Raw genomic sequence first — 116,087 nt, 5'->3', positions numbered from 1 at the left:
CGGCGGCGCCGCCCACCGCTGCAGCTGCTGCGGCGGCGGCGGCTGCGGCGGCGGCGGAGGAGGAAGAGGTAGAGGAGGTGGAGGTGGAGGAGGAGGAGGAGGAGGAGGAGGAGGAGGTGGAGGGGGTGGGTACCTCCACCTCCCCGGGAAGAGCTCGAGCTCCGTGGTGACCCCGGGAGCGCTCCTCCTCCTCCTCCTCCTCTCGTGTACGGTGGGCCGTGATGGGCCGAGGCCCAGTTGTAGCCACGCCCTGTACGGGTTCCTCACACCCCCACCTCTACTACTACTACTGCTACTACTCCTACTTATCCCCACACTACCCTCTACTTCTCCTTCTCCTTCCTCTACTTCCTCTTCCTCTTCTTCGTCTTCTTCTTCTTCTTCTTCTTCTTCGTCTTCTTCTTCTCCTTCCTCCTCTTGGTTCCTTGCTGCTCGGGTTGTGGGGGTGTTGTCGGGCTCCTGGGCCATGGCCGTGGTGGTGCGGTTCAGAGGTGCTGGGCCTTTCCCGAGACCGGGCCCTCCGGCGCCATAGCCTCCCTCTTCGCAGCGCCGTCGCCGGAGGAGGAGGAGGAGGAGCATCGTCGCATCACGCCATGGCCCTCTCCCCACCCTTCGATAGACCAATATAGATCAGGATACCTCTTCTTCTACTACTACTACTACTACTATAATACGAGGACAAGGGCGAGGAGGAGGAGGAGGAGGAGGAGGAGGGGTCGAAGGAGAAGGGTTTCATGAAAGGGGAAGAGGAGGAGGAGCAGGAGAAGTATAAGGAGAAGGGGGTGAGGTTACCGCCATGGTCTATATATATGAATATAACGTTGGGTTGAGAGAGAGAGAGAGAGATAGAGAGAGAGAGAGAGGAGAGAGGGAGGAGGAGGCTAGGGCTTCATTAATTTTCTATGGAAGCTTGTGGAGATCAAATAGTTTCAGGAGAGGAGAGAGAGAGAGAGAGAGAGAGAGAGAGAGAGAGAGAGAGAGGTTTGTTGTCTATATTTATATTTTTGTGTTTATTAAAATAAATGGAGATATTTTTTACGTTATGTTGTTTTAATTTTGCAAGAATAGTGGTATATATGTATATATATTATATTATATTTTTTTAAAAAAAATAAATTTAGCTGAAATTATAAAATAATTAAGTTTCCAACTATTTGGGACCTCAACTACTAAGATATTTAAGTTATATTAGGGTAAAATGTAGAGATAATACTTCTCCCATACATCCCACGATTGGGGAAAAAAAAAAAGAACTTATTTTTTCATTTATTTTAACAAGTCCATAGATCTCATTTTACCCTAATATAACTTAAATATCTTAGTAGTTGAGGTCCCAAATAGTTGGAAACTTAATTATTTTATAATTTCAGCTAAATTTATTTTTTTTAAAAAAATATAATATAATATATATACATATATACCACTATTCTTGCAAAATTAAAACAACATAACGTAAAAAATATCTCCATTTATTTTAATAAACACAANTAGAGATAATACTTCTCCCATACATCCCACGATTGGGGAAAAAAAAAAAGAACTTATTTTTTCATTTATTTTAACAAGTCCATAGATCTCATTTTTTAAGAACTATACCCAATACTACTTACAGAGGTAAGAGACTCAGACTCACACATCCTATTTTATTTTATCTCGAAACTAAAAATTGGTCAATATATTTTTACTTAATACATAAATAATTTTAATCCAAAATTTTTCGTATTTTAGATTTGAGTATTGCATCAGATCTTCATAATTTTGTCTTTCATATTATCAAAATATTATCACTCACATAAAAAATGATAACATTTTTGGAGATCCATAGCATTTTGTTTTAGAAATTAATTAGGTCTCTAAACCATTAAAAGTGTCACATCTTTGGCTATAAAATAATCTTTCTAGTCATACTTGAAGTCAACTAAATTAATACAAAAATGAGATAAATTTCTCATATTTGGAGTATAAAATTGAGTGTGCTATATACAACAAAATAATTTTATCTAAAAATAAACTATTTAATTAAGCAGGATTATGATGCTGTACCAAGAAATTCATTTGTCAAAATTCCTGAAGAGAAGTATATATTAAGCAACAAGGGAAATAAATTAAAATTTTAAAATTAGTGGAGAAATTATCCATGCATTTTGCTCAATTTTAAAAAAAATATATATATTTATTAATGATAAAAATAAAAAATAATTTATTTTTTTGAGTTAAAAAAAATGGTGGGGCCCAGTGGTGAATACACGTCGCTATATGATTAACACGTGGATCAAATTACGAGGGAGCCCATGGGAGTTTGGGGTATTTACGACTCCGTCCTTGTCACCGTATTTAATACTGAGTATTTTTGATAAACTACACCGCACACCCGGTGCACTAGCACGGTACGTGAACCACACGCTGGCGCTGATAAAATCACGCTAGTCATCAAATCTGCACCGTGCGACTAAAATGGACGGTGCAGATGGTGCGGTGCGTGAAGTTTGAATAGACCAGGTTCACGAAAAAAACTCAAGCCCGTACAAAAATGCCATACGTGGCGACATGTCTGTGGTCAATTTCGTTGGTCGTTTTGATCGGTCATTGTTGAGATTAAAAAAAAAAAGGGAAATTTGCACAACCAACCCCCTAATTTCTTAAATTTCATAATTCAACCTCCTAATTTTAAAGTTCTTCGGAGTTTTAAAACTTTTGCAAATATGCACCTAAACACAAAAAATATATAACATTTTTCTCGTTCCGTTATAATAATTAAGCATCATAATTGAATTATAATATAAATTTATCGTTAATTTGTACTACTTTAATATGGCTATTTGTGCCAAAGTTGGTTTGAAATTTAATTTATTTTTATACTTACAGATTATTAATTTCAAAAAGACTTAAATAATCAATAAATAATATTTTTAAAATTATAATATTAAAAATATTGAAAATATAAATCGCTTATATTTGAATTACATATCATCGAAAATGACGCGAAAATAAATAATTCTACTTATATACTTTTAAAAAAAAAAAAAAAAGCAGGGTAACTTTGTGTATAGTTTTGGGTGGATCGCACGTGTAAACCGCACGTGACGAACTGCCACGTAGGCACGTACGGACACCGAAAGTGTAATTTGACCCGCGGGGACGACGCAAGCTACAGTTTAGCCACGTCAGCAAAAAAGGCGGGGTCCGTACGATGTCGTCAGGACGAGATCTGGACCGTTGGTTCTGATGGGGACCAGATTTGGACGGTGGATGTTGGTGTTTCCACCAAGAAGAACATCAAATCATCATTTCAGATGCACCATTTTTTTTTTTTCCTCAATTCGACTATTTGATCTTTTAAATTTTTAATTTTAGTATAAAATCTTTTAATTTATTCAATTTAAATAATTTCATAATTTTTTGAATATAAAATTTAAACTATAATTTATTGTTACGTGAATTTTATAAAACTAAATTTGCAAACATAGACAGCACATGCAAAATTTTACAAATCAAATAATTTTAAAAAAATTAGATTATAAAATCAAAATTTTTAAAGTTCAGATAAAAAGAACAAAATAGGTGATATATAATTGAGGTAATTAAGTTTTATAAATTTTTACCATTTTATTTTGCAGTAAACGTTAATAATTAATTCCCCCATACAGTTTAGTTTCTTTTCACTTTGTCTTTCTCTGTTTTAGTTTTTATAATTTTTCCTTTCATTTTCTGTATGAGGTAGCAATTAGTTTTTACTATAAAATGTATTTAAGCTCTACTTATTAATGAAATGCTTATGAATTTAATCCTTTACCACTACAACAGAATTGAATTATAGGGACACATGTTTGGAACATTTTTATGTAAGTGTCCCATTTATATCAAAACTTTAAAAAAAATCTACTAATGCCTAAATATAAAGTTCAATCCAATCAAAAATAAAAGGCTACTCTAGCTTAACCCACCCCACCCAGCGCATTCGGCCCGATTACAAACAGAAAAGAAAAAAAAAAAAAGAAAAATCGATTATCATCTCCACTGCTCCCCTCACTCAATCTACTTAAATTCTAGACGAAGAGCCCTTCCCTGTCCTCTTCCTCTGCCACCGCAGCCAACGAGTTAGAGTTTCAGCGGTTGCTAAATACATAAATAAGTGTTGGTAAATTAGCAGCACTCTTTTTAGATTATAGCGACACTCTTTAACTGTCATTATATACCTAGTGACTCCACATATAGCAACACTTTTTAAAAGTGTCGGTAATTTAGCCAGCATCATTTTTTTTTACCTGTACCAATATTTAAAAATATCGCTATAGACCGTTTTTGTTGTATTGTACGAAAACATTTAATCTTTGTGAACCTTAAAATATTGATAGAAAGGAAATATTAATTAATATGCCAGAAAAAAATTTCAAAAATTAAGAATAAATCTCTTTTCAATTAATTCCATCTAATTCTAGTTACCTATAGGATTTGGATTAACTTGTTCTCATCGATAATATTTTGCTTTCTCAAAATTTAATCATGGTTGCTTGCGGAACTCGGATGCGAGAACTTTTATAAATTTGATCAAATAAGATGCCAAATTTTTAATATTTAACGGAGTTAATCCTCGATTCAAATATTTCATCATATATATATATAATATATATATATATATATATGGGGACGGTGGAGATTTATTTGTGACACTAAATTGGAAGAGTCATTTTTAGATTCCCTAGCCCTTTCAACTAGTTGATAATTTGATGTGGCATTACTTGTTATATCTTCATCTATGAAACATATGTAACATCACATGTGCGTGTGTGAGAGAGAGTGAAAGAGAGAGAAAGATAAAGAGATTAATTGATATTTGGTGCTAATAAGAATACAGCTACAGTATATTATTAGTAATTATCATTATTAGGTACGGTACATTAGATTTATTGAATCCCGTCAAATTAAGTTAATAAATATAGAGCAGACAAAATAAACTATACACTAAAATTAAAATTTTTCGGAGGCCTTGGCTGCCTCCATTATGTAAGCCTAGTTCATTTTCCTAATGAATGAAGCGGGTAGCGCGCTACCTATTTCTTGAAATAAAATTAAAATTAAAATTTGCTCTACTGATCATTTTCTACGTACATGTAGTAATTCGTGCGATGTGACGGATAGATAATTAGAAAGAAAATTAAAATTATTGATTTTGAACCCTTTCGATCGTTAGGTAAATAATATAGAAAAGTCACAAAATTTATTTTCTAGATACTTTAAATATGCTAGATCAAGCCTAATAGAGCCGATCGTCGATTCGGAAGCTTTATCATCGAAAACGACTTAGGAGCACGGAGACTTTCGTGCTCCTAATAGCACACAAGACCTACTATATATATATATATATATATATATATATATATATATATATATATATATATATATATATACTAGTGAAATAACCAGCACTATACAACGGGTAGATAATAAAAAAAATTATAACAGAAATAAAAATATAAAAATATGGATATTTCATGATTGTTAAGAATAGGGCAGACAGTGATGGCACCATACACCATCCTTTTTGAGGATGCATGAGGAACAACGGATGAGAGCCGAAGGGCTCCGAGTAGCGAGCAAGAGGAAAAGGATGAGAGAAAAAGAAATTCTAAAATTATGGAGGGAGAGATATAAAACCTTCCACCCAAACCGCTTCATAGATGAGATGAGGGAAGAGAGAGATGCCACTGTCAGTTTGGGAAATAAAAAAAAAAGGTAAGATTGAGTTTGGGAAATAAAAAAAAGTAAGAGTTACGATTTGGAAAAAAGAGAGAGAGAAAAAAGTTAAATGATGTGGCTGTGAGGGAGAGGGAGGGTTTTCCTAAGATAAAAAAGAATAGAGAAAAATTTAAAATAAATAGTGAGTATCACCATCCTCAAATTAAGGTCGGGCATCCACGTTGGATTTGACCATGAGAAATCATGTATTGGTATAGATTGGTATAGATATGCAATTCATTATATTTTTTTTAAGGTGACATTCCTCAACAAATATATTGTACACTTCCTATTAGAAGGCAAGTAATGGACGTTAATAAATTATACATCGTGGTGTGGACCCCTCTAAAATAAATGGAAGTAAAAACGATGGCAAATACCACTAATTTTCCCAAAGGGAAAGAAACCCGCATAGACATATTATGCATTTTTCTTTCGAATTAATATTCATGCACATGTAATGTTAAGGCGTGCATATGTGAACCATGCATGCAATGCATACATATTCCACTCAATCAATAATAATATAAACTATGATCCATTGACTCCACATATATCTTTTTTATTCTTTTTATTTTAATTTATTAACCATAAACAACAAGTAATTATATGTTAATTTCTAAATTTTTTTAGTTACATATTTTGAACTTTTAGCAACAATAAAATATGCCACTAAGGAACAATTTTCTTGTAGTAATTATAATTTAGCTTGTAGGTACATTCATAATAACTTGATCAAAACCTTTTTTATATCTTTGCTTAATTAAATCAAGACTCCAAATTGGTATTTAGGTAATTAGTTTTACTACCACACCTAAATAGCTTGGAACATAATTTATTGATTGCAAATAGTAACATTTTTGCTCTTTTAATTAATGATGGATATTTGATGAACAGTACAAAGCAATTGACGCTAGTGAAAAAAAAAAAAGGTTATGTAATGGGTGAAAATAAACCCATTAAAAGTAGAAAAGCTGATGGAGGTTAAACCCACATATATCCTCTTAAATCTAATGGAATTTATTATATTTGCTTATCAAATATATATATTATGGTTTCTAAAACTTAATTTGGCGTAAAATTGATTTAGCAATTGTCCGGAGCAATTGAATATTGCAACAAATATCCTAGCTACGTGACAATTAAGAATCTTTTGCTTTCACATTATTTCCCAAAAAGTACATAAAATTTTTTACGTTATTTCCCAATAAGTACATATGTTTTTTCATGAATGTGGGTAACTTTTCTCCTTCTCTTTCAATATGTACAGTGAAGAGACCAAATCAACATTAGGGTTTTAAAAGAGGCATGGGCATATGTAGCGGAGCTATTGAAAACTGTTTCCTTTACAACATTTATAAAGTAGATCCATTAATACAAGCTCACATTCCTCCACTTTGATTATATCCATGTCACTATATATATATATATATATATATATATATAGAGAGAGAGAGAGAGAGAGAGAGAGAGAGAGAGAGAGAGAGTGAGGCTGCTATANAACTGAATTTTACTAAATTTCAGTGTATTAAAATTCAGATTCTTTATCCCTTCTAATGTATGTTGCGAGTAAGTGAAAGGAGTATAGAGCTGCAAAGTTCAGGCCAAGAAGGAGAAAAAAAATCATGAATGCATGCACCAAAAGATATTGGGAAGAGAGAGAGAGAGAGAGAGAGAGAGAGAGAGTGAGGCTGCTATACTTCTGGAAGTACGAAACCTTCCGTACTTTCAGGTCGTTTTTCATATTGCGACTTTCGAATCGTCGATCGGCGTCGTTAAATTTGATCTAGAGTATTTGAAGTACCTAGAAAATAAATTATGCGATTTTTCGATATTATTTACCTAGTGAATAAAGGAGCTCAAAATCAATGGCTCAAAATAAATCTTACAAAACGTAAGAATATGACATTAAAATTTTAGAGCAAAAATATTGATCTTATGTATAAAGAATTTTTTACCAAAATTTCACGTGATTTGAATATTTCTACACCGTTAAACTTGCAACGGCTCACTAAGTCACTATGGCCATTAAGATTATTGATTTTGAGCCCTTTCGATCACTAGGCTAATGATATCGAAAATCATAAAATTTATTTTCTAGGTACTTCAAATACTCTAGATCAAATTTAACGGAGCCGATCGACGATTCGAAAGTCGCAACATGAAAAACGACCTGAAAGCACAGAAGGCTCTGTGCTTCCAGAACTATATATATAGTAGCCTTACTCTCTCTCTCTCTCTCTCTCTCTCTCNATCATCATTCCTTACATAGTTAAATCCAATTTGCAGTTACTGTAATTGTTGAAGCATATGGCTTAAGCTTTATGCATAGGAGTATAGTATCAATGTTGTGTTAGTATAGGTCAAATTGCTTTAACATATAACTTTTTCCTTGCATGTCACACTGTAGGTTAACCTTTCCATGTATATATGTATATATATATATGTAGGGTTACCCTTTTCCCCTATAAGATGATCATTATGATAGGTGACTATATATCCTATAGATAATCTCTAAAATGGTATTATTTCGATTAATTAATTCCCACTCCAAAGCTTAGCTGGATATCATTTTTTAGATGTAGGATCACTTTTGTATTATCCACCTTTCTATGCAATGACTTTTTGTATTTCCATATTTCTTGGCACTCTGTAAAAGAGAAATGCTCTATATTATATATATATAGAGAGAGAGAGTAAAGCTATTATACTATCGGAAGCATAGAATATCTGGTGCTTCCAATTTTTTGGTCTTTAGATCAGTTTCTTTAATTATTTTTAACTTTTGGATTAATATTATTATCCTGTGGGGACCATTCAATTTTAGAGGTACTATTCAATCCTAGGGGGACAGCAATCATCCCAATCATACAATTTTAATCCAAAGGTCAAAAAATTGGAACCATCAAATTCTCTATATTTCTGATAGCATACGTAGCTCTACATTATATATATATATATAGTCCAGCTATGGTGCTTGTAAAAGCACCAAGCACTTGGTGCTTGTAAGTTTTTTACCATTAGATCTACTTCTCGGATCATTTTCAACCATTAGATTATACTATTCAACCAACCACCCACTCAACCCTAGGGGCCCACATCATCATAACCGCATATCTCTTAATCCAATGGTTCAAAATCTACCAGCACTAATAACTTGGTACTTTTAAAAGCACATGAGCTCAATTATATATATATATATATATATATACTTTCTCTTTCTCTCTCTCTATGTTCGTCATCATCCCATCATCATCAACTCATTAACACACACACCATATAACAATTAATAAAGAGAGGGAAAGATGAAGAGGAGAGAAAATGTAGGGGAGGGAAAGGACAAATTAAAGGATGTTTGCATGTGGATTTGATGAGTAGAACGTGAGTGTTGCATATGAGTGTGTGCGTCGAGCTTGCACGAGAGATAAAATAGACAAACTGAGAGAGATTTTTTTAGAGAGAAAAAAAAAAAGGTGAAACTACGGCAAATGCTACTGATACACTCCTTAAATCGTAAATATATAAATTTTATATTTCTAAATTCCAAGGATTTATAAAATCCTCTTAAATTTTAGTTTAAAAGAAAATTCACCAGATAAGTAATATATATATATAGAGTTTTGCTAGAATACTATCGGTAGTAAACTGCTCGATTTACTACCGATTTATTTTCGATGATAGAGCTTCCAAATCGACGATCGACACCGTTAAACATGATCTAAACTATTTAAACTATCTGGAAATCAAATTTCACATATTTTTGATATTGTTCTCATGTTCATCAAGTGAACAGAAAATGAATGGCTGGAAATGAATATCCTTTAAAAAGTGATGATACAATTTTTATATTTGAGATCTAGAGTCTAGATTTTTTTTAAATAGTTTAAAGAATTTTTTAACAAAAATTTAGTTGATTTGAACTCTTCTATACCGTTAAACGAGCAAACGCACCATATCGACCGTTAAAATTATAGATTTTGTGACTTTTTGATCGTTCAGTTAGTGATGCCAAAAAATCGTGAAATTTGATTTCTAGATAATTTAAATGGTTTAGATTATATTCGACGGTGCCGATCGTCGATTTGGAAACTCTATTATCGAAAACAAATCGGTAGTAAATTGAGCAATTTACTACCGATAGTAGCCCCGTCAAACTCTCTCTCTCTCTCTCTCTCTCTCTCTCTCTATATATATATATATATATATATGGACCATTAGGATTTTATATGTGTAAACTTTACACCTACATATATATATATATAAGGTGCATGGGTAACATTAATTAATTGTTCCGAAGCTATTTCGAGCACCTGATGCATCCCTACATTTGTGCACCATTCTATTCGTGGATTATATATTTATCTACTCCATTTGACGCAGCCAATAAATCAAATGCAATCTAAAAAATTTTAGTTTTCCTAGTTTTCAGAATTTTTATTTTAGTTAATTTATTTGAGTGATTTTTGATAGATTTTAACTAGGATCTCTTTCTTTATATAGCATAAATTTTTAAAAATTCAGGATATGAGTTTGATCAAACTCATTTGTCACACATCAAACTCATTTGTCAATTCATTGGGACCAAATGGAACTTCTATAATTTCTTAAATAATTAATTTGTTAAATAATTAAGAAGAATTGAGATGTAGGATGGAATAGATGGTTGAGAGAGGAAGTCGTAGGTGCATGACTGCGCCAGGTACTGGTAATAATACCCGGAGAGAGACTTATTGGGTTGCAAATTACTGTTCCTTAATCTGAAAAGCTCGAGCTTTCACTTAAAATGTACAGATGCAGTGTTCATAAGTCCCGATTGTGACTCGATTCAATCAGCTTCACGCCACTTCAAACACGATTCAATCCAACCCGACCTCCCGCGATTTCGAGCATGACTCGACCCAACCTGACCTCCTATCATAGGGTAAGATGTCTTAGCCCCTTTAAGTGAACAAATCAGATATGCAGAAAAATTCTATACACTGCTAAAACAAAGCAGTCTCAACTACTACTAATTAAGCTCACTGTAGTTGAGTCATCACCAATAATAAATATAAGCTTTCAATTTTCGATGAATGGTCACATATATTATTATCAGCGTGCGATAAATTTTTATACACCTATCTTCAAAATTACTTTTGCTAAAACCTCACATCTAATTGATGGAAGGGTCTATTTTATTACACTAGTCTCATCACATCTTTATAAGTTTTTAATATTAAAAATTATTTTTTTAAAATAAAATATTTGTGTAGCATTAATTTTTCATTTGATGTCAAGTCATATAAAGAGTGGGTCCACGCCCGCGCGGGTGACGCTGGTCCAACAATGTTCGGTCCATGTCAATATATATTTTTCAGATTATTCAAATATTTACATTAACACGAATTTCAAAGCTTATCCATGTTTTCTAAAATGTATAACGTTAAAAAAACAAAGAAGAAGAAAAAAGCAAGGGAATTATATTATTTATCTTTGACAAATTAACTTGCGCGGTGATCATGAATTCATCCAATTCCGAATCATGAAAGAATAAATTTTATGCTGCAATTATTTCCTTTCTCCCAAATTAAGTCTCCTCAACGTGTAGAAATTAGTTATTGCTTGTTAATTTGGGCCATATATATAAGTATATTTTATGCATTATATTCAATATTTATTTATCAATGTCTTAGTCGAGTAATTAATTATCAGTTATTCTACATAATATTATAGTACAGTAAAAGATCCTGCATTAACTCAAATCCGACCTCATAATAGTACTTAAAGAAATATGCAGTTCAAAGTCAAAAGTTCCCACTTTGAAATCATTGAAGTTGGATGAGAGTGAAACATGTGAAACAATCAATTACTTTAAGGAGCCGTTTGGTTACATGTAAGTGCAGTTGTACGTAATTGCAACTGCACGGCAGTTGTAACTATGTACAAATACAAATTCGATATTTATTTTGACGTATTTAACTCCAACTGTTGTAGTAAAAACTGCAGGAGAAGGTCCAACTGCAGTAGTTATAGAGAGTAACATTAAGCAAAAGATAGCCTTACCTTTTTAAATATTTTTTAAACTATTTTTTTTATATTGGAGGTAATCTCATCATCATATATATAAAATGACAAAATTTTAAAAATTATTTCTCAACTACATATAACCAAATAAATTATTATAGTTACAGCGCTTTCTATTACATCCAACAAAACATGATGCATGTAATTATAATTATTATATTTTTTATTACATGCATCTTCAACTACACTGCATTTATAATTATATTTAACTAAACGACCCCTAAAAGCTTACGCAGATGATATATGGTAGTTAATTTCGATATTGTATTGGGCTATTGTCCTCGGGTGCTTGAATTAAATAGAAAGAGAATTAAATAAAACACTAAAGGCGGTGGGATTCAAATTCAACACTTCTTCATATGAACTTGAATTAAATGAAAAAAAAATTAAATACTACAAGAAACCAAGTGGGATTCAAACTTAAAACTTCTTGCTTTGCTATTATGTGAAATAATCATTTTTCTTTAAAAACTTACGCTAAAAAATAATAAAAGATACTAAATTTCAAATATTAATTAATTTAAAGATTTTGTCAATTGTGTAGAGAGTTTCCATTAAATTTTTGTTGTTTCCATTCTAGAAAATTTATACCATACATGAAAAGAGAACCCAAATCATGTCCAGCAGAGTCCTCACTTTGGTGGGCCCACTTTTTTTTTTTTTTTCTCTCAGTCTCTCCCTCTCACCCTACACTTTTTTTTTAATTTTTTTTCTCAATATTTTTTTTTGTTCTTGTCTACACCAAGTGTAAAATTTTATTACATGAACCAATTCTATTTTTTAATAGTATAATTAATAAAAAAATTATATACAAAAATTAATAGATTTTTATATACGATGTAAAAAAAATTGTACACCGAGTATATAATATATGAACCAAATCTTTTTTGTAAATAATTATTGCATGGATCAACCCTACTTTTAATAGTATAAGACATGAACCAAACCTTTTATTAAAATAATTATCGCATGGACCAACCATATTTTTTAATAGTCAATATAACAAAATTAAAATTTCATCTAATAAATACAATCTATAATTAATAAATTTTTTGCCTACACCAAGTATAAAATTTTATCGCATAGACCAATCCTATTTTTTAATAGTATAATTAAATAAAAAATTCATATACAGAAATTAATAGATTTGTATATATATACGGTGTAAAAAAAATTGTACACTGAGTATATAAGATATGAACCAAATCTTTTTTAAAATAATTATCGCATGGATCAACCCTATTTTTTAATAATATAATACATGAACCAAATTTTTTTAAAATAGTTATCGCATTGATCAACCCTAATTTTTAATAGTCAATATAACGAAATTAAATTTTCATCTAATAAATACAATCTATAATTAATAAAAAAATTAATAAAAATTAATATAATTCTAATTTTATTTAATATTATAAAATTTCTAAAATGAATGTGCCTTATATAAAGTTGGTGCGAAATCTGATTTGTGGGAGAATATTTTCTACTTCGTATATTACTATATATTTTTATATACTTATAAAATTATACATATCTAAAAAAAATAAATATTATGAGAAATAACTGAAATATTTCGTCCCTGCGGCATCGCGCAGGCCCTTAGCTAGTTAAGCAAGAAAGGGATATACACAAATCATAAACAATCTCTAAATCCAAGAAGATAAATTTATCACATGTATATACATGTAATTATTTAGGATGGGAGGAGGGGTGTGTGCAGAACATTTTTATTTTGTATAAAAATATATGGACAAATATTTTTCCTATGGCATTTATTCCATTTTGAAGTTATGATATTACCTATGAGTAATCCTTTATTATCTTACATATATGATAAAATTGATCAGATACAAAGTTTTATGTGAAATATGTATTGCGTAGAAGAATTGAATAGATGAGGAGTTAATGTAAAGAGAAATGCCACTTGTACACCCTTCTATTTAAAGGTTACTGCAAAACTATCGTCATCTACCTACAGATGTGGTGATACAACATCAGTCATTATATATGTAACAGCAATTATTCCGACCCTTTGTAAAACTCCAGTTGCAATTTTGTAATAACATGGCAGTAGATTCAACTGCTGTACATTATAAATGTATTTTTCTTAATGTAAATAGAGTGTAAGATTTATATTCACATTTTGGATGTACTACTGGTAGCATGATTCTGATGCAAGTGTATTATTGTTTATCATAATAATAACCAAGTAAAAGGTACAAAAGAATAATTAGAAGGCAAAAGAATTCAAACACAGGGATGGGCCAGCCAGAGTAATAAAAAGCCATTGGGGGCACATCCAGCTTCTAAGTTTGAGCACTGCAGGATGGTGTTATGCTAAAGCTGACAAGCACTTCATCCATTTCAGTTCTCTGTACAACCTCCCCCATACAAACAGTGAAATGAATGCCACCCTTGTGTGTGTGTGTCAGGGTGAGTACATGTGTGTGTGAAGAGACTAGCTACTTGAACCCCCCCCCCCCCCCGCCTCCTTAATTATAAGCACTAAAATTCATTGGGGTAGGGTTCCTGTTATAAACCTTTAGTCCAATATAAAGCCAGGGAGGGAGTGTAAGGACTCTTTCACTTACTATCTCTTGCATGCTTTTTTCCCCCCTCAGTGTTGGATATGATGACTGCATGTAACCTTTCAATTTGGGATGTGTAAGTCACCAAGAACCCTAAAAAAAAGTGAATGCAAGAAGGGTATGGACAATTTTGAGCAAGGAAAATGCTATCTATAAATATATAGATACACCTTTATGTATAAAAATCCTATGTTTGTTGCATCCTAGGGCTCACAATTTTTTTTTTTTGATTTTTTGTTTTGAGAAAAATGATAAGATTAGTGAGAGAATACAGGCTTTTGAATGAGTTAGCAATTAGTATAAATTTATACCTAGCCTGCAGGTGTACGAGTAGCATTGCTCAAAAGTTAGTGTAAATCTTACATCATTATCATTCTGAGTAATTTTTTTTTCTCTAATCTTATCGATTTTTATTTTTTAATACTAAAAAATTTAAAAAGGGTTTTGAGAATCTTTGTATATGGGTGTAATTAAGACTTACACTCAAAAATTGGTTGGACAAGTTAGCATTTTTTTTAAAAATTTATTAGAGCAATGTTACTATGCACTCAGTGTTGGAGTAATTAATTAATCTTACAATTTCTCTATCTAAGGCATTTTTTATTGGCTTACCTTATCACACATCTATTTTTCCTAATTCACTACAACAGAATTAGATTATAGGGACACATATTTGGAACACTTTTGAGTAAGTGTCCCATTTATGATAAAACTTAAAAACACATCTACTAATGTCTAAATATAAAGCTCAATCCAACCAAAAATAAAAGATTACTCTACTCAACCCACCACACCCAGTCCATTTGGCCCGATTACAAAAGAAAAAAAAAAGAAAAATCAATTACCATCTTTTCTTCTCTGTTCACTCAATCCACTGAAATTCTAGACGAAGAGCCTTTACTGTCGTCCTTCTCCGCCACCGTAGCCAACAAGATAGAGTTTCGGCGGTTGCTAAATGCTTAAATAAGTGTTGGTAAATTAGCAACACTCTTTTATGTTATAGCGACATTCTTTAACTGTCACTATATACCTAGCGACCCGATATATAGTAACACTTTTTAAAAATGTCGGTAATTTTAGCTAGCAGCACTATTTTGACATGTATCTATATTTAAATGTGTCGCTATAGACCGTTTTTGTTGTAGTGATTAAGGCTAAAAATTGAAAAATTGTAAGACTTACACAAAAGTTTTGTGTGTAAAAATAGCATTTCTCTTTATTAAGTACAAAATGATGAGCACAATTTTATTTCTTTTTTTATTTTATTTTAAGAATTAGGTATATATATATATATTCTCTAGTTTCTCCGCTAAAATTTGAACTTGAGATCTCATCCTTTTCTTTAATTACCATGCCTAAGTACGCAAAATTCTAGTGATAATTAATTTGGTCTTTTCTCCACCAGCCATTTTTGTGAAAAGCATGAAATCTCTATTTAAATTTTGGTAGCTCAAAAAAAAATTATCTTATTTTTGAGATAGAAACTTTCCAACTAAACACTGCTTAAATCTTTCTTATTTTTAGCTTCAAAACTTTTTTTTTGGGAACTATTCAACAAGCGTGTCATAACTGGAAAATTAATAATAATATTTTTAAACCACAAATTAACTACTTAATCATTTCAAGTAGCTTTCATGCTCTTCTTCATTTGATGAGACTATATTATATGAAAATTGATATTTTCTAATTTTGACATTGTTTAAAATAAAAGAATCTAAATTATACTAAGATATGTACAATGTATCTACAATGACAATATGAGATTTTGCTATGTGAATATCAATTCTCCTATTATTATCATTATTAATGTTTTTTCAGAGATAGGTAGCACGCTACCTGCTTCGTTTATTTCATTTAAAAATAAACTTAGATAGAAATGTGAATCAACTAGGATTCGAACTTGGGACCTCAGATATCAATAAAATTCTTTGCCACTTGTTCTAGGAACGGTATTATTATTATAAATGTAGGAAAAGCTGGAACAGTTGAAGTGTTCCTGTTCTTACACTGACCACTGATGGGACATGACCTGTTTGTTCTTTGCATTCCCAGATGTTTGATTAGCTTCTCTCACTTCATGGTCCATTTAAGATGTCCTACAAAACCCACCTTGGAAAAGGAAATGGAAAATTCTCTCTCTCTCTCTCTCTCTCTCTCTCTCTCTCTCTCCTCCCCCCCTTGGAAAAGGAAAGGGAAAACTCTCTCTCTTTCTCCTCTGTATGCTTTGGATCCTTCAAGATATTATCATCCTAAAATATTGAAATAATAGATAGAAAATATGTGTGGTATTATTAATTATGCTGTGTACATGACAATCAATTACCTCCAAATCATATATTGGTAAAAACAATTTTTGAAAAATACTGTTTGCACATTAAAAATGGTATAAATCAGACACCTTCACATATTAGAGTGTAGACATTTTTTTTTATTTTTAGCATAGAGCAGAGACCTTTGAATAGGAGAGCGTAAAATTTACACCCATTTTTTGGATTACTGATAGCATTACTTTAATATTTTAAAAGACTAATAGTATATTCTAGATATATATAAATTAAGTATAGTTATTAATATATTGGCATATAATAATATATAAAGGAAATTGATAAATTCAAGTGCGTCGTTCATAATAAAGTGTCAGATAAATTTACCAATATATCAAAATATAAAAGTAATATTTTGAAAAATTCAAACTATTTTTCATATAAGTTTACAATCGAAAAGGTTGTAATTTTACCAATCCTCCAACAGTTCAGTCAATATTTTTTAACATTTATTTAAAAAGAAAGGAAATGATAAAAAAAATGGGATACGGATATGGGCCTCCTAGGGTTGAATAAGTTGGTGGTTTAATAGTATAATCTAACGGGTGTAAATAGTGAAAGGATTAATTCTAACGACGGGCAGAAAATTTGATAGCACAAAATATATGGTGTTATCGATAGTATCCCAGCCGGACTACATATATATATATATATATATATATATATATATATATATATAGAGAGAGAGAGAGAGAGAGAGAGAGAGAGAGAGAGAGAGAGAGAGAGAGAGAGNAAAAAGAAATGTTACTCCATGAAACAAGCAAACTGTTGCACACAAGCAATAGTATACTAATTGCACCCTACAAATTAATGTAGCCATATATATATATATATATATATATATAGAGAGAGAGAGAGAGAGAGAGAGAGAGAGAGAGAGAGTACGTACTACTACTAATTATACTACTGCTTCATTATGTATGCCTACGTACCCCTACACATGCATGCCGAGTTTTATGCGTACGAAGGTTCAGAAAACGCCGCGGGCGCCCGCATACATAATCTCCATGTGTACGTTTCTTCGTTCGTACGTACGTACGTGCATATTATCATTACCTGTGTGAAAGGTAAAGAACGAAGTATTAAACAAGTCCTAATTAATTAATTAATTCACCTAGATAGAGAACAAAAAAGTTTTGCTCATTGTGATATTATTATTCCTTAATTAATTCACCTAAATACTGAAAAAGGTTTTTTTTTTTTTTTTTAGAACAACTTCCATTCAAATTTTCTAAAGAAGAGGTTTTATAGTTATTCAGAATATATATTATTTTCAACTTATTTTATATTTACATCAATTTTCTACGTTCATTATATGGTATATATCATAATTTATTTTGGGACCCCTCTTGTTATAAGGTTCTGATCGAGTTAAATTTTCCGTATTGATAATTAGTCTAAACTTTTATTTTTGATTGATTATTTATACTATTCTTTCGATTAATACTGTAAATGCAACTGAAAATATTAACGCTATTTTTACGCAAATAAAATTAATTATGAGCACACACAATAATAGATTATTAATAGGAGGGAAAGGGAGACCCTACCAACCATTTGTGGCACAAGTAGATATTGCCTATTGTTATGATGGTTGGACCCCCACCACTTTTGGCTCAATATTTGCTTTAATTTGGGTGCTTACAAATATAAAAATCTTTGCTACATTATTTTTTTTTTCATCTTTTTCTACCACTTAACGCAGTTGGATGATACATCACTCGTTGAAAATTCGATTTTCTCCACACACAAGTGTTAAAGTAACAATTTAGCTCTTGACTTGTTAGAGAGAGTTAAATAGAGCAACACTAACCCTACAATGGCTTTTTAATTAGTTGTAATCTTACAATTTTATCATCCGAAAACTCGTACTAATTTCTCCACTAATCTTAACGTTATTCTTTATTATTACTAAAATCTAATTAAAAAAATATTTTTTATTTAAGCATAAAATATAGAATTACAATACTTGGATTAAGTGTTGTAATCCTACAATTCTTCGTGGGTTAACTGTGCATTTAATTAGAGGGTGATTTGTTTCTTGAAAAACTCTGAAAAACTATTTTTTCTGAAAATAAAAAAAAGGTTTTTTTAAAGAAATTACTATGTTCTAAAATACTAGTTTTTCATGAAATCTAGAAAAAAAAGCTTTTTTTAAAAAAACTAAATAAACAAAAATATATTAGTTTTTAGCTAGAAAATTATTTTTTTTGCATATTTTCTAGAAAAAGCATGGGCATTTCTCACACAAATATATATTATTAAAGCTTCTCTTTTTCTCTCTCTCTTTCTCCCTAGCCTTTCTAGTTTCTACTGACACTGGTGATCACTCCATATATTATATAATTATTATTATCAACCCCAGCAAATGCCACAACAACAAATTAAAAAGCCCCTCTCCTTTCTTTCTCCATACATGCATATATTTTTCATTTGTCAGAAAAATGTGGTCGCCCACATGATGGCATACTCCAACTTCCCCGTTTCCCACCACCAACAAATGAAAATTTTAAATTAAAGTGTAAGTGTGTGTGTGTGTGTGTGCCGTTTCCCACCACCAACAAATGAAAATTTTAAATTAAAGTGTAAGTGTGTGTATATGAGTTCGGCTACTATACTGTTATGAGTACAATCGCCTTCGCACTCATAAATTGTTTTCGATAATAGAGCTTCCGAATCGATAATCCATACTGTAAGCATTATCTAGAGCATTTAAAACTTCTAGAAATCAAATTTTATAATTTTTCGATATCATTTACCTTACGATCAAAAGCTCACAAAATTGACAATTTTTAACGGCCGGTATGAGATATTTGCTAGTTTAACGGTGAAAAAGAATCGGAATATGTTGAATTTTTGATAGAAAATTCTATTCACTACCTAAATAAAGATCAATAACTCCGATCTTAAATTGAAAGATCCGATCATTCATTTTTAGAATGTCGTTTGATTTTAACCGTTCATTTTATACCCATTTGATGGACTTTATAATGATTTCGAAAAATTACTATATTTATTTTTTAGAAGTTTCAAATACTCTAGATCATATTTAACAGTGTGGAACGTCGATTCGAAAGCCCAACATCGAAAACAACTTATGAGTACAAAGGGCTCTATACTCATAAAAGTATAGTAGCCCTACTATATATATANTATATATATATATATAGTTTGGCTACTATACTCTTATGAGTATAGTCCATTTTGTACTTATAAATTTTTTACCGTTAGATCTATTTTTTTGATCATTTCCACCTATTAGATCACACTATTCAATCAACTACCCACTCAATCCTATGAGACCACTATTAACCTAATCATGGACCACTATCATGCCAACCACACATCTCTTCATTCAATGGTTGGAAACTTATGAGTACAAAGGGGAATATACTCATAAGGGTGCGTTTGGTTCGAGTTATCCTGACAGGATTACAGGCAATCCTGTCAGGAGTACTGTGTTTGGTTTATCCGCTATGTAATCTAGTTATTAATGTAGCATTACAAATCGAGCAGGATTACACCGAAAATATTAACGAGAGTGGAGTCGTGTATCTTGCATTACTGAAAACCGGCAATACTACATATTATGTAAAATTATAATTTTACCCATCTAACTCTCGAAACCCTTTCAATACGTCATTTTAAAAAATTTAATTTTAAATTTTGAATTGTCAACTTTTAAAATTTAATTTTAAATTTTTAAATTTTTAAACTTCAAATTTAAATTTAAATTTTAAATTTGAATTTACATTTTAGATTTTAAATTTCAAATTTTATGTTTTAAATTTTAAATTTTAATTTTTAAATTTCAAATTTTAATTTTTAAATTTCAAATTTTAATTTTTAAATTTTAAATTTTAAATTTCAAATTTCAAATTTTAAATTCTAAATTTTAAATTTCAAAATTTTAAATTTAAATTTTTAAATTCAAATTTGTATTTTAATTTCTGAATTTAAAATTTAGATTTTTAATTTTTAATTTTATATTTATATTTTGGATTTTAAATTTATAAATTTCATATTTATATTTTAAATTAAAAATTAAATTTATATTTTTGTTCAAATTTAAAATTTAAATTTTCAAAAGATGGTTAAGGGCAATTTTGAAATAGACTATATTTTATTTTTTAGATTACTGAATTTTATAGACAGAACCAAACATATTAATGCTATAAACACTGCAATCCAGCATTACATTTCTGTATTAAACCAAACGCGCTAATGCAACATAAATAGTAATCTTTTTTAGAAATCCAAGATACCTGGATATATTGAAATACTCTGTAATATTATATAACTTGAACTAAACGCGCCCTAAGAGTATAGTAGCCCTAGCCCCTCTCTCTCTCTCAATCTCCGGTGCTCATCCTGCCAGCGTATTCTCTCCCTCGGCTCCCTCCGTCCCCCCGGCTCCGATCCGGTAAGCATCGGCTTCTCGTTCTCATCTCTCGATCCATGTATCCTCCTCTCCTCCGTCTCTCCCGAGTTGTCGTCTCTGCATCAGATCTGCTCTGTGTGTGGCCCACGATTTCTTCTCCAGTCGAGAAGGTAAATAGATCTTCTCTCATCGTCGATGCTGGGCTTGGTCTGAGTTACTTCTTTCTCATCGTCGATCTCTCATTCTTCCTCGTCTCTCTCTCTCTATATATATATTAAATATATATATATATATAATATAGGGTCCGGCTACTATACTATTATGAGTACGATCGCTCTCGTACTCATAAATCGTTTTCGATAATAGAGCTTCCGATTGACGATCCATATCGTTAAACGTTATTTACAGCATTTAAAACTTTTAAAAATTAAATTTTATAATTTTTCGACATCATTTACCTACGATCAAGTTCACAAATTTGACAATTTTTAATGGCCGGTATGGATACTTGCTAGTTTAACGGTGTAAAAGAATCAAAATTTGTTGAATTTTTGATAGAAAATTCTATTCACTACCTAGATAAAATCAATAACTCTGATCTTGAATTGAAGGGTTCGATCATCCTCTTTAGGACGTCATTCGATTTTGACTATTCATTTTATGCCGGCTTGATGGACTTTATAATGATTTCGAAAATTTGCGAAATTTACTTTCTAGAAGTTTCAAATACTCTAGATCATATTAACGGAGTGGATCGTCGATTCGGAAGCTCCATCATTGAAAACAACTTATGAGTACGAGAACTCCAATACTCATAATAGTATAATAGCCACGGCATTCTCGCCCGAGCTCTCCGCTCTCTCCCTCATCACCGCGGGGCTCTCCCTTCTCACAGCTCTCCCCTCTCTTCTAATATATATATATATATTATATAATAATATATATAATATATAGGGTCCGGCTACTATATCTATTATGAGTAGATCGCTCTCGTACTCATAAAATCGTTTTCGATAATAGAGCTTCCGAATTGACGATCCATATCGTTAAACGTTATTTACAGCATTTAAAACTTTTAAAAATTAAATTTATAATTTTCGACATCATTTACCTTACGATCAAAAGTTCACAAATTTGACAATTTTTAATGGCCGGTATGGATACTTGCTAGTTTAACGGTGTAAAAGAATCAAAATTTGTTGAATTTTTGATAGAAAATTCTATTCACTACCTAGATAAAATCATAAACTCTGATCTTGAATTGAAGGGTCGATCATCCTCTTTTAGGACGTCATTCGATTTTGACTATTCATTTATGCCCGCTTGATGGACTTTATAATGATTTCGAAAATTTGCGAAATTTACTTTCTAGAGTTTCAAATACTCTGATCATATTTAACGGAGTGGATCGTCGATTCGGAAGCTCCATCATTGAAAACAACTTATGAGTACGAGAACTCCAATACTCATAATAGTAAAATAGCCACGGCATATAATAATATATATATATATATATATTATATATATTATATATATAATATATAGTCCAGCTTGACGGACTTTGTACTCATAAGTTTACGGTCGTTAGATCTTCCCCTTTGATCATTTCCATTCGTTAGATCATACTATTCAACCAACAACACACTCACCCTAGGGGACCATATCATCCTAACGGGACCGCTATCATCATAATCACATATTCCTTCATCCAACTACCGAATTATGAGTACAAAGGACTCTATATTCATAAGAGTATGTAGCCCTAAGCCTAATATATATTATATATATTATATATATATTAAATATATATATAATTATATATATATATATATATTATATATATATATTAGGTTACTATACTATTAATAGTACCAAACCTTGTGCTATTAAATTTTCAGCCTTTAATTAGATGAAGAGAAGTGCTGTTAGAATGATAGTGGTCTTCTAAGATTGAACGAGTGATTGGTTGAATAGTATGATCTAATGAGTAAAAATGATCAAAAGAATAGATATAACGGCTGAAAACTAGATAGAATCAATCGCTTAGTACTATCAATAGTATAATAACCGAACTCTATATATATATATATATATATATATATATATAGAATTAGGCTGGAATACTATTAATAGTAAAACGCTCTTTTTGCTATCAAGCTTTTAATCCTCGGATGAAAAATTATAGGGTCAGGATAATATTAGTCGGTTAGAGTTGAGTGGTTCCCCTAGGGTTGAGTGGTCCCCACTGGGTTATAGTATTTAATCCAATGGTTAGAAATAATGAAAAGAGTTGATTCAAAGGCTAAAAAACTGGTAGCAACAATGGAATTTTGCTACTAATAGTAGCCCAGTCCAACTCTATATATATATATATATATAGAGAGAGAGAGAGAGAGAGACAAAAAGAAAGAAATGATAAGATGTTTGAAGCCAGAAGTAAAATGTCCATTTGGAGACTATGATTTGTCATGGATGATCTTGTGGACCACAACTCAGGCCATGCCATATCTCTCCCTCTCTCTCTCTCTCTCTCTCTCTCTCTCTCTCTCTCTCTCTCTCTCTCTCTCTCATCATTTAAATGTATACAAACTTTCATAAATGACTCAGTACTGAAAATCTAGTTCGCAAAATATGAATTATAACAATAACTTCGTGCTTGATACCATTTTATCAGTTAAGAGTAATACTGAAAAAGCATCATCCAAAAGGTTGTTGTAGGACTATTATTTCTCCTATTATATTTGCTAAGTTAATTCATCATATAATTAACAATCTTATATAATACCACCAAAAGAATCCTTCTCCCTTTAACCTCATGGAACCATAATCGTGTGCGCACACACACACACACACACACACACACACACACATTTACATTAGAATAATAATAATAATAATAATAATAATAATAATAATAATAATAATAATAATAATACACAAAAAGTACGTCTATACGTACGTTTGTGAGAGGAGAGAAGGGCATGCACAGGTCATTTTAAAATCCTCACGAAAAGTAGGCCAAAAAGCAACTCGTTTGGTTGCTTTATTTCTATCTCTCCTCCTCTCCATGTAATGATGCATCTCTTTTTGTAATAATAGTTACTTATAAACAAAAGAAAAGTGATAATAATATATTCACTTTTTTATTTCAGAATCAGCTCAAATTTATTGTAGACAAATTTATTTATTATTGGTAACATTTGGTTTGTTATCATCATGCATGAAAAAATTAAATATTGGCATGTTGAGAAAGAGAGAGAGAGAGAGAGAGGATTTAACAGTGACAAGACAAAGCATGTAATGTATAGCTTCAATCAAATAGTCAACCAATGACTCTTCAACAAAAGAAAAGTCAACCAATCCATGCCATGCTTGAAATATTTAGTCTATATATATATATATATATATATATATATATATATATATATATATATATTCTCAACATGTATATATTATGATCTACATGTTATGATTAATGCCTCAGTTATTTGTTGCAATCATACCTATCAATACACCTGCTATACGTATTAATTATTGCATTTTATACCCTTATTAAGTACTATTACGTACGTATATTTTGTGGCGTTCACATCACGTAATTTATGTTTTCCATGTGAATTGTGATAGGCACATATATAATATTTGGTTACATGCATGAACATTAATTTCTATTTAATTTTGGTTAGTGGTGCACGACTGCTTAAAAATAATTAACAGGAAAATCATTGACTTTTGAATCTCAAAAGCAAAAGTTTTATTATCTTGAAGAAACTAAAATTAATTAATAATTCGAATTTTTTATTGTGACTCCAAAGTAAAGTTCTAAATAGCATTTAACCGAACATATTTTGATACTTTTGAGCAGCTTTACTCAAACAATAATTCTCTAGCTCTAAAAGGATAAATTAAAGGATGTTAATTATTTAGTTTTTAAGGATGTATATATAGTACTACTTATGACTTAGTAATAATATAATTATATTAATTAAAAGAATGTAACAGATCAACTACAATGGTTTGGAAAGAAGCTACTAATTTAATAGAAACTAAGGATTAAGAACAGTTCTACTCATACCACACGTAATAGTAATTTTATGGAAACAAGTGAATTAATTTAATAAGGATTAAGGATAAAGAATAGTACTACTCATACCGTAATAATAGTTTTTTTAATTAAAATATAAAAATAATCACTGTAACAGGAACAAAAGAACTATGCTGCAGTAATAATTTTATTAATTGGAAAAAGAAATTAAAGCAACGACAAGTGTAACAGATCAACTGTAATGTTTTGGAAACATGAAACTTATTTAATAAGGTCTAAGCTTTAACATAAGTGTAGTACAATTCATGCAATACTAATAATATTTTTTTGAAAAAAATATAGGAAAAACAATGATGTTGTAACAGTAAAAAAAAAAAGAATGCATGTTTTGGAAATAATTTAGTATTTAATAAGGATAAAGGAGAAAGGATTAGTACTACAATAAAAAATTAAAAAAAAAGTAAAGATGGGTGTAACAGAAATTAACTGTTGATGTTATGGAAACAAGTTAGTGATTTATAATATTTAATTTAAGGTGAAAATGTAGACACCTCAACTCGAATTCTTTTTTTATTATATTGTTTACACTACTTTAACTTTTAAATTTTATTTGAATTATTAATTGTAGTTATTTAAGTTAAATATTTTGATAAGCTTAGTGACTCAAATAGGTATTAACAGTTAATTTATTTACTTAGTTTTGTTCCTCACAAAGTGATTAAAACTATAGGTATTGAATTTGATAAAATTGTAAAAAAAAAAAAAAAAGTTTACAGCGTTGACTACAAAATACAAAAGTTTCGGGTTGTATTTTCAAAATGGTTTGTTGTTGAGGAGTGTAGCTTTGTTAAGAAGTTTTTAGATCAGATCTTGTGGAGACAATTTAATTGGTGAGTCAATATAAAATAAGTGAAAAACATACCAAATTAACTTTATCTAAATTGTGACCTAATATTTTAAAATTTTGAATTTACTATCTAACTTTTCAATTTATTTGATTTGAGTCGGTCATGATATTTTGACTATAAATTTTGAATGCGTTGTTTATCTTCACAAATTAATTTAATCAGCATATTTCATGCAAATTTCGTAGCTATAATTTATTAAAATAAGTAATCAGCTTAAATTTTAAAGTCAAAATACTGTTGACTCAGTAAAATTAAAATTTTAAAATATTGGATAGCTGATTCAAATTCGTCTATACTATATATTTTTACCTATATAAAATAAGTAGGAGGGGTCTCTATATATTTTTACCTCCATATATATAAAATATGGTTTCTCTACGTGAGTTTTTATTTTATTTTTTTATTTTTACTATTTTGTTTGGTGGGCCCTACGTGGCCCATATAAAAAAACGTGGGGCCCACCACCCATGCAACCTCGTGTGGTAGCCGCACGCGTGCTCTGGTTGTGGGCCCTACTGGGCCCCATCTTTGTCGGGAATGTGCGCGCCTAAACGTACGCCACCCTGACGACCATTTTCCCTGGACCGGGTGCGCCACGTCACTCGCAAGCCTCACCTTCCACGTCACATGGAATCATCTTTTTTAAAAATAATAATAATAATAATAATAAAATTATCTATACTTTCACTTATTTCCATTTAAAAATGAAATTTTCTCACGCCAAAAATTATTTTTACGATTAATATATATATATATATATATATATATTAGGAAAAGCCCTTTTCATGGGCTGGTCCACAGGACCCGGCTCAGGGAACAGTTTTCTGTGAGAAGAATGGTCCATTGAGCTCATTATGTATAAGATTTTAATCTAATGGTACATCTCATTTAAATAAAATTTTCAAATATTTGGATTATATATAGGTTTTGCATTGAGAAATAATCTCACATCAAATAGTTACTATCAGATACATATATAAGTCTAAATTGATAAACTGTATTTAATAATTAAGTTTAAATATTTTGGGCCAGTAAATTTGGCACGACGCCTGGGTGACGGGTTTAAGATAGGCATAATAATATAATGTAAACCTAAAGTGAGATATACATATATATAGTTCGTTAGCACGCTTTTTATCGTAGGTAGTAAACTCAGACAAAACCTGCTCTTTATGGTGAGAAACTTAAATTACAATCAAATTCTCAACACCACTACACTTTTTTTTTCGAAGTTTAAATATTTGTTCATCTTTTTGAAGTGTTGAGAATTTGAAACAAGTAATATGATTTTTTTTTCTTTTTTTTTTCTGAAGAAGAAAATGAAAGAACTTATAAGATTTCAGCCAAATGCAGCTTAAATATATATCAGCTTTTAGACTAAAAATAAGAAAATGAAAAATAGATTCATGCATGCATGAACCATTAATAGAACTCGATCATCAAATTCATGCATAAAGTATTTAGACGTTATAGATATATTGCATATAACGGTTTATATTTCGGATACACATAAGAAATTTTAAATTAGAACTTTTACTTTGACCAAAACAAATTATGATGAGTTTATTTTAACTTCCCAAACAAAGTAATGTTACTAGATTTTTTTTTTCTTTTCATTAAGTATACTTAATTATAAGCTATAACTTTTACAAAATAGAGAAACTGTTTAAAGCTAGTGTACTATTTTATGTTGGTATACTCGTTTAGAGTGAGAGTAAAATTAATAATTAATATGATTATTCGTTAAAGTGTGTGGTTCTTTAACTTGATATCATTTTATTAAACATGAGAAATATATATAAATATATATATATATATATATATATATATATATATATATAGAGAGAGAGAGAGAGAGNATTGCTTAATAACCTCATTAAAAATATAGATCTTGTTATAATCTAAATTAGGATTTATTTATTATTAATTAAGTTGTCTCATGTATAAGTATAGCCGGCATATTGGGTTAATTAATTGTACGTACCATACTTCTCAGTGCAAATAATTAATAATAAACATATACAATTAATTAAAAGTGATTCACTGATATATAACCCCTTTAATTAGAATTGATGCTCTCTCTCTCTCTCTCTCTCTCTCTCTCTCTCTCTCTCTCTCTCTCTCTCTGGTATAAGTTATAGTACACAAAACCCTAGTTACGTACGTAAAAAGAGTATAACTCAAAAGATGTGCATACACGTTATATATATAGATGCTTATTAACACGGTATAATTAATGTATGGTGCAATTCATGTGTGGAATGTTAACTATAAGAACCAAAAAGAGCTAATAAGTACCTATCACATCAGCATATATAATTAAGTAAACTGTTATAGAATACTTAATTTAATATGTGCAAATTTGTTTACATACATAAATTTCAATTAACCAAGAATATATTTAAGGATCGTGGCATGAAATCATGTCGAGCACTTATTAGCACAGTACGATACGATACATATTATGTCTTGCAATTTTACTGATATGTAACGTTCAAAAAAAAAAATCTATGTATTGATATATGATATGAAAAAATTTTCTTTAATAAAAATATATTATAAGTACTTATTATTATCTAGTTCAATTTTTTTGAACTTTATTACTGTAAATATTCTTGCTAAGTTTGAAGAGAAGAGGATTTGAACCGTACGCGTCGCGGGTATGGGAGTTGTATTATGGTAATATCTCGTCGACACGATATGGTACGATCGATGGTTACAAGTCGTGTAGATGGCTAAACCCTTGCAATTAACCTTGGGGATAGATGCTTTCTCTCTTTTAAAAGTACATAAGCATAGAGTAGTACACCCTAAGTATAATTTGGTTTAGCCATGATGAAGTTAATTTAGTGCATGATGGTTGCATGAGTTGTAGCATGGGAAAAGAGAGAGACAAAGCATGGAACATTTGGGGGGAATAAATGGACTCAAAAGTTAACTCATTTATGTTCTTATTTATTTATTCAGCTATCAATGTGTGGGTGTGTGTATATATATATATATATATATATATATATATATATATATACTATCGGTAGCACGGAGGCCTCCATGCTACCAAGTTGTTTTCGATGATGCGGCTTCCAAATCGACGATCGGCTCCGTTAGACTTGATCTACACTATTGAAAGTATTTGGAAACTAAATTTCATAATTTTTCGGTATCATTTACCTATCAAACGCATAGTCTAAAATGAACGGCTGAAAATAAAAATTTAATGAAAAATGATGATAGAAGACTTGAATTTAAAAGCAGATCAAGACTTGAATTTAAGATCAGAAGTTCTGATCTTACTCTAAATAGTAAAAAGAATTTTCTATAAAAATTTTATCTGATTTGAATGGTTTTACACTGTTAAATTTATAAATGCATCACATCTACCATTAAAATTGTCAATTTTGAGACCTTTTGATCACTAGCCAAATGATGCTGAAAAATTCTGAAATTTAGTTTCCAAATACTTTCAATAGTGTAGATCAAGTCTAACGGAGCCAATCGTCGATTTGGAAGCCGCATTATCGAAAACAACTTGGTAGCACGAAAGCCTCCGTGCTACCGATAGTACAGCAATCGGACTCTATATCATATATAATATATATATATATGGTTCAACAAATATAAAGAGACAAGCATAGTACAATAGCTGACATGTATGAATATATAAGTACTGACATGCATGTAGCCAATGTATTTTTTCATGGGAATGCATGTTATAATATAAATATGGGGGGGGGGGGGGGGGGTGTGGGGGGAGTATGGACGTGAGAAACCTTTTTCATTTTTAAATTATCACAAGCCAATTACTATTATCTCATTTAAATTTGAGACCTTATTAGGGTTGGACACATCACACATGCAATGCAAAACAATGCAAAAGTGTGAGGTGGAGAAAGTGAAACCCTATCCCTAGGAGAGAGAGAGAGAGAGAGAGAGAGAGAGAGAGAGAGAGAGAGAGAGGAGGGGGTTTACCTTTTCATTTAAATAGTATATAATATATGTGAATGTTCTCTCTAGGGTTTTCTTTTTTTGTATTTTTTTTATAGTTTTTTATTTTGGAAATAAATAAATAAAATGGTGAAATGATGACATTTTTTTCTTTCTTCCTACCACCTTCGTCACCGCCCACTAGTCAGAAGCCATGCCAACATGCCCCCAAAAAAGGTGTCCATCCCCTTCCACTAAAGCCATTTCATTATGGTCCTAAGGACATTTTATAACCTAAGAAACAAGTCACCATTTTTAATATTTCTTTTTATTTTTAGAGAGAGAGAGAGATATGGAATATCATGTTTGACAAATAAAAACGGAAAATTTAAAATAATAGATATGTTTCGAAATAGCAGCAGATGGGTACGTATATATTTAACAATAAACATACAAAATTTTAGAACAACAGATAGGTGTTTGAAGAACAGAAACTTAGCTAGAATTTTAGAATGAATTGAAAGCTAAAATAAACTTCTGGCTTTTACAACCTCTTTGGAACAAGAGATAAGCTTGTGTAGTGTTGTTTAATAAAAGTTTTGCCGTGTAGTATGTACTATTACTTAAAGTTTTTATGTCACAATAATAAGATATTAAAAGCATATAGTTTGAAAAAATTATTAATGTTTCTTCAAGTAACACTGCTCGAATAGCACATCAAGGAAAGTTAAATGTTAGACCATACAAAGCACTAAGTTGCTTGGAAATGTAGAAGCAAATATGAGATGGTCCACTTGATTGTGGGGAGGTTGCTTTACTCTCCATTAAATGATCTAAAAATTCTCAAATTAAGCTCCCAAGTTGTTTCAATTCATTCTATTACAAACACATTGGAGTATACCAAGTCTCTTTGACTCAACCCAATGAACTTAACCAAAGAAATTTATAAATTTATATGTCGCGGACTTCAAAAGGTATCAATTAATTACATGCATATATATATACCATGACGTATCTACAGCTGTTAGTAAAATTGGTAAGAATACTTTTATTCATATATATAAGATATAGATGGTTGGATTTGTATAATGCTATTATATATGCGCCTATAGTAATTGCTATTCGAGCCCAAGTTGATCATCAAGCCCAACTCAAATATTTTGGGCTCCATTAGTTCAAATTTGAGACAATTAAAGCTCAAGTTTTAACAGAGCTTTCCCCAATTTTTGGTAGGAGTGAGTAAATATTACATCATTTAACAACAGTAAATTTACAGTATAACACACATATATACATACTCAAATAGATTAAAACTTCAGAAATAAAAGGATAAATTATGCTATGGCAAGTAATGATTCATTCATCAGTAAGTTTGAAGTAACACTGCAATATAGCTTTCACTGTCACAATTCCGAGGAACTACAGATGAAAAATAAGATGAAGTGCATGCTGATCACTCAGGTAAACACGGTTAATACTTCGAACTCCTAGGTCAATTTCGTGTTTACATCATTCTCATGAAGTTATCTTGCTTGAATTTGACAATAATCCTAGAATTTTTGGACTGATTTTGAGGCACAGTAATATGCAGGGTCGGCGGCTGCGACAATTAGAGAGGTTATTGTTGCAATTTTGCCTGCTTTTCCTCTCTCTGTCGATCTGAATTCCAATCCATACACCATACATTCCTCGGATGAAAATTTAAGTTCGATGCCGCTCCCGAGCTCTTTTCTCCCAATTACCTATGACATAAAAAAGGAATATGGTGAGGTTATTATAGAGTATGTATATTCGTCAATTATCGAGACAGTATATGCACCTAGGCCTTGTTTGCTAAAGTGCCATTTGAGCAGAGTTATTCAAAGAATTCTAGAAGCTTTCTTTAAAGTCCTCTCAATAACTTCCAGACAAATCTAGATGTAGAAGCTTCGAATTGAACCTTCTCTGCTCGAGCTTTGTTTGCGAAGCACTTTTCTTCTGCTCCTTGAGTAGAAATCTGCTTTTACCAGTAGCAGGTTATGTCAATCACAAACCACTGGCGATAGTGATAACAAACCTGAATGAAACAGCCAAGTCAATTTAGTTACCTAAAACAATTACTATTGCAACCTCAGCATTGATTCTCTTCCTATGAAGAAGACATTCTAGCAAACATTTGACACAAGCATGACATTAAATTAACAGACAAAAAAACAAAGACTTTGAAGGCAAGTCTACCGTGAAAAGTTCAATGTCTAATTTGAGGTTATTTTGAAAACATATGCTTTAAGCGTAAGAAAAACAAGTTGGCTTACTAAGAATATGGTAGGTAAAAGAATGTTTTATATGTTAAAAGTCACACAAAGGACGCAGAGATAGACTTGCCAACTTTTGTAAAACTTTAGGGTGACGTAGAAAGTCATGTATGTTTGGTCCTATTTCCAAGTAACTAGGTAATCCAAATTGACAACATATCAAGAAATCTATTAGAGTTTAATCCACAAAAAGGTGCATACGACTCGTAATAGTCATGAAGCTAATGAAAAATAAAATGAATATCTCAAGTAAATTAGATACCCATTAAGACTTCTATATATCGATTAGTAAAAAAGAGTTTCCAAAAATAATAGTTTAGGTCCTTGGTACTTGCTAAACTAAGTGTACTAAAACAGGAGTTGGACTTTAATTGTCATCAAAGACGGGCGTGGATACTTCCACAATATTTGGAAGTAACTCATATTACTATGGCAATGTGAAGACAATTGTATCGTCAAAAAAACACCAAGAAAAAATTACCAATATACAACCATTAGGAGATAGAATATGAGGTTTGACCTGATGTAATATAACACAATTAAGTTTTCTGAGGGGGTTCCAAAGTAGAATGCTCCATAGCCATGGACTAGCTAATTGGTTCAGGAAATTAATTTTAAAGAATTCAGCTTAGGAACCAATTTTTTGGATTATAACTTGAATGATATTCAAAGAAATGTGTATACTTACACAATCTTGTACATTAGTCCTTGCGATTTAAGCAGCAACTCATGTACATTCCATTGTTCTCTGCATTTTCGATGCGGCATTTTATGTAGTCAACTGAAATCATGAATTTCTTTTTCAGCCCTAGACAGTATGGATTTTAGAGTTGCTCAGATTGAAGTTAAATTCAAATCAGGCTAAGAAAGGCTTCATTAAAAAAGTTAATTCTAGCTAAATATATTTCATGAAAAAAGTTAATACTCCGGTTTATTCAACAACTAAAAAATATTGGGAGTCATCATGATCACTTTGGAATCAATTATATATCCTTTTAAGAGACTAGCAACAGGCCAGTAAAAGGAAAGGTAAAAGCATACAAACCATACTTGTACTATGGACCATTTTGAATGAGCTATCCAACTTGTCAAAAATTTGATTTTACTACCCAACCTTTTAATTTGTTTGATTTGAGTTGGTCAACGGTCCTTTGACATCAAAAATTAAGCTAATTACTTACTCTAATGAATTTATAGTTGCGAGAATTACATAAAGTACAGTAACTAAACATGTAAAGATTAACGATGCATTCAAATTTTGAAATCAAATTATCGTTGACCGACTCAAATCAAATAAATTCAAAGATTGGATAGTAACATCAAAATTTTGAAAGGCTGGATGGCCAAATCAAAATGATTCATAGTTCATGTAAGTTCTATATGTTTTTACCAAAAAGAAAATATGACAAACAGTATTTCTTCCTTGAAAAGAATTGTGCATGCAACCTCTTTATCATCCATCACTTTGTCCCCTCTCCTCTTGTATTCCTATCAGGTACCTGATAATATCTCTAGTTAAATCAGATTTTAGTAACCATGACGGCTAAAGCCATACAGTTTAAATGTTTAATGCATTACAGATGAGATCCTATTCTAACGTGGTTGTGGAGTTGAACTGCTAGCTATTTTCTTATAAGCATCTGCAATAGAAACTGTATGGATTTTGATCAACTTAAATTATGCATCTCGGTTTTAGCCGAATTTTAATTGTTGCAGCAATTCCAACTAGAAAATGGTAGCAAAGTATATCCTTTACATTGTAATAGTGCAGAAAATTAAAAGTGCATGAAAAAGAAATAAAGGCTGGAATAAAGGACATTACCAAGTTATAGTCCCATAGATGTGGTCCTGAGAGGGAGTTTCTTTGGGACCATCCTGTCCTCCAGCATTTTAGCATGATTCTGCTGCTCCAAGATTCGAATATCTAATTATGTGTATCAAAAGCAAGATACAGGGATCACGATAAAAACAAAGAGATATTTATGTATACCAAAGAGAAACTTCATATTTAGAAGTATGTATCCCTGCAAAATCTAAATTTTCATATGTGCCAAGCAAATTCATCTCTTTAATGAACTTCCTATGATAAAAAAACCAGCCCCAACCTTCCCCACAACCCCCCAAACCCGAAAAAAGAGAAAAAGAAAAAGCAAAAAAATAGAAGAAATTAAGTCCCAACTTTACAGTATTTTTGAAAGAAACTGCTATTTTAAGGAGTATATAAGAAAATTCAGATAGCACAGGATACATATATATTTAGATAGATGATTCTGCAGGAATATATATACATGTAAAAACCCAAATCAAATGACTACAACATAAGCTTTACCTTTTAGGTGACATATGGCTAGTAGTTCTGTATGTCCGAATAAATGTTACTTCTCAAGCAGAAACATCTTTTGGTTAGAATTCTCTTTTGCAGAAATTTGGCGACCTTCTAATGTTGTAGGTAAAGGAGATCTTATATACGCGCTATCTACGTATCACCAATAATCACCACACGAGCAGTTCCCACCCGCAAAATGATGAAAACGGTTGATGTCTCTCACGACGATGTCCCGCTTTACCACCTTAGATACCATCTTGAATGCAGCATGGCAATCCAAGCAGAAACGCAAGTTCTTCATTATCCGGATAGGATATCCATGCGGTATCCTTATAAGACCGAATGCTAGAGCCAACCTCTCGCTATGAACCCATAATAACCGTGTCTTTTGGTCCTCTCCTACATCGTGTAACACCACGCTGCTATCAGGGACATAGCCCGCTCTGTTTATCCTTATGTTTAACCATTCTAGCATTGCTTTTATTGAACGCATATCTGGGTGTGATTCATCTCCCACTGAAAAGCAATGGACTTCACCTAAAATTTCGATCCAACTAAGACCCGGCTCCTTTTTCACTCCTTTGCTTCTCATGGATTTTCTAACAAGGGCTACTTCATCCCAAATTCCCGCAGTGGCATACATATTAGATAATAAAACATAGGTGGTTTCATCTTGTGGCTCAATCTCAAGCACCTTTTCTGCGCATAATTTACCGATTTCGACATTTTTGTGAACGAGACAAGCACTAAGTAATGCACGCCAAACCATTGGAGTAGGTTCCGATGGGATCTCTTCGATGAACTTCATTGCATCATTGAGACGACCAGAACGACCTAGAAGCCGAACCATGCAAGTGTAGTGCTCCATACATGGTTCGATGCCGTGAACCGACTTCATGGAATTGAAAAATGATAAGCCCCGTTGAACCAAACCTATATTGCTGCACACGGAAAGCACACCAACGAAGGTCACATCATTTGCCTTGATCCTCGTTTTGCACATCTCGTCGAACAAGCTCAAAGCGTCCGATGCTAGGCCGTGTATAGCATATCCTGAGATCATAGCATTCCAAGAAATCACATCTCGTTCTTTAACCACATCAAACACCTTGCGAGCATCTGCTATGCTTCCAGACTTGGCATATGTGTCTATGAGAGAGTTGCTCACCACAGTGTCGTCATTAAATGGGGTCTTGGCAATCAAGGCGTGGAGCTGGCTGGCTTGCTCGATGGTCGCGATGCTCGCGCAAGCTCGAAGGGTGCTAGAGTACGTGACTTGGGTACCCTCCACCTCAGCATTGCGCATTTGGTTAAAGACCTTCAAAGCATCTTCGCCCAATCCTAATTGTACGTAGCCCACGATCACGGTATTCCAACTCACTTCATTGATGTGCGGCAGTTGCGAGAATATCTCCAATGAGGCCTCCATTTCACCACATTTAGCATAAACATCAATTAGCGCATTAGCGACGAAGATTTCAGAGTCATAACCGATCTTCACCACATGGCTGTGCACTTGCACTCCCAATTTCAAACTAACCACATTCGCACACGCTTGAAGAACACTAGAAAGACTAAATTCATTAGGAACCACCGAAGATCGCATCATCCGGAGAAAAAGCTCCAAAGCCTCCTCATTTTGATTGCTCTGCGCATACCGAGCTATCATGAAACTCCAAAGAATCACATCATTATGGGGAATTATATCAAACACCAAGCGCGCATCCTCAACATCCCCACATTTCGCATACATATCGAGCAAAGCACCGCCCACATAAGGGTCGGTCTCGTAATGACACTTTATCGAGCAACCATGTATGCTTTTGCCCAATTTTAAAGACCACAAAGAAACCGAAGCCTTGAGCACACTAGTAAGCGTAAAGTTGTTAGGATTCAATCTGGCTTTCCTCATTTTTGAGAAAAGGCGCAATGCGCTCTCGGCCCAATCATTCTCCGCATAGCAAGACACCATCCCCGTCCAAGCTACAATATCCTTGTAAATAATTTCATCGAACACCCGTCTCGCTTCGTTAACGAGCCCGCAAAGAGAATACGTTTCAATTAAAGAAGATCCCACAAATGCATTCTTTTCGTGACCGAGCTTATAAACACCAGCGTGCACGTGCCGACCAAGCTCCGGCGAGTCCATAATCACGAATAGCTTTAGAGCAGTCGTAAACACGAATTTATTAAGCTCATGGCCCTCGCTATGAAGCCTACGGAAAAGCTCAACAGCCTCATCAAACTCGCCCAAATCCGCAAGACCCTGAATTAGGGTCACAAAAGAGACCATGTTTCTCTCCGGCATTTCATCGAACACGTTGCAGGCACCGACCAAAACGCCGAATTTCACATACATATTAAGAAGAATGTTCCAGCAAAACAAATCCAAGCACCCACCACGCTTCAGAGCGTGGCAATGGACGCCTCCGCCTCGCATTCGATCCCCATTAGCGATGCAACCCTGCAGAGACCGAGCATAAGCGTAAGAATCAAAAATCGGGGATCGAAGGGCGTCGATCTCCTCCTCCAGCCACAGCAAAGCGGCGTTCGATGCGTAATCGCGAGGGTTTGGGGTGGGAGGAGGGGGAAAAATTGGGGATTTGCGTCGAAATCGTCGGAAAAATCGAATCATGGCGCGATTTGTGCGTCAAAGGTGTCGCCTTTCGATGTGATTGTGGTGGGGAAAATCCCCAATTTGGGCGAAAAGGTTCATCGAGGGATCGGATTTGGGGATTGGGCGATTGGATTTTTTTTTTTTTTTTTTTTTTCTTTCCGGGTGCGAGTGCGAGTGCGAGTGCGAGTGCGTGTGCGTGTGCGTTGGGGAACGAAGGCGGGAAAAATGAAGAGAATTTATCGTATTACAGTAGGTTAAAATGTACAGACACCCCCGTAAACTTTAAATAGTTTTGAAATTGCCCCCTAAACTTTTTTTTTTTTGTTTAATATATGCCTATTTTTTTTTGGGAAAACTTCAAATACCCCCCTGTGGTTTCGCGCTTTCTCACTTTAGAATCCTGTGGTTTAAAGTGTATCAAGTTAGCACCCTGTGGTTTCGCATTTTCTCACTTTAGTACTCTGTGGTTTCATTTTGTATCAAGTTAGTACCCTGTGGTTTCTTTTTTTTTTTTTATTATCTATTTTGGGATATTTTTTTTGTTAAATCAGTGATAAAGTTAAAACTAAAGGGTACTAAATAAATATTCGATAAACCTAGATAGGGTATCTAAAGTTTTTTGTATATAATTTAACGAAATATTAAACCATAGGGTACTAAAGTAAAAAAAGTGCGAAACCACTGGGTACTAACTTGATACACTTTAAACCACTGGGTACTAAAGTAAGAAAGTGCGAAACCACATGGTATTTACTCGATACACTTTAAATCACAGAGTACTAAAATGAGAAAGTACGAAACCACAGGGGGTATTTGAAGTTTTTCTTTTTTTTCTTACTAATAGTTTGATTAATTTCGCTTATTCTCTTATGCAATTTTAAGAATTCTATTTAAATCGAAATAAATATCCATGAAAAATGCGCGTGACAAAGGAGGTAAAATGTATCTTCCGTTCGCGTCTATTTCGATTCTAACCGAATTCTCAAACTTGCTAATGAAAGGAGCTATATTAAATGGTTAATAAATAGAGAGGGTGTAAATCTAATTTAAAAAAGTTCGGGAGGTTAATTTCAAGACGAGTTAAAATTTTCATGATTTAATATTTATTTTGGCACAAATGAATGTGGGTCGTTTCGACGCATTACACGTTTTAGGTCTAAGACAAAATTGACTCGACCGGAACCAAACGGTTAGATCAGGCGAGTCTGAGTTTTCTTTCTCTTTGATTGATCGAGTCAAATCTGAAATTTTACTAGTTGAGTTAACTCGACCACTTAGACCTATATTTTTTTTTTCTCCAAAAAATAATTTTTATAGATTATAAACTGTGCTAGTTTTAGGTTGATCGTTAATTAAAATTAAAAGTATTTGTTAAATAAAAAAAATTTAATAAATAAATAAAAATATTGCTGTGAGTCTAAATAGAAGTGCAAATGTATTCAGGGTGGTAGAGCTCTCGTCCTAATTTGTCACAAATGAGATGGTAAGTGAGAACCAAGAATTAAAAATAAAAAAAAAAAGGAATCCAAACCACCTAAATCTGTTAAAAATTAGAGTGGGAGATGAGAAACCATTTTCTAAACTTTATTCGCTCCGGACCTGTTAAAAATTTATTAAAAATTTATTAAAAATTTGCTCGCGTCTCGACCCGCCAGATTGCCACAAATGGAGCCGTAAGTAGGGAGGCAAAAAATCGAATAAAAATCAATCTGCTCCGAATCAGTCCCGATTTGCCGAAAATATAGGGCGAGACGTGGGGAGGCCCTTCAGCCCTTGGATCTGTCCTGTTTGTACCCCCTTAGTCTGACAAATCTTTATTTATCTTATATTTTCAATTACATCATCCTAATTCTAAGAAAAAATAATCTAATAAAAAATAAGAAATAAAACAAATTACTGCTAAAAATTTAGACCGTCAAGTATACAAATTCAAATTTGAGGAGGAAGGAAAATGAATTACGAGTACCGGAGAATATTTGGTTTCTCAAAATAGCATGAAAAGCTACTTTCAAAAAAATAATCTATAAAATATACACTTTTTTTACTTTTTTTTTTTACCAAATAAGAAATATAAAATGCTAAAATACTATTTTTTTAAAATAAAATTTAGGGGAAAAAACCTACTTTTTCTTTTAAAAATTAAATAAAAACTATATTTTCAAATGTTTTTTTTTTTTGTTAAAAAAAAAAAAACCCAGTAGATGGTAGGGCCCAAAAGAGAGATAAAAGGGTGGTGAGTGGGTGGATATCATTTCCCCATGGTGGATATCTAAAACTTATGTTATCCAATCACATCTAGAGAGAGAGAGAGAGAGAGAGAGATAGAGAGAGAGAGAGAGAGAGCATACACTCCTTCACTCTTCTCCTCCCATCTCTCTCTCTCTCTCCCTCTCTCTCTCTCTCTTTCTCTCCATTGCAATGGCTAATGTCTCTGCCACCTCCATTAGGTTGGGCTCACCCTTCACACCAATGAGCTACACCAAGGTATATACCTACCTCTTTGCCTTTGAACTTTTTTTTTATTTCCTTTATTTGGTTCTTCTTTTCTTTTTAATGAGAGATTTTGCTTTTATGATACATTGATACCATGAATTTGATGATGAGTTTAGAATTTTTTTGGAGTAAATGAACTTAACTAGAGGTTTTAGAATTATTTGGGCCAAAAATGTTATAATTATAACTCCTAATGCATATATTACTTCTACATTATAATGTTATGCTTAAAGGAATCGATTGTTGAACGTGATAGCGGAGCACAAAATACGAAAGCATGCTTTTATATATAGCTACCGTGGTCCTATCATGTTTTTATTAGAACGACAAGCTGAAATAAGTTTTTAAACCACGGCAAACAGAAGTTTCGGTCTGAAGCCTTTGTTTTTACTGCAACTAAGAAATAATCGGGAGAATTTCGATATTAAGAGTCTATCTAGCTTGGCTTTTGTATTTTCAAGCTAAATTTCTCGACCAAATAGGCTTATTGTTTTAGGCATTTTAAGAGCTTCATCACACACTAGAAACATAGAAATTCAATGTTCCACTGACTACTGTCCAGTCAGGTCAAACGAGTCCTAAATTTTTTTGTGCTTTTTCGAACAACTCTGCTGAAGCAACATTTTCACATAAAATGAATTCCTCGTACGAAATTTTACCATCCTTAAGATTAGTTTTCTAATTCTTTTGCGCTTCACTACTCTTACCGACTATTCCGCAGGCAGGCAGAACATCTCCCATCCTCTCTCTCGGCACGACAAAGGCCGCCTTCCCCTCCTTGCGGTTATCGCGCTTTCGCGTCTACTGCGCAGTGCATACTCTTCTTCTCCTTTTTCCTCAACTCGTTTCGCTCGCTCGTCGACACCGTCGACTTCGCATAACTTTTAACTTGTTGTTCACGAGTCATTAACTAGAATGTGTGTTCATGTGTTTAACTCTTTGCTTAGTGCTTACTTTGATTCTTCTTGTAGGCCAAGCCTGAGACAGTGAAAAAAGTGATGGAGATTGTGAAGAAGCAGTTGGCGTTGTCCGACGATGTCGCGCTCACTCCCGAGTCCAAGTTATCCGTCCTCGGCGCCGATTCTCTCGACACGGTATTTCGTCGAACACGAATCGCCATCTCTTTGACACGCATTTGATGCATTCGAATTTCTACACCGGAGATCAGTTTCGACGAAATCATGACGCCACATCAAACTTTGATAGATTTGTTGTATTTTTTGAGCAAAAATAAATAAATCATTGGGAGCACAAACTCCACTTTATTGCATAAATTTGCATTGTTAAGATTCGTGCTATTTTTACGAACAAATTCGCGAATCACGAGGTTAAAGAAGAAATAGATCCGACCATTCAATTTTCCTTTTTATAAGCATAATGCTACTCAAGTATATATACATATCCATATTATTTCTTTGAAACCTAATCTCTAACTAAATAAACCACATCCATTTACTTGAGGTTAGGTGTATATACATAGTTGAGATTTTGTGCTTTTCGAAGCACATGAATTTTTGTACTTGTAACCCTTTAGCCATCTGATCACCTCAAAATTCGTGCAGCACTACTAACAGTGTGTTCCGTTAAGTTTCCTAATATATATAGAATTGAGCTCCTGTGCTTTTAAAAGCACTTGAGCTCAACGTGTTTGTGATTTTTTAGCCGTCGGATTGACTAAAGATCCGTGAAGCACTAATAAAGGGGACTTAAGGGAACACATCGTTAATAATACTGCACGGATCTACTTAATTTTAAAAGTACATGAGTTCAACTCTCTCTTTCTCTCTCTATATATGTATGAAAATGCACAATAATATGTATTTAATGGCGTAAAATCGCGACATCGAATCGCAGGTCGAGATAGTGATGGGGTTGGAGGAGGAATTCGGGATCAGCGTGGAGGAAGACAACTCGCAGAACATCACGACGGTGCAGGAAGCGGCCGATCTGATCGAAAAGCTGGTTCAGAAGAAATCTGAAGCAGCTAATTAGTTATTAGATTCATCAAAAGGGAGGATTAGTTTACTGTTGATTGCGAATTTTTGGATTTGTTTCTTTAATTGTGTTTCGCGAAAAGTTAATGTAGACATTGTTATGTTCTTTTCTCTTTTAGTAGAATTTGGATTGATTTTGCAAAATGGAGATTAAGATGTGTGCGGTTCATCTTCTTTTCAAAAGATCACAATTAGTTTCACATCATTTGATGCTTCTTTCCAATTTTAGATAGTTTAGTAATTTTTCAATTTAATTCGCAACCTCTACTTTTTGTTATAAAGTTCCTGATCTTTATTTTTACTATCCAAATTAAGTTGGTTGTAGAAGAGGCGCGTCTACGCCTTCAAAATCCAAATTCCACTACAAATTGAGAAGAAATAAATCATAATGATTTTTCAATAATCGACTTTATTACAAACGAAAGTTAAAAAGCCAAATGTCACACTACAATAAAAATGGTGTATAGCGGCACTTTTAAATACCGGTATAGGTCAAAAAAGTATTGCTGGCTAAATTATCGACACTTTTTAAAAGTGTTGCTATATGTGGGGTCGCCATAGATAGGGCCGTCTTGATATTTGGCACCCACTCCTCCAACGACCTGTGGCGGAGGGACCATACCTCGTTGGCTGCAGCGGCGAAGGAGGAGAAGGGGGAGATGGTAATCAATTTTTTTGCTTTTTTTTCCTTTTTTATTTGTAATATGGCCGAGTAGAAGAACTTTTTGTTTTTAATTGGAGTGGACTTTCTATTTAAACCTTAATAGATTTTTTTTAAAAGTTTTGGCATAAATAAGACACTTATATAAAAGTGTCCTAAAAATGTGTCCATATAATCTAATCTATTGTAGTGTCAAAAAAAAAAGAAAAAAAAAAGAGAAAATGAGAAATTAACCCTTATTAAATTTGCTCAGGATTTTCAGATGTCCTAGTTATATTTTCATTATTTTCAAAATTATCCCCAAGAAATAAAATAAAAATATTTCAATTAAATCCTAACTCCATGCTACACATTCACTTCTAAAATCAAAAGGTTAGCGACTAAAATAAAAAAAAAATTAATCCATGGTAAGATTAATTTTATTTTAAAACAGGTTAACTTTGAAATAGGCTCATAGGTATTACTTTTTAAAAAAAATAAGGATAAGAGGATTATTTGGATATTTAAGTGCCAAATTTAAGCACTGAAATGAGATTAATGAGAAAAGATTTGATGTTTTAATGTCTAAATTAACTTTGTAAATATGATTATAATATTATGAACTTAATTAATTAAAGAGGAGTAGATAATCAAAAACCACTCTTCTTTTTTGCAAAATTTCAACTCTGTTTATGTAAAATTTGCCTTAGAATTTTGAGTAAAAAATTAAACCAAAAATTTAACATAGTGATGAACTAATGAAGTTTGAAAACAATTCCTTTTTTTCAAAACTAATGTTGTAAATATGTCTTTTATTTTATTAATATTTAAAGTATGATTTAAGAAAGGAAAATATATTAGAGCATATTTAATGTACCTTGCTATAATTTGAACATGTTTGCTATAAATTGTTTTTCCAATATCAAAATATCAAATCTTATCAACAAATATTGGCAATAATTAATTATCATTATTATTTTATAAAAGTAATTACTGGGTGGACAACCACTTCACTATAGAATGATTATTATCTTTTTTTGTGTCATAAAAATTTAAATTAGTAAGAATTTTGATGTAAGATATAAATTTTTAAAAGAAGTTAAACCAAAATTTTAATTTTAATTTTTTTTATGTATCCAAATGTGTAGTTAAAAAGGTACAAAACTGATCTAAATATAGGCTATTTTCAATGGGCTATCCAGCTTTCTAAATTTTTGATTTTATTATCCAACTTTTTAATTTGTTTAATTTGAGTTAGTTTTAAAATTTAAGCTAATCACTTACTTTAATAAATTTATAAATGCAAATATTGCATAAAATATATCAACCAAATTTGTAAAGATAAATGATGCATTCAATTAATTTTAAAGTCAAAATATTATTTACTAGCTCAAATCAAATAAATTAAACGGTTGAGTACTAAAATTAAAATTTTGAAAGGTTGGATAGTTGATTTAAAATTGCTCATAGTTTAGGAAAGTTTTATATATTTTTACCATTAATTTTCTTCATATTTTTTTGGTATTATAAGATATAGGAAAATAATATTGTCGAGCATATTTGATTTTGCCATAATACATACTTAATGTATTAATCATGATCATATTTGCTACAAAATGTTCTGCTGAATATCTTATTTTTTCACCAAAAATTGGTACAAATTTAAAATTAAATTAAACTATTTAAAATTACTAAGAATTTTGATATAATATATAATTTTTTCAAAATTGAGAACTTTTAGTGTCCAAATCTAAACTCATGAACATTATCTCAGTATCATTATTATTATTATTAGGTAAAAACATATAAAATTTATCTAAATTATCGACCATTTTGATTTAATTATATAACTTTAAAAAATTTTAATTTTACTATTAAATATTTCAATTTGTTTGAGTCGAGTCCCTCAACAGTATTTTAATTTTAAAATTTGAATGCATTATTTATCTTTACAGATTTAATTTATATATTTTATATAATTTTTATAATTATAAATTTATTAAAATAATAATTAGTTTAAATTTTATAGTTAAAGTATCGTTGGCCGTAAATCAAATAAATAAAAAAATTGATAGTAAAATTAAAAATAGCCTAATTATATTATTTATATTTCAGATAAATTTTGTATAATTTATTATTATTATTATTATTAGGGAAAACTTCAAAACCCCCCGTGGTTTCGTGCTTTCTGACTTTAGTACCCTGTGGTTTAAAACGTATCAATTTGCCCCCCTGTGGTTTTGTTTTTCTCTTTTTGTTATCAATTTTATTATTTTTTTTTTTTAAATCAGTGACAAAGTTAAAATTAAAGGATACTAAAGTGAATATTCGATAAATATAGATGGTTATCTGAAGTTTTTTGTATATAATTTAACGAAATGCTAACGAAAAAGCTTCCGAAAAGATAAAAATGAAACCACATGGGGCAAATTGATACGTTTTAAACCACAGTTTGTGAAACCACAGGGGGGTTTTTGAAGTTTTCCCTTATTATTATTATACTTATACGGTTATTAGGAATAGGAGAACCACTTTATATTACGCGGCGTCGTGTTTGCTACGTGTACGGTTCAGATTCACCCTCTTCATCATCATGATGATCATCGTCGTCATCATCATTTGTATTTAATACCTCACGAGCCCTTCTTTTTTGTGCTCTTTTTCTCTCTCTCTCTCTCCCCCGCGCTTTACCCTAATCGCTCTTCGTACGCCTCCTCCGCGTACCAATCCCGCTCCGATCTCCGCCGCAGAGATCGCGATCTCCCCCGATCGAGACTCCCTCCGATCGATTCCCCTCGTCGTCTCCTTGCCAACGAGCTCCGCATCGCCGGGAACGGCGATCTCTCGGCCCAAAAATCGAGCCCTAGATCGCCCCGGCCGCGAAACCCTAGCTTGGGGCGGAAGCGATCGACGGATCCGCGCGGGTTATGCGCGTCGCCGGGGCCAATCGGTACTTCCTCAATCCTAGCGAGGAGGAAACCCTAGCGAAGATGGCTACCGACCACCCACGCTCCGAGGTGGCGTCCGCCGCGGGGACGGCGGCGGCGGAGGAGGGGTTTGAGGTCTCCCATGGCGACTCCGCCGAGGGGCCGAGATCTAGGGTTTGGATGGGGTACACGATGCCGAGGAACTACGCCGCGCATCTGTACAACTTCGCGTGGGCGCAGGCCGTGCAGAACAAGCCCCTCGGATTGGATCTGAACCCGGTGGGCTCCGAAGCTGATCCCGATTCGGAAGGTCTCGACATGGTCATTGATGTGAGCAGCGAGGAATCCGGTGGCGGGATGGAGAAGGAGGAAGGGGAATTGGAGGAAGGGGAGATCGAATTGGGGTCGGAACCGGCGGCGGAGCAACCGATCGAGCTCGATTCTGATAAACCTGAAGAGAAGAAGGAACCCGAGGAGAAGGAATCGGATGGGATCGAGCATGAAAAGCCTGCGGATTTCGATAGCCGCGTGAGCTTGATCCTGGAGGAGTTGGATGGTATAACAATGGAGGAGGCCGAGGCGTAAGTAATCCGAGTCTTCTGGAACCCCAGATCGAGGACACAAAAAACTATGAACACATTCAAATTCGTATCGAATCATTGAAATTGAACATTAATCGAATGAAAATTGATGAAATCTGGAACTATACTCACATAAAAAAGTGATCTTGGAGATAAAGAAACCAATGATCTTTAATATTTCTTCATAACAAGATCGCACAAAAGGTGTTTTACATATTGCTGAGGTGAGTTTTCCTTCTATGGTAGATCATTCGAAGGTGCTTGTTCTCGGCTGCACAGGTCATTTGAAAGCCTGAAGCCGTTGTTCTCGGAGATGGAGGAGGGTCCTCTTCCTGTTATGGATTCTCTTGTTCAGTGGGCATTTACTGGAATTCAAGCAGTTAATTCTGTAAGATGATTTGAACGCTTCACAACAGCTTTGGCTTAATAGTTGCATTAAATTCAGCGTCTTTATAGTAAAATCTTCTTTTGTGACACAGGTACTTAGTTCGAGCCACTTGCCAAAAAAGGAGGAGAATAAGAATTTGTTCTTAAGGTTTACTTTTGTCTTCATTTGATTGTGATGTGATTACCTCTTCTGTTTTGTAGCTGAGAATGGTTTGCACTGCAGGCCTGTTCGCCCCTGCTGGAGCTTTTGCAAAAATGCTGTTTGAGTAGCGTTTTCTGAGATGACATTAGCAGCTTTTTATTAAAATTTCCTCTAATAGCTTCTCCCCGTAGCGGAAGCTTCAAAGTGGAGTTTCTACTTTTGGCTCCGCTCCCCAAAATTTCACTCGATACCTCTTACAGCAAAAGCTTCAGCATTTTTTATACCTAAATGCTTGGCTTATGAAATCTTACGCTTTTTGGATTGAAAAGTGGTTTTAAAAGTTGGGTCGAGAGGCTGTAAAATTGTTTCACTGAATTTGTTGTAGGTTGTTGATTCGTATAAAGAACCAGTATTCCACTCTGTTAACACCCGAGCAAATAAATGAGGTCGGTAAATTCGCCGAAGCTTATGCTAATATTCTTCATGGTATTCAGAGATAAATCTTCGGCTGTTTTGTTCTTTTTAACAGCTAGATAAAATTGTGAAATCGCTGGCTTTCGAGGAAGGAAAAACAGTGAAAGAGCTATCTACTGCGGATGGAGGCATTGCGGATGCTCTTTCCAGCGGAGCTGAAAAGCCTACTTCAGCACAAAGAGGAGTGAATTCTCTTACTGCCAATGGTCCAAGCGTCTCTTTGCCTAGGTTAGAACTACCAACCATGTCAAGGAACAAAGCTATTAGCCCATTGTTGGATCTTCACGCAGATTATGATGAAAGCAGCCTTCCATCACCTACACGAGCAAACTCGAACTCACCACCATTCCCTATGCCGAAACCTGTCGGTGTTGGAAGTAATTCAGGTTTGTCAACAAAATCAACAAGTCGACCGAAAATGGATGAAGATACTGCATTGCATTCATATGTGACTGATGCCGTAAAAGCTGTTTCGACCTATCAGCAGAAATACGGAAAAAATTCCTTTCTTACAACTAATCGGCTCCCTAGCCCTACTCCATCGGATGATTCGAATAATGACAATGAACAGGATACTTGTAATGGGGAGGTATCTAGTTCCTCGGCTGCTCCGAAAGCAAGACAGGTTAATACAACTCGAAATGGGTCGATTAAGCCGGTTGGTCAAGTGGGTCCAGGAGGACCAGGACCAAACTCGGGTTTGAAAGCTGCAGCGAAGAGCAGAGATCCGAGGCTTAGGTTTATGAAATCTGAGGCAGAAGATGGGATTAGTGGGATGGTAATGAACTCTCGGAAGAACAAGGCAGTCGATGAATCTCTCCCTGAAGAGCATTCTTCAAAAAGGCTACGAAATGGGGTTAATGATAGAGTTCAATTGAGGGAACAAAGTAAGTTTGACAATGGAAGGGGAGGAAATGGTGGCGTTGATTTTAATAAACCACTGAATGATAACAATACCAACTTCGGCGGTCCAAATGGCGGAGTCACACCTGATGTAGCAAGTAGTTCAGTACCTTCTCGATCGCAGAATATAGCTGTTAATCCAAAAATGCTCGTGCAATTTCTTCAAAAGGAACAGAAAAGATTATCAGCTGAAGCGCAGCAAAAAGCTGCTGCTTCTGCTTTTGATAAGAGAAGTGATACAGGTATCAGCGTAACACCTGGAACAGTTTTATCAGGTGGAGGACCTCAAGTGACGTCCCAAACGTCTGGAATGGTGAGGTTTCATGCATGGGTTTGTTGCTAGGGTTTACGTTCTTCTTTTTATGTGGCTTACTGTTTTTTATGGTTACCGACAACATTCCAAAAGATCCTGATCCTTATATCTGTTAATATAGTTTATATGATTAAATAGTTATAATCTAGGGTAAATTTCACTGCCCATACAATAGTACAAGAACATCATAGACGAATATGCTGCTATTGGTTTCTAGTCATCATAAATATGGCTTTTTTCCCCCCTGGATTTTCATATATGTCCATTCATTTGATATATATTTATATATATATATAGTACGGTTATGGTGCTTTTAAAAGTGCCAAGCACTTGGTGTTTGTAAGTTTTCTACCGTTAGATCTACTCCTTTGACTATTTTCACCCATTAGATCATACTATTTACCCAACCACCTACTCAACCTTAGGAGACTGCTATCATCCTAACTGTACATTCCTTAATCTGAGGTCCGAAAACCTACAAGCACCAATGACTTGGTAATTTTAAAAGTATAGGAGCTCAATTCTATATATATATATATATATAGAGAGAGAGAGAGAGAGAGAGAGAGAGAGAGAGAGAGAAAGAGAGAGAGAGTTGAGCTCCTTTGCTTTTAAAAGCGCAGGAGCTGAACATGCTTGTGATTTTTTAGCCATTGGATCACCTCAAGATCCGTGCAGCACTAGTAAAGGGGACTTAACGAGAGACATAGTTAATGGTGCTGCACTGATCTTAGGGCGATCCAACGACTAAAAGGTCACAAGCACAAATGCTCCTGTGCTTTTAAAAGCATAGGAGCTCAACTCTCTCTCTCCCTCTCTCTCTCTCTCTCTATATATATGCACTATTTGTTACACATTCAAAGGCGGTTGACAAAATTTAAAATTAGCTCATAGTTTTCCTGCGTGGGTATTTTATACATTTCTTTTACCTCCAGATTTTAGTTCATAGTAATCTAACTTGTAATTTTTTTGTCATATTCATTCAGAATTCTCAGAATGATCCGGGTAGAGTTCGTTTGAAACCTCGTGATCCCCGTCGCATTCTTCACGATTCTACAACTCAGAATAGCAATGCATCAGGCCCTGAGCAGGCCAAGATGAACGAAGCTGTCTCATCTGGTCCGCAAAGCAGCAAAGACCATTTGGTAGTCCGAGAGCACGGAGATTCAGCTCAACCCAGTGGAGCACCTCCTCAATCCGCTCCCCTCCCAATTTCAACTCCTCAATTGACGAAGAATCTCAGCAATACTGCCAATAATGTTGCTAGCTCACAGTCAACTACTGTATCTCCAACGGTCCTGCAGAATAGTATTCCCCGACCTGCTCGGAGTGCCATTTTACAGTCAGCTAACTCTTGGGGAGATGTCGACCATCTGTTGGACGGATACGATGACCAACAGAGAGCGGCTATTCAGAGAGAGAGGGCGAGAAGGATAGCGGAGCAGAACAAGATGTTCGCTGCCCGAAAGCTTTGTCTTGTCCTCGATCTCGATCATACTCTTCTAAATTCAGCCAAGGTGCTACTTTTATTCTCTGCGCTTTCTCTTTCTTTGACTTGATTGTGCTTTATCCAGAGTGGTAATGCTTACCTAGTTAATGTGATTTGACCTCATTGTAGTTTTCAGAGGTAGATCCTACTCATGATGAGATATTGAGAAAGAAAGAAGAGCAGGATCGAGAGAAGCCACAAAGACACCTCTTTCGCTTCCAACATATGGGAATGTGGACCAAGTTGAGGCCGGGGATCTGGAACTTTCTGGAGAAGGTGAATTAATTCTTTATTAGTATTTTTTTTACCCTTTCCGTCATGTTCTCTTGTACTTCCACTTAAACTATTTTTTCCACTTTTTTGGTTATTTAAGTTCGATCTTGGATATTGATCTTGGGTGTAGGCTAGTAAGCTATATGAGCTTCATCTATATACGATGGGGAACAAGCTGTATGCTACAGAGATGGCGAAAGTGCTTGATCCAACAGGGGCTTTGTTTGCCGGCCGGGTTATTTCGAGAGGAGACGACGGCGACCCATTTGATGGCGATGAGAGGGTGCCCAAAAGCAAGGATCTTGATGGGGTTTTGGGCATGGAATCCGCGGTTGTGATTATCGATGATTCCGTAAGGGTCTGGCCTCATAACAAACTCAACTTAATTGTGGTTGAGAGGTAAATTGTCACTCAAAACGTTAATTCTACTTTTGTGTTTTTTTCTCCCCCAAATTAAAAAAGAAAACAAAAAGCTCTTGCCTAATTGATGCAATTTGGTGCGCTGTAATTTTTTGCAGGTACACTTACTTTCCCTGTAGTCGGCGGCAATTTGGGCTTCTAGGGCCATCCCTTCTTGAGATCGATCATGATGAGAGGCCTGAAGATGGAACTCTCGCTTCTTCCTTGGCGGTACAGACACTCCTTATTCAGAAATCAGACCATAGTCCTAAATGTTTACTAGTCATTTTAGCAAAAAGAACAAAGAGGAGAGAAAAAATCCGCCTACCCTGTGATTTGCAAATAGGACACCATTTTTTTGTCTTTATAATTTGACATCGCTTTTCGACTTCTTAGAACCAAATTGCCCCTCTGCTACAGGACATAAAGCACAATTTTGAAGTATTAATGTTTCATTCATCGACACAGTTTCAAAAATATTTACCAAAAACATGCATCAATCATTCGTACTGTGCATCTTAGTCCTGTGGAGGAGGGTGTTCATGCAAGTTGAAAAGTATGCAGTTGCGAAAAAAATGAAAGAAGTGTTCCGTCTTGCAAATTCATTACCTTTTCCTTTCTTTTTCTCTAAGAAGGTTTTGCCTAACGGACCGAAGATTATACCAGAAGTCGTGCTAGTTTCACTTTGGTGTTATTTTGTCGAAACAGGTCATTGAGAGGATACACAACATCTTCTTCTCGCACCGCTCCCTCAAGGACGTGGACGTGCGGAACTTACTCGCGACCGAACAAAAGAAGATCCTTGCTGGGTGCCGGATCGTCTTCAGCAGGGTTTTCCCCGTCGGCGAAGCTAACCCCCATCTCCATCCGCTGTGGCAAACGGCCGAGCAGTTTGGCGCGTCTTGCACAAACCAAATAGACGAGCAGGTCACACATGTCGTCGCCAATTCGCTTGGAACCGACAAGGTATATATGGTTTACACTTCTCCTCCAATTCAATTCACAAGTTATTTCCTCAATCAAAAAAGAACTTCTGATCATTTTTAATAAGAAATACTATTTGGTTCCCTTATACCATTCTTAACTTCGAAAATGAACCCAAATTACTTCCCATATTTACACCAAATTCATTAAAGTTTCGCAGGACAATGAACTTCTTATTCCATTTTCGAATTTTATCGCAAATGCCGCACATGCGAATGTGGTTGTATCCCTGATATTTATACATGGCTCCTCTTGTTGATCACTTAAGAACATATTTGCTCTCTTTTTCTCTTCTATCATGACATCCAGGTGAACTGGGCTTTGTCGACGGGGCGGTTCGTCGTTCACCCTGGCTGGTGAGAGATTCTTTTTTCATTCGAAACTTTAATACATGTTCATCTTCTTTTTTTTTCTAAGGGTAAAATGTGTGAATAGTTCGCAAACTATCCCCGATATTGCGCTTTGGTCCCTATGTTTTTCCCTTAGACATTTTTAAGCTCCTGATCTTTCACATGAAACAACCAATTTTTTTTTTAAAAAAAAAACTTAATATTTGAGGGACTAAAGTGTTCGAGTAAAATAGTACAGGGATTATTCATGCATTTTATCCTTTAGTAATTGATCGTTTTAAGTGGGCTCAAAGGCCGGTAGTGGGGTAATAAGGAATTATGTGGGGACCCCTTCTTGGCCTAATTCGCCATCGGTCATGTGCATAGTTCGAATCTTAAAGCAGCATGGACGGTGGATTAGACCGCGAAAGTGTGTGGTTCCGAATCACATGGGCCGAAGTCGAATTTCGGCCCATATTGGCCTCCTCATCTCCCCAGTATCAGTCCTATGAAACCTGGGTGCTTTTTCTCTCCTAACTCTCGCGCTCGCGCACGCGCGCGCGAACAAATGCACACCAGAAGAGAGAAGAGAAAGGAAAAGAAGGGACGAGCACGCGCCGACGGTTTCGCTAACTGTTTTGTGGTCCAAACTGCTTGCTTTCCCAATACAGGGTGGAGGCCTCGGCCCTTCTATATCGGCGAGCAAGCGAGCACGACTTTGCGGTTAAACTATAACAAACCCGACCCGACCCGACCCGACCCGATGAACCCCCCTTGCTTTTCCCGAACCAAAAAAATTGATTGGAATTTAACCATCTTTGAAATCTGGGAGCTTAGAATACACACAACAAAGAAAAGAAAAGAAAAGAAAAAGAAAAGAAAAGGAAAAAAAGAACGTAAATCGTCTAATAACTCATTTCGGAGAGGCGAGAAGAGGAATTTCATGAAGATTAACAAATTGGTTGGAACGAAAAAAGGGTGGTTTGGTTATTTTTCGAAATCTATAAAGGGATTTGATGCGAGAATTTTTGAGTTTCGTGTTGGGATCGAACTCAAATTTTCTAAAGAGAAACTGAAGTGTGAAAAGGTCTCTTTTTATAAGGTCATTGGAGGATTCCCACGAGAAGCCACGTGGCACCGGCTGATTGGCCGAGTAGTTAATTAGTCTTTTACGCGTGGGTCCTCTGATTAATTTGCTTTAGAAGGGAATTGGATCATTTGGCATCGTTAATATCATTGCAGATCTTGTTTTCTTTTCTTTTTTTCTTATTTTTGCGAAAAATTAATTTCAAAGTTTTATTACAACGGTAAATTATAATTTTGGTCCTCAAACTTGTTGGCCACGTAACACTTTGATCCGCGCATTTTGGCTTCTAAATATTTGTAGGTTATTGCAATTAAGTTTCACAGTATAATTTAGTTTATTAATTAAATGGCTAATTAAACTGGATTGCTAGGCTTAATTGTAATAATGTAGAAAACTTTTTAAGCTAAAAATCACAGTAAAATTAAGTTTTGAGAACTTAAAAAGTGCAAAGACGCAAGGACCAAAATTGTAATTTGGCTTTACATATTCTTATGTGTTTTTTGTCGAATGGCGACTTAATAAAAATGTTCAAATTAATCACGTGAACAATAATTTTTGAGTGTTTTTCTATGGCTATTGCTTCAGTTAATCTGGCCAAACATTTTTCAGAAAAATTAATTATATATTTTCACTTAAAGTATGACTCACATGTGATTACAAAATAAATAAACGTTGGGCCAAATTAACAAAAAAAAAAATTGAAGCTACATGGTAATTTGCAATAATATTATTGTTTATGTGGCAAATTTTTAAAGTTTGAAAGTTTGGGTGGTGAGTTGTAATTTTGGGTAAGGTTATGCATTTTTTTCTTTTTTTCCCCCCCCTTTCTATTTAAAGACCTATCAATACCACAAAATTCTTATAATGATTTGATTTATTTCTGAGACAAGAAAGATTGAAAAGGGCTCTCCCATTGACTTCAATTTTTTTTTACTTTTCTTAATCCCTTTCATGCTAAGTTCATGGGACCTCTAAGATTTTGTGAAATTAAGTTTAGATTTAAATTACATTTTTTACTTCATTGGAATTTTAATAATAATAATAATAATAATAATAATAATAATAAGAGGTTCTATGGTCTACAAATGGGCTTAGTATGTGAGAATTGAGACTCGTGTCCAATGCGGGGCCAATCCTCTTCAGGGAAAAAAAAAAAAAAATCTAAATTACACTTAAAGGGTTAATATTTTAGTGTGGAAAATATGAGTGGAGTATCAATTTAGTTTCTACACTTTTTAAGTTTTGCAATTAATGGTAAATAGTATAGTATAGTATGGTGACAGTAACAATCAAGTTATTATTATAATCTTTAGCATTTTAAATTAAATGAAAACGACATCTAACCATTTACCTAAGTATGTACTTTTGTCTTAAGAGGGTTTTACTGTATATAAAATGACATTAATGGGGGTTGTTTGGTTCTACGGAAAAGTATGAAAAAAAGATTCTTTTTGAAACAAAAAAATTTATGAAAGTATTTATTTTGAAAAGCTTCTTTACAAATCTAGTGAAAAGTTAGAATTTTGGTTTTAAAAAAAATAAATCCGAAAAACAAAAATATTCATTCATCATAAAATTGAAAATTATATTTTTTAAAAAAATTAGTTTTTTTTTGTTTAAAACCAAATGAATGGAAAACTAAAATAGAGATATTTTTATGAAATTTTTTTTTCTTTTCTATGCTTTTCCGACGAACCAAACGCTCTCTGAGAGAATGTCTGGTTCTCTGGGGCGAAAAAAAAAGTTTTTCATGAAAAAATATTCTTTGTATAATTTTTGTTTTCCGAATAAGAAAAGATAGAAAAGAAAGTCATAAAAGGGAGACATTTTCATAGAAAATGTTCTTGAATCTACACAGAAAGATGATTTTTTTCCTTTGCCAATTTCTCATATTATGTTAATAAAAAAAAGGAAAAACTTCAAAAAAACCCCCTGTGGTTTCTTTTTTTACTTTTTCTTATCAATTTCATTATTTTTTTTTTAAATCAGTGATAAAGTTAAAATTAAAGGGTACTAAAGTGAATGTTTGATAAATCTAGATGGGTATCTGAAATTTTTTGTATATAATTTAATAAAATATCAACGAAAAAGCTACCGAAAAGATAAAATCGAAACCGCATGGGGCAATTTAATACATTTTAAACCACAGGGAGGGAGTGAGAAACTACGAAACCACGGGTTTTTTTTCTTTTAAGTTTTTCCTAAAAAAATTGTGAGAGTTAATTCTAACTACCATGCATGTTAGTTGAACAAAATACTTGTTTGGTGCAAAATTTAAAATCCTAGGTTTAAAATATCAACAAATGCAGTAAAATTTTAATGATAATTTAATTATATCCTATGTTTCTTGTGACGTAACATACATACTATATCTTATAACGTGTTACAAATAATGCTATGCTCACTTCTAGAAGTAAACGTGAGTAGATACTAATCGCTCATAATCACATTATCGAGAGACTTTTATCAATCATAAGATTCTGAGGTCGACTATGTTATTTTCGGAAGTGGATGTAGTATTATTTTTCACCATTATATATGTGAGGTGATAGATGCATGTTTAAGCAATTTTTTTTTGCTTAATAAAACATATTGAAAAGGATAAAAAATATGATAGAGGAATTATTATATATCATATACTCTAGTGATCTTTTCCAAGTCAATGAGAAATTCCACAAGCAATAAATGATTTGCACCAATTTGGCAAAATTTAAATTTTGGGTTGTATAATTTGACTTTTATGAGCTTCTGTAATGTGGTACTCAAAGTTGAGATTTATCCTCGTACTTGTTTAGAACAGTTGAGTTGGTCTCCATACATTTCTTTTTACTTTTTTTTTTTTTAACTTTTTCTGCTAACCAATCAAAACCTGCCACTTGTAGTAAATTTAGAGCGCGATTTTATTGAGAAATTAAACTCCTCAATAAGATCTTTTGAAGTAATTTGATAAGCCTTATGATTCGCCAAAAAATTCGAATCTCAAAGCTGTGATTTATAATATACAAAATTTTTCGCCTCGATTTCAACACCATAACGGATACTTTTCATTCAAGTGTTTAAAAATACTAGAAAAACTTTAAATATCATCCCAATAGTTTTGCACTTTCTTTTTTTAGTATCATATGGTTCAAAACGTATATCAATTTAGTACCTAGTGGTTTATTTTTTTTTATTATTATTTTCACTATTTTTTTCGTTAAATTAGTGACAAAGTTAAAATTAAAAGACACTAAAGTTTAGTGAATATTCGATAAACCTAAGTGTGTTATCTAAAGTTTTTTTTGTATATAATTTAAGAAAACATTAATGAAGAAGCTAACGAAAAGAAAAAAAAAAAATCGTAGGGTACTAAATTGATATACTTTAAACTATGAAATATTAAAATGGAAAAATACGAAACCACGAAATGCGACGCTTACCCAAAATAGTAATATGTTCAAATGCCATTTTTAAAGAATGTGATCACGAAGCCATATTTAATAAGAATTTAAAATACCAAAACAAATCATTTAAGTACCATAAATAGCTACGCAACGGTCCTCATATTCAAATCACAAATACAAAATATTTACAAATATGAATATTTTAAGACCCATGAAGGGCAAAATTAAAGGAATTATTATAAAGAATAAATACCTTTTTTATTTCCAAAAAAATGGCCCTTTTTATATACAAATTAAACAACACTGTTTTTTATTATATATATATATTTACTAACCACCTCTAAAGAACAAGCTAATTAAATTAAAGGAGAGGAAATTGAAATGGATGCAACAATTGAGAAGGGATCGTGTTCGTGGCGTTGGATTCATCAAAATAGCCCACGGAGATCTACGTGGCTTCATTCGCGCCTTTCGGGTTCATGTTTTGTTTTGCTCGAAATTTTAGTTTAATTGTATGATTTTGATGCCTCACCTTTAATAATTTGTTTTATTCAAATGATTTGATGACTCTTTTGATAAAAAAATTTGAACACTATTTAATTTGATGAAGTAGTTACGTGAATAACGTGAGATACTTTAATCAAATCCCTCAAAATAAATATCATATTTAGGTTATGTAATGAAAGAGCCGTCGAATAGATCAAATTTGAATTTCATTTTATTTATGAGAATCCATTAAGGTTAATTGAACAAGTTAATTAAAGAATTAAAAAAGAGATTACCAAAGCCATTATTTAAATTTCCTTTTCTTTTTTAATTAAAAAAAATCTAAGAGAGTATGTGTTTTTATATATATATATATAATAATGGTTTTATCTACCTAGAAAATGATGCATCTACTTCTATGGTACTTGAAATTCTATATATAATTTACAAAATAAATATTATATTAATATTAATTACCATTTGTGAAATAATAAACTTAGATATTTCACAATATCGCTATATATCATTTTAACACACTTGGAATACAATTCATAAGAAACTAATTTAATCATTGTTATTATTCTTAACAAATAAATGCACTCAAAGTAAGAGTTTTTTTTATTATTTTGTTACAACCATGCATTATATATCTTTTATTTTATTTCGCTACAATATAAATCTTTGACATTATTGAGACCCAACATCATGTTTGCTTAATGTTATTTTTTTAAAAAAATTGATATAGGTTATGGAATTTGGCTTTTATGTTATTTTGTTTAGAGCTCGAGGAGAACACGGAAGCATTGCTATCAATGATAAAGATAGAAGACGGTGTTTCATTCGCCGATCGTGCCGAGACGTATTACCGGAAGAAACCGGAGATCGAGAAGAGGATCGAAGAGTTCCGAAGGTTGTACCGCTCGCTAGCCGAATATTGCTCCCATTTCTTCGACCGATCGTCGATTTCGTCGCTCTCGGCGCGTTTCGAAGGCTCGAATGTCGATTACAAGAAGCTGAGCACTTCCGACTCGAACCCTGAGTCGGGAATAGAAGATCCTGAGCTCGAATCTCACATGAAAAGAGAATCCGCGAATGGCGTTTCGATGAGTTCGAATCTTATTGCTAAGGGAAGGACTAGTTCTTTCGATCGAAGGATTTCGTGTGTTGATCGACTATCGGATCTCATCGAGGAGAATTGGATACACACGAATGAGCTCGTGAGGAGGCTCGAGAATAAGAGAGAAGCAAATAAGGAACTAAGAGATAGTCGAGTCGAGAAACTTGTGAGAGAGAACAAGATGTTGCAAGAGGAGCATAGCAAATTGGTTAGTGAGAATTTAGCTCTCCAAATGAGAATTCGAAATCGGTTACGCGAAAACGAAGACACGATGTTTTGTTTGCGATGCTCAAAAGGTAAAAAGAGGCGTCGGAGATTTCATTTGTCGAGATTGAAGATCCTATTTTTGAGTGCATTTTGTAGAGGAATAAAAAGAAGCCAATAGGAAGAGCCTATATATGGATTCGGATCGACGATCGACACAATTGAGGGGGAAAAAAGAAGGAGAAAATTGCTAGAAAAAAGATTTAATAAATTATTTGAGATGTCTCAAAGGGAGAGAACTTGGTATATATGCATTTAACATCATATTATGATCTTTAGTTTCATGTTAATAAAAATAACTCTAATTCATGTTGTTGAGCAGTTTTTGCACAGTAAATTTTCGAATTTGAATTATAACTAAGTTTAAATCTACGATGGATCCTGATCCGGTCGACCCGGTCTGGCCTGATCATTTAATTTCGGACCGGACTCGGGCCTCATATAACGAGGCCCGACCCGGCCCGCTAATTTGCTAAGACCAAGCTCACATCACTATATGTGATTCATCTTGAACTTGTTGCTCATTTGGTTACTCACAATCAAATCTCTCAATGTATTATTATTTTGAAGAGAAAATTTTGTTTTTTTGAGAGATAGGTAGCATGCTATCCACTTCGTTTATTTCATTAATTTAGAAATAAATTTAGCTGGAAATGTGAATTAACTAGGATTCGAACTCAGGTCTCGGGTACCAACCACCAAGCCCTTTGCCACTTACTCTAGGAACGATCGCGCGGTGAAGAGAAAATTTTTGTTGAGTTCTCATTTTGAAGCTATCCCTTCACTCAATAATCTCATGATCTTAACACATAATATAAACTATGAGTGTTGAGTACTATTAATTTATAACTAGTATTTTGATTTTTTATAAAGACAACGACATTGATGTTCTGTTCGAATTCAGCCATGTTTCTACGATCGATTCTTTAATTTACTCTGTTTAAAACAAATATGTGCATTTGACTTATTCATTTTAGAAAGTCTTTGATTAAGAAGAATCTTGAATATGAACAAGCTAAAATATTGTTCTTCAATAGTTTAAACTTTTAGAGAGAGAGAGAGAGAGAGAGAGATTTTGAATGGATCCAAACCCTAGGTTTTTGGGGCTATGGGAATCAAATAGATCATAGCAATTAATGTGGCTAAGGAGCATGCAAATAATGCATGCATGGAAGCATGTTCTCTCACCAGAAGCCAAAGACCACCATCCAAAAACAAGTAGACAAATTAAAGTAACCTCTCTCTCTTCATAGGCTTCTTTCTTAGCTCATTAAAGTTATATATATATTCTCTCCCATGCACAAACCTCTCTCTAGATTTAGGCAATTAGGCATTGCCAAAACAAAAGAGAACAATAGGTACAATTTAATTAGATCAAGAGCTAGGGACTATATGTAATTTTGGCATGAATAATATAACATGCCCGTATCTCTCTCTCTCTCTCACACACACACACACAATAATCACACACAATAATAGGTCTAATTTAGAGGGCCACTATTTCTCTCTCTCTCTCTCACACACACACACACACAATACTCTCTCTCTCTCTCTCAATAATCACACACAATAATAGGTCTAATTTAGAGGGCTACTATTTCTCTCTCTCTCTCTCACACACACACACAATACAGGTGCAATTTAGAGGATGAGAGCTCCCTAATAACGCCTCATTGCGGAGCCACCAATACGCGTCAATTTTGTCTCCATTTAAAAATTCATTAGATATTTTTTAAAGTTAAAATAAAAAAATTAAAAGAAAAAATTATAATATCTTGAAATAGAGACAAAACTAATTAACATGTGGCACTAAATCGAGGGGCTCTCTTCAACCAGACTTTGATTTGGAGCTCCCCACCGAAATTTTTTTTCCCAACCTATCTACACTCTCTCTCTCTCTGTCTCTCTCTGTCTCTCTCTCTCTCTCTCTATATATATATATATATATATATATATATATATATATATATATATATATATATATATATATATATATATATATATATATATATATATATATAGAAAAATAATTGATTACCCTAAAAGTTTATACCTTATATCTAATACTTTTTTAGTAATTTAAGCTGTAATCAGTTTTTTATATAATATTAGAGTAGGAGATTTTCAAATTCAAATTTTATAAAATGACCGTCAAATAAATTTAGCGACAAATATAAAGATTTGATTTTTAATATCCCTCAGTTGCTTGTGCCAGTCACTTACATAAATTAAGTTGACTCATTAAATTGTTTCCTTAACTTTTCCAATTGAATCGTACATACATAGTGGACCACAACTAGAGAAATTAATATTCGAAATATATATATAGTTAATTTCTTGGGCAAAAGCAATGATATTTAACTCCAAATTTACAATTAATTAAAAGAAAAAATTTAAAAATATTCAAAAAGGTGTTCATGAAATTCAGAGAGGGGCTCCACAAATTCACATGCACTCATTAAGCCATTATCCCAATCAAAAATAATTTGTAAACAAATACATTAATGCTTATTTTATATTACAGCAAATAATAATGCCCTTGGGTACTGTTACATTTGTAGCATGCAATATTAAAAATAAAACATATAATAAATGCTTATTATTCTAACTAATGGTGATTATTTTTTATCATAAGGTGATCATTGCTCTTTTATTTTCTCTCTTTTAGCATGGTGTATAGATAAAATTTTTAATTAAGTTGGGATAATAATAATAATAATAATAATAATATGAAATATCGTAAAATTTTCATGCTCTTAGCTATTTGGGATTGAATATATCGATCTAATAGATCTGGAACCGATCGAATATAATAATAGTTTTAACATTCTTGCTGACGTATTTAGTAAAAAATCAAAGATACCAAATAGAGTCGATTTTGATTTATCATATTTATATTTGTGTAGATTCCACCCAAAAATAGGAAACTTGAATAAGGAATTATTATAATGATTCATTTTTCAATAATAGATTAACATAAATTTGTAACTGTCATACAATAATTAATACTTCAAAATCAAAATTGTTACATATGAATTATTTCATAGAGAAATTTTGTATTTATCTCTAAACATAATAATCAGTACCTAAACAACTACAAGAAATTGTTAAAAGAGTCTAGGGTGTTTAATAAACAAAAAAGAGTGTAAATTAAGGTCTCTATTGGTGTTTTGTGGGGACAAGGAGGGAAGTGTCAGGTGAGGAAATTAAACTTTGGTGGGTATTTATTTATCTCTTCATGAAAAATGGTGAAAAAGTTAATGGCCTTTTACTCCCACTTATTATTATAAAAGAGTGATAAATATAAGGAGCGGGGGAGGCACACACATGGAAAGAAGAGAAAGTTAAGGGGGGCAAAAGGATAATAACAAAGACAAAAGCCTTCTTTGCTTTCACCACAAGCCTCCAAAGAAAAATGAGGAGAGAGAGAGAGAGAGAGAGAGAGAGAGAGAGAGAGAGAGAGAGAGATTGGTAAAAAAATAAAAATATAATAAATGTATAGAGACCACACACCTACATGTATACCTCATTTTAAATATAGCACCCTCAATTTAAGTTTTGTTTAACTTTTGATACATCCATAACAACACTATCCTTACAGCCAAAAAATAGAGTTGATAAATATTACACCTTCTCACCGACTGTCTCTAGCGCAAGTGGCAAAGGCTTGCTGGTTGGTACCCGAAATTCCAAGTTTGAATCCTAGTTGATTCACATTCTCAGCTAAGTTTATTTTTAAATGACATAAGCGAAGCGAATAGTATGCTACCTATCTCTAAAAAAAAAAAAAATTATTACACCTTTTCATTCTACAGTTTATAAATTCTTTGAGTTTTTATATAAAAAGAATGACAAAATTCTTTGAGTTTTTATATAAAAAAAATGACAAAATTCTTTAGTTATCTACTGCTAGTTGTTATAGTTTTATATGCAGCGTAGTAACTAAAACTATTAAATTAGATAAAATTATCGATAAATTTGATAAGATCTCTAATTTATTTGACGAAACTCAATTAATTTTTTAAAAATGAATCTGAAGGAATATTAGTAAAAAAAAGTGAAAGTTAAGGCCTAGTTTCAATTCATATAGGGTGTGTTTGTTTGGGTGGAAGTGAGGGGGAAGTGGAGAGGGGGATGTCGTTTACGCCATAAACACTTCCGTTGTTTGGCTTGCCGTCAAATAGTTATGGTTGAAACTCGAGTTAACCCGAAACGGCGTAACTGACTTTGGCCCATCATGGGCCGAAGTCAATTACAGTGAAGGAGGGTGAAAAAAATAAAATAAAATAATATACTAGATAAAAATAATTATATTTAATTATGGTATTAATTTTTTTTATTTGGTTGGCATATTTAAAATATGATAAAAATTGATTAATAAAGTATTGATTTTTTTTACTTTATAATTTTATTGTTGTATTATTGTAATTTATGTATTAAAAAAAATTTAGTTGTTTTAAATTAAATTTTAATTATATAAAAATATAATTATATTATTTTTATTTATTAAATTATTTATTATTTATATATAAATTATAGTTTTACATCATACACTTCCTACCAAACAAATAACAGAACTAATGAAACTTCACTTCCATAACTACGAAATAATTAAACAACGGAAAAGAAGTAGTTTTCACTGAACTCCACCTAAACCCAAAATCCAATTTCGGTGAAACAAATATGCCCTAGTGTTTTTTTTATTTTTCTAAATAAAATCATGCATATAAAAAGTACCATAGTGGATAGTCTCTGATTCATGCATTGTAAGTTAATCGACTATATAATAATTAAAAAAAAAGTTTTTAATTTCTGTAGCACTTCATATATATTGTATGGATTCAATATTATTTTAAAAAAATAAAAAAAATGACAATGATTATACTAAACAAATTAAGCCTAAGGGTGCTGTTTCCAAATGCAACAAAGTTGGGGCTCCTCCATACAATTTTACCAAGAGAAAATTTTACACTATTTTTGACCATATCCCCATGCACATTTCCCCAAGTAGTGGTAGTAGTAGCAATAAGCATGCGGCCACTTTTTCACATGAATGAATTGGGGTTAGGGTTTTGCTTTTTCATTGGGTTTTGCTTGAGATTATTTTTTTATTTATTCTTATGATATGATGGTGGTGTGGAGTTGAGTGGGCAACATGGAAAAAGAAGAGGAGACATGAGGGGACACATCTTTCTCATTATTATTATTATTTTAAAAAAATTACCAAAGACATAATATATATAGTACAAAAAAAAAAGATGAAATTAATTATTACTTTAAATTTTCCTTAAAAGGGCAAAAAAGATGTGATTAGTCTAAAGTATGGCCTCATCTTATTGTAGTTTATTCTTGGCTTCTAGTCCTCTTTATATATATTTGGTTAAGCATCTCTGTAATGTGTATGAATGTTTGTTTGTTTGTATTTATTCATGTATGTTATGTAATATTTAATAAGGGTAAGTTGGAATATTGGTAGATTATATTATATAATTTGAGATGCGTTTAAATATTGTCTATAGAGTTATTTGTGATATTTTTCGCTAGTATCTAATAACCATTCTTTTGTAATTTTCTACTAAACAACTTGATTTTTACTCAAAAATAAGTGATCACAAAAATATGGTATTAAAACACCCTCTATATATTTATGTATCATTTGCCCCTTAAAATTAAGAAAAACTTTTTTACTTCCTTGTATCTTAAATCTCTCTCTCTCTTTTCTTTTTGTACTCTACTCAAAAGTTTTGGAACTTTATTTGATCAGCTTATAGAAGAAGTGCTAATTCTAATTAACAATGATTGAGACAAATTTAACACCTTGTTTCGTGTAAACTATTTGCATGTTCATATATATATATATATATATATATATATATATATATATATATATATATATAGTGCGGCTAGGATACTTATGGAAGCACGGAGGGCTCCGTGCTTCCACTTTGTTTTCGATGTTCGGACTTTCGAATCGACGATCGGCTCCGTTAGACTTGATCTAGAGTATTTGAAGTATCTAGAAAATAAATTTTGCGATTTTTCGATATCATTTGCCTAGTGATCGAAGTGGCTCAAAATCAACGGCTGAAAATAAAAATCTTACAAAATATGATGATATTATATTAAAATTTTAGATCAAAGTTATTGATCTTGTTTTATATGGTATAAAGAATTTTCTATCAAAATTTCATGCGATTTGGATATTTCTACACCGTTAAACTTGCAATCAGCTCACCACGGCCATTAAAATTATTGATTTTGAGCCCCTTCCATCACTAGGCAAATGATATCGAAAAATCACAAAAATTATTTTCTAAGTACTTCAAATACTCTAGATCAACTCTAACGGAGCCAATCGTCGATTCAAAAGTCCGAACATCGAAAACAAAGTGGAAGCACGGAGGGCTCCGTGCTTCCATAAGCATACCAGCCTACTCATATATATATATATATCATATGGGGACCATGTATAATTAAGGATTTGTAGTGTTCTACAAGAATGTGTTATGTCACCATGTGGTAAATAATAATTGTATTCAATCCAATAGCAATTACTTAGTTGGTCTACACATGTAAGGAGAAAGCTATATCCCTAGCTATATGAAACAAGCATTTGAATTATATTTTAAATTCAAGGTACAAATCTAATTAAAGTGACACTACCAATTTAGCTGGGGACCTTTAGAATTGTAGAGTCCACATTATTTTGTTTCTACTGTTTTAAATTGACACCTTTTTAAATTGACACCTTTTTAAGAAAATTATAAGAATAATCAAAATCCACTTAAATAGAAAGCAAAGAGAGCAGAAAATAATGAAAAGTAAATTAAGTTCAAAGAACAAATAAATTCAAAATGTCTTCTGATATAGTTTCTTTACACATTTTTACCTAATTTAATTTACCAGCATTATGTTTTTCTAGTGTTTTAAATTGAAACCTTTTTAACTTTTTTAAAATAATTTATAAGAATAATCAAAATCCACTTAAATAAAAAACAAGAGAGCAGAAAATAATGAAAAGTAAATTAAGTTCGAAGTACAAATAAATTCAAAATGTCTTATATATAGTTTCTTTACACATTTTTACCTAATTTTACCAGCAATAGTTAAATAATTGAGGAGTAATATATCATGCATGTTTCCAAATTAGTTGATTAAATAATTGTGAGATTAGCTGTGACACATCATATATATATATATATATATATATATATATATATATATATATATAGAGCTAGGCTACTATGCTATCGGTAGTACGGAGGGCTCCGTGCTACCAAATTGGTTTCAATGATGCGGCTTTCAAATCGACGATCGGCTCCGTTAGACTTGATCTACACTGTTAAAAGTATTTTGAAACTAAATTTCATAATTTTTCGATACCATTTACCTATCAAACAAGTAGTCTAAAATTAAACAGCTGAAAATAAAAATCTCATAAAAAATGATGATAAAAGATTTAAATTTAAGATCAGATATATTGATCTTTACGTATTAAGGAGGTTTGAAAAGAATTTTCTATAAAATTTCATCCGATTTGGACTGTTTTACACCGTTAAACTCTCAAACACACCACATCGACCATTTAAAATTGTCAATTTTGAGATCTTTTGATCACTAGTCAAATGATGTCAAAAAAATCTGAAATTTAGTTTCTAAATACTTTCAATAGTGTAGATCAAGTCGAACAGAGCCGATTGTTGATTTGGAAGCCACATCATCGAAAAAACTTGAGTAGCACGGAGCCCTCGTGCTATAGCTGGATATATATATATATATAATATATATATATATATATATATATATATATATATATATATATATATATATAATTGAGCTCCTATACTTTTAAATGTACCAAGTCATTGGTACTTGTAAGTTTTCGGCCCTTGGATTAAGGGATGTGCGGTTAGGATGATGTGGGTCCCCTAGGGTTGAGTGGGTAGTTGGTTTAATAGTATAATCTAACGGTTGAAAATGATTAAAGACGTAGATCTAACGGTAAAAAACTTACAAATACCAAGTGCTTGGTGCTTTTACAAGCACCATAGCCGGACTCTCTCTCTCTCTCTATATATATATAGTATTATCCTTTTTGATATTATCCTCAATCTCATAGTATAGTTGTAAACTTGTGATTGAAAAAGTTATCCCCTATGTATAGTTAATATATTCTCCGAAAACCGAAAAAAAAAAAGAAAAAAAAAAGATGTGTTCTTTGGAGAATAACTTATCCCACACTCCAATGGAGGTGTTTATCCTTTTCGCTCGTACTATTCCTTCTTTTCGCCTGAGGCTTTTCAAAGTTTTTGGGAACACCCAAAACCAATGTTGTTCTAATCATTCACACAACAATGCACTAGTGCATGTGGATATGTGCGTGTGTGTGTGTATTTTCCTTTAATTGTTATATAAACCTTTGCAATAGGAAATGAGTAAAAAGTTATTTGGCATTAACATAAGGAGGAGAATGGAGCAGGTAGCTCATTACCTTTTCTTAAAAAAAAAAAAAAAAAAAAAAAAAAAACCTGTATGCACGTGAGAGAAACATTGGACAAAGAGAGAGTAAGTAGTACTAAATATATATGGGAACAAATTAAACATGCATGTACAATGGTATCTTCATCCTCAGCAACAGTTTAGGGAGAGGGAAACAAGAGAATGAGAGTGAGATGATCACTCATAGCATGCATGCATGCATGTATAGTTGTGGAGATTCTGATCCACTTTACTGCTCAATGTTTCACATGTGTGTGTGTGTGTGTGTGTGTGTGTGTGTGTGTGTGTGTGTGTGTGTTGAGTTTTTACTGGGGGAGGCTGCAACAAGCTGCTAGAGGAAGCAGCTTTTTTTATTTTTCCTTCTGAGTGCTTGTTTTAATGAGGAGAATATTTCTCTATAGAGGGGAGTGCACTGTCCACTTCCCAGCTTTATCAGTCCATTTCTCACCATATATATTGGATATAAATATTTAAAGGCATTGTTATGTGAAAGTTTAAGTTTTCCAAAAAAAAAAAAATAATAACATAGTGTTAATGCAGAAGATTTTGAGTTTGAACTCCATCAGATCCTAGTATCATTGAGTTTCCTATCATTTAATGCAAGTCTACGTCTTAAACATATTAAAACAACAATTGTTTGACATATAGTGTTTAGCAATATAAATTAAGAAGGGCACTAATTAATGCTTCATGTATTTCACAATGTAGCTTAGGATTAGGGATGTTGATAGTTTTGAACATGACAAGATAGTACGATCAGACCGCGATCAAACATATGCAATACGAAGTTACTAAGAGAAATTTGAAAATATGACACGATTTGATGCAAGTAAGACACGAGATAATTCTGTGAGCATTTATGACCAGATTATCTTCAAATTGACACAATTTAGCATGGCTGTCGAACATGAATATAGTACATCAATTCGAATTGCCACTTCTACTTAGAATATATTATCGATGAGAGTCAGTTATATATATATATATACACACAACAGTTAGAGAGTTGATGCTTGCCTATGTATTCTATTTAAACTTGGAAAAACTAAACCTTTCATTACAGTAACATTTATACCGCAGTAATTTATTTAAGACATTCTGGAGCATATTGGTGTCCCAGCAGCTTCTCTGACCCTTTTTGTTTGGTCAGAGACTAAGTCCAAAGAAAACTCACAGGTCTCTCTCTCTCTCTCTCTCTCTCTCTCTCTCAATTAAGGCTGAAACTTGAAAGGATGGTTGATAACAGCTTAACACCCTAAAAAAGGCTACTGAGGTTGTCTTCATGTATCCTTTGTCACAGGGAAAAAAAAAACACACACACACACACACACAAGAAAACACTTGAATCTTGGGATGACTTGTTCACTATCTTTTGTCAGCTAAAACTTTGTGTTAGTACACAGAAAGAAACAGTCAGATTCAGAACCCAATCAAATGGCTTATTATGCAAAACAATCAGAGAATTTAGGTGTTCAAGAACAAATTTAGCAGGTTCATTGCACATGAAGTTAATTAATCATGGATCTTCTAGATAGTCAAAGACTCAAAGACCAAAATTTGTCACACAATGGCTTCTGAGGAATGTTATTAATCTTATCTTTAAGTATCCCAAAGTGGCCACACAAAAAAACAAAAAAAATCTTAGAAAATATATGAATAAAATGTATTGTGGTGCTCAGAGTATCTGTGAATAGAGTTTGGGGCTTGTTTGTTCCGCTTCTGCTTTTGAGAGTAGCAGTCTCTAATGTAGAGTATAACAAAGAAAAACAAAACATCAGAGCTTATGTTAGAATGAAAAGTAGAATGAACAGACAGGACTATTCTAAACTATTGCTTTTTTTATAACTAATACTTCGGTGAGCATTTTATTAAATAACACTATACTCTATATCTTACAGTAAAATCATATAAGTTCCTAGCTAGCTGTTGTTCATCATCTGCATGTATAGTTTCTGACCAGGTGTAAGATTTACACCTCACTCATCCAAAGGCATATTTTCTCCGTCTAGTCTTATCAATATCAAAAATGCAACGGGCGTCAGATTTATATATATACTTGCATGTAGTTGTACAGATAGCATTTTCCATTTTATATTATCATTTTTGGGTGCATATTTGAACAATCAATGGAAGTTGAAGACTAGTTGTTAACAATTTGTTCAAACTAGAGAACAAGAAGCAAATTGAAATTGCTTTAATTGAAAGGTCCAGGATCTACCTTGCAATAAATTTCACTCAGTAAATATCTCATGGTACTACTACAGTAGTGCACACCAACACTTGTCTTTGAGCTGAGGCAATGGCATGATGGTGGGGCTCTCTTTTTTGGCCTAGCTTTTGTAGGACTTTCATAAAGAGGGGTGTCTTCTTTCTTTGCTACTATTATCATCAATTATTATTATCACAAGCTCCATGTTGTGGAAAGGAGGCTTTAATTTGATAGATACACCCAATTTTTCTAGCACACACACCCACTCTTTCTCTCTCTAAAAATTCATGTTTAAGGCAATATGTGAGAGAGTGAACTCTTTTTTCTTTTTTTTTAAAAAAAGGGAGTGTGGTTAATATAACTCCTTAATGTTAAAATGAGGAATTTATTTTGTTTATTTTTGGTGTTTATGTAGTATGCTCATAATATTGTTCTCTTCTTGCAAGTATAGTTGAATGCTAAATATATAGGGTAAAAAGTATGTTCTATCCCTTTACTTGTTTAGTTCAAATATTTTAGTTATTGAACTTTTATATATTGTTGGATCATTGGCGCAAACAATATAGGCAGACTGCTGGCCTGCCCAGCAACAATCTCCGCCATCCTTCCTTTCCTCACACGTACAAATTGCAGTATGTAGAAATCAAACCTATGATGTATCCTAATATCATTTGTTGGATCATCAACATTAATCACAATTCCAAAATGTACTGTACAATACTTTCTAATCTCTATAAAAAGAAAATTAGATTTTTATTACAAAATGGCATTTAATAATATTGAAATTAAATTGATTTATTTACTACTGAAGAACAAAATGATCATTTTTAAAAAAACTTTTTTTTTTAATTCTTAGAAAGTGTTTACCTAAAAAAAGTATAGAAACCAACATGCAATGTAGTGCAGTAGTGCAATTGCAAGTACATATTTCAGCCTAATAAATAAGAGGCAACGATATATAAAATTTATCCAGATTACATACCATTTTGAATCAGCTATGCGATCTTTCAAATTTTTAATTCTATTATCCAATCTTGCAATTTATTTTATTTGAGTTAGGCAACGATAATTTGACTTTAAAAATTAAGTTAATTGTTTGCTTTAATAAATTTATAGTTCCGATCATTGTATAAAGTTTACTAATTAAACTTATAAAATAAACGATAAATTCAAATTTTAAAAATTAAAATACTATCAACAGACTCAAATCAAACAAAATAAAAAGTTAAATAGTAAAATTAAAATATTAAAAAAAAGTAAATAATCAAGTCAAAATATTCTATATCTCTTGCTATTTGAGTGTTGGACAAGCCAATAAAAGAGTGGAAGTTTTATTCCTGACAACTGGCTCTGCTCTCTCTGGCATGTTTTTCTTTTTTTTTTTTTCCACTCCTTTCTTACAAGAAAAGTAGAATACAAGAAGAAGCAACAGTTATTACTCTCTCTCTCTCTCTCTCTCTCTCTCATGTGTATTAATAATCTATCTACTCCTTAATATGTTTTTGTGTGTTAACTTCTAAAACTATTTCTTATAATTTGTATTTCTCCCTTTAAAATTAGGTGTTAATATTGTAATCTTGATGTAATCTAAACCATCCTAATTTAATTTTACTTTAACTATTTGAATGCTTAAATGCTTCTTTTTTTTTTGTTCTCTTTTTTTTTTGTACTGTTTCTTATCCATAATTTCTTGAGTTGATCACACCTACAAGTAACCTGCTGGCAGCACATACTGCTGCTGGGATGGGGTGGGGTGGGGGACAGTCAGTCTGCAGAATGCAAACACTGCTTGCAAGACTGGGTGAGAGGGTGAGTGAGAAAAGGATGCTGATGCACTATTGTCTGCTACCAAAACCCCACTTTCTATTATTTCATGCATATATTATTAATTAAAAGGTTGGAGGCTCTCCTCATTGGCCCATTTAAATTCTTCACACAACCATGTGACCCCTCTTTTTTTAGAAAAAAAAAATTATTAAAAGGTTTATCAAAGTATATCCCTCTTTTTGTAAAAAAAAAATTATTAAAAGATTAATTTTTTGCTTATTTTATTTATAGGGTTCAAAATGCAACAAATGTTCCCCCTTTTTCTTTTCTTTTGGTTTTTTGGGTAAAAATGTATGGAGCCCTCCCCTTATTACTATATAGCCAATTCTGGAACAGATCCCTCAAATTTAAAAATTATTTTATTAACATCCTTTAATTGTTTCTCAATAGCTACTAGTTTTTGGCCAGTTCAATTCACTATATGGCAGTTTAAACTATTAAATTTGATAGAATTATCAATAAATTTAGTAAAATCTCTCAACTCATTCTACTAAATTTTTTAAATTTTAAAAAAATTTAAGAAAATTTTAATTAAGACAATACTGAAGATATTATTTCAGAAGAAAAATCTTATGTGTACACTCAAAAGTATAAAATAAATGTAAAATCCTACGCATTTAAGGATCAATATTTATTACACTATTCTTATCCTAATCTTTTTGTTATATTAAAAATCTAAAAAAAAAAAGATGTTTTAACTCTCGGATGGATACCGACCCTAGAGCAAGTGGCAAAGGGCTTGGTGGTTGATATCCGAGACTCAAGTTCGAATCCTAGTTGATTCACATTTCTAGCTAAGTTTATTTCTGAATGAAATAAACGAAACGGGTAGCGTGTTATCTATCTCTCAAAAAAAAAAAAACTCTTGGATGAATGAAGCATAAGATTTACACCCATTTTAAGGTATACCGAGGGTATATTTGGTTCATGGGTTATAATATTTTAGTAATTCTTCACATTTTTTATTAAAAATATGCAAATTATTATTTAGGAATACAAAATTATTATGAATTAAAAAGATATTCTCTTTCTCATACTTAATAAGAATCATTAATCGTCCATTAATAATAATAACATACTAGTTCCCGACAATCTCTCAACGCAAATAAATTAATAAATTAGTAACAAATTTATCATTCTAAACTTTATAATATAAATATTTTGAAATATTATAAAAATCTTGAACCAAAGTAACCTGATAGTAAAAAAAGGAAAAGCATTGCCCATGAGATTTCTAGAATATTAATTGTCTTCCTTGTACCCTCTCTCTCTCTCTCTCTCTCTCTCTCTCTCTCTCTCTCTCTCTCTTCATCTGACCCTCAAAATACCTTTTTTTTAAAAAAAAATTATTAAGGCATTTTCTGATCTTAATAAGTGTTCAAATGGAACAACAACATACATTGTGACTCTCTCTCCAGTTTAAATACACTCCCCTCTTCATTTTCCTTTTCATTTATTATTATTATTATTATTATTATATATGCTTTGAGTAAAAGTGAATATATATATATATATATATATATATATAAAGAAAAGAAAAGAAAAGGCATTGCCCAAAAAGATTTCCACTATATATTCTCCCTTCCTTGCTCACAAACTCTTCACTACTTGACTCAGCATTAAACACTCTCTCTCTCTCTCTCTCTCTCTCTCTCTGCAGGAAGCTAGAAGCAGAAGCAGAAGGTCATTCTCATTTTAACTCAGACAAGATAGAGAAGCTCCCAGGGCAGCCCCAGATCAGCTTCCTCCACTACGCAGGCTACATCACTGTGGACTCTCTCAAGCAAAGGGCTCTCTTTTACTACTTTGCTGAATCTGAGATTGACCCTGCTTCAAAGCCTCTTGTCCTCTGGTTAAATGGAGGTATAATTGTAATCTCTAATCTCTACCCATGTCTCAAGTCTCAAGTCTCAACACCACCTCTCTCTCTCTCTCTCTCTCTCTCTACACACACAAATGGGTCAATTGGGATCATGGTTTTTCTCCTTCAAAGACCCCAAAATGAAGAAAAAAAGGATCTTTTTGCAACAGCTCTCTCTCTCTCTCTCTCTCTCTCTCTCCCTCTCTCTCTCTACACACAAATGTGTCAATTGGGTTCATGAGTTTTCTCCTAAAAGATCCCAAAATGAAGAAAAAAAGGATCTTTTTGCAACAGCTCTCTCTCTCTCTCTCTCTCTCTCTCTCTACACACACACACACACACACACACACACACACACAAATGGGTCAATTGGGTTTTCTCCTAAAAGATCCCAAAATGAGGAGAGGAAAGGAAAGAGCTTTTTGCAACAGCTACTGCTAAAAAAGCTTTGGGCTTTATCAATTTTTCTTTTTTGATTAAAAACTTTGATTTGTGTATAGGACCTGGGTGTTCCTCTGTGGGAGTAGGAGCATTCTCAGAGAATGGGCCTTTTAGACCAAGTGGCCATGTCCTGGTGAGGAATGAGTATAGTTGGAATAAAGGTATCAAAATCTCTCTTTGATGTTACATTCCCTTTTGTTGGGCTCCTCTTCCCCCCCCCCTTTTTTTCTTTTCTGATTCACTAAAAAACATAAATAAATTTGGAAACAATTCAAATTTGATTAATTGCAGAGGCCAATATGCTGTACCTGGAGAGCCCAGCAGGTGTTGGATTCTCTTACTCCTCTGATCCTTCATTTTATGAGGGTGTAGATGATAAAATGACAGGTAAAAATTCTAATCCAAGAGCAAATTTTTTTGCTTTATTTGTAAATTTTTTGCTGAATTGAGCAGCAAAAATGAAGCCTTTTTTTTAAAAAAATTTTTGTTGTTGTTGTTGTTGTTGTTTTTTGTAGCCAGGGATAATTTAGTGTTTCTTCAGAATTGGTTTGCAAAATTCCCACAGTATAAGGACAGGGATCTCTACATCACAGGAGAAAGCTATGCTGGTATATTTTCCACTCTTTTTGTCTCTTCTCTCTATATATATATATATATATATATATATATATATATATATATATATTTTTCCCCCCCTTTTATTTTTGGGATTTTAGAGAAATTTAATTGAAATTACAAAACCAATAAAAGGGGGACAAAGTTACAAGATTCAAATAAAAATCACTGAAACTGGTGATCAGGTCATTATGTGCCGCAACTGGCGCAGCTCATGGTTGAGTTCAACAAAAAAGGGAAATTCTTCAATCTCAAAGGAATTGCTGTGAGTACTAAACATGCATAAAGCTTACAAGTTTAGACTAAATTAGCAATTTTTGACTGAATTTTCTGACTTTTAATAGCTCGGGAATCCGGTACTCGAATTCTCGACCGACTTCAACTCGAGAGCGGAGTTTTTCTGGTCCCATGGATTGATCTCGGATACAACTTACAAAATCTTTACAAGAGCATGTAACTACTCCAGATATGTGAGCGAGTATTATAGCGGCTCGCTTAGCCCGATTTGCGAGAGGGTGATGAGTCAAGTGACCAAAGAAACGAGTCGATTCGTCGACAAATACGACGTCACTCTCGATGTTTGCTTATCGTCGGTTCTTTCGCAGTCCAAAGTTCTAATTCCTCACGTAAGTTCGAGTACTCGTTTTGTAGCCTCTTGTGTCGGCTGGAGCTTCTGCAAAAGTATTGTTCGACTAAACCTATTCAATGAAGCACTACTACTACCATAAATTCTGGTTGTAACAAAAACAGAAGCTTCAAATTAGAGCTTTTTCTATTTGCCAAGTGTCTGGTTTTCAGAAACTTCTGCTTTTTTGAGTTGAGAAGCAGAAGATGAAACAAGCACTTACTCTCGATTAGAATCCTTTGATTTATCTCTCTCATCAACTGGGTTTGTGCGAATCTGGTGCAGCAAGTCGGCGAGCAAATAGATGTGTGCGTCGAAGATGAAACGGTGAACTATCTTAACCGAAAAGACGTGCAGGATGCATTGCATGCGCGGCTCACGGGCGTGACTAAATGGGCGGTCTGCAGTAGGTATTGGTTGCTACTTTTCTTCAGCTCGCTCTTTACTTTGTGTAGAACATAGGATTTTGAATCAAGGTAGGAATTTTCGTGCCGATATTGGTTCCTTTTTGTTTCAGCGTTCTCGAGTATGAGCTGCTGAACTTGCAAATACCGACGATCGCGGTCGTCGGTTCGCTCATTAAATCGGGCGTTCCGGTGATGATTTACAGGTATCGAAAGCTCGAGCACGAATCTAGGAACTTCTTAAAATTAGATTTTTCTTTTTTTTACACAATTCCGATTGTTTCTGTCGCTGCAGCGGGGATCAGGATTCGGTGATTCCTCTGACGGGAAGCCGAAGTCTCGTGCAAAGGCTGGCGAGCGAACTGGGTCTCAAAACGAGCGTGCCGTATCGAGTTTGGTTCGAAGGAAAGCAGGTAAATTTTACCTACCAATCTCTCCTTCGAATCTCTGAGACCGAATGATTTCGTCGGAGTTGTTTGTATGAATCTGGTACTGAAAATGGGGGGGGGGGGGGNCAGGTTGGTGGGTGGACTCAGGTGTATGGAGAGATGCTCTCTTTCGCGACAATTCGAGGGGCTTCTCATGAAGCCCCATTCTCACAGCCTGAGAGGTCTCTTGTGCTCTTCAGGGCTTTTCTAGCAGGGAGGCCTCTTCCAGAAACATTTGAATGAGCCCCTAAACCCTTTTATAGTTCATGTAAGTAGAAATTGAGATTAGCATTCATAAGAGGCTCTAGAGAGAGAGAGAGTGTGTGTGTGTGTGTGTGTGTGTGTGTGTGTGTGTGTGAGTGTGAGTGTTGAGTGTGAGATCTTGGTTGAAGAGGAAGAGGAGGGGTCTTAAGTGTGTAGTAGGAGGGAGATGTTATTTTTATGCTCAAGCAATAGAAGAAGAATCAAAATGGTTCTTTTTTTTTCTTGGGTCAAGTTTGTATTTGTTTGAAGAAACAGATTGAGATTCCAATTTTATATATTAACATATATCCATGGAGTGCTTTTTTTTGCTTTTAAAAGCAAATTTTGGTTTCTTCAACTTTTTGCAAGAAAAACTGCAATTATGAAAGTCTTACTTGGAAGCACCACTGAAAAACTTTTTTAAGAATAATAATATCCAATTAATCTGATACAAATTACTAATTTTATATGACATACCTGTTACAAAGAAGATTTACTCCAAAGAGAAAGGCCATGCACATACAGTAAATGGTTGAGAACCAATCAAAAACCAAGAATAGCAATTGGGAACTAATGGTGCAATCGATCAGAATATGTTAATTCATCTAAAACACATTAGAACAGTGTCACAGCTTACTGCAATACCATCATAGTTTTAAATACATGTCAAAGGTTTTCATTAAAGAAAAAAAAAATGAAGTTAAATTAACACATGATATTGCCACTCACCAAATAGTATACATCATCATCATCACTCTGATAAAGAAAACAAAGTGCTACATAAGGGGGTTGCTTTCGGTACGAAACCTAGCCCCGAAGCGACGCGCGAGGAACGGCGGGTAGACCGTTCTCGTCCTCCATCTGCACAAAAACACATGATGAATATATTTCAGAATGGACACCGAATTCAAGTTTGCGGCATATAATTCTGCGACCCGTAGCTACTATTTGGTTGGGGCACAACGCAGGTTAATTCTGCGAATATTTCAGAATGGACACTGAATTCAAGTTTGCGGCATATAATTCTGCGACCCGTAGCTACTATTTGGTTGGGGCACAACACAGGTTAACTCAAACTATACAATCTATAATTTTCAGGATTAGAATATTTCTGCAGCATAACTCACTATATGCTAGCTAGTTAAGTACATAATCTACTGCATGATTTGAACCCTCGATGTGTGAATATTCAATTATTTCTAGCAATGACTAAAAGCCCACTGCCTGGAAAACTCAGCCCGCCTATTTCGCGAACAAAAATATTACAATGAACATGAGGGGCTTCTGCTGTGCAATAGCATACACAATTTCAGAAAAGGATTCTGCATATATAGCATCAATTTACGCCTGCGGGTTTTCTAATTCATATGAGAAGTTAGTTCTCTATTTAAAAAGGTTTTAAGCGGATTATTGTAAGAACGAGAACATACATGTACGAAGTCGAGTTTTTGAAGACCGTATATGAGGTTTGATCTTCCAGAGGTAGTGTATAAGCGAATAGATAAACTTGGAGTATTACATGTAAAAATCTTTTTTTCCAGCATCAGACAGCTGATGATGTATACCTGTGGGTTCTGCCTGTTCGGTGGAACGCCTGTTGGAGCGGCAGGTAAGGTAAGTTCCGCATCCAAATCAGGTTCCTTATCGGGCTGGAGATATGATGGGACCCCACTGGATTCCGTTTCGGTTCCCATGTCAGCTTCCAATGCATCTAGCTCTATTTTCGAAAGAACCAACAATTTAGCGAAAAAATTGAATGTATAGATCTTTTAATAGCCTTCGTAAATATATGAGAAAGAAGCACATAAATGAAGTGTTGCCTTCATCATACCGCCCATCAGTTCTTCCTCGTCAATATAATCAGGGATGTTGTAGCTTCTACCTAGAGATTCTTGTATTTCAGTACTCACATCCATAAGATCCATCATCTCATCTTGCATGCTCTACATATTGGAATAATAAATGGAGTTTCAGTTATTATGAAAAGAAAAAAAAAGGAGAAAAATCATAGGCTCAACAGGTCACTTCTATATCCCCGCAACAACGTTATTTACATGTGCAACCCTGTAAAGTTTTAACTTCTGAATATATCCCTCAAAAAGTAAAATTTCCTAAAAAAATATCCTCAAGCTGGGAGTCCTCCAATTCATAGGAGAAAGCTGGTTTTGTATTCATTAGAGAATAATAATAATAAAAAAACCGAAGAGCAGCATGTATATAAATACAAGGGTATATATGTAGACAATTAAGTTTTTGAAGGGCATAATGAGAATTCAGATTTTCCAGGGACATTACATATGATTAGATAGATAGTTTTGTGAGGTAATATATATGTATATATATCAAAATCAAATTTCATGTGACTTTCTGGAAAGTAAAAGCAACAGGAAGGCAAAAACATACATCTATATCTTCAATCTTCACAGTTTTCATCATTCCTTTCAACTCCTTATTTGCAGACTTCATCGCCGTCATCTGTAAATCAAAATAACCAACAACCAAATGTAAGTACTAAACTGAACCACTTTTGAGTAATCTCGGTGATTGAAGATGTTTAGCAGGCATACAGTTTGTTGAGCATCTTTAAGTCCCTCCGATGCGAAAGCAACTTGGTCAAGGTTAAAGGTCTGGTTGTAAAGCATGTCACGTTGTCCCTCATACCTAAGAAAAATTAAAGCATTGGATATTACTCTAAAATAATGGCAAGCTAGAGAGTACCCGTTAAATTTTTTTTTTTGAGGTATAAGAGCATGCATTAGAAGCATGATAAACATTAATGGACATACATAATGAAAGGTGTTGTTTAAAGATAATAATTGACGTACTGTAGTGAAACAGACATGCAATCAACGAAAAGGGCCAACATTCTACCCTGCCAGCATGTTGGTTAAGGCCATACGATTGAGGCGATTTTCTTGCTCAATGAAATGATGTTAATCATGAGACATTTATAACAAGATACGCTTTCTCAAAATGATTCACAGCCACTGTCAAAATTATACGATCGTGCTAAATGAGTCAAAAGGAGAGGACAATGAATGGAGCTCTTACATTCTCTTTTGTTTAAGAACTCTCATGGCTCGAGCTTTCACAGCTTCTTGAGCAGGACCAGGTCGAGTGTTCTTAAGTTGCTCTTTGTACCTAGCCAACTCAGCATCGAGCTTTTTAATCTTCTCATCAACCGTATCACCTCTTTTATTTATCTACGAAGTAATTTAAAAGAAAATATTCATCAACAAAGAAATACAGCACACAATAGGTAAAAAGAAAATAATCAAGCTAGAAAACACTTTATAAGGAAAATATGCAGAGAGATATAAAAAATAAAAGGCTACATGGTCATGCAAAGAGGAAGAAACAGAAGAATAAAAAAAATAATAATTTTGTTACTTAAGGAAGATTTGGATTTGATCTAAATATCTAATCCACCTTGTTCTCGACTCCAACTAACACAGTCCGGGATATAACTATGAAGAAGCTAGAACAATAGAACTCAACCAAATTAGAAAAAAAGAAAAAAAAACCACTATATCTCTGAACTATTGGAGAAAGCAGCATATAATCCAATGTACCATGTAACACTTTTTTATAATTTTTGACAAATGGCCAAAGCATTGTGAGTTGTGACTCCTCAAACATCATATAGTCATCATCATCATCATCATCATCATCATCATCTCCATAAAACATCACTGTGATTTCCTAAGAGCCCAAAGAGTAATTGAGCAACATAATATCATGTTATAAAAATCTGAAGCTCAGTTTACCAATTGCATATGTTCATTCAAATCTACTAATTCTTTTCTTATTGGAACCTAAATTGATGCAAAACGCCACAGTTTGAAAGGGTCACTTAAAGAGGTAGGTCATTTGCTACTATATTGTGGGATTCATCAGAAAAACCCTAACTATTGCCATCAAAACCCTAACTTTAGATCCCCTATATCAATATGTCGAAGTAATTTCAATCTAAAAGCACATAAAATCGGAGTGAAAAAAAAAAAATAATTTCTTCGAGGAATCGAGGAAAACTGTACCAATAGCATATTTTGGTGCAAATTTACCATTACATGTCTTACTGGAATCTAAATTGCTACCAACGCAACAGTTTGAAAGGGTTCAATATACTGAATAACAAAAGGATCGAAGCATTTGCAGTAAAACCCTAACATTCTCATCCCACAAACAAAGAACACCAAAACGATTCTCCAAAATCATCACATCACAGAAATTTCGACCAAAAAATACACAAAATCAGATAAAAAATCCGAATTTCCTCGAGAAATCGAGAGAGGGGGAGAGTACCCGATCGGTGGCGTCCTGGATCGTGGGAGGCGGGTCCTTGTTCTTCTTGCCGCCGAAGACCCTCTTCATCTCTGCTCCGCCTCCTAATGCGGTCGAGTACGGCGTCGCGTGAGATCAAACCCTAGGGATCCCGTGAGAAAGGGGCTTCGATGGATCGATCGAGAGGGAGAAGAAGAGGAGGAGGAGGAGGAGGCGGCGAAGACGAGGACGAAGACCCCGTGTTCTCTTGATCAGGGTAAAATTTATGCCATAGTCCTCCTACTTTTTCGATATTCTCACATACTACTGTATATTTAAGGTAAAAATGTATAGGAAATCCTCAACTATATTTCTTTTTTAAGATAAGCCCTATCTCAGTTTAACTTCTTTTTTTATTTGAGAATCTCCGCAGTTGTGATTTTTTTGGAAATTCAGTCATTTTTAGTCAAAAGAAAAATAAAAATAAAAGTTTTATCAAATATATTAATAATATTTTTATTAAATTTAATAACTTTAATCACTTTATAGAAAATAAACTTGGCGAACAACTAACGGTTAATAAATAATAATAATAATAATTTACAGAGTTATTCAAAAGTCTATTGTGATTTTTAACTTNAAAAAAAGTAGTTGAGGGGAGTATTTCAGAATGACCTATAGGTCAAAGTTTTAAGCTCTAGGCTATATATGGCTAGAATATAACCATGGGTCTGGTCTTATTAATTTTTTTATTAAAAAAAAAAAAGAGTCAAAGAGTCAAAAACTTATAAATTTTGTAAACTTGAGTTCACCTCCATTCTAAGGAAAACTCAAACTTGAGGAGCTCCCCAAGGACCCCAACTACGTTTCATTGGGGAGCTCCAATTCGTTGTACTTGTTATTTTTATCTCTATATAAAAATTATAATTTTTTTAAAAATGTAGTTAATTTTGAATTTTAGTATAAAAAAATATGTAACAATTTTATCAGATGGAAACAAAATTAACAAATGAGAGCGGATGAGGACTCCCCAAAGAGATGTCCTCGGAGAGTTTCCTATGAAAGTTTTACCCCCACCCCACAAAAGAAATTTTGACAATATAAAATGTTGAAATTCTACCGTCCCTAGAGTAAATAGCAAAGGACTTGATGGTTGGTACCCGAGCTCTCAAGTTTGAATTCTAATTGATTCACATTTCCAGCTAAATTTATTTCTAAATGAAATAAACGAAACGGATAGCGTGTTACCTATCTCTCTCAGAAGAAAAAAAAAAAAAAAAAAAAAAAAAAAAAAAAAAAAAAAAGTTGAAGCTTTTCCTGTAACATAAGATCAAAAGCAAAATATTTGACGAAAAAATGCTACTAAGGAATCCTTTCTTCTTCTTTTTTTCGATTTTTAAAATCAACTAAAAATATAAAACAGTTTAAACTTTAAACCTAAAATTCCAAATACCAACCATCAAAGAGCTAGACTTCAAACTTAAGATGATGATGTAACGATCCGTCGTTCAAAAGAATATTATATATAAAATAACACTATTCGAGTATTGGAAAAGGCACTCTAATTTTTTCCATGAGCTTTACTCCACAGCAACATATAAAAGCTCCAAACCTAAAACACACGATCATAAAGCTAAGGCGTTTGGTATCGTATTTACTTTCTACTCTAATAAATAAACTTTATATTTATATATAAAAAAAGATGTGAAAATAAAAAATAAATTACTTATAATTCTTTCATCTAGAAATAAAAAATTATTTGACGAGGACAAAAAATTAGAAATGACTTTTTTTTTCTTTTTAAAATTATTTCAAACAAATTGTTATCTACCACTTAGCCGGCTACATTAAAAACTAACCAACTATAAAAAAATATAAAAAAAAAAAAACTCGAAAAAATCAAATTATATATAATCAGTGTTTACCAAAAGAAAAAAACAGCAATGACACCAGACTCGGGCCTAAATTTGTATGTGGAAAAATAACTTCTTCATTCATCTCTCATGCACGCTTGGATCCGATACGTCTTTATCTAAATAATAATACTGTTTTATTTTCATTACCCAGTACCCAGTTAACGATCCGCAAAGTTGCGAATATATATAATTACACAGAACAACAACATCCCAGGAAAGTGGGAAAGGGCAAAAACCACGTCTCAGACAAAGCAGTTTAAGGCTTAAACAAGGCAGGGAAAAAATAAATAAAATAAGATAAAATAAAATAAAATAAAAACAAAGCATTGCGAGTGGGTTTTCGAGTTGGAACTCTATGATGAACAAATTTACATGTCTATTGTACAAGCTTGTTAAGAGTTTACCGGAAGCAATTCCTCGATCAGTAGCGGCGGCCGCTAGAGGTCGAGAGGAGCACCCGGGCCGCCGGTTTCTTTCCTCTTTTACCGAACCCGTTTGCTCGGTGCGCTTCTTCCGGTCTCTCGACGGCTCTCGCGGACGATATCGCGTTCGCGAAAGACAGCGTGGTCACGGACGAAGGACCTGCGCATGGAGAGGATAACAGAAGCCGTAAAAGCAACTTTAGTCGCACCAAATGGTGCGCTCAAAGCAGGTATCTCATGATATATTTTATACTTCAAATGTTTTATATCTTATACGAACATGATACTGTACCCAAGGGGTTCAATCTCAAGCATCAGACTAACTTATATTATAAAATAAAAAAAAGCAACTTTTTAATCTGGAAAGGCATAAACTCAATGAAGGACAGGATTAAAGAACTGGATGGTGTTTGTCCAAAGAAACGCCCTCGCAAATGACACTGGAGTGATACAGCTCCGATACCACTCTTTGAACTGGAAGGAATAAACCGAAAACATCTTTGATATGCTCTGATATCGCTCTAGTATTTTCACCGACAGGGTGAGTCAAAATCCTAAGCAACCTCAATTATTGGTTTTACGCTTGGAGTTTGACCGGAATAAGAATAGTTGCCTTGTGTGCCTTCATTAATCTTAACCCCGCCTGGAAAGTCTTAAGCTGTAATTAAATTCTAACCTTATATAATAATGCTTCCATCATTACATGTATTAAAAACAGATGCCAAAATTGGGTATAAGAAATAATAATCGACAAATCTGAAGTTTGGACACTGCGTTTCAAGCAAGCAGCGCGAGTTTAAGACGTACCATGATTGTTAGAAGCTTCAGTCATGCTCTCTTTCATGGTTCCAGATGACCCAACAGATCCAACTCTCAAGGAAGGAGAATCATGGGCAGAGGCAAAACCGAGGCGCGTCACATCAGAGAATAGCTTTCTCTCGCCAGATGATGGAGGGCTAGTAGAAGGCGGAGCACTGCTTCCTAACGCTTTAAGAGGGAACAGAAAGCTAATTAGATCACTGTATGACAATAATGTGAGATATAAATTTATTCATCTTACCAAACTTAGGCTTGTGCTAAAAATTCAAACAACGGCAAATACTTCAAAATCGATGAGAAGACCTAGCATTAGAATGTCAAGCCAAATTGGCCAAAAGGAGCTATTGGACCAATTTAAATTCACTTTCTTCATCAGTTGTAATATTTTGTACCGTCCTTAATAGCGACAAAATGAAAGTGGCAACATGCTTCATCAACGTATAGAACTTCGCTCAATGTATTACGGCATTGTGGCTGAAATCAATCAAGATTTATTATGGTTATCTGAATTCTATACAATTGAAATCTTTGGGAAATCCAAAAACTTCCAACCAGCATCAAATGTCTAAGCTTAAAGTAGTAGGAACCATCAGGACTGAAATATATTTCAAATCTGATTTACAATAGTTGCACAAGGTAGTTTACCTTCGAAGTCATCCAATGAGAAAATTGCATCCTTGTGGGAAAAATCTCTCGGATCACTTGGATCACGTATCGCTTTAGCATGCATTGCAGCAGCTTCAGCCTTCGCCGCAGCAGCTTCAGCCTTTTCTCTCTCATCTTGCTCCTAAACATACAATAAATTAGGAAAGGGTGTTAAGCACAAGGACACAAAGCTAATAATTGGAAAAACCACAGCCGGTCATTTTCTAAGAAACTATCTCCTGAAACAAAGCTAACAATTAGGAGAGCAAATCGTATAATTGCATAAAACGCCAGAAAATAGATATGAAAAGGACTAGAGAAGATTCCCAAATAGTACCAATACTATCAAATACAATTTCATAATACCTTTTTAGCGAGCCGGTTTCTCTGTTTCTCACGCTTTTTTATTTCGTCCATGAATGGTGACAATGAACTGGGAGGCAGTACGTCACTCAGATCAATTTCACAAAGCTGCATAAGATAACAATAGTAACAATCTCTTTTAAGGTGGGGGAAAATGCAACAAAGATTGATTAATGACTCGAATTACCTGAAATATTGTTGTTAAAGAGAAGTGACTCAAGAACCGATAGCGCCTTCTCATAGCTTCGGACTGAGTTACACTCTCCAGCTCCAATATTTTTCCGCTAAGTCTGCACTAAAAGCATTTTACTACAATCAAAAAGATTAAAGTGATGACCAATAGCATCAGAAATTCCGAAACAATGCTTCCCTCAAAAAGGAAAATGAACACATCTAGCATTGTCAACCTCTTATCATTAAACAGCACGAATAACAAAGTTGTCATATGCATTTGCTTGTTATCCTTAATATACACCTTACAATATCGAAGAATAGCAGTAATGGTGAAAGTTTACAGGTACTTTCAAATATTTAAAGGCCCATTACCTGGGTGGAAGCATATCATAGCCACCATAATGATGCAGAAGACACTTCATGTTAAGCGGGTGAAGAATCAGGTGCTGACCATCAGCCACCTGCGAAAAGCCAACGCAGCGCAAGATTAGAAGGCAGAAAACATACAGGACAAATAATGAAATGATTTGCATAGTTATCAAAGGCAAACATGCATCAACATATAACAACCTGGTAGAATGTGTATGAGTCCCTTTCCTTTGCATCCTTCCGGTCAACCAAATGTACCTCCACAGCTTTGTCTTCATCATTTGATAATAGAGCTTTCTCAGAGTTCTTTAATTGTTCAGGAGAACCAGCCAGTGAGCATGGAGAACTGTCGATACCAACTTCCCCACCAAAAAAGGTTTTGCGCTGTTTTATACCAGTATGATTCTCACCAAAAACTGACCCTGAAGTATCTAAGTGGGCGCTGTTTCCATCTGAATATAAGTTCAACAAATTAGGTGGTACCTTATGAAGGGTCCGCATAACCTTCTGGCTAGATGGAGGAGAGGGATTACTCATTAGGGGAGGGCTGCTGCTATACAGCCGATGCTCCATCCAAGATTTCATTCTCTCCTCTAGCTGGTCCAGAGCAGCACAAACATATGGAAGCTTCTCCAAGTCATCGACAACTCCACAGTCGGCTTTATGTAGCCAGTTATTAAGATCTGCTTTGGCTTCTCGTACAGATAGCTCCACATCAGAGGTTAAAATGAACTTCGAAAACGAGTCACTGGCACCTTCACCTTCTAATGGAAAAGGACATTCAGAATTCTGATTTTTAAGTGAGGGAACTAGTGAATTTTTCGATCTGCTAAGGAGCGTAAATGTTACGTAATCTCCAACATGAAACTGCTTGACGTTCTCAATAAGGATAGTGTACAAATCCTTTGTAGATATCATCATGAAACATAGGGGACACTTTTTCCAGCTCTCGCCTTTATGATCCTCTTCGCCCATTAGAAGATACCTCAAAATGCAAGGGAAACAGTAGATATGACCGCAGGAAGTTATCTGCGGGCAAAGAGGGCTTTCTAAGCAAATCGGGCATTGCACCGGTGCCGGGGTAGAGTACCTTACACAGATAATATCTTCCCATTGAAACATTTTATCTGGATCCATTGATTCGACTTCATAATTTCCAGTGTCCAGCACAACAAATTTGTAATTTGCTTGGAGGAATAGGTCCTTATTGTAAGGTTTGATCTTTTGTTGTCGTCTTGGAGGAGGTACCCTGGGCTGGGTCCTTGGCTGTGGCCGAGAAATTGGATCATAATGGAAGTTTAGCAAATAATTAGCATTAACACCTTGGCTTCTCCTTGTAGATGATTGGGCAGGATAAATTTGAACGGATCCAACAGGATCAGACCGGGGTTGAGAAGATGCTCCTTCTCTACCAGCCGACTGGCTCATTGCAATGGTGCTGCCAACATCACCATATGGCTCACTCTTGGAATTAGGGACACTTAAACCGGTTACCTGCAATTGTTTTTTACACAACCAGTGACAACAAGAGATACCAAAATCCAATTAGCAAATTCCGTCTTAATCAATAAATTTTACTAAGAAAAAATATAGAAGGTCATTCGCAACCATCTACCTCTTTGGAAGAATTGAGAGAATCCTCAGTAGCAGCAGCTGCTGATTCTGCAAAATATGAATCTCAATATAAACTTTATTCTGTAAAAGAGAGGCTAACAAATTAGGAATGCTTCAGACCATTAATGCATAAGAGATCTTAAGGAGTACTTACAAGCATAAGACAGAATTGCATAACATTAAAAGCAGATGAGCAGAAATTTCATGTGCACAAATGAATGAGCAGTGTTCATAATTGAAATAGAACCAGGAAACACAGAAATCATAAATCAACAAAGATGACAAATTTCCTAGACCATGCCAGAAGAGTGATATACAAACATAATGACAAGGTTCAAGCTGTCGGCATGATGAGATTATCTACTATAACAGAAAGATCTAACAGCACATACTTTATTAGAATTCCCTTACATAATTTCTTCAATCACCACTATTCTAAGAGAAGCGACAAATGAAAAAAAAAGAAAAAGTAAGTGGACTAAATGTTTTAGAAAATACCTGAATTTTCAACTTAATGCAATTTGATCCTGAAAATTTTTAAATTCTGAATCTCACACCTAACTTTGCAATGTCCTTATGAGTTCATTTCCTGTTCAAAATCTCACATGGCTGTTGGCACACTAACCACATATGCCTTTTGTTTGACCACATCGCACAATAAACATGAGAAATAAAACCATATATTTATGTAACTATACGGTCATGAAAACAACAAGTGTACAATTCGGCATCATTTGAGTATTAAACAAAGCCATGAATACCACAGCAAAAATTAGATAACATCAATGCCTACTCTATTATGTGAAATCTGATGGATTGCACTAAGTCACCAGTTAAGAACTATCCATGTTTATATCTCCAAAAAAAGTAGTAGTAGACTAGTAGCTAAAGTAACAAAAACTTGGACAGAGAAGGAAAAACCCATAAATTAACTACGTAGCGCAAGATAAAATATGAAAAATTAATTGACTCCACTATTTATTACAATGGTATGTAATACTCCTTAAATAAAGAAAGCACTAGTTTTGTTAGCTCACTTCTAGTTTTTAAGACAATCAACAACTTCAGAGATGTCATCAATCATCCACAAAGCATTTAAAAAGCCAAATAAAGAGCAATTAATAACACTTAACAGCGAACTACCTACTAAAGCAACTCAACACTCTCAATCATCCCTCCGATCAACATGATGCCCCTTCTAAAACCCTCCTACAAAGAACAATTCAAACCCTAACAACTCTCTCCAACACAATTAATAATCCCTGCAATAAAGCAAACCCTAACCTAGATAATGATTCTTTCCACCCAATCATCTCTCTCAGCTTTGGTAGCTTAATTCTAGTCTTCTACCACAATCTGGAACTTCAGAGATATCACCGATCATACGCAAAGGCATTCATAAAGCGAAATAAAGAGCAATTAATTCCTCTTCCCAGTGATCCACCTAACAAAGCAACTCAACACATCCAAACTCCGCATCAAAGAGATAAAGAGTAATAGGCGAATCCCCCGCAACAAACGAACGAAACCCTAATCTAAGGGATCGATCAATCCACATCGCACAACTCACCATGGCACTCGACCGCGCCATCGCCGCCGCCGCCGCCGCCGCCGCCGTCGACGACGGAGGCATCGGGGGGCGGAGAGCGGCGGGGGGAGCGGAGATCGCTGGGGTGGCCATGGACGGGGCTAGGGCTCGGGAGGGGAGCTCGAGATGTAGGGGACGATGCGGATCCTGTAGCGTCGGTGGGGGTGAGGGACATGAAACGCGTGCGAGGGAACGGGTGGACCGAGAGAGAGCGCGACGAGAGAGGGTCGGGTCGAAGCCGAAGTGGAGAACGAAGGGGGTCGGGGGGTTTATATAGGGCGGTTCGTGGGAGGATGGGGTGAGCGCACCGGGCACGAATCGAGAATACGCGATGGGCCTCACAGTCACAGAGGGGAAGTGAAATGACGATAATGGCCCTGACACTCGTTGAGAGTCTCTTATTGGATAATTTCATTCAGTTTCTCCTGAACATATCGTCATCTCTAGCAAATATTTGTTTCCCACAAAAATTTAGTAATATTTATATTTATTTCTCTAATTTATTATCATTGAAGTACTATTTTTTAATAAAAAATACATAAATTAATATTTTTATCATCACAAATATATTTCTCTAAAAATTCCAACGGTTAAAATTATGCAAATTGTCCTTTCAAAAATTTTCAACGGTCATCTTCTTTTTTTCTACCATCACAAATAATATAAAAGAGGTAAAAAGGTCAATTTAGCTCATGCACTAATCAAGTTAAGTATTTTAGCTATGATTAATAATATTTGTTTAATGAATCTTAATAGTATGGTATATTTAAAAACGTTAAAATTTTTGGTGGAATAGTGCTATTCCGCCAAACGGGATAAGCGGGGATAAGCGGGGATTATCCCCGCTATTTCGCCAAACGGGGATAAGCGGCGATTATCCCCGCTATTCCGCCAAACGGGATCATTTTTTACCGGAATATTTTATTCCGGTCAAAGCTTGCTATTCCCGGTTATTCCGGAATAGCAAGCTTTTTACTATTCCACCATTTTGGTGGAATAGTGCTATTCCCATACTTAATTTCAAACTTAATTAAAATTATAAAGTAAATTAAAACTAAATTATATAAATATAATATATTATATATTATAATACATTATTTTTATTATAAAATTATTAATTGTGCTATATTAATACATATTATTTATATTTAAATATTATAATAAATTTTATAATAAATTATATTTAAATATTAAAATAAATTAAAATTTAAAATTTAAATAAATTTAAAATTTAAAATATTATAACAAATTATATTTAAAATTTAAAATTTGTAATCTCAAAATTAAAGTTTATAATTTTAAATTCCACATTTTAAATTTTAAATTTAAATTTTGAAATTTTAAATTTTTGAAATTTTAAATTTGAATTTATTTTTTTTCAAATTTAAATTTGATCTTAAATTTAAAGTTAGAAATTTAAAATTTAAATTTTGAATTTAAAATTTGAGATTTTAAATTTTAAATTTAAATTTCAAAATTTGAAATTTAAAAGTTAAAATTTTAAATTTTAAAATATAAATATAAAATATAAAAATTTAAATTCTAATATAAATAAAAAAGTGATAATATTATTAATTTTTATTTATAACTACCCACTTTAAATCTTATTCCATCTTACCTAACCAAACGTTATTTTTTTTTATTCCGAGGAATAACCCAATTTTCATTCAAACGCAAAATTGATCTAATCCCCGCTTATACCTCAATTATACCTATCCCTGGAATACCCACTTTTTGCTTATCCCCGAACCAAACGATACCTTATTGGATAATTTCATTCAGTTCTCCTGAACATATCGACTAGCAAATATTTGTTTCCCACAAAAATTTAGTAATATTTATATTTATTTCTCTAATTTATTATCATCGGAGTACTATTTTTTAATAAAAAATACATAAATTAATATTTTTATCATCACAAATATATTTCTCTAAAAATTCCAACGGTTAAAATTATGCAAATTGTCCTTTCAAAAATTTTCAACGGTCATCTTCTTTTTTTCTACCATCACAAATAATATAAAAGAGGTAAAAAGGTCAATTTAGCTCATGCACTAATCAAGTTAAGTATTTTAGCTATGATTAATAATATTTGTTTAATGAATCTTAATAGTATGGTATATTTAAAAACGTTAAAATTTTTGTAGGAATAAATATAAAAGATTGAACTTAATTTGTATGGATATAAAAGATTGAACTTAAAAGACGCAGTTTTCATTTCAAAGAGTGCAATAAGAAAAAAAATATATAAATATCTCTTAAATAGTAAAATTTTCGTTTAAAGTGTGCAGTTTATATCTCAAATAGTGCAACTTACGTCCATAATAGTGCAATATTCTTTTAAAACAGTGCAATGTTATCTTAACAGTATAATTTTTATCTTTTTCTTCCTTCTTCTTTATTTTTTTTATTATTCTTTAGTTTTTGACCTTTAGTTTTTTTTTGGGCCTTTTTTATGCAAATGACTCCCTGAAAAAATTTTATTTTAAAACTAGTCCCAATAAATTTATAATTGTAAAAATGGCCCAATTCCTACCACACAAGAGCCACGTGGGCAGGCTGGGAGGTCGCTTGCCAAGTTGAACACGGTGAATCATTCACCGTATTAAAACACAGTGAATTATTCACCATGTTTCATATTTATATTCATTTTTTTTCTCTTTTAGGGATAACAACGGGTCGGATTTGGATTGAGTTTTCAAAAATCCGAACCCGAATCCGAAAATAAAATTAAAACTCGAACTCGAACCCAAATCCGAACCCGGCGAATTTTAAAAATCCATACCCATATCCATACCCGACCAAAAACTTGAAACCCGAACCCTGACCCGACTCTTTGACATCCCTAAAATCCGAACCCGAATCCGAAAATCAAATTAAAACTCGAACCCGAATCCAAACCCGGTGGGTTTTAAAAATTCATACCCATATCCATACCCGACTAAAAACCCGAAACCCGAACCCGAACCCGACCCGTACATCCCTAAAAGAGAAGAAAAGGAATATAAATATGAAACACGGTGAATGATTCACCGTGTTCAAACACGGTAAATAATTCATCGTATTCAACTTGGCCAACTACCTCCCAACCCGCCTACGTGCGCTTGCGTGGCGGCTGCGTGACAGGAGTAAGGACATATTTGTAATTATAAATTTTTTGGGGCTAGTTTTAAAATAAAATTTTTTTAGAGAGCCATTTGCAAAAAAAGCCTTTTTTTTTAAACAAACAAAAGTGCTAATCCAAAGATACTCCCGTGCACTTCTCGCCCTCCTCACCTCTAACATTGCTGAGACCATGCTCGCCGCTGTCATCTAGGATAGGTAGGTGGGCCGCATGCCCCCTCCCTCGTCGGCGAGCTTGTCGGCGACGAGAAATGCTTCCTTTTTGTTGTCGTCACGATTGTGTGGACGACGGGTTCCTAGAAGTGAATTTGGTGGATGCAAAATCTGCTGCAGTAGAGATAGAGGGCGAAGGCGTTGCCGTTCTCGTTACCATCGCAGAGGGCCGCGGAGGCGGTGGAGGACGGTCGGAGAGAAAAAAAGAAGGTAGCAATGCAGTCTCGGCAAGGCCGGAGGCGAGGAAGGCGGGGGGTGCGAGCGCGATCGAGGGCGAGAGTGCATAGGGCAAAGGCGGGCCCGCCTCCACCTCTGCTGCCTCTTCGGATAGAAAAAAAAAAAAAAGAACGAGAGAAAAAAAAGAAAAAAAAAAATTAAGGATATTTTGGTCTGTTTGTTGAAAATTCGGACCGAATCTATAAAATTGAAAAAAAACCGTCTAGTTTTACAAAGCTCAAAACTTGTGAATTTTTTATACAAATTGACCTTTTTTGAAATCAACCGAACAGAAAATTAGAAAAGAGTTTTTTATAGAATATTTTTTCTCAAATTTTTTTTTCAAATTTTTTTTGAGAAACCAAACATGCGCAAGGGCCGAATTTATATTATGATGTACCAAGTAATAGAAAAGAGGGTCTTTGATCAAAAGCTTACACCCTGCTCCACCCCCGGTAAAATAAATACATCTCAAATTACCAAAAAATAAAAAAAAAAAAAACCACTACCGGGTCCTGCTGTAACGAAAGAGAATCCTCTTTTAGCAATTTTTCTTCTTAACCGACCGTCTGTAAAGCAAGTGACAAAAGACCTGATGGGTGGTATCCGAGACCCAAATTCGAATTCTATTGATTCACATTTTTAGCTAAATTTATTTCTAAATGAAATAAACGAAGTGGGTAGCGTACTACCTATCTCTCTCTCAAGAAAAAAAAAAACAATTTCCCTTTTTATTATTATATTAGTATTATTATTATAGTTTAATTTCATACAGATTTCTATAAATATAAATATATTTTTATAAAATTCAACTTTTATATATTATTTATATCTATATCTATACTATATATAAAAGCGTATAGAAATTCCGACAATGACAGACGGAATCTAAAAATGAATAAAATAATATTCCCTACAAATGGTTCTGATTAATTTGTTAAAATTATTCCTAATAAAAACGAACGATTATGATTAATCTATTTAATCTCTACTATATATAAAAATCTATTCCCTACAAATGGTTATGATTAATTTGTTAAAAAAATATCTTAAATAAGAATAGCTATGATCAATCTAATAAAAAATAGCATTTCTATCCATCTATAAATTCAATCCTACAAACGATTATAATCGAATTTGTTAAAAAATATCTCAAATAAAAACAAACGGTTTTGGTCAATTTGTTAAAAAATAGCATTCATATTTATCTATTTTACATTAAAATTAAAATTTGAGTTTAAATTATGAATTAATTTAATATTTGATATCAAATTTGAATTAATAATTAACTTTTTTATTACAGTAGATCAAAATTAAATTTTAAATTTTAAAATGAATGTGAATTATATTTTGATGCTTTTAGTTTAAAACACATATTTAAATTTGATTCATTAAAAATCAAAAAAATATATAAAAATGTTTGATGTATATAAAAAAAAGAATACGGTAGGATATTATAAATATTTTCTAATAAAATATAATATATTAATTTATAAATATAATTTTTATTGTAAAATTTTGGATATATATAATGTACAAATTTATATTAATTTGAAATAAATTATAATAATTATTACGTACATTTGTACGTACATTCAACTAGTTTCTATAAAAGTTTTTATATTTTCAAATATGTCCCTGCCATTAGGATCTGTTAGAAAAAATTAGTTAACCATAGATAAAAAATTTAATTCTAGTTAGTTAATAAGATGAATTAATTTTTTTTACCCTTCTTTAATTAATAGTTGGAACTTTTGAACAGACATATTTATAATGTCAAAAAAATTATTTTACTTATAAAATAAACACAGTAACAATTTAAAGAAATATATTTAAAAATATTAAATTTTTTTTAAAAATAATATTTAAACTGTAAATTTTATAAAAATATATTTATAATTTATTATATTTACAGGAATGGTATGAAATTAACTTTATTATTATTACACCTGACCGATTTTGCTCTTTTTAACCACTCCTCTCTCTCTCTCTCTCTCTCTCTCTCTTTCTCTCTAAAAAAAAGAGAAGAGCACAGGAATGGTGCTTCATGTACTCGGGCCTCGTTCGTGACCAAAGAGCACCTACATTTACGTTTTGGTAACGTGCACGTTCGCAAAAAGCGCCCTTTGGGTGTTCGTTGTTATGCCTCAATCACCATTTAGATGCTAAAAAAATCGAATTTTGATGAGTCTTTTTTTTTTTTTTTACATTTTTTTTTGGGTGTTGTTTTCTCATCTGGGGTTTCTCGTAATAATAATACAAAATTATTCCATGTAGGATTGTGTGTTTGGATCAAACATGTATGCTGTTTGGTGTTCTTCCTTATGTCTCAGTCACAATTTTAGATACTAATTAAAAAATCGGATTTTGATGGGCCTTTTTTACTTGTTTGTATTGTTTTTTCCATCTGGGTTTTCTTTGTGTTAAGTTTTAATCATTTCACTGATCTCGTAGTGCAAATTATGCGATTTATGATTGCGTTTTGGATCAAAGATGTATGCTATTTGGTGTTCTTCCTTATGTCCCAGTCACAATTTAGATACTAGAAAAAAAAAAAAAACAGATTTTGATGAGTCTTTTTAACTTGTTTGTATTGTTTTCTCATCTGGGTTTTTTTTTTCGTTTAAGTTTTTTAATCATTTCACTGATCTCATAGTACAAATTATGCCATTTTTTGGACCAAAGATGTATGCTATTTGTTGTTCTTCCTTATGTATCTGTCACAATTTATATATATATATATTTAAGAAAAAAACAGATTTTGAGGAGTTTTTTAACTTGTTTACGTAGTTATCTCATCTGGGTTTTCTTAATTATAATCATTTCATTGATTTTCGCGGTTCAACTGATGCCATTTATGTACTATTTTTGTTCGGATCAAAGATATAGAATTTAGTTTTGGGGTTCTTCTTTTTGCTCCAATCAGAATTTACATGCATAAAAAAGGAGAATTTTGATGAGTTCTTCAACTCATTCATGTTGTTACCGCTTCTGGGTTTTCTTTGTTTTAAGTTTTGTTCATTTTATTGATCTCGTAATCCAACTTATGCCATTTATGAAGGTGAAATTGGATCAAAGATTCGCTTACTGATGTTCTTTTTTTATGCCTCAATGACAATTTAGATGCTGATGAGTTTCTGAATTTTTTCGTTTGGGTTTATTTTGTTTTGACCATTTCGTTGATCTCGTAATCTAACCTATGCCTTTTAATGGTGCAATTGGATCGAAGATACATTACTTGGTGTTCTTCTTGTTTGTTTCCTGACATCTTTGAATCGTTAAAATCATCAACTCAATTGGTTTCTCTTGTATATGTGTTTGAATCAAAGATATACTATTTGGGTTTTTTTTTTGTGCATTAATCACCATTCAAACATGTAAAATGAAAGTTTTTATTAGTTTTGAATTGTTTATATTACTGTAACAATCGGTTTGTTTATAAACCAAATGATGCCATTTATATATGCTGTATTTTTATTGAAAATATAGCTATTTGGTTTTCTTCTTTACTCTCAGTCATCTTCTACTACACGCTCGACAAAATTAATAAGAATTCGAAAACATTTCGAATAATTCACATTATTTTCTCAATCGGATTCCTTCGTGTGGTTCATTTTCTCAACTTTATTTCAGGATTAATACATCAGATAAGCAATTCCCTGTAACTTATACACACAAAAAAAGAGTCATATCTCAAATGTCGTAATCCAATTAATGTGGTGTAGGTACCCCAGCAACTTTGCTCTTTTACGCACATTTGGATCGAAAGATGTACGCAGCCAACCACTGGGGAGGCTCATTTGAGATTCAAGTGGAGGCGGAGGACGAGAACAGCCCGGACTTGGACTTGGACCGTGCAGCGCTGCCGCGCCAGCAGCTGGATGATGCCCAGCAGGGTTGGCTTCTCGAGCCTTGCGGCGAATCCAAGAAGACGAACAACTACATCGATTTGGGTTGCATTGTTTGCAAAAGGAAGTTGTTCAACTGGGTGTTGCTTTCTTCTTTAATCGCATGTGTTGTTACGGCAATTCCGATTTTCGTAGTGAAGATGATACCGAAGCACAAAGAGCTTGTTTTGCTCCCCGATGAGTACACCGAAGCCCTGCATAAGGCGCTCAAGTTCTTCAATGCGCAAAAGTGTAAGCCTATCATTTCCTTGTTAAATTATGTCGAGGATATATCAATCGAAAGCACATCGATGCTTCTTCAAGCAGCTCTACTCAAATAGCACTTCTTCAGAAGTTCCATCTAAGCCCACCTACGATCACGCATCTCTTATGTTGCTCTACTCATGCGCATATGATTTTTTTCTCTTAATCAGCTGGTCATTTACCCAGATCCAACGGTATTCCATGGCGCGGAGATTGCGGTGTGAACAATATTCAGCAGTTACCAGATGTTAAGGCTGGCCTAGTTGGAGGATATTATGATAGCGGCAAAAACATCAAGTTTCATTTTCCGATGGCGTTTTCGATGACACTTTTAAGCTGGTCGGTGATAGAGTATGGTCATAAATATGACGCAATCGGAGAACACGACCACATTAGAGATATCATTAAGTGGGGCACCGATTACTTGCTCCGGACCTTCAATTCTTCGGCCTCGACAATCGACAAAATATATATCCAGGTAAACTAACATCTTTTCCTGATTCATAGTTGCTCTCTAGTGTAGCATGATTTTGCACCTGTTGTAATAATCTTTTATATGTTTCTCTATTTGAGCAAAAGCACTATTTTTCTTAGTTTTTCGTCTACCCATCGAAGGAAAGCATGAAATTCGACAATTGATCAAAATTTGCCATTTTGAATCTGTTTGATTAGCATTCCCTTTCGTGTAGATTTACAATGTAAAATAGCAGAAAACAAATTAGGTTACAAGATTTTGCTACTTGAGAGGCTAAGTGTTTTCCAAGCCACGGTATTTGTATCTAATAATCCTATCGTCCTTTACGCTCCTTGTATGCTTCCGTGGTTGTCGATATTATTGTGACATGTGTTTTCTAGCTACTTATGAATGGTAGTACTTGGCGAGCTTAATTGCTGTACATTGTTGGTCTCGAAAATATTATTCTCATACACTTATCGATTAACATTTTTCGCATCTAATGCAATATCAGGTAGGAGTAGCAAAAAAAGATTCCACCACCCCAGATGATGGATACTGCTGGCAAAGGCCAGAAAACATCAATTACCCTCAGCCAATACTGTCTGCCCCCTCGGCTCCTGACTTAAGTAGTGAGGTAGCATCAGCTTTAGCTTCTGCTTCTATAGTATTTCGCGACGACACCTCCTATTCGAAGAAGCTCGTCGAAGCAGCGGAGACGGCTTATCAATTCGCTACAAAGTCCAAAGAGCAGACGCCTTATTCTTTCCGGAACGAGTTGATCGAGCCGTTCTACAACTCCACGGGTTATTGGGATGAGTTCATTTGGGGCGCCGCTTGGTTATTCTACGCGACTGGAAACTATAGCTATCTCTCACTTGCGACAGAGAATAAGCTTCTGGAGAAAGCTGAGGGATTTTCAAACTTATCATCGGATTCGAGTGTGTTTAGTTGGGACAATAAGCTTCCTGGTGCTGAGCTACTTTTAGCGAGGCTTAGGATCTTCTTGAATCCAGGGTACCCCTATGAGGAAATGCTTAGAATTTACCACAATGCGACCAATCGGAACATGTGCTCGTACCTTCGGCAATTTAATGTGTTCAATTGGACTAGAGGTGGATGTGGATGATCCTTCTTTTTTTCCCCTTCCTTTTAGTAAGTCTATGATTGTGCCGACAACAAGGAATTGGTTATCTATGGAGCTTCTGCTATAGCGAGAAGCTAAAATAAGCTTTTTGGCCCAAAAGTAGAAACTCTAATTTGAAGCTTTTGCTTCTACCACATTGAAAAGTTATCGAGGGTTCTTTTAATGAAAAAAAACTAAAACAACACTTATGTATTTAAGCTCCAAAGTAGCAAAACAAGCCCTCGATTGTGGAATATTATATAAATGTTTAATTCGGCGTATTAAGTATAATCTATGTAAATTTCTGTTGTTTTTTCTTTCTATTCGAGTAAGCACTTATTTTCTTCTTTTTTTTTGGGGTGGTAGGGGGACTGATTCAACTGAACCATGGCGGCCCCCGTCCTTTGCAATATGCGGCAAAAGCGGCCTTTTTAGCATCCCTATATGCAGATTACATGAATGCAAGTAACATACCCGGATGGTACTGCGGCCCTGAGTACTTCGACTCCGACACCCTCCGCAAATTCGCAGTATCTCAGGTTCCTGCTTAAACCTTTTCTCTACTTTGATAGCGTAATTAAATTGTGGTTTGATCATTCACTAATCACTAAATCTCTTACAAAAGATTGTTAAAGTCTCAAAATTCATTGTTAGATCTCCATTTCACGCGGATTAAACGATTTTTATATCGATTGTAATCGACGATGCTGATCTTCGATTTACGATTGCAGGTGAACTACATCTTAGGATCCAATCCCATGAACATGAGTTACGTTGTCGGTCACGGACACAACTACCCGAGGCACGTCCACCACCGTGGCGCGTCGATCCCGAACGACGGCAATTCGTATTCGTGTACCGGCGGGTGGAAGTGGCGCGACAGAAAATCAATGAACCCCAACACTATCACGGGGGCGATGGTGGCGGGGCCCGACCGCTCTGACCAGTTCTTTGACATCAGAAACAGCGAGAACTACACCGAGCCGACTTTGGCGGGAAATGCAGGGCTTGTTGCGGCACTGATTTCGCTGACAAGTAGCGGCGGCAGCAGCGGCAGCGACGGCGGAATCGATAGAAACACCATTTTCTCCTCTATGAGACCATTCTATTCAAATAGTCCCCCACCACCATTCATATGGAAACCATAAAATTCCACATAAATAAGGAATCAAAATGTTTTTGTTTTTGTTTTTGTTTTGTTTTCTGAAGAATCAGACAAAGATGTAGATTGTTCATAACCCAATTTGATATCTCTACCTGTTTACTTTAAATAATGAAGAGATTATTATTATTATTTATACGGCAATTGTTAAATTTGTTGTTTGAATAAGATACATAAATATGATTTGAATCTAAACTGTGTAGCAAATTAATGTTGGAAAATTCAATCTTCTACATATACTTCCTTTGTGATTCAATCTTTTTTCGTGTAAGTACCTCTCAACTGGATAATTAAAAACCAACAAGTTACAAAAACACACACATAAAAAAAAAAAAAAAAAAAAAGAAAAAGAAAAAAAAGGGAGTTTTACTAGTGTTACCGCCGCGGATTACATAATAATATATAATAAAGTATTTTAAAGGAGTTTGCGGATGTAGGGACTGAAAAAGAAACACTATAAATTTTATTTTTTTTGTACAGTTTATACAGCGCGCACATTACGTGCAATTTCGGAAAAATTTAAACCGTTCGCAAATGATGGTTAAAGTATGCAGCCATCTCCAATTGTCCAATCCTAATTTATTTGGATAAAATTACTTTATCCAATCCTAATTTATTTGGATAAAATTACTTTGTCCAATCCTAATTTATTTGGATAAAATTACTTTATGATTAAAGATTGAGGGGCCTGAATCAACACAAAAAAAAGAGTTGGGGGGTGTAATTCAAAATAGGCTATAGTTGAGGGGCCTTCGTTCAAGTTTACCGATTTAGAGGAAAATAATAAATAATAAAAGAAAATAAAATAAAAACGTCGGAGCGAAGAGGCGGTGGTGTGTTTAGGGTTTTTTTTAAAAGCAAAGCCTATCGCGATTGATCGATCGAGAGAGAGGGAGAGGAAGAGAGAGAGAGAGAGAGAGAGAGAGAGAGAGCGCCATGGAGGAGAGCTTCGAGGTGCGCGTGAAGCGCCTCTTCGGCTCCCGCCTCTTCGAAACCGTGCCCGGGAACTCCTTCCCGGCCTCCTCCTGGTCCGTCGCCGACGGCGAGGTCGAGCGCCGCGAGTGGAACCGCGGCGGCGGCGGCGGCGGCGGCGACGACGCCGGAGGCGGCGCCGCCGACCGCGGCGATGCCCCCTGCTCCGCCGCGTTCGACGACCCCGCGGGGTGCTTCGCGAGGAGGGCGAGGAACCAGCGACGGCGCTCTCGGGGTCTCGGCGCGGACCTCGAAGCCGATCTCGACGACGTAAACGATGCGGACGAGGATGTCGAAGGAGGTGGAGGAGGAGGAGATGGGGATGGGGAGGGCGAGGGCGATGGCGATAGAGAGGAGAGGGAGATTCGATCCTCTGTGGGGCTCGATCCCACCCTCGATAACGAGGTATCCTCGTCCCTTCCAATCCCTCTTTTTTGCTTGTACTTTTAATTCTTTTTGCTATTTGGTTAGTTATTTGTGCAAAAGTTAAATTTTTTCGGAGTAAAAATTAGGGTTTGGTTGCTGAAACTAACTGTTTACCATTTTCACTTTTAAGTTCAATTAATTTTGCTGTTTCGTTAGTAAAAGTTTAAATTTTGTAAAATTTTGAAGCCCATGATGAGACATTTACAGTGGTTTCGGCCTAGAAATTAGGGTTTGGTTGGTGAAACTAACTGTTTATATGAAATGTTTGTTGATTTTTCTCGAGATCCAAGATCATGTTTCGAGTGTTACAGAGCTTTACAAGTTATTGTAGGTGTTGTTGTTTGCATCATTCTTAGATCAAATTAGTAAAATTTGTGAAGTTTTTGTATCTGTTGTAGTGTGGTGTCTAAAGTTGCTTCAATGAGAGGTTAGTTCGGATTGTGCTCTATTTAAGGTCTGTCGAAAACGATAGCATAACTTTGATGCATATAAATAATACCTCGACGAAGGGCATTGGCCTCAATTGAGCGAGCGAGAACAAAAGAAAAGAAGAGGAAACGACGCGTGGCGACGCGGCCATTTTCTCCTTCCATTGATTGGTTACGACTAGTATGGTAGCGTAAAGCCGTATCTTTTAAGGAATTAGGGTGGGATTTGGTTTAACGGGCTTATTATGAATGATTGGACGGCGCAGCTTGGAACTGCTTTTTGACTTCCTTAGCCAAATGAAAAGTGCAGTTCTGAGTTCTTTATATTGTTAAGACTAGTGCCGTCATGTTTCCGTTTCCTGAGGCGACATGGATTTAGTGAGTGAAAACGTTCGGCATGTTTTAGATGGAACATGCGTGAATCGGTGTTCTCTATTTGATTCTTTATTCTTCTGAGTACGCCAAATTCGACAGTAAACGACATTGGAGTGTTATAAAGCCTTTCATATAACTCAATATATACTCGTAGTTTGATCCGGTAATCGACGTTAATGATGATGTCGGCCGCCTAAGTTGGAGGTTCATAATGCAAAACTTGAGTAACAATGTGCAAAGTGTGATGAACGATGCGCCTATCGAGTGTATAACATGATCTCCAATCTGAAAATCATTTCAGGAGGAGGAGGACGAGTTCGACCGAGCGGCGTTCGGCGCGGAGAGCGCACGCAACCGGCTGTACATGAGGGAAGTGAAAGACCGCGGCCGCCACATCAGTATCCACACCGTCGTCCCCGAGTTGTTCGACGACCCCTTTGATGACTCCGGCCTTTTCTACAGAGATCCCCGCGCGGATCACGATGCGGCAAATGTGAGGCTCATGGAAGACGACAAGTCGGCCGAGAAAGACCCTAGTCTTTCGGTCCACAGCAGTTCACGGCCTAAGATCATACCCGAGGACGAAGCCAACTTGAAGCCCATACTGAAAAGAAAGGAGAATCGGTCCGACGAGAAGCCGAAGAAGCGCGTTCGATTTGATTCCGAGCTTCTCGAAAGGACCGAGCATTGTAACAACGCGGCGAAAGAAGAGAATCCCTCCGCGTCCTTGGAACCTTCTAGGGTTCCTGATTATATTCTGAATCCGTCAAAGTACACGAAGTATACGCTGGACTCGTCCGACAGCAACGACGACAAAATGAACAAGCAAGCATTTGAAGACTTCCGCAATCTGATGGACAGATTAAACCCTAATAATAACACCGAGACGCAGCCTGACATCCCAACCGCAGAACTAACGAAATCCATCACCTTTATTCCTCGAAAGAAAGCTGGCGGCGGCGGCGGCGGCGGCGGCGACGACGCCATGTGTATCGATGAGGCCGCCACTCATGCCAAAGCAATAGGCTCAAAATCGTCGGGCTCTATGTTCATCGCCGCGGAGGACGCGCGCGAGGCCGACGTGTGTGAAATGGAGGAAGACCGAGCCGAAGCTTTGGCCGGAGAAGTCGGCCTTGGTAGCTCGAAGAAAGCGGCCCGGAGGTACCGAGCGAAGCCGGCGGATGATTCGGGGTGATGCAATTCCTCTTCCATGATGTGTGTGTGTGTGTGTGTGTGTGTGTTGTTCCCTTTTGCTATGTAGAGTATGTTGTGATGTTTCTAGAAACTTCTTGCATGGAGGATTATTGGGGATATTATGGTAGTATGCAACTCTTCCTAGAGTTCATAAATGCATGTTGCTGCTTTACTAAACCTTGTGTAGTAAAAGATAAGAAGTTTTTGCATGTTGTTTCTTGTGATTTCTCTATACCTTAGAACTTTGCATTTTAGTACCTAATTTTTTTGTATATTTTAATTTTAGTATCGCATGGTACGGTGTTATCGTCATTCATCCTATCTCATACTTTCTTTTTTGTTTTTTAATCGTCTATAATATTTTTTTTAAAAAAACTTTCCATTTGTTTGGCCCGGCCTGGTCCGGCCCGTGGTTTTATTACTTGAATTAAAAGTTACATGATTTTTATGAATTTGGGCCAAATTGGCCTTTGTCAATGTTAATCTGAGAGGAAAAAAAAAAAAAAAAAAAAAAAAAAAACTTACATCTACATCCAGCACTAACTCTGCACGTTTCTTGACGCAAAAAATATGTCAACTTAAAAGCACATGAATTCGACTATATATATATATATATTATATATATATAATATATATAATATATATATAACACAACACACATTTTGCTACAAGGGAGTATTACTCACATCAATTCGATTAAGTGGACCAATTAATTGACATAAGTAGAGCAAATTAGTAATAAAAAGAAAGGCATATAAGGACATGTTTGGCTCGACTAGAGCTTCTGTAGTACTTTATGAATAATATTTTTTATAAAAAAAGTAGCAAAAATTTATTTATAGTAATTTTTTTCCTTAGGAAAAATAGATGTCAAATTTTAAAATTCTCGCCATGAAAATAGCTAATTTTTATTGTTATTCATTAATAGAAAAATTATTTTAGGAACTATATCAAATAAACACCGAGCAGTGACATATATAATATGATGCCGGCTGTGATACTATCGATAGCACCAAGCGCTCGTTACTATCGAATTTTTTATCGTTAGATTTAATTCTTTGACTATTTTTACCCCGTTAGATGATATTATTCAACAATAACTTACTCAACCCTAAAAGCATATATCATCGTAATCGTACGTTTTTTCATCAAGAGCCGAAATAATACACCAAAGCGTTTAATGCTATCGATAGTATTCCAATATAGTTCAATATAATATTATTATTTATTACCAACATTAAATGATAGTAGCTATTTGTGATGTGATAGAATGTAGAGGTTACAAAAGTGCTTTGTTCCAACAGAAGAAAAACAAAGGTAGAAAATGAGATTTGTGATTATAAATGTTCTTCTAGACAACTATAGAGAGAGAGAGAGAGAGAGAGGAGAGAGAATGGGTAATGTCCTTTTTTTTTTTTTTTTTTTTCTTTCAAACCTATTAATTTCTACAAGAAAATCCATAACATTTTTTGACGGTCCGTCCGTTTACGCATAAGTAATTTTTAGATTAAAAATAGTTGTACGATTGAACTGAATTTCAGATAAAAAAATATATTTTCTGTCGCCGTTGGCTAGATAAAAAGTCAACATTTTTGAAACTATAATTATTTCACTAGTTCTATTTATTTTGTTGAAAAAAATTTCACTAGCCATGATAAGAGATTAGAAATAGTTACAATCACTAATATTTTATTATTTTTTATCTTTTCTTTTTTCCTTGTAATTGACTTCAACAACATCTAAGACGAAGTTAATACGGTATTTTGAAAAGGCATAATTACAGAGGAATATAATTTACAACGAATCTAATAACAAAATAAGATATTTACTACTAAAAAGGGTTTCACCCACCCCTATTTTCTATGAAACAAGTTTTTTCGGAAAAAAAAAAACTTTCTTAGAGAATCACAAGAATAAAAAATAATTTTAAAACCATAATAACACCTCTTGAAGGATAAAAGAAAAACATAATAACACTAGTAGGTCTTTTCTATATTAGAAAATAAAATTATTTATGAGTGTAATTATCTTTAAAAAAAAAGCTATGAGCATAGTTCCCATCTATTGACAAAAAAAAAAAAAAAAATTAAAAAAATTCTAACTAAACTAGAATATTCCTTTTATGTCCACTTCATGTGCTTATTATGACTCCATGAGTTGTCAAAAGCAAATGCCTTATATGAGTACTAGTATGTGAGTGGAAGCATTTGTTGCTTCATCATTGGTTTAGCTAATCAAAATTATATTATCTTTTATTTGTTGCCATTTTTTAAAGTGATGGATTTGATAAATGAGAGTTTACATTTGTCACTACAACAAAAACGGTCTATAGCGACACTTTTAAATGTAGGTACATGTCAAAAAAGTGCTGCTAACTAAAATTACCGACACTTTTAAAAAGTGTTGCTATATGTGGGGTCGCTAGGTATATAGTGACAGTTAAAGAGTGTCGCTATAACCTAAAAGAGTGCTGCTAATTTACCAACACTTATTTAAGTATTTAATTAGCAACCGCCAAAACTCTATCTCGTTGGCTGCGGTGGCGGAGGAGGACGACAGGAAAGGCTATTCGTCTAGAATTTCAGTGGATTGAGTAAAAAGAGAAGAAGAGATGATAATTGATTTTTCTTTTTTTTTCTTTTCTGTTTGTAGATTTTTTTTTTTCTTTTCTGTTTGTAATCGTGCCAAATGGACTGGATGTGGTGGGTTGAGTAGAGTAATCTTTTATTTTTGGTTGGATTGGGCTTTATGTTTAGACATTAGTAGATGTTTTTTAAAGTTTTAGGATAAATGGGACACTTACTCAAAAGTGTCCCAAACATGTGTCCCTATAACCTAATTCTGTTGTAGTGTGTGCTTGATTAATTTAGAGAGAGAGAGAGAGAGAGAGAGAGAGAGCAAAACAATAATAGACATGAAAATGATGAATGGACCCATAACAAGCTTATTTAATTTGATAATTTTTTAAAAAATAATATACTACCACTTCATTCATTCAAAAGTAGAATTACATGCAGGTAGAGATAATCGGACATCATAGAAAAAGATGAAACAAAAATCTACTCAACACAGTAAAAGTTCTACAGATTTCTCAGAGAACGAGCCTCCGCCATCATTTGACTCGTGGTGTGCTTCTTTTTTTTTCGAAAATGCTTTTATTGCGGCTCCGCCAAATAATCCACCACGAAAAGACAATTGTCGCTAACTCTCTACCCCCTGATTAAGGCGCCACCTTTGAGTCTGCTCACTTTCAAAGACTTATCCACTAAAATGCAATTAAGCAGAAACATCTTATTAGAAAATTGGTCCTCCAATAAAAGTATGGTAGTTTGACAACCCACGAAAAGATGGTCGATCGTCTTGGCTCATCCATACAGAGGACACAACCCACCTCACCGTCGCCAACCCTTTGTCACAAGGTTATTTGATTTGATGTTGATGTTGATGTTGATGTAATTATATTGTGAGCAATATACAAGGTTTGATAAGGCACAAAAGAAATATTTAGTGGGTGAGATTTGAATTACGTTAACTAAAATAAAAAATGATCGTGATATAAACATTTATAGAAAAATGATCGTGATATAAACATTTATAGAATTCATATTTGAGTTTTATGAGATAACAATTATTTCAACTATTTGGATCCAAATCTAATTAATTTGAATAAATTAGTTTTGGATTATGAGTTAGAGATGAATTTAGAATCCAAATCTGACAATGACACAAAATTAAAGAAAAAAAAGGAAATTAGACATCCTAATTTATTATGCAAAGCTTATCATGTGTTGCACGTGATGTGTTAACTATACTAAGTAGTTGTTAATTTTCCTTTTTTTTTCTACACTATTCCAAATGCAAGGTTTCAAATAACACCTAGAGTTTTAAATTAAAATTCGCTAAAATTCCTATGCAATTATTGAATTGTTATCAAATTTGAGGTAATTAGAAAAAGTTAAAAATAGAACGAATAACTCGTTTGCAATGGTTAATGGTTATCACTAATTTTTATCATTTTTTAATCAATATTTATGCACTATAATGAACCATTCGAAATATTCGAACAATTAACACTTTTTTTTAAGAGAAAATATTAAAATAACTAAATTAATATTCTCAAACTATATACAACTTAAAAAATAAAAATTGGAGAATTTTATTACTTATGCTTTATGCAACCTATATAGGCCTTCTCCTTACTCATATTTAATTTGATATAATTTAAACATTTTATATAAGCGATCACGAAGCGAGCCTAAAATTTAGGCCTCGAGCATCGAGCTAGTTTTGAATCTGAATCTGACCCATTCGCACCCTTACCAATTTTTAAATTCAAAAAATAATATAATATATTTTTTTAAAATTTTTTAAACATTTACCTTCAGAGTCATATCAAACAAATGATTGGTTGAGGATTAGAAATAATGTGGCAAATTGAGAATGATGAGCTCATGTGTTTCACCCCTACATAGTTTATTCAATGTCCCTGTTATAATAATGGTGTAGCAATTATTTATTTTCCTTTTATGGTAAATTAATAAAAGGCTAATGTCCATTGCTGTATCATAGGTTCAGGTTGTATATATATATATATAAATAATATATTTAAAAAAAAAAAATTGAAGCACAATGTGGTGGGTGCATTTGGCTCAAGGAATAAAATTAAGTGGCCATGCATTCACATCTTGACCTCTTCAATATTAAAAAGAATAAGATTCATATTTACATATGTACTTAGACTGGTCCTCTCTCTCTCTCTCTCTACTCAGTTTGTTTTATTTTGTTATTTTAAGCTAATTGATGATGATCACCAACATTGAAGCATAGAGACATCTACAACAAGAGAAAAAGAAAACTGTGTCTCTCTCTCTCTCTCACCTCAATTTGTTTTATTTTACTATTTTAAGCTAATTAATTCACTACTAAGATTGAAGCATAGAGACATCAACAATAAGAGGAAAAGAAATCTCTCTCTCTCTCTCTCTCTCTCTCTCTCTCTCTCTCTCTCTCTCTCTAGTCTCTTAGAGTTCAATTTGATTTATTTTACTTCTTCAAGCTAGCTAGTTTAATTAATTACCAACATTAAGTACATAGACATCTACAAGAAAAAAATTAAAAATAAAAACTAACAATAGCAAGTCACTGAGCACTAAATAATAGGAGCATGGATTTATATCAAAGGGTAATGGGGTATTGGATTTGATAATCCAACTCCTACCAATTATGTATATATCAAAGGGTATTGGATTTGTACACACACACACATTCATTAGTTAATTGATTCTCACTCCTTTTATTTTCCTCACTTTGGAAACTTATATACTACTATTTTAAGAAAAAATAAAGATGGATTTAACTTGAGAAAAAATCACTCGTCCACACCGGTTCTGCAAAAATACTACTTTGAGTATAACTTTTCAAGAAATAAACAAAAAAAAAGAAATCTAGCAACTTTAGCGCATCAAAATGTACTTCCGATCACCTTCTCTACAGCGGAAAGTAGAAGTCGATCTCACCATTGCAGAATAATTTTCATGCATGTAGTATGTAAGCGAGAGGATATATGGTAAGATTATTCCCGAATTATATATTGTGCATTAATGTTAAATCAATATTTAGTGGTGCATATTAAAAGCTAGGCATGCATATGTTGAAGCTAAAAGATTATTTGTACATGTGATACAAGGCAAGGGGGAAACATTCAACCCCACATGGTATCATATCATTCTTAGGAACACATATCATTATACTTAAAAAAAAGAAAACACCCTCTATTGTAATTAAATCACTTCTCTCATCATACATCCAAATGCCTCCTAAGAGACAATATTCCCCCACCCCCCCCAATATTGCATCATTAGTCAACAAGAAAAAGCTTTGGACTAGGTCTTACATTACCTTTACCAAAATGCAAGTAGGCATGCAACTTAAATAAGTTTTTAATTTAGAATAGAAAAAGGAAAAAAAAAGAAAAAAAAAAAGTGGCATAACCTTCTCAAGAATCTCTAGGGCTCATGTGTGGGGCTTTTGTTTTGTTTTTTTTTTTTTAAGATTCTTAATGCACAATTGACCTAACTTGCCTCCTAAAGGAGAGGTGAGGAATTGAGCTTGGAAGGGTACTCAAATTTGAAAAATTTAAGGTGGAAAGGGGGGAAAGATAATGTCCAACCTCCCCCACTTAGGTTATGCAATTGTCCCTTTCTAGCTATATAGCCTAAAGCCCCACAATTGGCAAACAATTGCTTTCTTGGGTCACATGATCTATTCCTTTCACCTGCCCTCACCACCACCCCCACACAACCATACTAGTAGTTTTTCTTAAGAGAGAGAAAGACAGAGAGAGAGAGGAAGAAGCAAACTATCTGTTTCGTTTATTTTTTAAAAAAAATATGAATTCAGTTAGAAATATGAAGTAACTCAGTTTCAAATTTGGGACCTCAGGTACCATCCAACTGTGCTAGATATGGTTAGTACGTCGACCATAGTAGTTGTTGATCAATTATATAGGTTATTAGTGGTTTTCCTCTCTCATTTTTTTTGGGTATTTACCACCACTTATTCTTCTTAATTTATATTGTTCTTATATTGTTGAGAAATTCATATGTAAATAGTTTTATATCAGATATTTAATAAAAAAAATAAAAGGTTAATATATACTGATGGGTTGGATCTAATAGACTTGTAGACTTTTAATTAGGTTGGATGGTTTCCGTTCAATCGACATGTTACATCCTTGAGTCATCGTGGGAATAGGGTCAAACCTGAACTTCTATTGAATTATATAAAACAATTTTTATTTTCCAAATACTTATTAGAGAACGGTGTTTATATATTTTATATTTGACACTCTCACAGCTTATGTCTGAATTCGAAACTTTTTAATAGACCCAACATATGGGTTTAATTAAATATAAAGAAATTAAATAATGCTAAAAATCTGGCAAGACTTCAACTTAGGATCTCATATTCTGATATCATGTCAAATTATATAAAACAGTCGTTATTCTTCAAAACCTTAAGCTATCTAAGAATTAACGTCGTTTATAGTTTTATATTTAACAACCTCCTAAAACTTATTATTATTCCTTTTACTTTAGATTTAATTTTTCTCTCATTGTTAGGCTTGTTTAATTATATTGTTCTCATTATTATTCTTTTCTATTTTAAAGTGAATTTCCCATTCTTAGATAACATGTTTGGGTTTTCATACAGTACAATGAGCACATCTTTATCTCACTATCCCCACACAACTGTAGTAGTTGTTGATCAATTAAATGAGTTATTAGGTTTTTTTAATTTTCTTTTTAATTTGTCTTTACCATTACTTTTTTAAAAATTACTCTCATTATTATTATTATTATTATTTTGAGAGCAAGAGAACAAAATGTCGCAAACTGTCCACTTTTTCCATATTTTAGAAATAAACTCAACTAAAAATGTGAAACATTTAGACTCAACTTTCGGATCTTAGATATCAATCATCAAGTTCTTAGTCAACTACATAGGTAAGAACAATATTATTTATTATTTATTTTAAAGTAAAATTCTTATTGTTTGGGAACATGTTTATTTTTCCCAATAATGCAATAAGTACATGGTTCTCTCTCTATCCCCACACAATCATAGTAATTGAACAAATGGGTAATTAGGGTTTTTTTTGGGGGGGGGGCGGGGGGTTTCTTTACAATCACTTTATATAAATGCTTGTTTATAGTATTTCTCAAATTCGTTTCCCTTTCATTTTAAAGTGGATTTCTTATTGTTAGATAACATTTTTAGTTAGTTTCCAATAATAAAAAAATTACTCTTTTTTTCATTCCAAATTATGAGAATTTATTAAAACCAAATTTGAAATGTTTGTGTGAATTGTTTTATTCTCTCAATTTCTCAAAAAAAAAATCCCAAATAAGTGCTCAATGTATGCTGAACTCAAATTCTCTCAATAAAAGGAGAGAAAATTAAAGAGAAAAAAAAAACCTTTTTAGGTGTGACAAATTGAAGGGACAAATAAGAAACATAATTAAAACAATAATTAGAGAAACAATGCCCTTGTCTTGTCTTTTTTTAAAAATATTAAAAATTCTAAGAGTTTTCTAATTTGAGATATGAAAAAAGAAATGCAAAAATAGACCAAGTTAATATTTGTCCCTTGTGGGATTAAATTTATAAAAATATTATATCAAATCAACACCACCTACATAAGCTATTTGGCTACACTATCTCAAAAATTTTGGGCCATATTTATGGGTAAAAATGAATTTAATTAGTACTTGAGATTAATTAAGATCCTAATTTTATAATCCATATATGATAATGGGTTAATGGGTTATTATTATTTATTAGGATATATTGAAACCCCAAGATAACACAATCATTAGGTACTGCTAAATGGGATAAGGAGCAAAAAAAAAAAAAAAAAAAAGGTCACATCAATGGCTCCACACAAATGTGACACACATCCAAGTAGAATAATTTTTATTCTTATCCAGAGACATATTCCATTTACACCAATGGGACCACCCCCTCTCTCTCTTTCCAAAATAAATTATGTACCAAAAAAATAATGTACACATCTTTAGTTCCTAGAGAAAAGAAGAAAGAGATTTATATATATATATATATATATAGAGAGAGAGAGAGAGAGAGAGAGGCTACTATATATTTTTTATGATTGCGATTGTCTTTATATTTATAACTCATTTTCGGCTATAGAACTTTTGAATCGATAATCCATATTGTTAACCATAATTTAGAGCATTTAAAATTTTTACAAATTAAATCTAATTATTTTTTGATATCGTTTATCTTATGATCAATAGAAACAAAATTGATAATTATTAATGACCGATATAGAATACTTGCTATTTAACGGTGTAAAAGAATCAGAAATTATTTTTTTTTATAGAAAAATTGAAAAATTCGAGTCTTTCTTAATTTTAAAAAGGTATAAAATTTATTTTTAAAAAATTTCAAATACTTCAGATCATTTAATAGTATGGATCGTTAATTCGGAAGCTCCATCATCGAAAATAACTTATGAGCACGAAAAACTCTATACTTATAAGAGTGTAGTGTGTATATATATATTGTAGGCTAATTATATATTTTTATAAAGCTATAAGATGAGATTTTTTTTTTAAAAAAAATAAATTGATAGATAAAGTCGATAAAAAAAAATATTTGACTGAGTTTTAGACAGAAGTGTTAAATAGTGTGAAACAACAGTTTATCTCTAAAAGCTTAAAATATTAAAGAATGATTTTTCTAATATTTATAGTCAGCACACTCTTGCTCTTATTTTATATTAAATGCTCTTATTTTATATTAAATAATATAAAATAATCATTTATTTTTCACGACTTAAGCAACTCAAGAATAGTATTTCTAATATTTATATTTAATAGAAAGACTCTCCAAAAAAAAACACACTTTCATATTGTTTTTATAGAGCAAAACTTTCAATGTTTAATTTGAGCATTTTGGACTCACAAAATATATAATAATAATTACCCTTCCTTAAAAAATAGGTACAACAAAATGTTGAGTAATCACTTAGGATTGTATGTCCCCATGCTTGAATTAAATATCAACTTGGTAGTTGGTTAGTGTAAGCAATAAATGTAAGTCATTATAGTCTAAACGTTGTATTAGATCCAAATTAAAGAATAAAAAATATAACATAGCTCTCTCTCTCTCTCTCTCTCTCTCTCTCTCACACACACACACACACACAACACACACACATGTATTTAGGTGGAAACTTAATTACATGCTTTATCATATGTACTATGTACATAAATAAGCCCTACAAAATTGTCCACCCATGTATATGAATCAATAAATATGTAATTATATGAATATTTATATATACATTTATGAGCAATGCTACACATACATCTATAATATATGTATAGATTTTACATTGTAGTCTATAAATGGCCAAGATTTATTCATTTATCAACCCTTTCTTTTCCTATACTAAAAGCCTACAAACTTTTTTAAAAAACTTTTGAGTCATCATGAGGGGTAAGATGTATACTCCACAATAAAATGTACAACCACAAGTAGTATATTTTTTATAATTATACATCAGTAAATATGTATATTTATTAAATTTGGGTTTATATATATAGAGAGAGAGTTTTGAGCTCCTATGCTTTTAAAAGCACATGAGTATTTATGTTTGTGATTTTGTAGCCATCAGATCGTTTTAAGATCCATATAATATTATTAACGGTGTGTTAAGTCTCTTTTATTAGTAATGTACGAATTTTGAGGCGATCTGACTGTTAAAATATCTCAAGCACAAGTTGAGCTCATGTGTTACACGAGTCAACTCTCTCTCTCTCTCTCTCTCTCTATATATATATATATATATATTCCTCAAAAACTAATGTGTTCCATTTGGATAAGTTGGACATGTGCTCTTGAAAATGATATATATTTAGACATATATATGTGAACACCCTTCAAGGACATAGAAGAAAGTTTTACAAAGTGCTCCATCTTGTAATTAATTGCAACTTATGTGGATCCATTTATTAGCCATGAATTAAAATGTGTTGAATTTAAAGTTGTTACACTTTTGTTGAAATAGCAAATAAATTCAAACTGAGAGGTGCAAAAGTAAAGCAACCAAATTTACTGTTTGATGTGATAACTAATGCAGTGGTCCAATTTACTTCATGAAATGACATCCCCTCAGTAGGAAAGTAGTAAAATCAGTGCATTTTTACCTTGTTATTTTATTGGTCAAGAAATTACATGTTTTTTCTCATATAATTTTATTTTTATTTTATTATCAAACTTTATTGTCAAATAAAATAGCAAAATAATATTTTTTACAAACCACATGTATAAAAATATAGATTATCAGATAATAAAATACTATATTGTATCATCTTGTAATTTATAAAACGTGTCCCTTTACAATCTTATTTTATGATAAATACGAATTATGAAATAAATATAAAGTAAACAAATGGTTAATAACAACTTTTAAAGCAGAGAGTGTTAGAATGAAAATACGCTAAACTACCAAGTAAAAAATGGCTCATTACGATACAGACAACATGATATTACACACGAAAGTAAATAAAATATTTTTTTATCGTATTTTTTCACAACACAAAGTAATTTCCCTACAATCTCAAATGGCATCTTAGCAGTTTTTTAGTTGTTAAAACTAGATAAATAATTGAGTTGCACCTTCAATGCAAAGTTATAAGTAAAAATGCATAGAACTTATTAATTAGAATTATGGACAATTGTGATTTGGTTATCTAATCGTTCAAAAATTCCATTTTCGGCACTTTGGCTTTAAAATTTAAAATGTGTAGAACTTATTAGAATTATCGATCATTTTGATTTAGCTATTCAATCTTTCAAAATTTTGATTTTCAGCACTTTGACTTTAAAAGTTGAATGCATCGTTTATCGTTACATATTTAGTTAATACATTCAATATAATTCCCGCAGGTATAAATTTATTAAAATAATAATTAGCTTAAAATTCAAATTAAAATATTATTGACTAATTCAAATTAGATAAAATTAAAATTTTAAAAAAATTAAATAGTCAATTCAGATTGATCCATAGTCCAGATAAATTTGGTATATTTTTATCTAAGTTATATATACCACTTGTAAAATGCATGAACTTTTACATCTAGTAGTAATAATAGATGGGATTGAACTAAAGTGGATAATATTAAAAATTGTTTGTATAAACAAAGCACACAAAAATTAGCACCAAATTAAGTAAATAATAATAATAATAATAATTCTTTTGGCGTTTACACCACGCAAGCTATTTCACCTTTTCTTTTCCTTTTTTGCCATTATTTTTTTTTAAGACAAAAAGCTGTTCCCCTCACCCACTAAACGACAAAACTGCGTTACAAAATAAATAAATAAATAAATATTATTTATAAAGTAATTAATAAGAAAACTTATAAGATTTTTATTCCATGCACTTGGTGCTCAACAAGAGCACATACCATGGCCTAATATTTGATAATTAATAATTAATATACAAAAAATGCAACCTATATATATAGTGTATAAATATCCCATGTGTGAAAAATTATAAATCTTGAAAATTTATTTATTTAGGTCTCGTTTGGTGTCGTTGCTATATTTTACTTTTTTAAACATTAATACTATATATTTTGAAAGTAAAAAAATTATAAAATTATAAGCAATTTATTGTTAACTCCTACATTTTTTTGATATATGATATATAAAATTTATTTAAAAAATTATAAAATTATAAAATTTAACTATCAGCTGTAATATTAGAGCTGTTAGTATCATAACCAGTATTAAATGTAATCATTATTTATGAAATTAAAATAATTAATTATCCGAAATTTTTATATATAATTTTTGATGTATTGATCTTTCAAATGCTTCGTACTAAATATGTAGAATAAATCAAATTTAAAAAATAAATTGTATATTTTATCCTTAATTTAAAAAGGTGACAAGTTGTTACTATTAATCCGTTATACCGATCAATATTTTTCAGTATAGAATAATACGGTACGTCCCATGTCGTGTTAAGTTGCTAATATATGCTGACATAGTTTGATATAAAATATATATTCGCATTAGTATCAATGCATTTAAATTATTCTTAAAACACTCTATATTAAAGTTTTTGTTACTCTACTAATAATATATAAATTATTTAGGATACAAAAAAAAAGAATATTTTAGAGGTGACGCCATTTTAAGGGCCTTTTATGTAGCAGTGTTTTTAGAAGTGGTCCACGGAGTATTGGCGTACACCAGGTGCACGGAATACTTTTTATGTCCGCTTTTTTCTGACACCTGTGTCCACACCACCCGCGCTTTTTTTTGCCTCGTTTTCCGAGAAGGAGAAGTGGGGCCCACAATTTTTTTATTTTTTAAAGGTGTGATATTCTCACCCCCCCATTCCGCGATAGTTGACGCGCCCTCCAATTTCGCGCCCTTTGTCGCACGTGTCTATTCGGTATCACCGGGGGTGAGGATAACGCCACGTGGCGCGAGCCCTGATTGGCTGATTGCTTCGTGGGGCCCATCCCCGCGGGTTCGAGCGGGGTTTTTGGGAAAATTTCAAATACCACCCGATGATTTTACACTTTCTTACTTTACTTTAGTATCATATAATTTAAAGTGTATCAATTTAGTGTCCTGTGGTTTTATTTTTATTTTTTTCTTATCAATTTCACTAATTTTTTTATTAAATCGGTGACAAAGTTAAAATAAAATGGTACTAAAATGAACATTCGATAAATCGAGATGGAGTATTTGATGTTTTTTGTTTATAATTTAAAAAATCTTTACAAAAAAACTGACGAAAAAATAAAAATAAAACCATAGGACACTAACTTGATATATTTTAAACCATAGGGCACTAAAATAAAAAAGTTCGAAACTACGAGGGTGGTATTTAAAGTTTATTTTTTTTTACTCCTTATGTGGGTCCCACCGATCGGTCCAGATTATCGCGCTCTCGATTACAATTACAAATTACAAAAAAGAAAAAAAAACCTAATTCTCAATTACAAAATACCTCTCAATTATCCTACTATAATAAATTTTGCTTTAATTTGGATTCTATATTTTGCCACTCTAAAATTTTTTAATAATCACCAAATTTAGACACAAAACTTAATAAAAATAAATTGAGTGCATAGTTATTTTATTCAACGCATTATAATTACATAAATGAGATAAATATATTCTATAAATAATCAGCGTTAATGAATTAAAATTTGATGGGAACAACCCTTAATATAAAATCATTTTATTTGAAGCTGATCGTTTATCTGAACTTATTATCAGCATAGTCCCATTTACTCCTAAAAATATTCTAACTTTATCGTATAATTTACCCGCAATATGCAAGTTTCTAGCAATCTGGTGAACAAAAAACTTCTGCGTAAAGTTCATCTGCTAATTTCTTTTTGGATTCTTAGCGCATCTCTACTTATGCCAACAAAAAAAATTCACGGTTAAATAGGGTCGTAAAGAAATAAAATTTTAAAGCTATCGGACAGTACCGTATTTAATAATAATTTTTTATAATAAAATAAAAATATAATTACAGAATAATAAGATATAAACTTTTGAATCATGAGATGATAAAGTAAGTTAGTTAATTAAATATTATTTTTGAATTACGATAATTTTAGTATCATGTAATTTAAAGTGTATTAATTTAGTACCTGCGATTTTATTTTTCTGTTTTTATTATCCCACTCTACTATTTTTTTTGTTAAATCAGTAACAAAATTAAAACTAAAAGTATTAAAGTGAATATTCAATAAATTTAGGTAGAGTGTCCGAAATTTTTTGTATATAATTTAACGAAATGTTAAAAGAGGAGCTAACGAAAAGAGAAAAATAAAACCACGTGTACTAAATTGAAACAATTCAAATTACAAGATACTAAAGTGCGAATGTGCGAAATTATGGGGTGGTATTTGAAGTTTACCTTAAAAAAAAAAAAAGGTCTTGAGAAAACGCTTGACATTTTTTTGTCGGCAAGAGTTATTATTGGTTGTGACGTTGACACGTGTCGTGTCTAGCGTGTGTACAGCGTAGTGTGTACACGGAGATTCTTCGGTGTAACACGTGATATACGGCGGAAAATGAGGTTACCTGTGTGGGCGCCACGTGTCACAATTAAAGCTCCTCATTTTCATTTTTGAAAAAAAAAAACTTTGGATGCGCTCTACATCATTCAAATATTATTATTATATAATATAATATTTTTATTTTTATTTTTCTTTAGATCCTTTGTTAACTTTTTTTTAAAAGCTCCTGTGTATTTTAAATTTCAATTTTAATTTTTTTTTGCATCATTCAAAAGCTCCTGCGAATTTTCAAAAAGTCATATGTTTTTTTTTCTATAAATCTTTATAGAATATATATTTTTGACATATGCATGTAGCACGTGACAAATTTAACAGACAAGTTAATAAAAAATATAATAAAAATAAGAATAAAAATCACAAGATATCTTAAAATCACAGAAATACTAAAATAAAAAAAAAGTCA

General features: G+C 33.2%; 9 protein-coding genes across 26 annotated transcripts; 5 read left to right on the top strand and 4 right to left on the bottom strand.

Moving 5' to 3' along the window:
- LOC109726727 (protein enabled homolog) lies at nt 1-981 on the bottom strand (the record flags this gene model as incomplete). Its single annotated transcript, XM_020256512.1, has 1 exon — nt 1-981. A coding segment is annotated over exon 1 (579 nt), but the record flags the coding sequence as incomplete, so codon positions are not given.
- LOC109726588 (putative pentatricopeptide repeat-containing protein At5g13230, mitochondrial) lies at nt 31,304-37,397 on the bottom strand. Of its 15 annotated transcripts, none has more exons than XM_020256261.1 (6): nt 34,593-37,397; nt 34,086-34,187; nt 33,710-33,762; nt 32,952-33,071; nt 31,789-32,025; nt 31,304-31,711 (listed from the first exon to the last, which is right to left on the bottom strand). In XM_020256261.1, exon 1 carries the CDS (start codon nt 37,222-37,224, stop codon nt 34,747-34,749), a length of 2,478 nt encoding a protein of 825 aa, XP_020111850.1. In that variant the 5' UTR covers nt 37,225-37,397; the 3' UTR covers nt 31,304-31,711; nt 31,789-32,025; nt 32,952-33,071; nt 33,710-33,762; nt 34,086-34,187; nt 34,593-34,746. The 15 variants fall into 15 exon arrangements, with proteins under 15 accessions (XP_020111850.1, XP_020111849.1, XP_020111859.1 ...); XM_020256260.1 differs by having other exon boundaries at nt 32,952-33,044; XM_020256270.1 differs by having other exon boundaries at nt 31,909-32,025; nt 32,952-33,044.
- LOC109726142 (acyl carrier protein 1, chloroplastic-like) lies at nt 39,472-41,866 on the top strand. Of its 2 annotated transcripts, XM_020255584.1 has the most exons (4): nt 39,483-39,690; nt 40,421-40,510; nt 40,671-40,793; nt 41,554-41,866. In XM_020255584.1, exons 1-4 carry the CDS (start codon nt 39,625-39,627, stop codon nt 41,689-41,691), a joined length of 417 nt encoding a protein of 138 aa, XP_020111173.1. In that variant the 5' UTR covers nt 39,483-39,624; the 3' UTR covers nt 41,692-41,866. The 2 variants fall into 2 exon arrangements, with proteins under 2 accessions (XP_020111174.1, XP_020111173.1); XM_020255585.1 differs by lacking the exon at nt 40,421-40,510 and having other exon boundaries at nt 39,472-39,690.
- Nucleotides 44,992-58,105, top strand: LOC109726306 (RNA polymerase II C-terminal domain phosphatase-like 3). 2 transcript variants are annotated; one of them, XM_020255839.1, is made up of 12 exons: nt 44,992-45,841; nt 46,088-46,229; nt 46,321-46,376; nt 46,756-46,816; nt 46,900-48,060; nt 49,047-49,577; nt 49,679-49,825; nt 49,953-50,221; nt 50,341-50,452; nt 50,930-51,187; nt 51,515-51,561; nt 57,271-58,105. In XM_020255839.1, coding segments are annotated over exons 1-12 (3,366 nt in total). In that variant the 5' UTR covers nt 44,992-45,260; the 3' UTR covers nt 57,272-58,105. The 2 variants fall into 2 exon arrangements, with proteins under 2 accessions (XP_020111428.1, XP_020111427.1); XM_020255838.1 differs by lacking the exon at nt 57,271-58,105 and adding an exon at nt 52,206-53,781.
- On the top strand, nt 57,303-75,044 carry LOC109726726 (serine carboxypeptidase-like 45). Its single transcript, XM_020256511.1, has 12 exons — nt 57,303-57,815; nt 70,306-70,388; nt 71,938-72,269; nt 72,768-72,869; nt 73,000-73,095; nt 73,224-73,316; nt 73,509-73,588; nt 73,668-73,949; nt 74,234-74,358; nt 74,466-74,558; nt 74,648-74,765; nt 74,871-75,044. The coding sequence occupies exons 1-12, from the start codon at nt 57,303-57,305 to the stop codon at nt 75,021-75,023; spliced, it is 2,070 nt and encodes a 689-aa protein (XP_020112100.1). The 3' UTR covers nt 75,024-75,044.
- LOC109726170 (charged multivesicular body protein 5-like) lies at nt 75,595-79,397 on the bottom strand. Its single transcript, XM_020255618.1, has 7 exons — nt 79,329-79,397; nt 78,075-78,226; nt 77,591-77,684; nt 77,427-77,498; nt 76,855-76,966; nt 76,589-76,740; nt 75,595-75,884 (listed from the first exon to the last, which is right to left on the bottom strand). Exons 1-7 carry the CDS (start codon nt 79,395-79,397, stop codon nt 75,831-75,833), a joined length of 705 nt encoding a protein of 234 aa, XP_020111207.1. The 3' UTR covers nt 75,595-75,830.
- LOC109726169 (RING finger protein 10) lies at nt 81,312-87,452 on the bottom strand. The gene is made up of 9 exons (XM_020255617.1): nt 87,179-87,452; nt 85,610-85,656; nt 84,196-85,488; nt 83,998-84,086; nt 83,639-83,741; nt 83,455-83,559; nt 83,089-83,230; nt 82,432-82,611; nt 81,312-81,784 (listed from the first exon to the last, which is right to left on the bottom strand). The coding sequence occupies exons 1-9, from the start codon at nt 87,369-87,371 to the stop codon at nt 81,624-81,626; spliced, it is 2,313 nt and encodes a 770-aa protein (XP_020111206.1). The 5' UTR covers nt 87,372-87,452; the 3' UTR covers nt 81,312-81,623.
- Nucleotides 92,767-97,773, top strand: LOC109726230 (endoglucanase 12-like). 2 transcript variants are annotated; one of them, XM_020255724.1, is made up of 6 exons: nt 92,767-92,845; nt 94,474-94,887; nt 95,070-95,377; nt 95,868-96,468; nt 96,846-97,018; nt 97,211-97,773. In XM_020255724.1, the coding sequence occupies exons 2-6, from the start codon at nt 94,518-94,520 to the stop codon at nt 97,625-97,627; spliced, it is 1,869 nt and encodes a 622-aa protein (XP_020111313.1). In that variant the 5' UTR covers nt 92,767-92,845; nt 94,474-94,517; the 3' UTR covers nt 97,628-97,773. The 2 variants fall into 2 exon arrangements, with proteins under 2 accessions (XP_020111313.1, XP_020111314.1); XM_020255725.1 differs by lacking the exon at nt 92,767-92,845 and adding an exon at nt 93,005-93,243.
- Nucleotides 98,465-101,245, top strand: LOC109726683. The gene is made up of 2 exons (XM_020256440.1): nt 98,465-99,018; nt 100,144-101,245. The coding sequence occupies exons 1-2, from the start codon at nt 98,578-98,580 to the stop codon at nt 101,035-101,037; spliced, it is 1,335 nt and encodes a 444-aa protein (XP_020112029.1). The 5' UTR covers nt 98,465-98,577; the 3' UTR covers nt 101,038-101,245.

The sequence above is a fragment of the Ananas comosus genome, linkage group 21 (genome assembly GCF_001540865.1).
Source record: "Ananas comosus cultivar F153 linkage group 21, ASM154086v1, whole genome shotgun sequence".
In the NCBI taxonomy this organism is placed as follows: Eukaryota; Viridiplantae; Streptophyta; class Magnoliopsida; order Poales; family Bromeliaceae; genus Ananas; species Ananas comosus.
The sequence above is the reverse complement of the archived record's forward strand: the minus strand, read 5'-3'. Positions and strand labels throughout refer to the sequence as shown.

Excerpts from the sequence above, each read along its gene's own strand:
- LOC109726588 (XM_020256261.1), bottom strand. The coding sequence starts at position 37,224 with ATGATTCGATTTTTCCGACGATTTCGACGCAAATCCCCAATTTTTCCC.
- LOC109726142 (XM_020255584.1), top strand. The coding sequence starts at position 39,625 with ATGGCTAATGTCTCTGCCACCTCCATTAGGTTGGGCTCACCCTTCACA. Across the intron at positions 40,511-40,670 it reads GCTTTCGCGTCTACTGCGCA|GCCAAGCCTGAGACAGTGAA; the intron begins GTGCATACTCTT and ends TTCTTCTTGTAG. Across the intron at positions 40,794-41,553 it reads GCGCCGATTCTCTCGACACG|GTCGAGATAGTGATGGGGTT; the intron begins GTATTTCGTCGA and ends ATCGAATCGCAG.
- LOC109726306 (XM_020255838.1), top strand. The coding sequence starts at position 45,261 with ATGCGCGTCGCCGGGGCCAATCGGTACTTCCTCAATCCTAGCGAGGAG. Across the intron at positions 49,578-49,678 it reads CTCTTCTAAATTCAGCCAAG|TTTTCAGAGGTAGATCCTAC; the intron begins GTGCTACTTTTA and ends ACCTCATTGTAG. Across the intron at positions 50,453-50,929 it reads CTCTCGCTTCTTCCTTGGCG|GTCATTGAGAGGATACACAA; the intron begins GTACAGACACTC and ends TTGTCGAAACAG.
- LOC109726726 (XM_020256511.1), top strand. The coding sequence starts at position 57,303 with ATGATAAAGATAGAAGACGGTGTTTCATTCGCCGATCGTGCCGAGACG. Across the intron at positions 72,270-72,767 it reads TGTCCTCTGGTTAAATGGAG|GACCTGGGTGTTCCTCTGTG; the intron begins GTATAATTGTAA and ends ATTTGTGTATAG. Across the intron at positions 73,589-73,667 it reads TCAATCTCAAAGGAATTGCT|CTCGGGAATCCGGTACTCGA; the intron begins GTGAGTACTAAA and ends GACTTTTAATAG.
- LOC109726170 (XM_020255618.1), bottom strand. The coding sequence starts at position 79,397 with ATGAAGAGGGTCTTCGGCGGCAAGAAGAACAAGGACCCGCCTCCCACG. Across the intron at positions 76,967-77,426 it reads TGAAGATTGAAGATATAGAT|AGCATGCAAGATGAGATGAT; the intron begins GTATGTTTTTGC and ends TCCAATATGTAG. Across the intron at positions 76,741-76,854 it reads CGAGGAAGAACTGATGGGCG|AGCTAGATGCATTGGAAGCT; the intron begins GTATGATGAAGG and ends TTTCGAAAATAG.
- LOC109726169 (XM_020255617.1), bottom strand. The coding sequence starts at position 87,371 with ATGTCCCTCACCCCCACCGACGCTACAGGATCCGCATCGTCCCCTACA. Across the intron at positions 83,231-83,454 it reads GAAACCGGCTCGCTAAAAAG|GAGCAAGATGAGAGAGAAAA; the intron begins GTATTATGAAAT and ends TTGTATGTTTAG. Across the intron at positions 82,612-83,088 it reads CTCATTGGATGACTTCGAAG|CGTTAGGAAGCAGTGCTCCG; the intron begins GTAAACTACCTT and ends TCCCTCTTAAAG.
- LOC109726230 (XM_020255724.1), top strand. The coding sequence starts at position 94,518 with ATGTACGCAGCCAACCACTGGGGAGGCTCATTTGAGATTCAAGTGGAG. Across the intron at positions 96,469-96,845 it reads TGTGTTCAATTGGACTAGAG|GGGGACTGATTCAACTGAAC; the intron begins GTGGATGTGGAT and ends TTGGGGTGGTAG. Across the intron at positions 97,019-97,210 it reads GCAAATTCGCAGTATCTCAG|GTGAACTACATCTTAGGATC; the intron begins GTTCCTGCTTAA and ends TTACGATTGCAG.
- LOC109726683 (XM_020256440.1), top strand. The coding sequence starts at position 98,578 with ATGGAGGAGAGCTTCGAGGTGCGCGTGAAGCGCCTCTTCGGCTCCCGC. Across the intron at positions 99,019-100,143 it reads ATCCCACCCTCGATAACGAG|GAGGAGGAGGACGAGTTCGA; the intron begins GTATCCTCGTCC and ends AAATCATTTCAG.